The sequence below is a fragment of the Prosopis cineraria genome, unplaced genomic scaffold (assembly GCF_029017545.1).
Source record: "Prosopis cineraria cultivar Desert tree isolate PC_DT_omini unplaced genomic scaffold, ASM2901754v1 PC8, whole genome shotgun sequence".
In the NCBI taxonomy this organism is placed as follows: domain Eukaryota; kingdom Viridiplantae; phylum Streptophyta; class Magnoliopsida; order Fabales; family Fabaceae; genus Prosopis; species Prosopis cineraria.
Genome location: NW_026555339.1, coordinates 14,565,919 through 14,710,097, shown reverse-complemented (window position 1 = coordinate 14,710,097; position 144,179 = coordinate 14,565,919). Strand labels below are relative to the sequence as shown.

The window sequence follows — 144,179 nt, the reverse complement described above, 5'->3', positions numbered from 1 at the left end:
ATTGCCGTGTAGACACTCACTACTCGCCAGGTGAGTAGATTTTTGAGACACTCATAGAATCCACATATGTTGTTTTTTTTTTTTTCCATCATATTCTTCTTCCTCTTATTGCACGTATAATTTTAACAAAACAACCCAAGTTCTTTGAGCAAGTTGTTCATTCAATGGAGGACGGCATAGACGGTGGCAGGTTCACATAGGAGCAAAGGACGGTGGTCAACAAGCAATGGAGGCAATTTGCGGGTGTTTTTTGGATTTCCTGTGCAAGTGAAAAAGAGCAGAGAAGGAAGACTATCTGGCAGAATTATGAAAATGAAGCTCGTAACAAGTTTTAAAAAAGAATAAATGACAAGCATTTGAATACTTATCATTGTGATGCTTTCAAATGATTGGTGTTTGTAATTTTTTTTATTTTTTAAAAACTAGAACTAAAATGTTATGTAACGAGTATTTGAAATACCTATCATATATGATTCTGCCTTTATATGACAGGTGTTAGAAAAACCTGGCACATCAGGTTTAAATTGTTTTCAATTTTTTAAAAACTCAAGAACTGAAACATTATATGATGGGCTTTTAAACACCCATCATATATTATATTAAAATAAATGTTTGTGTTTTTAAATACCTATTATTTATTATTTAACTATCACCTGTCTTACCACTATATAACTTTTTTTAAACTGTCATTTATTTATTTATTTATTTATTTATTTTTTGCATCTTATATCCAGAATTTTGTACTAGCTAGTCCATGTATAGTTTTAACAAAAGAACCTAAGTTCTTTGAGCACATTTTTCATTTCAATGAAAATAATATTATTATAATTTTAGGAATTTTGTTTGTGTAATTAATTGTTTTTATGTTTGCTACAATTGTTAGTGTAATTGGTCACAAAACAAACGGGAAAACTCAATCGGCTAGATTTGGACCAAGTGGCCTGACCCAAAAAGAGCCCCAAAAACGTGCAGTACTAATTGGTGTTTTGACCTGGACGGTATTATATTATTTCTTCATACAAAATAACGATTTTTTACGAACTGATCTCGAACTCCTTTATATAAACTTCACTACTCAATCACTCGCTCACTCGCCTCTTCTCGAGTTCCTCTACTTTTCTCTTATTTTATCCATTTTCGTTTCGATGGAGACCCCATCATCATCATCATCATCATCATCATCATCATACAGAAGAAGACAAAATGAGCGAAAAATATCTCAGGAGACCAAGCTGCTAATCCGAGTGATGATTCGATTAACATGCCAGTTCCTGTTCCTGATGAAAAAGAAGCTGAAAGAACGAAAGAACTTAACGATGATGAGTCTGTGGGGAGAAGAAGAAGAACAAGAAGAAGAAGCAGCAGAAAGAACCAGAGGTCTTACTGATGAACCTCTGGTAGGAGGAGGAGGAGAAGAAGAAAGAATCAGAGCGCCCTGGAGGATGACAAAGGAGGATTTCCTTCACCTTCTTCAGCTACTGTGTTGGAGTATTGTTCTTTATAGTATATTATTAGGACTTTATTCTGGAGGCTTATTAATAACCAGTTAGGGTTATCCATCCCTTTTCTTTTCATCTCTTTTCTTCCCTTTCCTGAGCAAACCAGTGATGACAATGAGACAGTGGAAGAAGCAGAATGCACAAACGGGCTTACTGAAGAGCCTGTGAAAGAACAAGAGGGATTATTACCACTGATGAGCCTGTAAAACAAGAAGCAGCAGCAGAAAGAACAAGAGTGATTATTGGTGCTGATGGGGAAGATCACAAGAAGAAGAAGAATGAAGAGCCTGTGAAAGAAGATCAAGAAGAAGCAGAAAGAACAAGAGTGATTATGGGTGCTTCTTTTGCGCTTTTGTTATGATGTTGTTGATCGTATTCCTGAGATTTTCTGGAGGCTATTTGATTGGATATAAGATTTATCTCATGTAACTACTTTACTTCTTATTTTCTTTTCTCTTATTTCTTTCCAACTTGACGTAGAAATTAAGCCTCCCAAATCTTGATATGATAAAGAATGCTTCAGTACGTAATTCATTTCTAATATTTGATCTCCATTCCATTAATTGTGCTTTTATATTTATCTGTCTTCATTTATCCAAGGAAATCAGTGGTTGAATAATGACATATATTGTACGTGCATGATTACTGGGACAAATGATTTTTCTCTATATCTCTGTGTAGGGAATGAAATTTAATATATTATACTTTCTAAATAATCATTTAACTATATGAGGCACTAATGTCTACGTCAAGTTATTGTGGAGCTGAGTAAAGAAATTAAATAACAAAAGTTACTAGCAATGAATGAATATAAAAATAAGTAAAAGTCAATCATATAGTCCGTTCTGATAAATATATTTTGGACTCTTAAGACTCGGTGAAATTAACATGTCCAAGCTTAGTTCTATGAGTTTTAGTTATTTGATTTAATGTGGTCTCTACACTTACAAAAATTTATTTAAACCTTTAGGAATTGAATTACAGCCAAATTATAAAGGTCATAGATATTAAATGACTAAAACTCGAGAAATTAACTTGCACTTGAGTTTAATTTTAAAAATTGAGTTATAACCAAGTCAAAGTTATATGAAGTAAATGATTAATTAATTTTTTTTAGAAAAATAATTTGTAAGGAGCACTAGATTTTTTTCAAGAAAGAAATTAGAATACTACAATATCATGCACGGTATAGTTATAGTCATGTAGAAGATGATTTTCTTTTGGGGGAAAATTGAGGCTTCTATTCACTACTATAAGAGATTATCAATCTTTGATACTTAGGACTCCTCCAAACCATAATATAAGTCACTTTCTAAAGCATTCCTTGCTCAAAAATATAATGCATTGGTTAAATTTCATATTTTTACCATTTACATCCTTGCTATTTTTGTGTTCTTTGTCTTCAATTGCTCTATATTAAAGACCATACATGTGTTACTAGAAAAACTAAAAGGTATAAATGCAAAGATGTGGATATTTTCAGGACAATAGGTATAATTACCTTGAATTTTAAATTAAATGATTTTCCACCCAATTGATATTTTACTAACTTGTTCAAGTTTTATGATCAATGGGGAGCAGTGGCCTAGTAGAAATTATGTTGGTCTCTACCTAGAAGTTTAGGGTTCAAATCTTACCTATACCAAAGGCAATTTTATTTTTGTTGGTGACAAATGAAATTACCAAATACCCTTGTTTCTTGTGTTATTAAAGAAAATATCTTTTGGGTTTCTTGTAATTTCCCCAGTAAGCTTTAATATTTTAAAAACTCCCTCTTTCGATCAAAAAAATAGAGCACATCATGAGAACGTCAAGTTTCTTCTCCATAAGTTTCCTCCAATCACCGACTTGCTTATCTGATCCTCGCTAGCAACTCGCACCTTATACCATCGCAATTTCTCCACTATAAATGATGAAGCTGCCTTATCTCTTTCCTCCCTTGTTTGGCTGTCACATGAGTTATGTTGGTGTGTTGGTGGTGTGTGATATTGCCTTCCTCTCCTCTATCTCATCACCAATGATGTGGGCTACCAAAAATCCTTGCCTTTTTGCTATCCTTTGCACCTCCTCTGTCTACATCTATTGTGGTTATTGCTATTGGACCTTTCTCGAGTAGCAATGTCGCTGGCACTAGTCAATTTTTTCACTGCTGTTATGGTGATCGTGGAGTACATCAGTCTCTTCTCCTTCTCTTTACTCATGCAATCTTTTCCTTCTTTCTCATACTTCTGCTATCATGGCCAGAGGGGATTTGGAGAAATAAAACTCAATTGAGGTAGTAAGGGAGGATTGAAGCTTTAAAGGGTGAATTTCATACTTGAAAATACTGTAAGTAAGTGGATATCGTGCTAATTGATTTATGAATAAAATTCTTTTTCCAAAAATATTTTTTACATAGATTATTTAATAACAATTATATTATGTATTTAATACTTTGTTAATTAAATTATTTTTATCTTGGAAAATTGTAAAAAGATGTTAAAGGATATTTGAATTATGACGTGTATGTGTTTTCCAGACAAAGGACACTTTCAAGATTGAAGAAATTATTTTTATCAGCTTTGGTAATTTTAGTTTTTTAATACATGCAAGTATCAACATTAGTTATTGAATTTTATTCTAGCAAGTTTTTAATGCTCAAAATTCTTCATGCGAGTTTGATTTTGAAATGAAAACTGTATTTTAATAGCGATGATTTTCTCACATGTTTGAAAATGAATTTGGAGGAATTTTATACAAAATGCTAGTTGCCAACAATGGTTCTGTTAGCCCTTGGTGCACCAAGTACTAGCAAGTTTGATTTCCGTGAGCTCTATTCTCATGTTTGTTATTCATGGGCCTGTATCTGCGTTTGTTTTTGTGATTTCAAGTTATGTTTGGTTAGCATTGCCCTTGTGGACTATGTGTCTACATTTGTTTCATAACTCAAGCTACATTTAGTTACTTACCCTCATAGACTATGTGTCCCCATTTGTCTTTGTGGCATAAACCGCGTTTTATTATTTACCCTCGTTCACTGTGTGTCTATATTTGTGAATTGTTCTAGTAAATCTCCAAAAATATGAATTTTTGATTAATTGATGATTTCACACTCTAATGATTTTAATTAGCAAATTTTATTATTTTATTTATGTATTATTTTATTATTTTGACTTATCAAGGTCAAATGTAAAGCTGCTTTATCATTATAAATTTAAAATTTCTTAATATTGAAGTTATATAGAACTTTTATTCTAAACTTACAAATTCGTGTACATTGAATTACTTTCTCCTTAATTTATATAACTATTATATTTTATTCACTTAATGTTGCAAAATGTTATGGTTGGGATATTATTCACTGAAAAATATTTTAGGTCTCAAATAGCCTGTACCTCTGTCAGATTATTCAAGGAATTTTGCTATTGAATTGAAGTTGAGACATCATTCTAGTTAATCTCTATTTTTATGTAAAATTTTAATTTATATATTGTACTTTTATAAATAATTTTATAGCTAATCCACATAGACTATGATTTGGGTCTTTATTTTATAATATTTCATCTGCTCTTTGGAAAGAGTGAGCTCCTAGATGATATAATATTTCTTTTAAAATTTGTATTGTAAAAATTTGGGAAAATCCTATTCTCAGGGGAGATCTTGTCAGAATTTTCACAAAATATTAAGGCTTTATTTAAATGAAAAGTATTTTTAAATGAAATATTTTTGAATTAAGCTTAAGGGATGTGTGTTTAGGTGCATATCCCATGTCGGTCACTCCCATATGTGCAAGGTGTGACAATAGGTTTCAACTATCATTTTTCATAAAATATGAATTAGTTACCAATAGCATATATTATGATACGGGGGAGTACTTAATTATTTTATTTGCATTTTTTTTTATTACTGTCTATAAGCCACAGCGTCAAGTCTTATTAAGCTCACCAAGGATAGTGCTATAGAAAACCAAATTTCTCCTTTTAGGATAATAATGTCAAGGTAATCTCTTATTCCTACTCCTATTGTGTATTCTTATTTTCTCATCTTGTCTCAAGATATCATTTTTTGTGCATTATTCATCTATCTATGATAATAAAAGATATGGTAGTTAAAAAGAAATATTACAAGTCTGTGATTTTTTTTTTTTTTTGTGGAGCTTGCGGATGCCTAGTGGTATACCTTCTTCTCAACTAATAATACCAACGTCCCAGGAGAGATCATTACTAACTAAAGAAAAATGAGTAATGAAAGATTTGTTCTTGAGCTTAATTGACCATGTAAATGCTCTGAAGTTGTTCGTGAATAATTTTGGTGAATTGTTCTTCAAATTTTTAAATTAAATTTATAACATAAAATAAAGGAAGATAGAGAGTAAGCCAAACATGATTATATAAAATTAAATTTTATTATATATATATATATATAAATATAATATTAAAAAATTCAAAAATAAATACAAAATCCATTAATAAATAAATTCGAAATTATACTTTAATTTAACAATTTAAGATGATGGTTACGGTGAAAATTTTTTGTTACATCAAATATCTATCTTTTCTATATAGATAATTTTGATGACAGAAAGAATACTTGAAACATGACATAAAAATCTTAGAAATTCTAAGAAGTTATATACTTGACAAATCTAGACTAATCCTAATTCAAAGGACCTATGAGTTACATATAAAAAACAAATTATAATCATTCAAAATTTCATAAGTATATTTAAAAATAATAATAATATAATCAGGAATATTATTCACACCCTGATTTAAAGAAAAAGCTATATTCTTGATCAAATATAATAAAAAAATAATAACAATAATTGAGATTAATGACTATCAAAAGAAGTTTCAATCTATATTATTGTCACATGAGTACAATGCAAGTATGTTAATGCATGATGCAATGAACACATTAAAGTAGAGTTGCAGCTTTTGCATTTTCTATTCAGCCAAGTAGAATGGAAAGAATAGTGCTAAGGAAAAACAAATTAAATGTATTAAAGAATGGATGATTTCAAAGAAAATATTATTGATTTCTTAATGAAACATAGTAAATAAAGATGGAAAAATAAGTACATAACAATTATTTTTACATCAATGCAAAATAGGAGCTCACAAACAAAAAGACTTGTGAGGTCAACATATTATCAGATTCGGAGATGTAACTCGTTTCTAGATGTCCAAGGGATGCCAAAGAAGTATCTTAAGATAGATTTAAGCTCCTTAGTTACATCGAAGTCATCTATATTTAGTATGAATTCTAACAAAAATTAGTTAGAAATAATATGATTCACACTTCACATGTAATTCCACATCCTTTTTGGTAGGTATCAATGACATTATTTAAATTTGGACATTGCGTGCTAAGAACTGCAACAACAAAAGTTTGCTTTAAATCTGTTTCGAATACTGAAATTAGATCGAGGAGCCTCGTTGCCTAAAATGCCAAAGCTAACATGGTTGTTGGCTATGTGTTGGAAATAGTTGCGGGGACACGTAGGATCATATATCTTAGGCATACATGTAAACGATATCTCGTATGACCTGTCTCTCAACAAATATAAGTCTATACTTAGTTCCCGGCCAAGGTTATATAAACTTGCGAGCACATGTCGAAAGAAGTAGAACTGTTGGTGTTGAACAAATTCACAAAAATGTCACCGTACAAAGCTTGTGCTCTTTTGCTCGTGCTATTAGCCATTTCTTCTCAATGCAATGCCCTCAACGCGACGCTACATGTAGATGTTCGATCCGGAAGGCCTATTCCTGAACATTTTTTTGGTGCATTTTTTGAGGTGAATATGCAGCGCGATACTAAAGTTTGTATGTTTTTGTGTGCGCCTGTGCATCACTCTGGTTGTTAACGACTTGTTTTATAGGAGATTAATCATGCTGGGTCTGGAGGGCTATGGGCAGAACTTGTGAACAATAGAGGTGATTATGAAACTTATGTTCCTCTCCGAGACTACTCTTCCTTAAATATCATATTCAGATAATTAAACATGAATTTATGACAATGTGTCAAGGTTTTGAAGCCGGGGGTGCAATGGTTCCTTCAAGTATTTCTCCATGGACAATAATTGGAGATGAATCAAATATACGCGTGACTACTGAGCTTGCTTCGCGCTTTCCTCGCAATAAGGTTGCTGTGAAACTGCATGTCCTTTGCCATTCTCCCAATAAGTGCCCTCAAGGAGTCGGTCTCTCTAACCCTGGTTTTTGGGGCATGGTATGGCTATAAATTTTCAACCTTTGGTTATATGTTGTTATGTGATTGCAGCATTTTACTCCAAAGTGATTAATCTTATTCCTTCATAGAACATTGAGCAAGGGAAGAGGTACAAAGTGGTCTTCTTTGTCCGTTCGTCAGGGTCAATTGATCTGAAAGTTTCATTCACAGGAGCAAATGGTCAAGAATTAGCATCATCTAACATCAGGTTATATATTGATCTGAGACACTTTCCCCTAGATTAATTGCCACGCTTTTCATATTTAACATGCATAAAGTAGCGTGCATACAAAGTATAAGGGATGATTACTGTATGTAGGGCTTCTGCAAAGCATGTTGCAAAGTGGAGAAGGATGGAGACGGTTCTTGAAGCCACAAGATCAGACTATAATTCAAGCCTCCAAATTACTACAACTCAAAAAGGAGACATTTGGCTCGACCAAGTCTCAGCCATGCCCGTAGACACATACAATGTATGTCATATTTGGAATGATATCTTTGACCATATAAAAGGGCGAATTTTACTCTAAAGATATCTTCTAGGATAAAGGCATGCCCCACCCCTGCAGAACACACATCGAGAGGAGTGGGGCTACCTTTCTTTCTTTCGTCCTCTTAATCTAAAGCACATGCTTGAAGAGATTTTGCTTCTATTTTGTGTTTTCTATGACCTAGTTTGACTAGGCCTATGTTTCTTCCCCCCCCCCCCCCGGGATCAGGGACATGGATTTCGGAAGGACCTTTATCAAATGGTTGCGGACTTAAAACCAAAATTTCTTCGATTTCCGGGTAGGCATATGAAGTATGGTGTATATTAAGAGGCTTCTTTAAAATGATTGCTCAATGTGACCTCCTTAAAATTCACCGGTCCATTCAATTGTGTTAGGTGGCACTTATGTTGAAGGAGATCATTTGAGAAATGCATATAGGTGGAAGGATACCGTCGGACCATGGGAGAAGAGACCAGGTCACTTTAATGATATATGGAGCTATTGGACTGATGATGGCTTTGGCTTTTTAGAGTTTCTTCAAGTACGTGCTTTTCAATAATTCGTCTCTTCATTGGGTTAGCATTGCTCATGCACGCACGTGTCAGTCTATATATTGTTACAAATTTTTTTTTTTTCTATTTGAGCAGCTCGCAGAAGACCTTGGTGCCTTACCACTATGGGTATTTAACGCTGGCATTAGTCGTCATGAAGAAATCAATACGACTGACATATGGCCTTTTGTACAAGTATAATTTAGCCTTTGCAACTTCATATGGTGTTCTTAAATCAATCCGTATTCCTTTTCTTGTTGGGTTGATCTTGTTTTGCATTGGTGTTTCCAGGAAGCTCTAGATGGGATTGAGTTTGCAAGAGGTCCTCTCACATCAAGATGGGGCAAGATAAGGGCTTCTTTAGGACACCCTGAACCCTTCGATCTGCGATACGTTGCTATTGGAAATGAGGACTGTGGAATGTATAACTACCTAGGAAACTACCTTAAGTTCTATAATGCCATAAAGCATCGCTATCCAGATATTCAAATAATCTCGAACTGTGATGCTACCACCACTCCATTAGATCATCCAGCAGATTTGTTTGACTTCCATGTTTACACAAGCTCTAGGAGTATCTTCTCAATGTATAACAAATTTGATTCTTTGAACCGTGCTGGCCCCAAAGCATTCGTAAGTGAGTATGCCGTTTGGCAACAAGATGCTGGATTTGGAACCCTCTTGTCTGCCTTGGGTGAAGCCGCGTTCCTTATGGGGTTGGAAAAGAACAGGTTCATTGATCTCTTGATTGTCAAATTTTCTTAATGATATCATTTAGTCGGTTTACAACTTGCATAATGCTCACGCGCTGACAAATATCCTCTCTTGCTCCGATGCAGTGATGTTGTTGGAATGGTCTGCTATGCACCACTTTTTGTAAATATAAATGACAAGAAGTAATATGCTCAATTATTTTCTTTTTGAGCTTCTTCTACGTTCACGCATTTGTGTAATACAAGATTGAGATTGTGCGATTTTGTGTGGATATATAGGTGGATACCAGACGCTATTGTATTTGACTCATACCGAAGTTATGGAACTCCAAGCTATTGGTTACAACAACTCTTCTCACAATCAAGCCGAGCTACATATATTAACTCAACGCTTGAAGCCCCAGCTTCGATTGTCGGGTCGGCAATTGTTTGGGAAAATCAGGAGAACAAAAAGAGCTATCTGAGAATCAAGGTAATGCATGGACGATCCATCATATATGCTCGAGTTAATCGAATGCTAAAGAGGTTGTGCTCATTTGAGATCCCATATATCTCTTTAGGTTGTGAACTTTGATGACGAGATGGCGACCCTTGGCATTACAATTGATGGCTTGGACTCGAATGCGAATCTTTCAGGATCAACTTTTACATTGCTCACATCTACCAATGTCAAGGACGAGAATTCCTTTGATAATCCCAAGAAGGTATAACTTTATGTTATTTTAAATATTGTTTCATCTTTTGCCTAGCTATAAGTAAATCATGAACATCTTAAACAATGTAAAATAATTAGGAGATGCATTCATCAACGAGCCACGCTATCCACAGTTCTTGAACACCGTGGCTCTTTTCTTAAATTTTATGCAACGCAGAGGCCCCGGCTGTAAGATATTAAATCTATAACCGCTAGTAATATTTATAGAACATGCATTTGAATCATGTTTTAGGTTCCCCGCAATAAAGAAGTATCACCTAGCTAGTAGGTGTGAAATGCCCATTCAAAAGTCAACCTCTTATGCAAGTTTTTGTGCCTCGAATGTGCAGGTTGTACCGCAAGTGGGTCTACTTGAGAATGCTCGCCCCACTATGACCGTCGTGCTTCCCCCAAATTCAGTGGCTTCATTTGAATTTCCAAAGTGATCAACCAACTCGAATATACATATAAATGTGTGCGTGTAAAATTGTTCACATATTGGATAGAACTAGAATATGTTAATGCAAGAATGTAAGAGAGCAACCCTCGAGTTGTTAATATCCAACGTAAAGCATCAATCAAGCAGTAAAGCGTATGAATTTTTAACATTTTTTTTTCTTTCGCATGAGTTATTTTATTATTTTTCTTTACAATTCTTCCTTCTCAAGCCTATACTCAAAAATCATTGTATTTTCAGACAAAATGGAATCATTAAATAAAATAAGGTTAAGCGATTAATTATTTCAAAAAATAAAATAAGACATTGGCTTTCCAAAAAAGATAAAACATGTATGTGAATTTCAAAATTTTATAAACTTTCCCAGCAAATGGTTTGTTAGACATAAATGCAATTGAAACCGGATTGTGTCTGATTTTCGCCTTAAGAGCGCTCTTCATATCATATGAAAGGGCATCGAAAAATATGAGCTACTCAAAGCATCTTCTTAAAAACAACATAAAGTGAAGTTTTGTGCAAGAACTCTATTAATTTTACAAGATAAAATGATCATCCTTAAATTTTTTTCATCATAAGACATGGAGAAAGGAGTTGAGCAACAGATTACGAAAAAATCTAGAACAGATGCAGACACGAAAATGCTCTTGAGGAAGTTCATGAAAATCAAAGTGTCAATATTAAATGTGAACATTAGAGGTGGAAGGGGTGGACGGATATTCTTTCTTGTTCTTCTTTTAGAAAGTCTATATATCTCATTTATGTAGTATTCTTATGAATTGTTCTTCAAATTTTTAAACTAAACTTGCAACATAAAATAAAGAAAGACGTCTATCAAAAAAATAAATCAATAAATAAATGAAGACAGAGGGGAAGCCAAGCTAAATGGCATAAAAATTAAGGTTAATGAGTAAATAAGACTTTAAACTCTTGCTCGAAAATCGTCTTAGATCCTGAACTCTTAAAATATTCAAAATAAACTTTAAATTTTTAAATTTATAATAAAATAAACCTTAACCGTTAACTTTTTAATATTATTACTGTTCACGCAGGTACTGTTCAAGGTTTATTTTCTTATAAATTTAACCCTAACTGTTATGATACCCACAATAGTAACAGTGTTAAAATGTTAGCAGTCAGATTTTATTTTGCTATAAATTTAAGATTGTAAGGTTTATTTTGCATATTTTAAGAGTTTAGGGCCAAGGATGATTTTCAAGCAATAGTTCAAGATCCTATTTGCTCCTTAACCCTAAAAATTAAAAAGGATATAAATTATAGTATTTAAAAAAATTCAAAAATAAATATAAAATCCATTGATAAATACTTTTAAAATTATACTTTAATTCAAGAGTTTAGGGCGATGGTTGCGGTGAAATTTTTTGTTGCATCTACATCAATCTTTTTTAAATATATAGATAGATAATTTCGATGATAGAAAAGTATGCTTGAAACTTGATAAAAGAATTTTAGAAATTCTAAAAAGTTATATATGTGCTTGACAAATCTAAATCCTTATTAAAATTACCGATGAGTTGCATATCCGAGAAAGATTAGATTCATTCTAAATTTCACAGGTATATTTTCTTTATTACATGGGTACCATGTATGTTAATTAAATATTAAAGTGGAGTTGTGAGTTTGGCATTTTCCGTCCTCAGGTTCGGGTTTGGGTTTGCCAAAGTACAATGGGAATAATTGTGCTCAGGAAAAAAAAAAATATATATATATATATATATTAAAAATTGAAGCCACTATCAATCAATTTGAAACGTTAGTTTACAATTTCGTGTTCATACTTTTGTTGCATCATATAATGTAAACTGTTCACGTATTGGATAGCACAAGAACACGTAAATGCAAAAATGTGAGAGAGTAAATTTAGTATTTTATGCCAATCAAGCAATAAAGCCTATAGGTTATTTTCACTTTTTTCTCACGTATCTGTTATTTCAATCTTTCTTTACAATTCTTCTTTTTCAAGCTTATACTCAAAAATCATTGTGTTTTCAAACAAAACGGAATCATCCAACATAATTTGTCTTTTTATTTTATTCCACATGATGTGGAAAAAGACAAGGTTAAGTGATTAATTATTTCAATAAATAAAATAAAATATTGGCTTTCCAAAAAAAAATATTTATGTGAGATTTCAAAAGTTTATTAATTTTCTTGGAAAATGGTTTGTTAAACATAAGATTAAGATACAAATCTATCCTTAATATTTCCACCTAAGCACAGCCCATATTCTAAAATATTTTTCGACGCAATTTTACTCCTCGAATGTTTTTTAAAATGGTACAATATCACCCTAACTTAACTATTTGACTACTTTGACCATTAAGCTAAAAAATTTGACTGTTGACCGCCTTGTTGGCTTGCCACATTAGCATCACGTGTGATTCCCTTCTCTCTGCCCTTTCACTTCTCTCCAAACCCAAATCTATTCGCCTTCCTCCTTTGCCCTCTTCTTCGTCCTCCTCCTCCAAATCCAGTTCCCATTCACAAACCATCATCCTCTTCTTCTTCAACCTATTCTTCCTACCCCAACATCGATGGTCGACCCCCTTTTACTTCTCTCCTCCAAGCTTGATAGGATCTCTTTCTTGAAGATGGTGAGGAAGGAATCGAGAACCTCGCGCGAAGAATGGCGATGTAAGGTAGAGCAATCGCGCCCCGTGAAGACGATGACTAAAGCTTGTGTGTGGCTCGACAACTTTGATTGTGGGTTGCGATGGAGAAATGTCTGTGACCTTTCTTGTTCCTTTGATTATGCGTGGCTTGACACCTTCATTTCTGGGCTTATGGATTTCTAGGATTCTAGGTTTTCGAATATCCTTCGATGTGCGAGAGGGTTCATTTCAAATGGGTTCATTCAAGCACCTTCCTTGTTCCTTCGATTATGCATGGCTTTATGAATCTAATTTATCTAGTTTGATCAAGATTTGAACCAAGATTTGGGTTCATAGATGGTGGCGAAGAAAGATGTGGGGACGCCGGGGGAGATATTGGAGGAGGTGGCAACAACGGGTTCTGGGTTTTGGATTCTTGCTCCTTGCTTTCTAATCTGGGAATTTGATTGATGGGTTTCATTTGTTCAATTTTGATTTGCCTTCGTGATTTGGATATTGATTTCTTGCTTATATGATTGATTTGTTGGTTCTGCAAGCGTGTAATCTCTTGTTGGTATTACTGGTTCTCTGATTCTCAGTGTTTTAAATGTTCAAGAATTGATTTCAGATCTGGATTTTTTTTTTTTCTCTTATTCTTTGTTTGGAATCGTTCATCCTTGTTCTTTTTCATTAATGGTCTGAGGTTCTAACTGATTAGCTTGGTTTTTTATTGGAGAGGATGAGAAGGGGACCGAAGTGAAGGAAAAGGTTGCATGAGGAAGAAGAGATTTTTCTTTTTCTTTTTTTTTTAAACCTAGGGAAGAAGAAGAAGAAATGACGTGTTTTTTTTATTATTTTTAAATTTTTTTTAATTTTGAAAATATGCCACGTGGCTGCAAATAATGCATATAACAATCAACAGTCAATGCAATCAAACTCTATCAGGTGACATTGTACATAAATAAAAAACGATTAGGCGACATTGTGAAAAAAAAAAAAAAACTTTAAAACATGGAGTGCACCTAAATGAAAATATCGAGGATTGATTTGTACCTTAACCCTCAAACATAAATGTGATTGAAACCAGTATTTATTTTATATTTGACTATATTCTAAAGAGCACTCTTCATATCAAATGGAAAGTGCCTGTTGAGAGTATCTTCTTAAAATAAACTATAAAGAAAGTTTTTTTTTTTTTTAACAAACCCTCTTAATTTTAAAAGATAAAACAATCATCCTCGAATTTAAAAAGGAAAGAAAGAGAGAGAGAGATAAGTAACTTCTTCGCACGTGATCTATTGGCAGTTACACAAATTTGGATCTTTCCAAATAAATAAATAACTAGTAAAATATTAAAAAATATTTTCAAGTAAATGAATTTTAAAACCAAGTAAAAAAAAAATATTGCATAAATTTTTTTGTTGTGCTGTGTAACTCCTTTTCAGACTTCATTATTGTTTCAATTGTAAAGAGAGTAGCATTTAATGACATTAAGTATCTTTTATATTTATAATAAGACTAGGGGCTAACGTGTTGTTCCAATGACAAAATCTTGCATGCATGTTTTACACTTGGCAAAAGCGCAATTCTCACAAAGTAACTGAAACTAAATGTGGTGAATAAATTGGATGAAGGAGACGAATCTGCAACAATTCATCCTCTTCATCCATGGATGAAATTGGAGAGAGAACCTGTGAGTTGTTTCATGGCCAAGCCCAATTGTACAAGCTCATGTATCTTTGGATGTCCTCTTCATGTCTCAAATGTGCCACTGATCTTGAAATACCAGGCGTAATCCACAAGCATGGCCAACCCATCCCTCTATCTCAGCTGGTGTCAGCTCTCAATGTTCCACCCTCTAAAGCTACCTTTGTGAAAGGGCTTATGCGCTTGCTGGCTCACAATGGCCTCTTTGCTATCAGCAAAAGTAATACAACTGAAGAAGAAAGTGAAGAGGCATATGATCTCACTCCTGCATCAAAGCTTCTTGTGAATGGCACAGACCTTTGTCTATGTTCAATGGTTCATTTGGCTGTAAGCCCTGCTTTGTTTAATCTTTATCATAACTTGGGGAAATGGGTTTGTGGGCAGGAAAACACACTGAGAGGGACGTCATCTGGCCTAGGCACTTATGACTTCCTTACTCAAAACCCAGCAGATTTGGCGGCCTTTCAAGAAGCAATGGCTAGTGATTCTAGATTCATGAAAGTGGCACTCAGAGATTTGGAATCTGTTTTTGATGGATTGAGTTACATCGTTGATGTTGGTGGTGGAAATGGGACAACTGCTAAGATTATCAGCGAAGCTTTCCCAAAGCTGAAATGCACAGTACTGGATCTTCCTGAGGTTGTAGCAGATTTATCTGAAAACACCAACGTGACTTTTGTTGGTGGGGACATGCTCAAATCCATCCCTAATGCTGACGCAGTTCTCATAAAGGTAAATACATTCTACTGAAATTATATACAGGAAAAAACACCTTACATAACAAAGGGAAAATCAATCACTAGTCATTTACTTAACTTGGTATGTTAAATTACTATCCATTTTTCATACCATTTTCGTTTTTTACAGTGGGTTTTGCATGACTGGGGTGATGATGATTGCATAAAGATACTCAAAAATGCCAAGGAAGCTATTTCAGGCAATGGAAGAAGAGGAAAAGTGATCATCATAGATACAGTTTTGAATGAAAAGGAAGACCAGAAAGAACTGCTAGAAACAAAGCTATTATTCAACATAGTCCTGGCAGCTGAGTTCAAGTCAAAAGAGAGAACTGAGGAAGAATGGAAGGAACTTTTCCTGAAAGCAGGCTTCACAGATTATCAGATATTTCCGATATTTGGCTTTAGGTCTCTCATTGTGCTCAACCCTTAGATTTGCTTGGAATCTAATTACTAGTATTACAAATATAAAACTGAATAAATTCGCAGCAGAACAAGAGTTATGATACTTTTGCAATTTTAATGACCTATAACATAGAGCTATAAAGAAATTGGTCCCCATCTCATTATAACAGCAGCTGAATCATCTAGCAATTAATAAGCATTCATGTCTACATGAAGTCATTAACGAGTTGAGTGAAAAAAAATAATTAAGTTATTGCTGATTAAAAAAAAAAAAAAAAACTAGTTAGTGTACCTCTGTTAAAATACGCTACAAGACCAGAAAGAAATTACAATAGCACAATATCATGCATGGTTATAACTATTTAAGGGAAGACATGGAAGTAACCGACCTTAATTGTCATCTTTCTTCCTTGCTCAGTTATGAATCAATTACAACCTTTAATCATGGCAAAGAGAAGTTTCTTTGGCGTATCACCTTTCTCAATTTTTTTTGAAAACATAAGCATGTGAGCTCCAGGCAGTAAACAAATTAAGATCCTTTCAAATAAATAAATAATAAAATATCAGAAAAATATTTCGAAGTAAACAACTTTTCAAAAAAATAAGAAAAAAATATGTTACATGCATTTTTTATTGTTTCGCCGTCTCTTTCAGTCTTCATTGTTGTTTAAATTGGAAAGAATCAAATTTAATGACATAACCAAGACAAAGGCGCTAATGTGTCATTCAAAGAACAAAAGTTACATGCATGTTTTACACTTGGCAAAAGCACAATTACCAATGGGGCACTGAAACCTAATATAGCTACCATATTGTCTGAAGGAAAAGTACCTTCAACAATTCATTTGGCAATTCCACCTCACTACGTCAATGGATGGAATTGGAGGCAAAACCAGGGAGCTTTTTCATGGCCAAGCCCAGCTGTACAAACACATGTACTTTTGGATGTCTTCTGCATGTCTCAAGTGTGCCATTGAGCTTGAAATACCAGACATAATCCACAAGAATGGCCAACCCATCTCTATATCTCAGTTGGTGTCAGCTCTCAAAGTCCCACCCTCAAAAGCTAACTTCGTGAAAGGGCTCATGCGCTTGCTGGCGCACAATGGCCTCTTCTCTATCATCGAAAGCAACAACATTGAAGAAGAAAGTGAAGTAGCATATGATCTCACTTCTGCATCTCAGCTTCTTGTGAGTGGCACAAACCATTGTTTATCTTCAATGGTTCAGTGGGCCCTTAGGCCCACTAGGCTTGAGATGTATCATCAGTTAGGAAAATGGGTTCGTGGGAAGGAAAAAACATTGAGAGAGACAGCATTTGGGGTAGGCTTTTATGACTTCCTTAATCAAAACCCTGCAGACTTGGCAGCCTTCCAAGAAGCAATGTCTAGTGATTCTCTATTCATGAAAGTGGCACTGAGTGACTTGGAATCTGTTTTTGAGGGCTTGAATTCCATTGTTGATGTTGGTGGTGGAACTGGGACCACTGCCAAGATTATCTGTGAAGCATTTCCCATGTTGAAATGCATCGTGCTGGATCTTCCTGAGATTGTTGCAGGCTTATCTGGAGACACCAATTTGAGTTTTGTAAGTGGGGACATGCTCAAAACCATCCCTCATGCTGATGCAGTTCTGATCAAGGTAAATTATCAGAATAAGCCAGAAGTTTCCCCCAAAGTTTCTTTTATGTCAATTCATGTATTTCAGATGTTAATTTTAAATGACATACAACGTTTCCAGTTTTAATGATAGTTCAAATAAGTTGCATTTTCATTACATTTTAAAATTCATGTCATGTAATTATAATTAAACTATATTGTAAAGCGAAGTGTAATTTCTTCCAAATCTTTAACCCCTCAGGGACCAAAGCCCTTTGAATAAACAATTACATTCAAGCTTTTAGAGTTTTAAAATTATAAATTCCAGAATAGCATCTTTTTTGTTATGATAGAATATTATCAAAAAATTATTAAGAAATTAAAGGAATAATTAGCATGAAAATGTTAATATTCAAACATGGAATACTTGGCATATTAAGTTATTGTTTGCTTTTCGCATTTACAGTGGGTTTTGCACGATTGGGGGGATGATGATTGCATAAAAATACTCAAAAATGCCAAAGAAGCTATCTCCGGCAATGGCCAAGGAGGAAAAGTGATCATCATAGACACAGTGTTAAACGAAAAGCAAGACAATCATGAACTGATGGAAACAAAACTCCTATACAACATAATTTTAATGGCTGAGTTTGATGCAAAAGAGAGGTCTGAGGAAGAATGGAAGCAACTATTCCAGAAAGCAGGCTTCACAGATTACCAGCTGTTTCCCATATTGGGCTTTCGGTCTCTCATTGTGCTTCATCCTTAGATTTGGTTGGAACCCAATAACTAGTTTTACATGTTTTAAACTGAATAAATTTGCAGTGGAACAAGAAGTGTTATAATATTTCTGCACTTTAAATAGCTCCAACAATAGAAAAGTTGGTCCCTCTCTTATAAGAATAGTTGATTGAATCATCTAGCAATTAAAAAGCATTCATGTTTCAATACAAGGTTATCACTGAGTCAAGTGAAGCGAAAAACAATGACAGAACAAGCTAATAATGATATCTCTAAGCAAGGCAATGTGGAATTTCTCATCCACTAGCTATTCCAAAGGCCAATATTTCCTTGCAGTCAACAATTCATGGTGGCATTCTAGTTATGCCCATCTCCATTCAATTAGACTTGTCTTTTTCCTGTCATCCGATAACTCCATTTTTTTTTTTCAATTTCCTTGCAGGATGATTCTCCCTTGAAACCCCGATTGGTTTTACTGGTTAGAATGTTCTGATATTTTGTGGAACATAGCCTTACTTGATTATACTATACATTCATTTCATTTCAAGTATGAACAATGAAGTCTATAGTGAGGTGGTGACATTCCAATTCATTAAGGCCAATCCCTTTTACATATTTCATCTCAATTCCTTTAAAATTATTTCCCATGCACCAAATAAGCTTAGTGTCAGGGATGTGCGGAAGGCAAAATAACAACTTCATATTTTGCATTTCAAGCCCCAAAAAACTTCAAATTCTGCATCATAACACCCAGGCCATTCAGCATAACCGAAATCCAGAAACACAAGACCTATTACCTAGTATAGACAACCTTATAAATAATCAGAAAATAGTATTCAGGGAACAGCATTTAAAGAATGTTACAAGACACTAAATAGTTATTTTGATGGGTTTCGACGAAGAAACCAAACCAGCACAATGTCATGCATAGTATAGTTATCATAGTAAGGCAACAGAAGACAAGAATATCAGCTTAGGAAATGGCAGAAACTGACCTGACATGCCATTCCCTTGCTTGGTTCTGAATCAATTACAATACGGATGGTTATATAACCTCCCTTGGTAGAGCTTCCAGCACTTATGTGCATCATATTATATATGGACACAAACAGGCAGCTATGAGTGACAATCTGGACCGAAGAATACACTTCACAAGGTCTGTTCCAACTCTCAAAAGTGCATCATATTATATTATACGTGAACTGGAAGCATTGGAAATCAATATCAATCTGTTTCATGGAATAAAAAGCTTGATTAAGTCGAAGTTTCAGATGGCAAAATTTATGCCAGCTGGAGAACAATTATTAACTATAAAACAAGGAGACACTAAAAATGCTGTACCATGATTAACATAAACCAAACACTTGTATTAGATATAACAAATCATTTTACGTTGCACTTGGACACTACAAGATTTGTTACCTTGCAGTGTTATGTCTTAAACTGAAACCAAGCCTGTGACCAGTGTAATGACAAGCTACCTTCATTTTCTTGCTTTCTGTAACCTTGAGTAACGAAGAATTTACTTGTGTTGACAAATCTGTTCAAAATTCATCTCATTCATCATATCCCAAGATCCCATAATTTTGGCCTGTAAAATGCCTTATAACCTTCATGTTTCATCTCCATAGTTAACCTGTCAAGAATACTATATATCTGATCACTTTCAGGATGGCTCTCATCTTTAGATACGAAGAAGTTCACAGACCCAGCAATCTCAACCCAACTACAACCTGTTTCCTTCTGCAAACCTTTTTCCTTCATCCGAATTCTCACTTTGTCAACGTTTTGCCACTTTCCTTCTTCTGCAAACATATTTGAGAGCAAAACATGGTAACCTGCTATCCCTTTTTGTGCCTCCAAATCAATCAACTTGTTAGCAATTACTTTTCCCAATTCAAAGCATCCATGATTTCTGCAAGCACCAAGAAGTGATCCCCAAATTTCTAGTGCATTACCATCTTCACCCAATCCCTTGACAAACTCATACGCTTCAAGCACCCTGCCTACCCTCCCTAACATGTCAGTAACACAGCCATAGTGTTCAACGGAGGGCTTAATTTTATGTACTTTCTCCATAGACTCAAATATTTTCAGACCTTCATCAACCATTCCAGCATAACCACAAGCAGACAAGATGGCAACGAAAGTAACAGCATCAGGTTTATGGCCAGATTCCTGCATAGAATGAAACAAAGTAAGAGCTCTCTTAACCATCCCATGCTGGCCATAACCCAACATCATTGTGGTAAAAGTGATTGAATTCCTCTCAGGTATACAAGTAAACACATTTTCCGCATAACTGATTGCACCTGATTTGGAATATGTGTCAATTAAAGCAGTTCCCACGTAAACATTTTGGTCTAAGCTGTGACGAATGGAGAATCCATGAAGTTCCTTGGCAAAGGCTATGATTCCCGTTGAACTACAAGCTGGAAGAATTGATGCTAAAGTAACAGCATTTGGTGTTACCCTCTGCTCAAGCATCTCTCCAAGAATCAGAAAGGCTTTTTCATGCAGCCCATTCTGGGTGTAACCAGCAATCATTGCATTCCATGTAGCATGATCTTTATCACCTGGACAGTTTTGCTCAAATATCCATTCTGAAGGTTTAACCAAACCACATTTTGCATACATATCTATTAGATAGCTTTCCATGCCCTCAAATTGTATCCCATGACGAATTGCATATGCATGAGTCTGCTTTCCAATACCTTTGCTCCTAAGATTAGAAGCTGTAGAAAGAAGAGAAGTCACGGTCACAGAATCAATCATAAACCCTTGGTTCTGCATCTCATAGACAAGCAATAGTGCTTCCTCATCCAAACCATTTTGCACAAAAGCAGAAATCATGGTATTCCACGAAACTACATCCCTTTCAAGCATCTTATGGAAAACTTTGAACGATGTATCAATTGAATCGCACCTTGAGTACATAACAATAATGGCATTCAGAATAATAACTGGTAAGATTGCCATACTTTTCAAAATAAATGCATGTAGCTGCTCAGCCATTTTTATCTTCTGCAACAGTGAAATAGCAGTTAGGGCTGATAGAAAAGTCAGATCATCGCATACAGCCTCTTTTGATTCTAAGGCTTGAATGAAAATGCTGATTGCTTCAATTGGACAGTTATTTTGAACATATCCACCAATCATAGTGTTCCATATCTCAGTATTCCTCTCTTTACATTGATCAAAAACCAACCTAGCATAACTAAGGTAGCCAAGCTCAGCATACATATTTATAGCTGAGCTCACAACAAACACATCCTCCACATATTCACACCCAAATTTATGAAGCAACCCATAAAATACATCTGCAATCTTATAATCTCCCAAGCTCGATACAGCAGGGTATACATTCACAAAACTGACAGAACTCGGCGTTATTCTCATTTTCATCATCGTGCTGAACAGTTTAACTGCTTCAGCGTGCGCCTCCTTCTTCACATACCATGAAATCAAGGTATTCCAAGCAATAACATTTCGTTTACGCATAAAGTTGAACACTTTAAGCACATAGTCATTCTTCGAACCACAATATTCCACACCACTCAAGCACGTAGAGTACATATTCAAGAGCGAATTATACACAATCCTACTGGGGTTTGGGTTCGATTGGCACCGAAGGAAATGGCAATGCACCGCTTTACCAGCTCTAAGGTTTCGAGTTTCAGCACAGGCCTTGAGAGTGGAAGAGTAAGTATAAGAATCGAATCGAGTACCTGGGGTAGACTTCATTTGACTGTAGAACAACAAGGCTTCTAAGGGCATGTTGTTGCAGATGAATCCAATGATGATGGTGTTCCATAGAACAGTGGAAGGGCGAGGAAGACTGTCGAACAATTGGCGAGCAAGGTGAGGTTGGCCTTCTTGACATAGTTTGCTAAGGCGAGAGCGAATTGTAGGGGTTTTGAGTGTAGGGTTCGGAATTGACAAGAGCGAGAAGGAATCGGTAATGTCAGTGGAGAGAGAATGTGAATTGGGAGCGGATAGAGGAAGAGGAAGAAGTGGGGAAGCAGAAGAAGCCATGGAGAAGTTGGGAGCCTTGGCTCTTGAGAATAAGCTCAGGATAATCACGAAGTTATAAATATGCAGAATAAAATTAATGGCAGCCAAGAAAAATAAGAAATTAATCTTAAACTTAATCTAACCTTGTCTTTGTGATGTCAAAAAAATTTAATCACACATTTGTTCATTGTCCAAAAAAATTGTGTCTTTCTGATAACAAAAAGCAATTGTATGTTTGTGCAAGAAATTTGAATTTTTAGAGTTGTATAAAATTTTAAAAACAAATAATAATTTAAATTTAAAAATAAGAACAATAAAACTTATATTTTTTCAAATTTTTTTAAGTTGTTCAAATAGAATCAATCCTAAAGTTTAATATCAACATATATATTTTACTGAAGTTTAATATCTATATATAATTAATTTTTTGGAGTTATGGTTTTATTTTCTTTTACAATGGTCCCGGTTATTTTTTTGCCATGGTGATCAAACTTTAAGAATTTAATTCATCAAAATTAAATTTTAGGAATAAAATAAAAAATAAGAAAATTTTAAAAATTAAAAGTTTTATTATTCTTAAAAGATACATAGAGATGTGAGAATTTATGCTAGATCTTAGGGAAAATATAATGTATATCTATTATTTATTGGCAGTGCCTTTTTGCAAAATTATTTATCACTTTTCACATTAAGTAATTTACTTTGTTTAATATAAGGACTCACAAAGGAGACAAACAAATCAAGTCATCTCAAAAATCATAAAGTTTCTACACTTTAGAAGAGGATAATTGAAAATCATAACATCAAAATTCTCTTTAAATGCTTGGCAAGCAAGTAAATTGATACATTTATTTGTTTATCTAAATACATAATCAAAGGTAATTATTCAATCTCTCATAACAAAATCTTGATTTCCTTAATAGTTTCATACAAGGGATGGCTCAAAGAGAAATTGTGCTTGGCGAGCAACAAAACTTCTAAAGAATCAAAGTATATATTAATTTTGGTGAAAGCAGCACTCGAACAAAGGTTGACACATTAAAAAATATTCAAAAGTTTTGTATCTGTGCTAGGAATATATCCAAAATATTTGAAAAATCTCATATTTAAATTACCTTGATCATCATAAATGAGGTCTTCATAGACAAGATTGTCCATTAATATTGATTGAATCGTCATGGTTGAGTTTGACCCTACTTACTTCATGAGAACCAATTAGCTACATATATTTCACTCTGCTTAGTTAAGAGTTTAATTCTTGATTGGAGTTTTAGGTTATTCATAATTTGCTGAGTGCAAGAGAAGACAATTTCTTTGTCCTAACTATATTTTTTCTAACAAACTTTATTGCATCTAGTTTTTCATATCTTCTACAAGACATGAGTGAAAAACATCCACTATGGTTCTTGTGCCCAAGCTACTAGTGTCATTTTTTGCATTCAAAAATATTCAATCATGCATAAAAAGAGAGAAGAAAGTATTAAGCTAAGAAGGATTAATTAGTTTCATTCAAACTCCCTAAGTTTCCTTACAATCACACAAGATATGGATTAAGTGGTTAGAAAAGTTACAATCAAAAGGGTAGGTTCATCAATAGGGACATACTACTTTCGTTGATGTTGATGATTTTGTTTTGTTCCCAATCTTAAGCATCTTTCCATAAAGACAATTTGATTTTCTCATAAGTAGGTCATTTCTAAATACTAAACCAGATTTTCAAAATTGGTGTGATCTCCTTAATTTTCCTACCATCTAACTTGGAGTTTCTATTATACAAGTACGTGCTTATTTAGTGGAAGATGTTCTTCTTCAAGCCAAACTTGCAGCCTTTTGAAGACGCATATTAGTATTGCCCTCTTTTTCAATACCTATGAAAAAACCAATGTCCTTAGTGACACATCCTCTCATTGATTAGGATTGTACGTGACTACTGAGAATACTCATCAGGTAAGCTTGCATTCTGGTTTTACTGGTAACTTCTACAAAATGTTGTTGGTTGAATATTGGCGTTTGTTTATATCTTTTTATCTCAAAACTTAATTACTTTCAGTAAAATTATTACTCTTAAAATTTCTAATGCAAAACAAAACACATTATTAAAGTATTGAACCGATAATTATTCTAGTACCTAAATATTAGTGCTGTACTTTGCAATTCAAATTTGTATACTAGTCACCCCTTCTTTGCTGCTCTTGTCAACTAAAAATATAATATGTGTGTGTACACGATAAACCTTTTTATGAGAAAAATAAATAGTTAGAGCCCAAAAACAATAACATTCGGCCCAATTTTAAAAACCTAATAAAAAGACAAAAAAAAAATCAAATCCAACTAAAAACAAAGGTCCACTTTTCATAAGCAGGCCATCCATTTTACCTCGGCAAAATAGAAAGGCATCATCTAAGAAGTTAAAACATGTTTTTAGTTTCTTGTTTGCTCAGTTTATGAATGATATTCAATTTCTTACTCAAAAAAAAAACAAGAGTTTGGCTCGGAAAAACCTAGAGCTTGATATTAAAACATGTTTATGGATAACTATGAATGACCAAAAAAATGAATTTTTAATTTAGAAAAATTATTTTTTTTACAATTATCATTAATAGGATCATATCGAGTGCAAAGCCCTCCCAACAAGTGAAAAAATTAATAATTTGGCTCCATGATTTATGCAAGCTTCCTATTTAGGTCAAATCTAAGAAAATATAAAACTTAAAGAGTCCATATCAAAGTTGCGTGGAATTATAAAACTTCTAGAGTTCTTCAAAACAAAAGGATAAAAAGATAATATAAAATTATAAGATCAAACGTTATCTTAGTTTTAATTTTCTTCCCTTCTTTCTTTGTTCTATCACTTCACGTTGACCATATGTAGATAAGTTGACTCTCATAGCAACTTCTGTAAAACTACCAACAACTGCCACCACAAAAACTAAGAAAAATGAATGCCATTAATGGATAGGCTTATCAAGTGGATTGACTTTTTTTTGTATTTACTTCCATTTTCAAAAAAAATAAGTTAGAGGTTGGTTTCTTTACACATCATAATATGTATATAAACTCATGTTTGTACGTCTCTTTGTATAGAGAAAGAAAGAGAAAATATCAATAAAGAACCCCTACAAGTAATATCTGACGAGGATTTTAATAAGTAAATATTAACAAATTAATAAGAGAAGTTATTATTTTAACAAGTATCCAAGATATTCAAATCCTTGTCAAATATTAAATATTTTTAGGATCCTTGTTGATGTTCTCCAAAAAAAATAGTGCATGAAATTGTAGTTATAAATCTATTATATTTATTTTCTAGGCAAAATATATTTTTAAATTCTTAACAAAAAAAAATAAAACTTTTTAATTTGATGAATAGATTACTTGTGTGCGTATTTTGATTGTTTACAAATCTCCTCGTATTAGAAACAATTACATCTCGAAACACGATGAGATATTAAATATAGGTATCTCTTTTAATTAGGATTTGAACCTTCATTCAACACGTTATGAGAAATTAATCCCTTACATTGTGTAAATTGACCCAACCCTTATTGGTATTATTGTATATATGTGATATGAAGAGAAGCCAAAAATATTAAAAAATGAAATTTGATTCAAAGGTGCACTCAAGTGAGACACCCCTCAAAAGTAAAAGATGCGTTTCAGGTCCAATGGACTTGATGCCACATCCAATCTTTACATGTCAACAACAAGAACATGTCTTACTTTTTATGTCTCAAAACCAATGTTAGTCTGCAATCCATTTAAAATATATGAGATAAATGTGCATTTTTATTTTTAAAATATTCTTCAAAAAGTATTCAGTATTCTAAACTTTTTAATATAGAATTTTCAAAACTAAAATAATTAGAATGTAGTATTCTCCACTTTGACATTAAATACTTGTATGTATCAATTAGATAGGGCTTTTTTACAATATATTGTAAAACAGTAAAAAAATTATTGAAATGCTTCGCCATGAAAAATATTTACCTGAATACTGCACTGAAAATCATTTAGACCAAAAATGAGTATGTTGTTGTGAATAAATTGTTCAAGCCAATAACGATTTTATAGTCAGAAATTATTTTTTTATCAATGAAAAGTGAGGTGAACAGTTTCAACTTTTTTATTGACATAACATTTTGTTCAGGCTCAATTATGAGAATATCTATTTTTTCTTCTTGCTTTGCTTTTCCTGTGTAACTCATTCAAGTATTAGATAGATGGTCACTTACTATTATTAATGCTCCTCCGATGGTCAAAGAATTTGATAAAACATCTAAGTACATGTAATAGTATTAAAAGACATGTCCAATAACAAATCCAACATATTAGTAGTAATACTAAGTATGCAGTAGGTTTTTCACATTTTTCTACTAGTAATATAATTAAGAAAAATATAATGGGTAAATTAACAGAGCAAAATTATCATATGTTAAAAAAACACGATGTAATTAAGACTTGTGAAAACTTGTAACATAATTTAAAAAAAGTTGGCAAGTTAATAATTGAGTTCAAATTAAACCGTACCATGTTTATGATAATTAATAATACCTTGACCAAGTTAGGGTTTGGTGATACCTAAATGATTCAATCAAGAAGAAAATGGGAAGGAGGGAGAGGAAGGGACAAGGAGAATATACAATAATCAGTGGAAGAAAATTTGTAGGGACAAGTCATAATTAATTAAAGGAAGAAAGTTTGTGAGTGTGCATGGTAGGTTTCATGATATTCTATAAATGTCAAGGAAAAAGGGTTTATGAGAATGCGAATATATACTTTAATTATATTTATAAATCACTTATAATATGCATATTTCATTAAAAGTAAGAAAAATTTTAAAATTATTAATTCTATTTAAAAATTTGATAAGTTTTCAACGTTTTCCTTTTCTATGAAGGAATAAGTGATGAGCTTAAGAAAATTTTCAATAATGTACGTCAATATTTAATACAGGAAGGAAAAACTTGTGATAAAAAATTAATAACATGTCTAATTAATTATAATTAAGACTAAAATAATCCATCTCTCTCAATCTTATAAATAAAATTGAAGGGTTGTATTTTGAATGTTGAAACATACTTCCTTTATTAAAAAATATAAGGCTTTTTTAACTGAATCTCAACCCCCAATAAGGTATTTACTTATCTTTAAACTAATAAGATATTTTTATATTTATTCCTATTTAATAGGGTATTTTACTCTAAAATAAATATAAAGTGATTTATTCATTAGGAGCACTTGTTTTTTAAAAAAATAATAATTACATTTCAAAATACTAAAAATGCTTTACATTTTTTTAACATTCAACTCTTTAAAAAAATCTTATAATGAAGGGAATAAGATCCATGATCCATTTCTTTTTCTTTTTCTTTTTTTCAATCACCAACTTGTGTTCCGTTTGCATTGCATGACACAGACATATTTTGAGGTCCATTAACTTACTACTCCTTCTTAATCATAATATATGACATCTTTTAAAAATTTTATTTTAGTTCTAAATATAAAACATTAGGTATTTTTTATAATTATTTTTTCAACTATATACACCTACTTCATTTATATATTATTCTTTTTGAAAAAATAATGTATTAAAATTTCAATTGTCATTATTGAGGTGCATGTGTGCACATATATAAAATATTTAATGAATGTAGAATTAATTAGAAATATGTAAAAAATTTTAAGAGATCTAGGCTTCACTAACTTTTTTCTTTTTTCTTTTTTAAATAACCGTGTTACTAAAACACTATATTGCAGTCTAGAGGGATAACCTAATTTCAAGTTTTTATTCAATCCAAATTTAACCAAAACAAGGAAAATATCTCTCCCAAAGTCTTTTTTTTTTTGACAATTTTTTCATAGAAATGGAGTCGAATCCAAGTTATTTTTTTTAAAGTAGAATCGAGTCCCTTTCACTCATACATATTATTATTGGTTCCCTATTGTGTATATATATGTTAAAATGGATATTGCTTGCAATGTTTTTCTTCAATTCACGTACTCTTTTCATTATGATTTATCATATATTCTTTGAATAAGGAATTTTGCACCAACTTTATTCATTAACTTTCTTTCCTTCTTTCACCTCAAACCATCTTTTTATCATAACAAACGCAAACTTATAGAGTTTTTTAATTGATAGAATCTCAACTTCTTTATTTGACATGACATGTCTAATTAATTGGTATATTTATGAACGGATCGAATTAACTAGTTCAAAAAAAATCGTCTTAATTGTTTGTTAATATTGTTCACTTTTTCATAAAAAATTTTCTGTTTGGCGCATTTTCATATTTTTATTTGTTTCACCTATTTTTTAGAAATTCATAATGAAATAATAATTATATGAATAAATTCACAGAAAAATTTATTGTCAAATTTAGTTAATTATATATATGTGTGTGTGTGTGTGTGTGTGTGTGTGTGTGTGTGTGTGTGTGTGTGTGTGTGTGTGTTATAACACAAAGTTTTAACAATGTTATGCAATTTATGGTAAAAAATATAAAGCAATTTAAATTTAATTTCTCAATAAAATTTGTGACAACAAAAATTAATATCCGGCAGTTGAAGTTATAGGATTTTACTTGTTTAATCCCATGGTTACCACCCTCTACAACAAAAATTTACTCCTAATACTATTTATAATTAAGGTAGAGAGAAAATAATTTTAATCAGATTTATAAATCATGTTATTAAATTTTTATAATAAATTCCTTTTAACCCAATTAAATGTTAGTTAGAGAAAGTACATAAATATATTTAACAAGATTAAAGTTAAAAACTTATCAAAATTTTTAACAAAGTTAATGAATTTTAGTATTTAATTTTTTAGTTTGGGTGAAAGATATAAATATATGTGACCGAAAAGACTGTATTATTATTGGTTGAATGTTTTACCAAAAGCTATTTTGAGTGACTAAATTATTGAGAAAATAGTTATGGCTATAATTAAAAATTAATATCTTATGCAATGACGATAAATTATTTATACAAAAATCCAAATTAACAAATCATGGGTATTCAATAATATTGGAAAGCTATTTATTATACATTAATATTAATATTATATATATGAGTTGATTTTGACATTGAGAGACCAAAAGAGGAGACATGGTTCAATAATAAACCATAATTAGTCAACAACTCATTTGATGGTCATTAAGATCTTAATTGAAGATTGAACTTTCAATGAGACATGTAATCATATCTTTGAATACGTAAGAACCAACCATTTCAATCCAAATATAACTCACACACACATATATAGGAAGAGAGAGGGACCCTTTGAACCTCTTAAATGGTGTGTTTTTAGTGCATAATCAAACTTGATATATCTTATCTTACCATTTTTTTATATATCTTTCAAATTAAATAAGCTACTTTTCAATATAATCTCTTACAGACTTCAATATTTTAATTTCTTTCCTTGTATACAAATAATATATAATATAATCTAAAAAATTATATTCCCTTTATTAAAAAATATAAGATATTTTTAACCAAATCTTATTCCTTAACAAAGTAATTAATTATTTTTAAACCAACATTATTTTTTTATATTTACCTCTATTTAATAGGGTATTTTATTTTAAAGTAGATATAAATTGATTTATTTATGGAAAAATAACAATAAAATACTTTTGAATTATATAAATGATATTTTGATCTCTCGAAATGTCATAACTCTCTTAAAGTCTATTAAGACTTTATTGTCATTAAGGAATAAATATAAATAATTAAATTGCCCTTAACTCAAATATTAATTACCATTCACAAGTTTTATTCTAAAATTCACAGCCTTTTCTCTTAAAATTGCAAGAATTTAACAGCAGTTCACAAGTTGACATTTGATGTAATATTTGCAACACTTAAGAAACATTAAGATTTTAAATGTAAACTTACAAATTGCTGTTGAATTCTTGCGATTTTAAGAAAAAAAGTTGTGAATCTTAGAATAAAATTTATGAATGATAATTAATATTTGAATTAAGGGTAATTTAGTAATTTATATTAATTTTTTAATGACAAAAAAGTCCTTAAAGATTTTAGGAGAATTATAACATTTTGAGGGGCCAAAATGTTATTTACATAATTCAAAAAGATTTTATTGTCATTTTTCCTTTATTTATTAAAAACACTTTTAGAAAAAAAAGTAATGATTATACTTTAAAATATTAAAAAATGCTTTTTTAATGAAGGGAGTAACAAATTGCAAATAATACTATTTATAAGTGAAAAACATGCATGCATGGAGCGAAGGACACAGCTTCATTATCTAATTAAAATGATGTAATATGACTTCTATTATTAATAAAAGTTAATTTTGACTGTTAATTGATTAAAAAATGATAGAAAACACTTCAAAATTACATGGGTCAGACTAATGTAATTTTTAGGGTCTTTTTCTATCATTTTGTAGTCAGACTAATTATCAAAGTTAACTTTTATTAATAACATGAGTCAGGTTGTGTCATTTTTAAAACTTGAAAAGGAATATTGTACAAAAGATGAATTTAAAATCTTAGATGCTTCTAGACTTATATAATTTAAGGATCAATTTACATTTAATAAAACATAATGATGAATATTTTCTTGAAGTGATACATAATAAATATGACACATAAGATATAGTGCGTGCTCCCATTTAATGGAAACACCAAATTAAATGTACCCCAACAAAATGCATGTGGAAGAGGATAGGAAGATTAAAACGACCATACTTTATGGAAGCAAAAAAATCTTCTTAATCAATGCATTCAAAATCAAAAGTGGGTGGAAATAAGTAAATGCTCATAAAAATATGTTTGAAACTGAGTTTACATTATGAGGAGAACACGGAATTTCTTCTTTCACTCAACTGATTCGATTTTATTTGTTTCTCAAACTGAAAGTGATTGCCTTCAAAACTTACCTACCCATTTTGACCATTTTTATTCAATTAACTTCCCCACTCATGGAAATAATTTCCATAATATTAATTTATTTATTACTCCCTCTATTTAATTATATTGATTTTTTAAGGTTATTGCACACACATCAGAAAATATAATGCTTTTTCTAGTCTCTATTATAGGAAGCCTTTTAAAAATATTGTTTAGTTCATAATATAAGGCAATTAATTATATTTTTTTAACATTACTCCTATTTAAACTTATTAAGTATGAGAGGGATTGTAATGCAAATTTTAAAAAAAATTATTTAAATCAGGATAAAAGTAAAAGTTTATTCTATTTTTAGACAAATTAATAATTTAACTATTTTTTCTTGATGAAATAGTAAGATATATTTTATAATAAGAATGGGAGGGAGTGAGTATGTAAAAATTATGATATAATAAGTGCTTTATCAAATACACATGCCCATCATTTAATGCCTCAAACTATTATTATATAAAAAATAGTAAATTACTACTTCAAGGGAAAATAGAAAAAATATTGTTAAACATTGCACTGAAATTTTCAAAAGACGTTTAATATGAATTTTTTTATCTCAAAATACAAATATAATGAAATAGAAGGAGTATTTTTATTAAAAGTAAAATACTTTAGCATCTTTTTTATTTTACCTTAATTACATATGCCTTGAATTTTTATTAAGAGTAAAAATACCTTGACCTTCTTTTTATTTTACCTTAATTACATATATCTCTTTTTTATTTTTTAACCTATATGAATCTCTCATAGTATAAATAGTTGCAAAACACAAACAATCCCTCTATTTTTAAAATTTTATTTGTATCCATTCAACTATTAGTTTATCATTAAATCACATATATTTAATCAAAATATAAATTTTTTAAATATAAATATTATATAAAAATTATTCAAATTACCAAAAAAAATTAATTCATATTTTATCACTCTTTTATTTATAATGTAAACGTTTTAGTTATATAAACGTATTTATTCAAAAACATTTTCTAAAATTTAGATGCAAAGGTTGGCTAAAATAATATTTCAAATGCAAATTAAAAAAATAATGAAATAATAATATAATATAATAATTAAACTACTCAACATAATTTATATTTATTTTTAAAAAATTTTATTAATTTCAACACAAAATTTTAAAATTTTTAATTAGATACCAACATATTTAATCATTTGAAGTTTTTTAAATTGGGAGCAAGTGTAGACGATTAAATTGGGAGTAATTTTAAAATTTTCAACGTAATTATAAATAAAAAATTAAATATTTTAAAATATTTGATGGAATACTTGTAACAATGTAAAAAGTTGGATTAAAGTACAGATTTTGAAAAAAAAATTGAGATCTTTGTAATTTTACAAAACAGAAAAAAATGTCATCATAGTTTACCCTTTTATTAAAACAAACTAATTTTTTACATTCATTTAGCTTTGCCGTCATATAACTGCTCTCTGTGTTGAACATGGGCAATTAAAGTGTTAACAACTACTTTTGTCATTCAAGTTAGAAAATGTTTTTGTTTTTGTTTTTCTGTTTTTTGCTCTGTACATTATTACTTTTTACTGTTAGTGCCAGACTTCTAATTGCAAATATATATATATATATATAGATTACAAAAAAAATTCTCTCTGAAAAAACAATATAACAAAAGTACTATTCATAAACTGCCACTTTATTTTTTATTTTTTTCTAAAATGCTTATTGGAATAAACTCTACTTTTCTAAAATTTTGAAGAGTACAGATATAGTAAATCATATATTTTTTTCCAGACACATGCAGTGTAAATTAATTATCATTTGGCAAAAATAGAAATGTGAACGTTATGAAAAGACATAAACAGTGGGCATGGTGAAAAGTTTCTAAGCGTAATAAATAAGTTTGTGCCTTTTTGTTTGGTGGGTGTTAGAGAATTAAAATTAATTAACTTTCCGTCAAAATCATCCTTATTTTCCAAATCAAATCACTTTTCTCTGTTGAATACATTCAAAGTTCCAATTGTCTCACTCGATTTTTCGTTTAGAATGATCTTGACCATTGACTTTTTTCTTCACACTTGAGTTAACGTGCACCAACCAAACTTCAATAATTATTTTAATTACTTTTCTTTATGATTAAAAAAAAAAATATTCAATGAACGGCACACATTTTGTTGTCTTTTCATACTGATATTTATATCCATGTGTAAATTAAATATAGTATACTTTATATGTATAACAAAGATTTACAAAACCCATGTATTATTTTTTACTTTAACTATCTTCACATGCACGTTTTATTCAACTGTAAGCTCATTGAATTGTAAAAAATATTAAAAAAAATTAAATGAGTAGAATTATTCATAGCATAAGTGTGTGGAATAAATGTCAATACAATTCAATCAAAAAGTATTTAAAAACCAAATTTTAAATAATTCATTGAGAAAGCCAAATCTACCTTAAGTATGGAGATCTTCTAACCACAAGCCATTTTAGTTTGATTACATTAATGAAAAAAATTAATCATTTGATCTCTATATATTTCTTAATCAGTTAAAACTTACTTTTTGTATTTTAACTTGATGCAACTCAATTCTCATAGTTTTGATTCAATTAAAACTCACTTCCTAAGTTTTAATTTTTAAAACTAGGTCTCTATGGTTTTATTTATTTAAGTGTTGGTCCGTATATTTTAAAAAATAAAATTAAAAAGAATACATTTATTATTAAAATTTAGGAACTAATGTTTTAAATTGCTAAACCTATAGAAACTAGGTTATATTAAATTAAAGTTTGGGGACTAACTTTTAATTAAATCAAACTATAGGATTGAGTTGCACTTAGTTGAAGTTTAAAGATTGAATTGCAATTGAATTAAAAGTAAATAGGCCAAATGATTAATTTCTCCATTCATGTGAATATTAGCAAGAAAACTATGATTTATATATATATATATATATATATTTGGGGATTTATTATCATGAGAAGAAATTAAAATGGAATTTTAGGGGGGGGGGAAAGTTGTTCCTTTTGGACTTTTCCACTACAGCAGGAAGATATATAGATGATCAAACCCACTAATGTATTTTAAGACAAAGTTGTGAGACTGTTGTGAGTTGTGACCCCATTATTATATTGTGATAGATTTTGGTGTCCTTCATTCATGGCTTTATTATATGGTATATACTGATTAATTATGTTATGTGTATGCGATACATAACATAATCATTTAAGACAAGAATATCAACACTACAAAAAGAATGACCCACTATCCTTTTTCTTACCTTCTTTCACACACACAAGTATATATATCAATATAATGTGTTTATACATTATCTAATAATAGAATAATATTAAGTTCCGAATTTGGTCTCACATTTAGTTTTTCACTATTCCACTATTCACTCTCATAATTTTTTGGGATCATTTTAAATTCATGGATAGTTTAAATTTAAGTTTTTTAATCATTTAATTTAATTTTAAGTTTGCAATTGAAACACTACGGTTTCACCATATATTTTGTTTCTTTTAAAAAATACATTAAAACTAAAAAAACCACAAAATTTAAGCATTTAAAACATTAATCTAGATCCCTCAATTGAACGACTGATTAAATTAATGTAGGAAAAGTAGACAAATATTGTGCATGTCTGATAAATAACGTAACTTAGCTTATTAAAGTAATTTATTATATATATGTATAAATATATGGACTATTTATTGCAGATCACATATATTATTATGCATGAGGCCTTTAAAAAGTACAGGGTTATACTATTTTTAAGTCAAATGGCCTCCTACCACTTTTAATTTTGAATAAAAAGAAAGAAAAGGAAAAACCATCATCTGAATGAAAGTACTGCATGTTACCTATTACATATGATTTGGTTTAATTTGTTTTCTTATATTGCTATTTGAATGTGTTACATTCCAATATTAATAGGTCCAACTGATAGTAACTCTCTACAAATTTCTATGTTCACAAAGACTCAAATTTGATACATCAAGTTTAAGCAACCACAATCCTTCCACTGGGATCAACATCTATTGATAATTTTATTTGTTTTAAGTAACATGGTAAAGTTTTTAATTTTGGTCGATATCTACATTTTATTTCACTATCAACGCATTAAAGGTAAGCAAAATAAATAGTATGCCTCTTTTTTTTTTTGGTTACATTAGAAAAGTTTGAATTTTAGTATTTTATTTACATCCTACTTATCCTTAATTAACACTAGCAAATTTATTATAATTAATTAATGATTATTTTAAATATACCATGATTATTTTAAATAGTAAAAGACCCCTAGTATTATTATATGTGATCGTCATATTAATTTATATGTCTAATTAGATAGAAAACATCGGACTATTAATTATAACCACATGCCTCTCAATTTTTTAATATGCTACAATGCTGGACTAACTACTATATGCCCAAACTTCCCTTCACATGCTTTAGTTTTGTATGTAGATTACTTAAACATTATTAGAAATTTTAGAATTATATTAGATAGTAATAAATATTTATTTTGAAATATGCATACACCTAAAAAACAGCGTTTATATGATTTCCAAAAATTATATAAAAATATTTATTATCTAGTTTGCAACTAGGGTAAGCCCATGCTTTTGCAAGAACTTTAAGTGTAAGTTTCCTCAACTTCAATAAATATATTGACCTAATAATAATATAATAAGCTCATGCTCTTAAAGAGAACATGTTTGTATAAGAGTGATCATCAGTATCAAAATATAACACACACACTTCTTCAAATCATATATATAAATTATTGTTAATCATGCCACTCTTTTTATGACTTATATTATGATATATTTCTACCTTCCATCCCAATTTATATTAGGCAAAATCATGCATGCCAATATAGTTTGTTAAATACACTTTATAATCTTATTTTTTAAAAGGAAAAATATAAATTTTTAAAAATATCATTCATTTAATACCCTATATATTTGTGAAAGAATATTAAAAATAGCAAGAGAAAAATATAATAGGAAGCTAATATATATTAGGAAAGCACCATTGACAACTTTTATTGCTGTCAAAATATCTTATATTTTAAAATATTAAATTTTTTTAAAAAAATTTTATAAATTAGGACAGAAGAAGCATGATATTAGAGATAAAATACTTTGTGGAGGATTTGAGAAGAAAGTATTTTGAGGATATTTTGGTCATTGTGACAAGAAGTCAAAAAGGCAAGGCAAAGCCATACAAACAAACACTCTTGCCTTAGAAGCTTTCAAATTCAAAGACACTGTGACCCTCCCAGTGTATTATTATATTATTATTATTATTATTATTAGTCTTCATCACTTTCCTTTATCCTCAATCTCTTTCATTCAATTCCATCACGCCACACAACCGTCCTTATCCCCTGCTATACCCCATTCTACGCGTATTCTACTCCAACCCTATCGCCGACCGTCCTGTTTCAATCTCGTGGTTGGGACGCAATAATATCCCCGTAGAATAAATCTTATACCCAACACAAGAATGTCAATAGAAATTATTAGTAATGTTTAATAATAATAAATAATAATAATAATAATATGTAGACGATTCAAAAAAGGTTTGAATTTGATGGACATTTTTTCTTTAAAAACTGTTTAATTTTTTTATGCTATTATCCATTTTAAGTTCGAGTGTTACTATGTTCAAATGGAGATAGTTGTCCCAACATAATTTTTTAATCCATGGTTCTTAAACATGATATTTTATTTAAGGAAAATCAAATCTTTTTTTTTTCCTCTATCTAATTACCATTGCTTGCATTTGATGCACATTTTTAGAAATGTATACTTAGGTCTTGTTTCGTTTCTGTCATCATTTTTTTTACAAATTGTTTTGTAATATAATTTTTAAAATTATTTTTCAAAATAAAACAAAATAAAACTTTTTTAGGTATTTTAATTTAAAAATAATTTTAGAATTAAAAGATAAGTTGATAGTAATAATTGCAGGGGTTAATGATAGTGGTTTATCCTAGAATTTGGTCAAGCTAACTATATTTTTTAATAATTAAATGTAGTATATTTGAAAATAAAAATTAAAACAAAAGAAACTTTAAAATGTTTCTATTTTTTGTTTTTAAAAATAAATTTTTTAAAACAATTAAATGCAAAATACTTATCAAATGAGTTTTTATTTAAAAAAAAACAGAAACCAGTTTTTGAAAACAGAATCCAAATATGTTCTTAGTGTTTATGATATATCTCATTCAAATTAACTCCAAGTTTGATTTCTATAGATTTTTATTTAAATTATTTTGAAATATAGACTATCTAGAATAGATATCCATCATTTAGAAAAATCACACATATGAATATACAACTCAAATTAAAATCATTAATTTTACAGACATAAATTTTTGGGATGAGCTGGGTTTCTAAAGATATTAAAGCTAATAAATGTATATCATAACAACAATAACAACAACAACAACAAGCCTTTATCCTACTAGATGGGGTCGGCTACATGGATTGCAAGACGCCATTGTACTCTATCATTTATCAAACTTTTAGGAATATTATTAATTAACAGATCGCGTTCAATAAGTTCCAAAAGTCTCTTAGGCCTTCCTCTATCTCTCTTAATCGGACTTAAAGTTATATGTTTCACTCTTCTCACTGGTGCCTCCCTTGGTCTTCTTTGTACATGCCCAAACCATCTCAACTAATTTTTTACCATTTTTTCTTCAATAGGTGCCACCCTCACTTTTTCGCGTACGTGCTCATTTTGAATTTTATCTTTATGTGTATGTTCGCACATCTATCGTAACATTCTCATCTCTACTACTCCAACTTTATGCTCTTGCTGTCCTGTTAGAGCCTAGCATTTACTACTATATAACATTGCTGGTCTGATAGCAGTGCGATAAAACTTTCCTTTAAGTTTATTAGGTACCTTATGGTCGCAAATAACTCCTTTAGCTTTTCTCCAATTAAACCACCTAGCTTGAATTCTATGTGAAATATCTCCACTGATTTTGTCATCATTTTGAATAATGGCTCCCAAATATCTAAACTTTTCCACTTGAGGTATAATTTGATCTCCCAATTTCACTTCCAAATTATTGTCGAATAGTCCTTTACCAAATTTACAATATAAATATTCCGTTTTACTCCTACTCAGACGAAAACCTTTTGACTCCAATGTCCTCCTCCATAACTCTAGTTTGCAATTAACCTCTTCTCTTATCTCTGCTATAAGAACTATATCATCCGCGAAGAGCATACATTTCAGAATTTTCCCTTGAATATGTTCCGTTAAAATATTTAAGATCAAGTTGAACAAATAAGGACTCAGAAATGATCCCTGATGTAATCCAATCTTTATAGAAAAATCCTTTGTTTGACCACTAGGCGTTTTTATACTAGTTTTTAAAATGTATATCATAACACTTTAACATATTTGTAGATTATTGATCAACAAGTTAATTAACTTGTATAATAAAATTCAAACACACCACTTGTAAAATATGAATACTATGTTCATAGTTGAACCATGCTTTATGCCTTGTTTGGATGAGAAGAGGAACTGAGATGAAGATAGGTGAAAGTAGAAAATCATTTTCTTGTCAAAAGAAAATGATTAATTTTATAAAAAAAATATATAGCATCCATATTGAGGACCCTGCACAACTAAAGATTCATTTATGCACAGTGAATCGATAAACTTTTAGTTATGTAAAATTGAATCTTCATCTGTATTAAACCCTCACTGTTTTTTTTTCCCTTTCTTCTTGGGACTTCATTACCAATCTCCCTAAAAAAATTAATATGTGTCTCATGTCTCTCTCTTTTACCCATTTGGAGTAATTTTGAAAAATAAGTTTTATTTCTAAATTTTTTCCATTTTTAAATTAAAAAAACCTTGAAAATCTATTTCTTTTTTCTTTGCTTTTCTTCCAATCATTTCCATCGTCAGCTAAGAAACTTGTTTTTTTTTAACATACTTCACCTAGTATCTTAAGTTTTCTTGACTCAAGATAAAGAGACTTAACAAGATTTAGACTAACCTAAGTCAAAAATTCGTGGAACTAGTTTGGATAGCAAGCTCTTCAATTAAATAATTAAAATAGCTTCTATGAAAATCATTTTTTTACTACATACAAATATATTTTTATCAAAAGTAACCATGTTCGATGCATTATTATTAGGTATTAAATGTAGAGAAACTCATATTTAAAATAATTAAATAATACAAACACTATTTTTTCTCTACATAATTTAGAGAGAGAGAGAGAGAGAGAGGTGTTTCATAAATATCACCACATATAACAGTGCATACAAACGAGCCTAACCTACACCATCTATCACCACAAAATATTTATATATATAAAAGGGAACAAGGCTTGCCTGCATCAAGTTTGCATTATTACCATCATTTTGTCTCTCTCTCTCTCTCGCTCTCATGCTTAATTCTCAGCTCCTACCAACAAAACAACACATCACCATGAAGATCTCCAGCAAGCCCTTTCATTTCTTCTTCCTCTTCCTCTTCATCATCATCTTTTTCTTCACTCTCCTCTCTCCTTCCCCAGCAGCTTCCGCCATTAAAACCCGCCACAAGCTTTCTCTCTCCTCAGGCCCTTCTTCTTCTTCAACCTCTGTCCGCTTTCATCCATGGACTCATAGCAGAGCCGGAGAATTCAACTCTCAGAAGCGAAGAGTTCCCACAGGATCCAACCCTTTACACAACAAAAGATAGTTCTAGCTTCTTCTTCTTCAGATATAGTATATGGTCTCTCTCTCTCTCTCTTCTCTCTCTGCTATATACACATTGAATAGATTCTCATCTTGCTATAGCCAGAAGAATTGAGCTAAGGTTGATGATGTTCCATTAATTATGTATGTAAGATTGGAATCTGCATAGAGAGTTAGTGTTTGGCTAGCTAGAATTAATATATGTAGAGTTTGTTGTACAGAAGGTAAAAAGGATTTGTGATTTCGATTCTCATTCTGATTTTGATGGAAGCTAAGTCTGAGTGTTTTATATATATTTATCTGGGTTTTATTCTCGTTCATTTTCTTTTTGCCTTTTTTAGTTGTTCTCCTGTTTTATTGTATAAATCACAATATAGAAACTTTAATCGAATGTTTATGCCATGAATTTCAGTGCTTTGATATTACTCAGAAAAGGCTTTGTCGGTTGTCAAATCTCTGTGCGGTTTTCCTGGGTAGGTCTCTTTACGTTGGGGTTGTTTGGTTGCTGAGAAAGTTGGGGGAACTTTGAAAGTTAAAAAGGAAAACTTTTTGATTAATTACGGTTTGAATCTGCATTTTTATTTAATTTGTTTGTGGTCACTAGCTTTAGAATCTGAATTTTGACTTCTTGGGAAAAATTTTCTTGCTCCTTAGTTTTTTCCTCTCTGCAGAATTGTCTTCTGCTGAAAATTACTGTTCAGAGAAGAACAATCATCAAACGCCTCGGAGGTTGTGAGATAGGGAGGAAAAGAAAAGATTTTCTTTTACAAAAAATTGAAAAAAAGTCCGGGAATTGAACCAAAAATTACAGAAATTCCATGTGAGTCAAACGAAATAGTAAAATACTCTCTCCGGTTTTCTGAAAATCTTGTTTAGTCTACAATACAGATTTGTGTGTGTGTGTATATAAATATATATATTTCAATTACATTTAAGAGTATGATTAAAAGGATGTGAAAATTTTTAATCTTAACCAATTTTTTGGAAAAATGTAAATTGATTAACATTGATTTGATATGGAGGAGAAAGTAAGCTAAACAATAATGGATACAAGATTGTCCTGTTACATACATAATGTATATAGGTATAGTACCCATTTGAATTTTAATTGAATATAATAGATTATAAAAATAATTGATTAAGTAATAAATTTTAATCATAATTGATTATATTATAACACAATCTGTTTAGATACCTTTTTTTAAAAAATTAATTTTAACAGAATTGAAAATGTTTGAATAATTTAATCAGAATCAATTTTAGCTATATAAATTACTATATAATTTAATTCTTAAATATCAAATATTAATTTTTTGAAGATATAAAATTTAAATTTTATTGACGAAAAGAAAAAAGAGGAGAGAAGAGAGTTTAATTTTATTTTTATTAAATTATATACTTTATTTATAATTTTTTTGTGGGTTTTCTTTCATAATTTTTTTCAATATTTTTGATAAACTTTTGGCAAGAGCTGATTCATAAGCTTACGAAAAACGCGCTTAATTTGTCAGAATCAATTTATGTGCTTTTTGAACCGTTTGGGTAATTTGATGAAATGATTGATTTTGAAGGGGCAAAATGGATTTTTTTCCTCATCCAAGCACACTGATAATATAATGGGCTGGTGTGAAATCAATAGTATATGTCGAGAAACTCCATTATTAGATAATACAGTACTCTAATAGTACTCATCATCGTAATGAAATATCACTTATTGTACACTTTCGTATTATTTAAAATTAAACTTTTACGCCTATTTATAATTTATAATTAATTTGGAGCACTGAATCAACATAAAAATTTCAACAATTATATCAAATTAACTTGTTTTTTTTGTAACTTTTTTTTTTATACATTCATGCATTTTTTAATTACTTTTTCAGTGAAATAAATTGATCTCCTTTCTATTTCGCTAAAATTACAAAAATATTTAATCTATTTTTAAAACCTATATTTTGTCTAATTTTTAAGACCATCAAGAATATTCCATTAAGTATTTTAAAATAGTTAATTTTTAATTTGTAATTTTGTTGAAAGTTTAAAATTATTAATTTATCCTTCTAATCTAATTGTTTGCATTCTCTCTCCCAGAAACTTTAAATAATTAAATATTGCAATATTTTAATAATTTTTTAAATATTGTATAAGATTATAAAATTTATAGAAAAATAAAAATATATATTTATTGATTTGTCTCTTATTATATTAAATTTCTATTTCATTAAGCTTTTTTACACACATATTTGAATGAAACATTATTTTAACCAACTTATTCATTTAATATTTTTAAAAAATTCTAAATAATAACCGAAAAAAATAAAATATGAATGAAAAGGTATAAAAAAAGTACATCCGTTAAATTCTGTTTAGTAATTCAAATAATATTTAGTTAATATTTATGTTTAAAGAGAGATATTTTAATCCAATATATATGACTTAATGATCAATTAATATTGTATGGATAAAAATAAAAATTTTAAAAATATGAGAGAGATTTTTGTTTATCAACTATTAATTTTAAAGGATGTTCATATAGGTTTTAAAATTAAAATGGATGAGAAGTATTTGTAATTAAGATAAAATAGAGGGAAGGTTAATGCATTTTATTGTTAATTTTTTTTCATTGGACTAATGTTATTAATAATTAACTGATACGTAGCCATAAAAAAAAAAAGCTTAACTCCATTTTTTTAAGTTTAAAATGATAGGAAATGAAATGGAATAACTATGCATAGTGAGTAATAATAATGAGTGATGAAACAGTTGAGTGGCCCATAGATCATAGTGGAGGAGGAGGAGAGGGGTCCCAAATCATGAATGTTGCTGAGAGTTAAATGAGCAATAACTTCACTCACCCACCAATATGCAATTAATAAGCAAAACTGTATTGTGGGAAGTACTGCCTAATTCCATATAGGGTAACTTCTCTCTCCTAAGTGGACATATCACCGTAATAATATATGAATCTGGGTCCTCTCAGTATCCATTTTTCTCAGCATCTCTCAACATCCAATTTAACCTCTTGAGTCTATATTTAATGTTCTATATTTTACTACATCATTTTATATTAAAATAATTTAATTTTAAAAAATATTTTTTTAAATTTTTTTTATTTTCTATTTTCAAAACTTATTTCAAAAAATTACTCTATAAATTTTTGCATAAGGATCTATAGTCTAATTTATTAAAATTCTAGCTCAACATATTTAATAAAAATTTATTTAAAAAAATTACAAAGTAAGTCTACAATCTGACTTGTTCAAATTTTGCCCTAACTTATTTAAGCAGAGACTTATAATTTAACTTTTTCAAACTTTGACTTGACCTATCTAATAAAAATATGCTTAAAAAATCTAAAGAAAATTTTTTTTAGAACAAGGTCAAACCAAAATTTGAATGCTCACTCTATAAGTTTTTTTAAAACAAATTTTCATAAAATGTTAAACTGAAAGTTTATTTACAAAAATATGTAAAATAAATTTTTAGAATAAATTTTGAAAATGGAAAAAAAATCTAAAGAAAGAATTATTTTTTAAAAATTAAATTATTTTAATATAGGATGATGTGGCAAAGTATGGAATGTTGGATACAGATCCAAGGGGCTAAATTGAGAGCTGAGGACCACTGAGAAAAATGAATACTAAGAGAATCCAAATCCAACAATATACCCTCTATGTCTCTATATATAAGAGAAAAAATTATATTATATAGTTTAAGAAAGTCGGTTAATTATAAGAATTATGTTTGAGAATAAAAAAAATTAGACTAAAATTTCTTGTGTGAACTAACATAAGTATGTATTGATTATTTCTCATCAATGTAAATTATGAGGGATAATTTAAAAAAATGTGCAATAAATACTTATTAAAATGAGTGATTTTTCTTATAAAAAAAATATACAAATGAAAAAGTGATAGTTTTTCTAATAATAGAAAATAGAGAGAGTACTCCCTTTGATTATATTTATAATTATAATTTATTTTCAGTATGCTTTACCAAAATTAAGGAAAACCTTAAATTTTAATAACTCTATTTTAAAATTTAATAAATTTTTTACCTCTACCCTAAGATAGACAAAAGGAACTATTTTAAATAATTTTTTCTAATATTTAAAGGGGCATAAAAGTAAAGATAAACGTAAAAAATAGTAAAGTGCTTTATAAATATAACTAAAATTAATTTTATTTTTTATTTATAAATAGAACCAGAGGAGCATTATACTCACTCCAATAAAAAATATAAAATATTTTTTAAGGTAAGGTGTTAAAAAATATAAGGTAAGTTGCATCTTTCAAGGTTAATTTTGAAAAATCTCATTAATTTTTATTATTTAATTATTTTACCTTATATTTTTAACATAATTACAAATAAAAAATCATATTAACTAAACTCCCTAATTAAAGGATAATTTTGAAAAAAATCTCATTAATTACCCTTCATTAGGGAGTTTAGTTAATAAGATTTTTTAATTGAGATACTATATTAAATAAAAGTAAATATGAAAAGAATATATAATTTTAAAGATAATTAACTAACTTATTAGAGAGTATAATTTTGGTTAAAAATACCTTATATATTAAATAGACTGAGTATAATTTTAGTAATCAAGTGCTTGAATCAACTAGTTAGAAATTGATCCTTCTAAGAGGTCTCAAGTTTTAACTTTGAGCATGTAGCACCAACCAAATCTCAATAAAAATGCTGACTAGATTAGTTTGACTCAAAGATCTATGATTTCAAAGCCAACACAAAAAAATTGGCAATTTAGATTTAATAGTTTTTAACAGTATACATAACTTGTATTATTAAAAGGAAAAATAGATATGCACGTCTTTATAATTTTTTCAATTTTGAATTAGGTTTTTATAGTTTATTTATTTAAGTGCCCTTATAATTTAATCAATTAGATTTATTAATTCCTGAAGGTAAAATTTTTGAATTTTTTAAAAAAGAATTAATAATTTTTATATTTTATAAAAAAATATTATATACTTTTAAATTTATTACATATTTTAAAAAAAATTATATAATTAGTTTTTTTTAATATAAATATAAAAATTATATAATTATTTTTACACATATAGTATTTCATAAAAAATAATAAAAATTTAAACATTAAAAGTGTTTTTTTTTGAAAAAATTAATCATTCATTAATAAATTTAACCTTCAACAACTAACAAATTTACAATATCAAATTATAAGAATTTGATTAAAAAAAATAAATTATAAAAACTAGAAATTATTTTTTTAATTAAAATTTAATCTAAATAGATGAAAAGAGGGGGAGTGAAAAAAACAAGACAAAGATAGGAAACTTTGCTGTTTCTCCCAAGAGAGAGAAAAAGAGATGAGGGGGAGGAGAGAGACGGAATATTTGTTGGCAGCTAAGATGATAGAGTTCACATGCAATTTACCCCACCTATTCACACTAGACTCTTTCTCTCTCTCTCTTTATTTTCAATTTCATTCTCATCATGTACTTCTCTCTATTCTCTCTCCTCTCTTTTCATTGTCTCCAATTTAGTATAGCCTTGTTGCTATCTATCTTCTTCACTTTACACTCTCTTGTGTTCACAATCTCTCTTCCTTTATTCATTCCTCTTTTGTCTACTTCTCTATCTCTCATATCTTTTCCATCAAATCTCTGCCCAATATTTTCACCAATTTTTTGTTGTCTCTCTTTTTAAAAAATAGCATGCATCTCCACATTTAGTATATCTCACTTGATTTTTAAATTAATTTGGTTGGTATAGATATGGCTCATGGTTAATAAAAGTGATGATTGAAATCTTGTTATTGATGTGAAGGTATTATTCATAACTAGATGTGAGTTCATTATTTACTATTGAACTTAGATCTTTTGAATTTCTTAAATTTGGATAGTTCAAATTAAAATTAGGTTATCCATATATTATTGTTTTTGTTTTTAAATTATGTCACGATTAGTACATTATATTGATGTTTTTTTTGGGCAAATATTTTATTGATTTTTTTAATTCAATTTCTAGGTGCGTTTTAAAAAAGAGCAACTTTTTCATTGAACTAAATAATTTATATGGATAGCATTTTAATAAAATTTTATTAAGAATAAAAAATTTATTGCAAATGATTCATTGTCTTCAAATATTAAGAAAATATATAAAAGATGCTTACCATTGTTAATGGCCACTTGATTCAATAGATTAAAAAAGTTAAATTAGTTTATCTTAAAATCTTGAGTTTGAGTATTAATATGCAGTCAGGTTAAACAAATATGTCAATAGCAACCACGGGGTACCTGAGAGGCTATCATTAGCAATAACAATCCTACAATAGTTGGGTGAGAGGTGATAATACTCTCAAGTTTCCTAGTATATCATGTGATAGAATAAAAAAAAAAAAGAGATGCTTACCATTGAGATGTCAGGTAAAGACACAATTGTCTGCTTCCTTTGGTCATTAACATAAGGCAAAACTTTGAGTAGTTAATTTTATTTTCAATTTTACCCCTTATTTATTTATTATAGTTTGAATTCTAGCCAACAATTTTTATTAAATACTAATTGCAAGAAGAGTAAAATTGAAAGTTGTATTTTTTTTATAATTTTTAATATATAACTAATATTTCTTAATAAGCACAAAATTAGTTAATTTTACCTTATATTAAGAACTGAAAGTGTATATAAGACCTGAACTTATGAATATAGAAAATATTTCATAAAAAGTTACTTTCAATTAGACCTGACAATGCTCAAATCTAACACTCTTAAACAATCATTAAAAACAAAAAAAAAATGAAAAGAGTAGGTGCATTGGCTACAGGAAGATTTCATCTCCTAATCTTTGTTGATGTTAATAAGAGCTTGAGAGGTCCCCAGGTAGACAAGGGAAAGGGAATGTTTGGTATGTGGTTTATGAAAAAAGTGGGGTTGGTGGTCCTCTGGTTTGGGGGGGGGGGGGGGTGATCCTAAAAGTGGACAAAGTAATGTAATACCTAAACTTATTAAAGTGAAGTGGTCCTATACTAAATTAATGAATCAGAATAAACATTAAAATATCTTCAATTGCGGTTAAGTAGTAAATCACTCAATAATGTCTCTTGAGATATTATATAAGGTCTTTCGGTTTGGGTTTTGTAACAAAAGGAAAAAAATTAGCTAATTGAATGAACTTTCTCTAGATTAAGCCTAATTGGACTCAAATATGAATTCATTTGTATTGCTAGATTGCAGTGAATGATTTGTTCAACAAGAATAGAGGTTTAGGTGAATTGGATTTTAAAGAGTTACATATTTGGTTTTATGGGAGACAACGTCTAGAAATGGGGAGAGAACAAATGGGCATCATGAGTAATAGGAGGGCATTATGTTAAGAGTCGACTTGAGTCTATTCACACTAAGACAATCTAGCTAACAATCTCCTCATCATCGAGCAAGGGCCTACAAGCTTCCCATATCTAAAATGCCACAAGCACCAATTTTGTAATTAGGAGCAACTTAATTTCAGGCTTCAAATGACATGACACACATGAGTTCCTGCTACAACCAATAGGGCTGGTTTCATATTTGTGCTTTAAATATGTGCGCAATACAAAATTCCAAATCCTGGACAAACCTAGTCATATATATATATATATAATATATATGAAATTCAATACTATTAGTTAACAATAGATATTTGAGTATTGTCAAAATCAATTAAAAATAATTTTCTTAAAGACGTGATTATATTCACACATAGTTAAACTTTAGACTTCATGTTAAAATTAGAACAATCCTTTCTACTTGGACCATCATCTATTGGTAGGGTTTAAATGATCCTTATACTAATATATACTTATAGACGACACCTATCAAAAGGTCTTTCTTTACACGTACAATAAGATTTAAAACTCATCACGTGTCTAATTTGTAGAATATGAACTGTCTATTTTCTATGCGAAACAAATTCATTCAGTGTTTTTTTTTTTTGGGTCCTAACTTTATAGCATGGGTGGCTACACGACACCCACCAAAAGGAAAGACACAAAAGGCTTTTACGTGTGGGTGGAAGCTTTTGTCTTTTGGATTTTGGAGTCTAATGGTTCAGCAACAAAATCATTGTCTGCTTAGAAAATATTGCAAAAAAGAGCAAAACCCTTTAGCCTTTACGGTCTTGGATTTATTCATTCATACACCTATGTATGCTCCTTAGCCTTTTTACGGTCCCCACGCTTTCTACTTTATGTTTTGTTGAATCTTCATGTTTAAACTTTAGAGTAAAGTAATACGAGTTTGGCTTATTAGAATAATCATTTAAGTTTTTTATTGGGTTTTGGGCTTTTGAAAATGGGGTGTTTTAGCATAAATATATTCTGAGTCCAACCCTTCAAAACCTTAATAAAATGGGCACGAATTTGGGTAGCTCATTTAAATTTATATTTTTTTAACCTTAAAAAATTGATGCTATATCTTTGTATTAAATTGAAATTTAAATTAAAAAAATAATTAAAAAAAAGCTTTCTCCTAAACCCTATGCCTAATTAAAAGAGTTGGGTTTGAAAAAATGATCATTTTAAATAGAAAAGTTTCCTGAACTCGGACTCATATAAGTTGCGCACCCATTTTTCAGCCTTAAAGCATAATAAAAGTAATATGTCACCGAAATGCAACGATATAAAGTATGAGAAATAAGGACCTGAATGTTTACATCCACTAACAATACTTCCTGCCCACAACCCATTGATTTAAGGGTAGAAAATTATAAATCATTTATAATTTATCTTATTAATTTAATTAAAGAATAAAGTATATCTAGTCTTTACTGGCATGAAATATTATAAATATTTTCATAAATATTTACAACAATTGATTAGATTAATTTGAAGTTTTTTTTTTCAAAACTATTCATCCTAAATCAACAGCCTAGATTTGTTAAATGTAGAGGGGAGTATTATTAGAAGATGAAGCCATTCAAGTAAGTGAAAAATAAAATCATCCGATTTTATATTTTGGGCCCAATGGTGTTTTTGGTGAACTTTTTGGCCCAAAACTTTAGTGCCATTTATAAAGGGAAGAAATTTTATATGGTGATATGGATTTGACAATGCTTGCTTAAATCTATTACAAGAAAATATTATATACTAAATATTGTTAATAAAAAGAAATTTGTGATATTAATCATCTTAATAAATTAAGTGTTGCTCAGATGGATGCACATCACGTTTAGTTACTTTATTTTAATTTTTTTTATGGTGCCTAATGATCCATACGATTTTTAATCATTTTAAAATTTATGTATTAATTTTATAATCAAACATTAGGTTATATCTATACATAACATAGACATTCTCAACTTTGGTTTACAATATTCTAAATGAAAAAGAAAACAAAAGTGAGCTAACCCTACTTATAATTTATACTCCAAAATTTTTTACAATGAATTTAGGGGAATATATAATCCCAAAAATCATTACAAAAAGTATCAAAAATAATATCCCCTTCAAAACATATGTAAAATATTTAATTAAAAAAATGTTTTGATGAAGAAATTTGATCAAGTGAAAGTGAAACAAATTCAAAATAAAATAAGAGAAAAGGAATTCCACTTTTGGAAAAAGATGACAATTTATTAATTGATAACTCCTCCAAGCTAAGATATTGAAAATGTTTTTCTCTACCTTCTTGGCTCCCAAGTAAATAGATCAATCTCTCTCTCTCTCTCTCCTCTCTCTCTCTCTCTCTCTATGTGTATATATATGAAGTCAAGGTTTTGGGACTTAAAATATAGCCGTAATGTCTTACTAATTCGCTGATTCAATGATATATATGTGTGCGTGTGTTTTTTCCGAATGTCTTTAGTCTCATATGGTTATCTAGTTGGCACACCCAACTTCTGTTTGTAGCATGCCAAGGATAAATTATAAAAAAATATAACTTTAGATTCTTATATTTTATTCAAATTTTATTATAAATTCTTATATTTTTTTAATATTTTATATCTTTACATTTTTTTTATATTTTAATTTTTTATAATACTGCTCATAAAGGATCTGAAATATTGGAAAAAAATTATAGGGACATGGAATATAAAAAAAATATAAAAATTTATAGTAAAATTTAAACAAAATATAAGGATCGAAAGTTATGTTTGTTTAAAAATTATCTTATAACTTATATTATTATAATATCATATCATTTGTAATTTGTATACGATCAAGAATATCAAGAATACGTGATAGACTTATTGCATGGCATATTAAAAAAGTACTTTTTTTTACAGGGAAATGTATTTAAAATAAATAAATAGAATATTTCATTTTTTTTAAATTAAGAACATTTGTTCATATACCAAAACATTTGCACTTGCTTAAGCCGATAAAAAGTGAGTCGAGTTTATAAAATGGCATTCTAAATAACAAAATCAGCCAACTCAACCCTAGTTGTCTAAATCCATTTTAAAAATAGGCCATCAAATATTTTTTTCAAGACAATATTATAGAAAGGGAAAATGTCACAAAACTCTCTCAAAATGAGAAAATGACAAAAAATAATGAATTGGGCGTAATTATTGGGTGGGTTTTTCTCTTTTGCTTTTTTTGTTTCCCCAACTAGCTTCACTGTAAATTTGAGTTGTTCAAATTAAATTTATATTTTTAAAAATTATTAAATTTAAATTTTTAAATTTAATTTAATGATCCAGATTTGCACTGATCTCTCCTCTACTTTCCTTTGTTGAGGAGAAAATCCAACTCCGTAATTATTAGGGAGAATGAGAAAGATTTCTTAAAAAGATTAATTAATTCAACTTTAGTTCCAGTGTTAAAATACAGGAATTTATAAGTTTAGTTTTCAATTTTATAATTATTAGGATAAACTTGCAATTTATAATAATTTCCTAAAAATTATGCCAAAAAAGGATGTAGAAATTTCAGTATAATTATTTAATTCGCTTCTCTTCATGTCATTTACCCTTGTTAGGGGAGCATCATATTATTATTAGCGTGCTTATCTATTTATATACTGCCTCCATATCATTAATATAAGGAAAATTTTTATAGTTTTTTTTGTCTTTAATATAAGATAAAATTAAAGTAATTAATTAATTTTACTTTTTGTTTATTTATTATGGTTTTCATTCTTAGATAACAATTTAATATGCTTATTATTGCAAAGAAGGACAAAATTAAAAAAGTACATAATTTTCAATAATTTTAAGGATATAATTATTATTTTTTATAAAAGTGAAGTTAATTAAATGTATCTTATATTAAGAACCGGATTTAGTGTTTTTTGTTTTCTCTACTATTCTTTTTTTTTTCTCCAGAATTTTCTATACTATTCTACACTAATTAATGACTGTTTGTTTAGTACTTTTAACTGAATCGTGCGGATTGAGAAAGTTGGTTAAAATTAATTAAGGGTCTTGATTTCCTTAAAAAAATTATAGAAATCCCAAATTATCCTTAATTAAAATTATTAATTTTATCTTTATATCTTAAATCAAACATGTCACCTAAATGAATCAATTGAATATGTCTTATGTTAGAAACCAGAGTAAATATTATTTAAAAAAATGATAATTAAGGATAATAAATTATTCAAATCCTAATAATGCACTTTGATCATTACTTGAAATTAAAAACATATATAAATTATAAAATTGCTCTCAACTTAAAAAACAAAAAATGACATAGCTAAAATTACAATTATAGGATGATAATATTGTTAATCTCGATTGAGAAATTAATAAATAATAGTTTTTCATTACTCCTTTTCTTAAAAAATATAAGGCATTTTTAATCAAATTTTATCTCCAATAAAATAATTACTTACTTTTTAACTAATCATATCTTTTCATAATTTTTTCTATTAAACACCCTACAATAAATGTAAACTCATTATCAATAGAGGCACTTTTGAGAAAAGATAATGATTATACTTTAAAAGATTAAAAATATTTTACATTTTTTAATATCCAATCTCACAAAAAATGCCTTACATTTTTTAACAGAGAAAGTATAAAATTAAAATTCATTTTTAAAACTTTCTAAAAATATTTGTGAATATATAATAATCACTTAAAAATTTACTAAAATAATATTTTAAAGGTATTTTAGACTATTGACATTTTTTAAATTCCAAGTAAACACCATGATGTTTTATTAAAATTTTAATTTTAATAATTTAAAATAATTAATTATAATTAATGACCTTAGAGAGTCCGAATTGTCATTTTCCCTATTATTTACTTTTATAAATGCCCCATTATCCCATACTTGAGAAGAGCGTTGAATTCCGAATTTTTTTTTAAAAAAAGCGTTGAATTATTTATGGGCCGTATATGCAGATATGTTTCTTACATGGTTGCGTGGGGCCAAGCGTGCACATAAATCCGACAAATTACATTGGCTTTACCTCCAAGTATTCTTAAAAGTATATCTTTTTATATTTGTGATTGTGACAAAAAAGCACATAGTATTGGCAGCATCTTCCATTACTTGACATCCAAGGAATTATTCTGTCTGTTTTTTTTTTTTTTTTGAAGTTTGAAAAAGAGACTATTCATTGAATTGAAATCGGGATGATAATTTAAATTGTTAGACTATTGTTGGGTTAATTAAAACTACAAAAAGACGATAATCTTAAAGTGTAATGTCATAATTTTGTAGTCGTGATTAGTTATTTACAATATTAAAAGGCCTTTATTTGTAATTCCTTCATATTTCATTTCTTAAAGATGCTAACCAACTTGCAATATTATTGCAATTTTTAATGCTAGAAAGATTTTTAAAGACTTGAAAATTTTTTTCGCATTTTATAAAATTTTATTGTCATTTACATATTTTAAGAAAATTTTTATCTCATTTTTTTTTTATAAATTAAAATTTAAAATTTTTGTTTATTTAACTTTGGATTTTATCCTACAACTTAAACAAAAAAAATTTCTATTTTATGATTTTTATTTTTCTCATAAAAATTTTATATTTTATTATACAATTTATTATCTTATATGTATATAAAATGCAAGGAATAAATGATAGGCTCATGCCTACCATTTTTATCATGAGTCTGTGTTTACCATACTTTCTTTTACTATAAGTCTCATTTATTTATTTTTTGTTTGCGGCATGGTCTCACGATATATCATGCACCAATTATGTTAAAGTGTATCTAGAGAGAAAATGTATAAGGTAATTTTTCAATTCCCTTTATAGAAAGCATTTTTTTTATTTATCAAACTGTGCATGAGCCAACTATGTCTCAAACAATATTATTTTTAATAGAAGAATATCTTGTACTCAATTAAAAAAAATTAATTAATATAAATTATTTCATAAATTAAAAAACTAAAATTTATGGCCAAGTTTTGACACCTAAAAAGTTATCTATGTATAATTTAAAATTTAAAAATTTTCATAAATATACACAAACATACACTAATCTTATAATATATGTGTGTATGTGTATGGATAAATTTTTTTGACATGATATATTTGTGTGTGTCGTGCAATCCATATAACTCACTTCATTTAATGGGATAAGATTTATTGTTGTTGTGTGTGTATGTATATATAAACACACACACTCCCTCCAATTTCATTAATGCAAGAAAAAATGATTCCTCATGTTTCTTATGCACAAAATAATAATTTTCAAGAATTATTTATAATTGGCTGAAAAGGAGTTACTTATGAGATTTTTAAAATTTTTTTTATAAAATTATAAATTATTTTTATTAGACAAGCATTTTTTCATGCTAAAGATTAATCACAAAGTATTGGAATTAACTTATTTTGAATTCTCAAATTCGAATTTTGAAATATATAATCACATTAAATAAAAATATCAAATGCATATCTCTAAAACACTCATAGGGCCATTGTTGATAATAAATGTCACATGCATTGAAGGTTTGAGTTAGTCTAAGAAAGAGATAATAATATCTTATTCTCTTCATTTAAAAATATAAGGTATTTTTAATTGAATCTCATTCTCAATAAAGTAGTTACCTACTTTTCAACTAACTCTATCTTTTTTATATTTATTCCTATTAAACACCCTATAATAAATATAAAGTCATTATTAATGGGAGCATTTTAAAAAAAAGACAATAATTATACCTCAAAAAATTAAAAATGCCTTATATTTTTTAACATCTAATTTTTCAAAAAATGTCTTACATTTTTAAACATAAAAAGTATGTTTTTTAGGATACCGGATGATAAAATATAAAAATAACTACAATGTCATTTTACTTCAAAAATTTTAATTTCTGACATATCTATTAGTATTACCTTACTTTTCAATTTCGTAGCTAGTTAAAATTTGTTTTTACTTTTTATACTCAGCCAAAACCCTGGTTTTGTTTATACGCGAGAACACAGAGTCACACACAGACATATATGAATATAGACACGTCGCTAGGAACGAACCGTCCAAAAAACTCGGGCGATCGTACAGTATCGTATTGATGCGAAACGGAAACTAGGAATTGCGGACTGGACTCTGAAAAAGGATGAGTTTTCTCGCGGGAAGACTAGCAGGGAAAGAGGCAGCGTATTTCTTTCAGGAATCCAAACAAGCGGTGGGAAAATTAGTGCAGAAAAATCCCAACGCCAACAAAAGCCTCGAGGCGGTTACTTCCTCTTCTGCGGAGCACGAAGGGCAGCATCACGCCGACGTGCTTCCTGAGGTCCTACGACACTCCTTGCCCTCTAAGGTTTTCAGGGACGACACCGTTTCCTCCTCCTTCAATCCCTCCAAATGGGTCCTTCCTTCCCAATCCAAAGCTGCCTCTTCTGTGTCTCCTGATGTTCTCAACCCTCTCAGAGCTTATCTTTCCCTCCCTCAAGTCACTTTTGGTCCCAAAAGGTTCTCTCTCTCTCTCTCTCTCTCTCTCTCTCTCTCTAGGTGCTGTGGTGGGATGGGAATTGGTAACGCTTTTGAAGTTCATAATTAGAAATAAATTCAATTGCTTTAATATCCAGCACTTGGGTTTAGATTCTGGGTTTGTTTAGTGCTAAAAGCGTAATGCTGGTCAGTGATCCGATTTTTTTTCTTTTTCTGTTGGATTTGATGCCTTTTGAAGTTCTTCTAAATTTCACTATTTGAAGTGTGAATTTCCGAGAGAAATATACACATCATGTGTGGACCCTGGAGTCATTTAAATTGTGAATTCTACATTTAGTGTGTTGATTGGCACGCATTGTATCTTGATAGACGCTGTCAATTTCTCAAGAAATTGAGAGGGTACATGTCGTTTTTTTTTAAAAGATAAATTAATGCTCATTTACCTGCATATCATTTCATTGCTGGGGATTTGTTTTGCCCTGTTGGAGAAGGACCTCTGATAGTTGTTCCTAGTTTTCAACATTTATCGTCGTTTCTTCTCTACACGGGTAAACTAAAGCTTGAAGTCTCTAACATTATGTTTTCATAGATCGCTGGCGTATTGAATTTGTTACCTCTAGTGCTTAACTCATTTTCTAGGCTCTCTTTTCGTTTTCTGTTCTTCAAGCGGTGAATACTCCGTTTTGTTGTTGGTTTAAAATGAGAGTTTCTTAGAATGTTTTGTAACTCAATGGTTGTAGATGGGAATTGCCTGAAATGTCACACTCGGTTTCAGCCTCTACTGCTAATGAATTGCATCGAGATAGGCACACTACACCTATTAATCCGGAGAAGATAAAAGCGGCAGCTGAAGGGCTTGCAAATGGTGCATTTTGTTGTTCTTTATGTCTTGTTATTTGGCAAAAGCTGTCAGTTGGTTTTGCATTCCTGTAGATGCTTTATCCTTCTTGGCATTTAGATTAAAAGTAAAATTGTGGTGGCAATTCTTGACAATTGAGGCAGAAAATGATAGATCCTTGGACTTCTATTTTTGAAGCAACATGAAGAAAATATTTAGTTTTGTCAAAAATAGGCTGCTCGATTTATTACATCAAATAATCAGTGACATTTTAAACGTTGTTGGTGCTGTTAGAGGGGTCTTGTATTTTAAGATTGAGCTTAAGCTTAAGGTTTTCTATTTGTCTAGAGAAATTATGAATTAATGTATTACTTATATGTATGTATGAATATTGAATATAGATGAAACAAGTTATAAGAATCTTTGGGTTTCTTTGGGGAATATGCATTTGGTTTGAAGGTTTAGAATTTAGATTCTGGAACGTAAACAGGATTAACAATAAAATGAAAACAAATAAGCTTTTTTGGTTTTAATATTTTCATAAGAAATAGGATGAGATGATTTCTGAGTCTGACATTAAAAGCTATCAAAGATTCATACTTGAAAGAATTGAATTTGCTAAAACTTCTCAATAGAATGCTTTATACTCCTGAATTGTGGCTTTGTGGTTTTTTGCTTTGCACTGAACTGGCAGGGCACGGGTTTGAAAGTTGGTGCCAAAGGAAACTCTATATTCCTGCTTGGAATCTTACTTCTATAGACTTCAATCCCAATAAAACAAAAGAAATCCTGATTGTAAACACTTTCCAGAAAAGCTAATTTCTGAAGAAAATCAAGCAAAAAGGAAAAGAAAGCTAGAAAAACCTGAAGGGAAAGGAAAGTACTATGAACAAATAAAGTATTATAACTGAAACTGTTTTCTGAAAATGACCAAATTGGTCATATATTCTAAGCATTCATATGTGAAGACTCACATATCTTGAGATTTTATCTTTCGAGAGAATGCATTGAAAATTACCTTATTTTCGTTTGCAATGCCTTTTGCATTATTCTTCTTTTTATTGGCCATATGCTGACACTTATTTCGATTATGCTGGACTTATTGCACCATGCCAGTGGTATTGAGCTTTCTTTTGGGGATATCCCTTAGGGACCAATTTTTCTATTGCTGCTTATGTTTCATTCTTGTTTTTGTAGTTGGAAAGGCATTTGCTGTTGCCACTGCATTAGTATTTGGTGGAGCTACATTGGTATTTGGAATGGTAGCCTCCAAATTAGATCTGAAAAACGTAAGTATAATTAAATTATTTATGTTTTCAGAACTGGATTATTGCCAATCCAGTGATAAAAGATGATTTGTTGGTCTAACATTTTAGCTAATTCATAATATGTAACCAGTAATTATTGCCCTTTTTTTTTGGCCAACTAGTAATTATTACTATAAATTTGAAAACCATTCAACCAATTTATTTATTTGATTAACATTTTTTTGCAGTTTATTGTTAAGAATATAAATATGTTGTTATCTTTTAGAGATATAAAAATTTCACTGATTTTCTTCCTTTCCTTTCTACTTCCAACTCCCAGATGTATATAACCTTAGGATTGTGGGTCTGAGCCATTGCATCTTTTCATTTTGTTGATCTTTCTCTTCTCCTTTGGGTATATGAATTGATAATATTAAATGCTTATTTACACGAAGCCTTAATTGTTTTGACAGCTTGATGACATCAAAACTAGAGGAAAAGACGCAGTTGAGCCAAAATTCGAGAATATCAGAGTGCTATTAGGCCCCTTGAAAATTTGGGTATGTTCTGAATCATATTCATCTCAACTTATGAATATTCTTTAATCTTTAATGGCATGAGCATGATGAGCCTGGGCATTATTTGGTATGCAGGCTGAGAATTTGAATAAGAAATGGCATTTGGAAAGAGAAACAGATCTCAAGCAGAAGCCAATTATAAAGGAACTGTCTAAAATGTTTGGTGCCAAAACTTCTGATTGACACCGTTTTTCTTTATTTTTCTTCATCCTTTTTCTGTTGAAGATGCTGAAATAGGAGATAGTACATACATAGGCGGGCATCTTGGAGTGTGCCAGGGGCTATTTTGTGTTGCAGTAGAATTTGAAGAATAAGAGTGAATATACAAACTAGAATATGCTGTAAAATTATGTCATTACATGTGTGATAGTGTTGTTTGAATGATCAAATAATTCCTTTATATCAAGATTTTTTACCCTCTTAAAATAAGATGACACTTTGAGAGGTATTTGATACGTATGAAATTTGATATGAAAGTGAAATTTCTCACTCTGGTGTATCAGTGTCTCTTCTTGTGAAGTAGTCTATGTATAACAGCACATAGGTCCCTATTGCAAACTTAGAAACAGCTCGTTTTATTTAAGCACACTCTTTTGCGTCAAAGTAAATTACACTTTATTATATAAGAGATGTTTAAATGCTTTTTTTTTTTTTAAATCCTTTTATCAATGTCAACTAGATATAGTATCCCTGGTGATGCACAGAAAAATTGGTAGATTTAAGTCCTTAATAATCATATAATATTACATAATCATTCCTTTTCGTTAAAACATTTTATGTTAAATTTTGAAAAGTCAGTTGCAAATTATTATATAGTTAATCAGGTTAGAGCACTAAAAAGGGAAATGCATGGTTCATCTTATTCTAGCGTTTCTTGCTTGTGTTAAAAATATTTTTTTTATAATTAAAAATTTAAGATTATATTTATTTGATGTCATAAGTTTATATTTATGATTATATAGTTATTAATAGATGTTAGTTAATGTGTATTAAATTTTGTTCTCTAACAAAAAAAAAGTCGTGTGATGAAATTATTGCTTTTATTGTTCGTTGAACAGCATTTCACACTTGAAATTTACGGAAAAAAAAAAAAAGATGTCGATAATATATATAGATATATATAATATGTTTATAATAGTCAACATTGTTCAAAAATTATGAATAGTATACGAAAAAAAAGGTAAAGGTTTATTCTTGTCTTTGAAGTTTTTTTTTTTTTTTAAGCAGCACCCAATATTCGAACGTATTTCGCACAGTATTTTCACCCTTCAAATGATTAAAATGTAGCATTCATTACCCTACACGTCCGTTACAGTCAATTTGGTGGGCCCCATGTTTTGTGCATTTTCTCTACAATAAACACCTGGAAAATCATATTTGTCCTAAAAAATTAATTTTGCTGATTAAAACACCCACAATGATTTTTCAAATTTCCACGACCAGTCGAGCTTCTTCAACCTTCTTCCATTCTCAACTATGGAGTGACTGCGGCGACTTGGGCGAACTGTGTGGAGGACGTTCAGAGTGACGATGGTGAGGAAGACAACAGTAGATGTTCGAAGGTCACAGCAACACAGTATCATTATTTGAATGCCCCCCAAGATTATGCCTCACGATTAAGCCGTTCTCATAGTCATAGTCATAGTCATCTCTACCGCATCGTCATGTTTATATTTCAAACCAAAGAAACAGAGAAAAGCTCAGCTTCGCAACAGGGGATGAAAGCGAGCATGAATGAGAAGGAAAGACGAGAAGGTGATATGTGTTATGCAGTGGGTTTGAATAGGGGAAGTAGAAGAAAATGGCAGGTAGGGAAGTGAAGAAGAGAATATTTTGATGTATCTTAAAGGAGGGGATGTGCCAGTGCCACCGATGCCTCAGAGAAGAGAAGCTTTTGCGGAGACAAATCGGAGATGACGACATGGGAGTGCCGGTCACGGTCGGATCGGCAAGCACAGGGAGCAACAAGTTCTATTGCACCACCACCATAGAATCCTCTTCGGCAAGTATCACCTTGGTTACTTCGGGAAAGGGGTATGCACTGCTTTTATAAGCTTTGCAACAAGTTCTACTGCCCCATTGTCAGCATCGACAAGCTCTGGTCATTGGTTCTTAATGAGGTGAAAGGTAAAGCCTCCAAGGACAATCTTCATCAATGTCACGTCGTTATGGGTACTTAAAGGTTTTGGGTAAAGGAGTTTTGCCGGAGAACCAGCTTGGTGTGGTGAAGGCCAAGCTTGTTTCCAAGAATGCAGAGAAGAAGATTAAGGAGGTCGGGGAGGCTGTGGTTGGGGAGTACTGATTGGCCCGGCACTGTCCCCGTGGGTCTCATTTCAATTCAAAACCAATCAAGAAGAGACTTTACGGAAAAAGATGAAAAAGAGATTTGATACAGGACGGGAATTGCTCTCGTTTCATCCGGTTTCGAATATTATATTTATATATATTATTTTTATTTTTATTTTTTAAATATAAATTAAATATATTAATTATATTAATATAATTTATATTTATTTTAATTATATTAATTATAATTTTAATATATACAATTTTTATTTAAAATTAAAAATTTTTTATATTGATAATTTTAATGATATAGACTTATAAAGTAAGCAGTAAATGATAATATTTTTTCATAATATATTAATTATATTAATACAATTTATTTTTGTGTCTATCTATTTAATAACTTTTGTTTATATTTTATTTATTTCTTTATTTTTATATCTCAATTAAAGAAAAAGAACAATGACTTGATATTGTGCCTGACTTATCTATTGTTGTTGCTCTTATAGTTTGAAGATCACTTGTAATTGCTATCATATTGTTATACACTTATAATTGTAATTGATGTACTTTAATAATTGACTTTAAATTGTTATAATTTATGTAGTCATGTTGTTTTGAGTTTAACCTTAATAAATTATGTGATTTAAAATTTTAATAAATGTTATTATTTAGGCTTTTTTCCATATTGTCTAATTTATCAGGACAGTGAGATGTCCCGATCTCATCCCGATCTCTAAAGGTTGGAATATGGGTTAATCCGGCCTATAAGTTTAAGAGAAATGTGGATTGAGTTAGGTTTAATCTATTTTTATATGAGTTGGAAAAAACTCAACTCAACCCAACCCTTGAGGTTTGGTGGATTAAATCGACTAACCCGCCAACACACTTATTTATTTTTTATAAATTTTTTAAAAAATACATTTAAATAGTAAGTTTTAATTTGATATTTTCTCATGATTCATTCTAAATATATAAAAATATTAATTTATAATATTTGTATAAAATATAAAAATTAATTCAGTTAAGTAAGTCATGCCTAATATGATTTATATCCACAAAATTTTCTCTTTGTTCTTTTTCTATTTTTTTTTAAAAATAATATGAGTTAAACAAGCTAACCCTAACTCATCAAAGTTAACCCATATGATTCACGGGTTAAATTGTTTTCCAACCCAACCTGACCTTTATAACTAATTATTCGAGCTAACTCACATAACCCGACTCATATTTTCATCTCTACCAATCTTGTCTCTGTCCTGTCCCAATTTTTAATGGAATGGGACAGCTTTTGAGATAGGACAAAATACGAAATTAAAATTTAGTTTTGATCTTTTTTTAGAACAAGATACGAGATAGGAGTGTTTCGGTCTCTTCTTGCCCCATGAATACCTCTAACTGTGGTTTTTAATGCTTAGGTTTTGGATACTTTTATGTTTATTAGAATTTTGTTTCTTACTGCTTATGTTTACTCGAACTTTAAGTAAAGGCAATGCTTTTGGTTTTTTTTTTTTTTTTTTTAAAAGAAGGGGATAGCATATAGTGTGGTTGCTTTTGGAGGGTATAATAAATAATAATAAAAAAATAGTGGGTCAAGATTGTTATTTCCTTTCTCCTCAGTCAAACGCGTCCACGACTTGGCCAAAAAAAGAATCCACGTCAGCATTCTCTAACGGCTGTTTGTTGCTATTTAACGTCAATGTGCAGGATTCTATGTTTTAAATACTTTAAGTTATTGGTGCTTCTAAAAAAAGTTTCAGGGATAAAAATATACCTTTATCCCAAAAAATATGTCTTGTTACAATTATACATCATAAATTCTCCTTAAAATTTGACTAAAATGCTGTCAAGAATAACATTGATATATTTTATTAATATAAGATTTATTAAAAAAATATCGAAACTTGTCTTTCCAATATTACATACTTATATGTTTTTCTATAAAATACTTTTTGATAAGTTTTTTCCAAACTAAAATTAGTTAAATTTATTCCAATTGTAGAATTAACTATTTTTATCTTGGTTAAATATGTATTCAATACTTGTCATATTGTGTAAATAATAGGTAGATGCTAGGGTATTTCATTACAAGCATAACCATACCTCATCTTTTTACTGTAAAGGAGGCCAGTGTATTGCACCTTTTTCATTTAAGAAAACGACAATGCACATTTTCAAAATAATGAAATTAGTATAATTTGGTTATATCTTAAGGACCAGAGGCAAGTTAAATTTACTCCTAAAATTAAGATTAAGAATAAAATGTAAAACTAGAAATAAAAAAAATTATCACACCAAAACAAATCGTCGCATATTTCCCTGGAAGATTGAGAAACGTTTCTGAGAGAAATATTTCAATGATTTTCAATTCTGTCACTTCCAATGAATGGAAATAAAAAAAGAGATAAACAAGGAAAGAATCTATTCAGAAACTGAAAGCGCCAAACTTTCTGATAAAAAATATTTTTGAAAAAAGTGCCAAACTTCCTCATCCCTATCTTCTGTTTAAATCTGTATCATCACTTAAAAGAGGTTATCTAGAGCTTGTAGTCAAGTCCAGCTCCATATTTCCAAGTCTCAAGGTGCCTCTTCCACTTGAATCTCATCTTGGAAGGTAGTGCATTTAAGAATGGCCTTGCAATACATAGAACACATGAGAGTACTGGAGAATATGGGTGATTTATTTAATTATCATACATTTTATATGGTTGTTGAATATTAAAAAAATATAGTAAAATACAGTTTTCATAACTGTTGGCTGATATATTATATACCAGTAAGTGGAAAGAGTAATTTGTTGAATGCCTACAACACCCTTTTTAACCTACTGGCTTTGAGAAGGACTCTTACCCATTCAAAAATACATGTTTAATTTCAAGCAACTTGTTTTAAAGGCTATGTTTGGTACAAAGAATTGTTAGATATATAAAGAGAAAGAGAATTAAAAAAAAATTAATGAAATGAATAAGAAAAAGACTTTTTCTTTTTTTTGGGTACTCTACAACAACAATGGCATCATCAAGCCTTATTTTTGTGTTAGGCCTTTGACAGCTAATGTTAAAACTTTGTTGAATGACATGGATTCTTGTTGTTCCAAGTTAAAAAAATAACTAAAAGGAGCAGATAAAAAATTGATTACAAAAGCGTAGACATTGCCTTTGATATCAGTTCTCCTCTGCCGTGAAGCTAATGAATACTAAACATGGCCTCAAATAATGTTAATCAAGGGTGCTTTAGTCGTTTAAATTTTTGATAGATTTTTAATGTCTGACGTTTTTGAAAAGAACTGAACATATATATGCTTTTAAATCAAGAACAAATGTCTATGCAAGTTTATTCAAAATAGAAACATTCAATATAGTTATTGTTAAGTCCTGTGAAAGACAAAACATTGCACTCAAAAAAATCAATAAAAGATGACTTAGAGAAGATAATTACCTCACAATAGGGCTTGCATAGGTAGAGAGAAAGGTGTAGTATCCAAGCATAAAATAATGTGTGGACCAGTCAAGAAGTACAGGAATACCAACCTGAAACAAGACATCCATTTAACTTGCATGCATATGAAACAATTACTTCCCTGTTAATTGTTAATAATATCTAAAAGGATTAACTTAGGTTTAATTTTCAGTTGCCTGACATTAGGTTTTCTAATAAAAAGACATAATGGAGGCTTTTCAGCAGTGTATGATTGAGTGTTCTGAAAAAGTTCCCCTACATGAAATGATGTTAGTAAAGAACTTGACAATAAACATGTATAAGAGAACTTTACTTGGGTCTCATCCTATTTGCAAATTCTTTTGAGAATTTACGTCAATAGACATGTTGTAAAAGGGATTAATATTGGTTGGGTTGAGTGAAAGCGATTCAATTTTTATTAAATAAGGTTGAGAGTTTGAATCTTATGAATAATAATAATAATAATCGAAAAATCATGTCGGGAGAGTTACTTTTAAATGGACATAAGAATGCTTGAATTTGACTCAATGATACTGGATACTATATAGTCGTACCCCAAAAAAAAAAAAAAAAAAAATTTGTGAGGGATTTTTTTGGCCCGGGAAGTGCCTCCTCGTAGTTGTTCCTTCTTCCAAAAATGATTCTTGTATGGTCCTTTAAAAAGGCATGAATTTTCAAACAGATAGGAAGATTGAATTTAGAAGCAAAAGCTATTAAAGGGTTACATAAAATTCATTCTCAGTTCCATTCTCAAAGAATAATTACTTCCCAAAACTAAAAGAAAATGCATGAGCATCAATAAGGGTAGATTTTCAATTTTGAGGATTCTTTTTCCAACATGATGCACTGCAAGTTTCATGGGGCTAACCAATCATTTTTTCCCCAGAATTCCATCATTTTTTTTCACGATTTTTTCTCACTTAAAACAAAGAAAAATCAGTAAATTATATATTCAATGCACCATAATGTTGATGTTTAAATGTTTAGATGACAATTTTGAAAACAAAGGCGAATGTGAAAGGGATCTTGATAATTAGTTTCTGCTGTGTCAAGAAATCACAAATCAGCAGAAACAGAGTAAAAGTAAAAGGACATAATTTTTTTTTTTTTTTGAGACGAGGGAAATAAACAAACAGAATAAAAGGACATAATGTATTACAGTTGATCAGATATGTACTCCATATTTGTTTGATATCTGGATATGAATAAAAGGAAGGGAAAATAATTGACTAGTAAATTCATGAACTACCTGTTTGAATATGGATGGGAGTATTTGAGGCCTAGATAACATAACCAGGCCTAAGGTCTTGGAAAGAGGACCAAACTGTACAACATCCTGTAATAATGTCAATGAATTGAATCATTCAGCAAGAACATATCATCAAGAAATCATTTGATAAAACATTTCAGAAAAGAGGACAAATAAATCATCAACCTGTAGAAACGGTCGTAGCACTGGATCTCCAAGTCTCTGAAAAAGTTTTTTAAAAGACAAGCTTTAAGCATGAGGCGGGGAGAATAGAAGTCAGGGTAAATTATAGTTTATCCTCCCATGGTTTGGCTTTGCTTCCCTTTGGAAGAGTGATATTCAAAGCCCCAGTGGCTTATTCAAGTAACCTTCTTGTGGTATAGTTCATATGAAAAATTTCATTGCTGAATCTCCATTTCACTTATATTTTGAATATTTTGTGTGTTCGGGGATATTACTTAGATTATGTAGACAGTCACAATTCAAAATGTTAACTTCATTTTAGTAGTAGCCTTCAAAAACTATGAAACTATTCCGGATATATATATCACATATGACATAGGAAGTAAACTTCGTCTGTTACAGGGATGACAAAAAAATATCATGCTACAGTTAAAGAGAAATGGAACAAACCATGGGAGAATTATATGAGACACTTCAAACAATAGGAAGTAAACCATAATTTACATTATAATTTATTTCTTTTGGTATTTAGAGAGGCAGGCCTACCTGCATAGAGTTGAAATTGGCGTAAAGTAGTTCATTAATAAAATCTGGGGAAACATTGGACTGCGGCTTCGCTGACATTGCTCTTTGAAACAGCCATGAAGCACTCAAGTTTGGCTGAATTACCCAAAAACTAGTCAAGTTTCATGTATAGTTCCTGAATCATTAAGGCCATTTATAAAGCAGAAAAGTACCATGTATGGGTTCAACAGAGACAAGTTGTGTGAGTCAAGATAGTCACCACTGATCGCTTCATAAATTCCTTCATTATAGCAAAGTAAAAGGGCAATTAGAGAATCTATACAGTTAAGATTCAACCAACTATTTGGTCCTTATATTTTTAGACCTTTTCATCTTTTGTCACTAAAAATTAGTGGCTGCCACGTGTTAGTTTCTGAAAATAACAACCACGTTTGATTGTCTTTTTGAGATTTCTGGGTCACTTGACTGAAGAATTAATATGCAATGAATTTGTTAATTTTTGAAACTAATCCACACACAAATTTTGGAGGACTAAAAGTGGACAAGTCTAACAATCTGATAACCAGAATTTCTAGTTTAGCCCTATGTTGATGCTGTTCTATCTACTTTTCATCTCTTCATTGTTAAAATGAACTTGAAGATTAATTTCACGCAAACTATTTTAGTAAATAAAAAATAATGTTTTAATGTCGGTGTCTACAGGCACTTGTTCAAATAATATACAGAAACAAGAGGTGCCAAGCATAAGAGAACTAACTGATGAATGGTTTCACTTTCAATATACATCAAAAAAAGAAAACCCCTTCATACCTTCTGACAATCTACCAAGGTGCCTGGTCAAGCTACCAAAGCCACCAAATGATACAGGTGACTGAATGCCACTTGCGTCACCAAACTGCATAAATGAAGGTTCATTGCCTATATTAATTTGAAGTGATGGCTCTAACTGTTAAAAGAAAAATGTTATTCACCTGTAGAACTCTATTAAAAGCAGCTGGTAGCGGGCTGTCAAGTTGCTCCACACCAACAAACAGGGTTAGGTTTTTCTTATTGTTTTGAAAAAGAGGTATCAAAATAGAAAGTGGTATCATGCATATTAATGAAAAAAGATGTCCGAGTGAAAGTGAATTACTTCATAAGTAAATAACAAACAAAAAAGAAAAAAAAATACTGCAAACAACATTAATGCTGGCAAAAAAAAAAAAAAGAGAGAAGAAAAAACCAAAAACATCAATACAAACCCATGGGTAAATTAGAACATGCAAAGATATATGGCAGAGAAAATGAGACATGACAGTTTGGGGTTTGCAAAGTCATATATACGCTTAATGATTGGTTACAGTTTCCATAAGGGCATTTGGCGGTGACTGGACTGTCAAAGAAAGACTTTAAAAATTCTGTCGTCTGAGACAAATATTCAAAAATTAATTTTCAACTTGATTTAGAAACTTCTAATGACTACTACATATCTTAATTTGTATATTGAAACAATTAAAAAGCTTCAACAAATACTGATCACGCAGATAAATGGTTTTAACTTGCAATAATTGAAAGAAAATAAGGAGGATGCGACTTGGGGATTGTGATTGCAGCCTTATACAGTTTCAGACAACAATTCAAAAACCCCCTGAGAAATATGATAGGTTGTAACATTAGGCTGCATTGTTTTAACATTTGTTTAAAAATAGCACAAATACTCTAAGCAGACTGTAAAAAAGTAACAGCTATAATAAATTACAACATGTAAATTATAGATAACTTATACAATATTAGATCTGGTACAATTTACTACCTGTTGCGATATGTTGGAAAGATGCCATAAATGACTCTGAGTATCTCCAAATTGTCAAGTGAAACACCCTATCATGCCAAAATTGCATATTGCAATCATTGCTTTTATAAATATTTGTGGTGTATGAGACTGTCGAAAGGAAATCTTGAAGGATGTAAAGTAAAGAACAGCAAGCGCAGTCTGATTAGCATAATCGCTATAGAAATGGTAGAATTAAAACCGTTGAAGCAGATAAATACAAGGATCAAAAGCCATGCGTAATGTGTTGGAATATTTTTAAAATGAAGAGGTGTTTTATGAAAAGTCATGTCTTTATAAATTAAGGAAGTTTTATGAAGGGAGTTATGGTCATTAATGTTATATCTCTCTAATTTCTAAAGGCACCTTTGGAATGCCACGCAGTGAAAAGAAATGATATTTTGAAAAAACTTTACATATTAAAAGGATGTTACTTTTAATAACAAGTTAACCCTTGCATAACATTAATTATTAAACAATGTTGGTTCATGAACCAATATAGGTTATGACTTTTAAGTAAAGAGTATTTTTACTTAAAAAGCATTACTTTATTATCTATTACCCCTCACCATTAGTCATACCCAACATTCAACTATTGAAATTCATTTCTTGTCTTTAGAGTGCATAAAAAATAAAGTCAAATTATCACTTTGTAAAGACCATTGTTATCCTTGCTTGAGTCTTGGAAATGCAATCCATACTTAAGGGTTTCTATTGTATCCAAAATGAAATTTGCCACCAACCTAATATGCATCCAAAGATTGGAATAGGTGGTGGTGAATTAATCTTAAAAGGAAGTGCTGCTCATATTTTAAAGACATCGTGCACAGCTTTCTTCTTCATCTCTACTTTTATTCTTTAGAAAGCCATTCTTGTTAACAATCTTTACGCTTAATCTTCGTGCACTATAAGTGGCTTCTTTGAAAGAGTTGATAACAAACTTTATGAAGTTGGAAAAATTTAAAGGAGGAATCTTTTTGAGATAACAAAGGAAGATGAAATTTCTTTTCACAACTTTGAAAGTCGCTTATGTCCTCATCACTCCTAAGTGAAACCCAGCCAGAATTAGAGAAAGGAAAAAGTGGGAGAATGATGACTATATTTGTACTAGACACATTCTCATTGGGCTTGATAATTCTCTCTTTGATGTTCATAAATACTCAACCTCTGTAAAGGAATTTCGGGACAAATTAGAGGCAAGTTACATGCAAGTGGATGCTAAAAGTAAAAAATTTCTTGTTACTCATTTCAATAATTATAGAATGGTCGATGGAAGATCTATTATGGAATAAATACATGAAATACACCATATCTTGAATAATTTCAACACAAAATGCAAATGAATGAATCTATCATTGTCTCCACAATCATAGACAAACTTCATCTTTCATGGAAAGATTTCAAAAAAGTCTTAAGCATAAAAAAGAAAACATCTCTCTTGAGAAATTGGGAAATCATTTTTGTTTAGAAGAGGAATATAGAAAGCAAGATGATGCAAAAGACATCAATGCTCATGAGAGGGTACATGTGGTGGAAGAAGGGTAGTCTCGCAAAACCTCAAAGAAAAGAGGAAAAGATAAAGATAAATCCCTAGCCACAAGAATAAGAAAAGGAAAGGAAATTGTTTCTTTTGTGAAAAGGTTGGTCATTACAAGAAAAATTGTTGTTTCTTCCTAAAAAAAAAAGATTGTTGTTTCTTCCAAAAAAAAAGAAAGAAAGAAAGAAAGAAAGACAAAGAGAACAATTCATCCTCAAAAGAAGACAATATTGTGGCAAGATCCACTTGGTTGACAATGATGAATCGTGATGGATGGACTTGGGTGCAAGTTATCATGTGTGTAAAAACAAGAATCTCTTCAAGACATTAAAAGAAGAAGATGGGAATGTTCTCTACATGGGAAATGCTTCAAGTGTCTAAGTCAAGGGCAAAAGGACTATGGAAATTGAATTCACTTTGGGATAAAACCTTATTTTAAGAGATGTATATTATGTACTAGATGTGAGGAAGAATTCAATTCTTGTACCCATACTTAATAAATTTGGGTTTAAGTTTGCATTTAAAGGGGGCAAGTTTATTCTCACTAAGAGTGAAATATTTGTAGGCCAAGGTTATTTTTGTGAGAACATTTAAAATGGGATGTTGCGACAAATATAGACTTAAACCTAAACTTATTAAGTATGGATAAAGAAATTAAATTGTTCCTCACATCTGGTGCATAAGATACATCTCTAAAAATAAGAGCTTTTCCTGAAGTGAATTCAATTTCCATAGTCCTTTAGCCTTTGATTTGGATACTTGAAGCATTTCTCATGTAGAGAACATTCCTATGCCTTGAAGAGATTCTTGTTCTTACACACATGATGAGTTGTACCCAAGTCCACCCACCATGATTCATCATTGTCAACAAAGTGATCTCAGATATAATAGCCACAAGATTGTCTTCTTTTAAGGATGAACTATTCTCTTTGTCTTTTTTCTTTTTGAAGAAACAACAATCTTTCTTGTAATGATCAGCCTTTCCACAAAAGAAACAATTTCCTTTCCTTGTGATGCTAGGGGATTGCCCTTCCTCAATCACATATACCCTCTCATGAGTATTGATATCATCTGCATCGCTTTGCTTCCTATATTTCTCTTTTAAATGAAGATGATTTCCCAATTGTTCAAGAGAGATATCTTCCTTTTTATGCTTAAGACTCTTTTTGAAGTCTTTCCATGGAGGAGGAAGTTTATCTATGATTGAGGAGGCATTAATAGATTCATCCATGTGTATTTGTGTTGTTTGAGATTATTAAAGATATGCTGAATTTCATGCATTTGTTCCATAACAGATCTTCCATCAACCATTTTATAATTATTAAAAGGAGCAACAAGAAATTTCTTACTTGTTGCATCCTCTTGCATGTACTTTACTTTAGAACTAAAGCTCCTTTGTAAAAGTTGAATATTGATAAATATCAAAGAAAGAATTATCGAGCCCATTGAGGATGTGTTCAATGCAAATAGTCATCATTATCCCACTTTTGCTTTTTTCTAATTTTGGCTGGGGTTTCTTCTTCTCCTTCATGGGGCTTGGGAGTGGTGAGAACATAAGCCACTTTCAAAGTTGTGAGAAAAAATTTCATCTTCCTTTGCCATGTTAGAAAGTCACCTCCTTCAAATCTTTCTAATTTCACAAAGTTTGCTGCCAACTCCTTTAAAGAAGCCATGTGAAGTACACGGATTTAAGCTTAAAGATTGTTAGTGGGAATGGCTCTCTAAAGAATAAAAGAAGTAGAGATAAACAGGAAAGTTATGTATGATGTCTTCAAAGTGTGGGAAGCATTTTTCTTTAGGCTTAATTCTCCCTCACCTTTTCCAACCTCTATTTGCAAATTTAGTTGATGGCAAATTTAATTCCTTTCATGATACAATGGAGATTCTTGAGTATGGATTGCACTCCCAAGAACCAAGCCATGACAACAATGATTTCTACAAAGTAATAATTTGACTTTATCTCCGATGCATTCAGAGACAAATACAATGAGTTTCAATAGTTAGATATAAGAAATGAGTGATAGTGAGGAATATTTATAAATAATAAAGTGATTCCTTGTAGTGATGCCTTTTAAGCAATAAAAATCTTTACTTAAAAAGCCATAACCCTATGTTAGTTCTTGAACTAAACTAGTTTAATAATTAATATTAACCAGGTGTTATTTATAATAACTTTTATGAAAAGTAATATCCTTTTAATATGAAGAGTTTTCTTAAAATAACATTTCCTTTCTCCAGGTGACACCTTTTAGTTTTATAACCTTCCAATGGTGCCATTAGATATTAAAAAGACATAACCTCAGTGGCTTTTAACATTATAACTTCCTACATGACCCTTCATAATAATTCATTAATTTATAAGGATATGACTTTTCAAAAAGATATCTCTTCATTTTGAAAATATTCCAACATAGTTGTCAACTACTTAAAACGTACCATTGGAGATGATAGGCAAATTCAAAAAGCAATGATGAAATATTGGAAAACAAACCTGATATTCTGGCATCAAATCCCAGTATTCTTCCAGCAATTCTTCTAGTTTGGGGGCTTTAGGCTGGGGTTCCACATAAGTGAACATATAAGTAGTACGATCCGTGGAACCTGAACCAGCTGGAAATGCCTGTGAACTTTTCAGAGGAAGATCATTCTAAATAATCACATAATGATGCAACAATCTTAACATTATAAAAAATTACCTCCCAGAAAAATTGTGCTTTGGAATTTCCAACTGATTTTACTGATGAACTGCTGTAGATGACATCACTGGTTGAATTATTATTGAAGCCACGAGCACAGGTTCCAACAACAAGGCAAACACCATCAGGCTTCTTCCCACCTCTTATCTGTAAAATTATTGTACAGGACACTGGAGAGGATATTCAGGCCAAATTAACATAACATGTAGTAGTAATTTCACTTTTCCTTTAATCATGCTTGTGCAAACAGTAAACTCATAGGTTTAAACTAATTCAATCTTTTTTCATCGTATCAACTATGATCCTTACCTGTTTCACTACAGGTGAGAAGTTCCCCATTGCATCAATTATAAGACGAGATGACAATATTTTGTCCCCGGAAAGTTTTAGGACCTGAAAGGAAAATTATACAAGTATTCAATTCACATTTTGATATATTCACTGCTTCACATTAATATAAACTAGACTTCCTTTCATCATTCATGTTCAATCATTACATAAATGCTAGTGTTCTCAGCTCAATGGTCCAAGATCAATCTCATAAGTTCATATTTTCTCCACGAAAACCTTAGCCACTTTTTTATAAAATCTGTTAAAACCTAAAAAATTCTGCATGGGCTGCATAGCTTATCTCATCAATTTTCTTATTAGGGATATTCATCATTTAAAGGGATAAGCTTGTCCTTCATATAGCTATTTCTCCTGTATGTAATGAGCAAAGCTGGCTCAGAAACTTTGCCTTATTAATGTATCAATTTTCCAGCAGTGAGTTACCTTTGGAACACTTGCTCCAAATTTGATGTAAAGGATTTTGTAAAAAGAAGGGAAAACAAACATTGTGGCAATCTGCAGTTCTCAGAATTCTTTGGTTTGTATGGTTTAAAAGAAATGCTCATATGTTTAAAAACATTTATTTGCTATTGATAGGATTGTGTTTATGGTTACTCTATGGTGCTCTGAACATGGTCTTTGTAAGGGAATCACTATTTCTGACATGCAAATAGATTGTGCTGCTCTTCAACATCTTTAATCTTCTTAATACTACTTTTTATTGTAAAAGAAAATCATTGGAAAGATTTATATATCATCAAAGTTTATATTGCATTAGAAAAAGTAGATATATAAGTCAAAGTAAACTCACTGCAGCATCTTCATATACATTAATGCTAGATACACCACAGCCCTCATAGATGACTCCACCAAGTGAGACAAAACGTTCCTTTACAATTTTTATAAGTTTTACTGGTCTGCAATGGGATTGAAGAAAACCACTAAGATAACATAGCAAAGGGAGAAAAAAGATCTTCATCATGGCAAAATGAATTTTTATTTTTGGTCATGTGCGAGCTTTAAGTGAAAAGTAAAATGCTTATGCATGAGAGAAGCCTAGATTGAATTTTGAAGTCTTCCTTCATGTCCTACCATGACATATGGTAATTGTGATGGCATAGCAAGGATTTTGATTCCAACAACAATCAACTTCTTGTCTTACCCAATAAATCATTTCAAGGTCTTTTTTTATTTTTCTTTTTCTTTTTATTGCATCTTCATAGTGCTACATTGAGATACCTGACTAGTAATCGCATGGCCAACTACCTAACATTTACTTTCTGGCTCATCACATGTGATGTGTTCAACTCGAACAGTAAAGCAAAAAAACTCAATATACTAATTTAACATGACATCATTAAGAAAGGGGCATATACTATTATCATGGAAGACATACTCCCTCCAATCCTTATTATAAGGCACCTTCTAGAAAAGATGGCTGGTCATTATTATAAGTCACTTGATAGGGTATTAATCAAGTTTTTTCAATATTACCTCTATTTAAAGTCATTAATCATGAGAGAGAATGTAATGTAAATAAAAATTTTACATTTAAAGATGGGTAAAATTAAAAATTTATTCTATTTTCAGACAAAGTTAATAACTTAATCACCTCTCATCAATCTTAGTGAGGTGGTTAGAGGTGCCTCATAATAGGGAATATAGGGAGCATGGCGCAACATTTACATCATATTAATTTACTGATTTTCCATTTTTCTGTCCTTTCCTCCTTGAAGAGATTTTCCAAACACACCAAAGGGGAAACTGCTACTGCATAAACTATGGACCTGATAAGATCAGGCTTCAAATGATTTATTCATAAATGAAATCAAGGATGGCAGTTCCTTTCTTAGTTTATTGGTATATAAAATTGTAGCTTATGTATGGGATAAGACTCACGAGACACCAAGATTAAGAATGTCCTCAACCCAGATATCACCTTTCCCTTGAAATCCACATCTATTCTGCAGAATCGATGATATTCCATGCAATAAGTAGAAAAGAAATCAGAAAGACAAACTCTTCAGAGTAAGTAGACAAAGAAGACAGTACAAAGCCAAAATTTAGCATAGTTTTGTTATGCCTCTTGTGAATGATCTTTTGGTAAAAATTGTTGGTGGCTTCATGCTCTTCAAGACAAATAACAGTGAAGCAAGACTTTCAGAAAAACTATGAAAAAGCACCTTTTTTTTGGCCAGGAAACAACATGTGCAGCTTTCAGGGGACCCAACTTTCAACATTAAATTGAGCTGATTCTAATATCAGACATATAAGAAGCAAGTTTTAAACAGAATAATATTCTCTGTCCTAAGTATCCAAAGCATTGAGCTTATGCTTATGCTCCAAAATCTTTTGGTACATTCATGAACAATGAAATGCTGTAAGAAAATAATTTGGGTCGATATAGTGTCTCCCTAATGAAGCCATGGTAGAAATCTCTTCCGTGAAAGTGACTACAACAATAAAACCTGTATTAAGCTATGCCTGAGTAATTGATTCCATAAGTAATAACAGATGAAAAGTCACAGAGTGTATAACAATCATAGAAATATAATAAGCATGGCTAGCTCATTCTTCTTTACTCTTTAAGAACAGAAACAGGTCAAGTTGAAACTGTAAGAGTTCTTGATATCAGGCATGTCTTAGCTGTCACAGAATTTCAATCTGTTATATATGTCTTTGGAGATATAAATTTAAGTGATTTCAAGACTTACCCAAGTTGATTCTTCCTATATTTATAAATATAAAGTCCAAAAAAGACAAAAGGTGTAGGAATTTACAGGGTTGAATTTAACAGCTGTGGCTCTTTCAATATCATCTTCTTCCAGGACTCCAACTTCTACAAGTTCTGAAAGCTCCTTTCTTGATATGTTCCATTCTTGTTCTCTCTAATAATCAGAACAACGCAGACAACTACAAATTAATTGATCAAGCAGAGAATTTCTCAGCAGTAGGAGTAACTTTTAACATACCCCTTTTAGTATATTTCTTTCTACAATGGCAACTCGAAGACCTCTGGCACTCAAGGCTGTGGCAATGAAGATTCCTAGAGTACCTCCACACACTAACACATCGTATGAGTCGTCTTCCTTGCCAGTGAGATCAGATGAGCTAAATGTGCTTGGAATTGTGGAGACAACTTTCTGTGGTTCTTGCACAACTATAATAAAGATTTGAAGATCACAAAACACCCAGAGAATCCTTTAATCATAGGAATAATTGAAATATAAGTGAAACTCTAAAAGAGTAAAGACCAATGAACAAAATAGTTTAACCATAAATACATGATGAGGAAGAACCTGCTTTAGCTGAGCATATGCCAGACCACAGTTGGTCCAATCTTTTCAAGGCTTCATAAGAGTATGCTCCTCCAGCCCCACCAACTTCCCCACTCACTGCAACACTCTCCATTATCCTCTAAAGGAAAAAACAAAACCTTTTGATTCAAAAATGCATATCATTGTCTCAGTTTGACCTTATTCAAGCACCATAAAATGCAATTTGAAATTCTAAAGCACAAACTCCTAACAAAGTCAAATAAAACAGTAAATAAGACTTTCACTTAAGTGTATGTATCTTCATAACTTGCTGTGGCAACGTTTTGAGCATGCAATCCTGGCCATTCGCACAATAAAACTTGTTCAACCACATAGCACAAAATTAAAACATGCCCTTTTGACATTGATAGTATGATGCATTTGGACTCTTACTATCTCATTTTGATTTGATTGTTCTCAGGTGAGAACTTTAGGCAATCGAGGCAGCTGGATAGAGCTGCCAAATAAATAATGTATTGAGTCTTTTTTTTTTTGGTATACTTAATGTATCGAGTCTTTATTTATGTTTATTATAGCTTGTCTTCTGAAAGCAGATAATGGATACTTGTGTTTAACTTTTATCCCAATGTTTCTTTTAGCAATTTTCTATACATATATGTACATATTAGATTAATTTATTTCTTTGATTGAATTTAAACAATTTTTATAGTATGAAACTATTTTTTGATTTCACCTAAAGCACAAAAATTTAAAAATTTAGATGAGGAAGAATTAAAAAATTGCATTAAACCTAAAAAAATTGAAGTTTTAGTGACCATTCAGGTAATAATTATTTTGATTTATTTTCAAACTAAAAAGTATTAAAAGAAGTATAAAAAATTACTTCAATTGAAATATTAAACCACATTAAAAGACAACTTTTTTTCAAATGAAAATATTACATATAAAATATTATTAATATCGAAATGAGTTTTTCATAATTTGCTTGAAGTTTACATGAGTTCAACTGTATTGCAAAGTAGATAAAATTAATGAACCATGTTATGTATTGTATTGCAAAGTAGATAAAATCAATGAATCATATTATTTATTGAAGGTGCAATCTTATAATTTTGATAGTTAATTTTGCAACTTAGAAAGTCTTAAGAAAAATAATATACGGGTTAACAAGTTATATAGATAAGCCCTTTCGAATATTTTTGTCTTATATCAGGACGGGTTGAAACTGGAAAGACATCAAGGTACTGAAATGGATTACTTATTGAACTAGTCAATATGATTAAAACCATTGTCATTTGTGCGAGACTAATCATAAACAAAACATTTTACTAAACCAATTGAAATACTGATTTAATAGCTTACCAATTCAACTAGCTAAATTACCTCAATTTTCAATATTATACTGAAAACTAGAAGCAATGCCTTTTATAGCAAAGTGCAAGCACCAAGTGTTTAATGGAAATTAAGAATTTTCTCTCAAACAACGCAAATTAAGAAATTTTAAAAAAAATTGGAACCTGGGTTCTGGAGGGAACTGCTTGTGTTCTCCAGCGTTGACATCTTCCTGTTCTTCTGCCATTTTTCTGTACCAAAGAACTCGAGACAGCGAACTTGGACACAACATCGATAAGTTGGAAATGAAGCAATACCATATCCCAAATCTCTCTCTCTCTCTCCGTTTTTTTTTTTTTTTAAATAATGAGAGTGATCTAAATCGAAGTAAAGCGATTTGCTCTCACTTTCTTGCTCTTCGTTGTTTTTTATCTGCCAGATATATATGGATATATATCAATTTCTTTTTTTTTTTTTTTGAGCAAAAGGATATATATCAATTTCAGGCAAGAAAAATGCGCACCTGAAGCGGACACGTTTAACGGCTAAAAACTGTCTAAAATTTCTCCTTTTGAGATAAAAAGAAGGTGACCGATAATTCCGGTTCCCGGTGGACAATATATATATATAGGTGACAACTTTTTCCTTTCTAGCGGATGGATAAACCTTGCATACACTCTGGAGGGTTTAGCATTGGCATTGCTCGTCATTCCCAAGTCATTCTTCTTCCTCTAAGCTTTTCAAACAGGTAAAGACGCAAACTTTGTCTCACTTTTCCGTGGTATGTTTCTCTTTCGTACTCCTACGATTTTGTTTTTCCTTGTTCTTCCCTTCTTTTGTTTTGGATGTAAATTTTCTTAGATGTACATAGTGAATAATCCATCAATGGAAGATCTATAATATTCTGCTCTTTAATTTCTGGGCTGCCAATAACCATGTGAGAATGTGTTTTTAGAAGTTTTCTTGTCGTTTCTTCTTCATGCTCTTACGCAACTTCGTTGCTTTGCTAGGTCCTAGACCAGGTCCACGCAAGTTATTAGACTATAAATTTATCTTCCACAGATTGTTTTCCTTTGGCCGAAAATTTTAGATGCAGTGAGGTGTAGGACCTTCTTCACTGTCTTCTTCTATCTTTGATTATTTTCCGGAACAATCTTTGCTTTCATATTAAGCTTTAATTTCACGGCTCAAAAGCAGTAAACAAGCGGTTAATTTATGTTGTATGGTCAAGAATGCATGTTTAAATTAGAGTCTTTCTATGGGCTATCCTTGTAGTATGAAGAAAACAAGGTAGGACTAATAATGGATTTTATAAGAGACCCAGCATCAAAATTTCCCCCCAGAAATCAACTAAAGGCTATGGTATAGTTATTTATGTATTCTTCTTCATAATTAAAATTAACAGGGTTCGCTCATGTCATGTGATTTGATGAAACAGCTATGATTGATTGAAGTGATATCAGTCTCCATCAAAAAGTATAAGACTAAGTAGTTGAGAATTTGTTATTTGTCGCTTCACATTAACATAACTAAGTATTAACACTAGGTGTACTGAGCTTTGTTTTGTTCCAAATGCTTTCTCTTAGAGGGGCATGCATGCTTGCTCTCTCTCAATTCATAGACAACTGCATTTGGTTATGGTACATTACAGAATTACTGGTAACTTACTGTACTTTTCCTTACCAGTTGCTTAAACAATGGTATTGTAAATTAGATAAAACTGCTGTATTATAGACCTGAGAGAATAATGATGATAAACTCGGATTATTGAACTTTAGAATTTATGGATCATCCTATTTCACATGTAAAGCCTTTTGTAGATGTCCCTTGTGGTGGTTGTGAATGAGGAGTTTCACTTTTCAAACTCCTGTCAAGGTCAATTGCTCTTTTTGTAATTGGAATAAACTTTCAACGATCTGGTGACAAATAGCTCTATCTTATATTTGAACTTCCTTTTAACCTGCCAATTAACTACTCTTTCCATCCCAAATTATAAGACAACTTTGGAGGTATTTCGTTATCCCAAAATATAAAACAATTTGGCAAAAATAAGATTTTATTAATTATGCATTTCCAATATTATCCTTAAGCAGGGAGAGAATTGAAATGATTGTAGTGTGATGATTAATTACATATATTAAAAAATTTTATTAAATGGAGGATTTATATTTTTGTTTTGAAAAAGTAAGTTTGTAAAGTGTCATTATTGAGCTTATTGGTATGTGTAATGTTGTCTCAAATTGTCTTATAATGTGGAATGGAGGGAGTATTATATTTGTATCTAAACAAACTGATTCTGGTCATTTGTGCTGTGTTTTCCTCTTGGCCTCAGAACATACCATGTTCTAGCCTGTTTTATGTTATTGTTGAATCTGTTTATATCCATTTTAGTTTTGTTGAAGCTTCAAGAGCTCTCTCTTTGGACAACATTCCTAACCATATTGATAATAATACACAAAAAGAAGCATGTTATACACCCATACTTTAAATTGTTCATCTCATGTGTATTATATCACCGGAGTAGCAGTTCATTTTACGTGCTGGTAGCAAATCAAATTCGATTTAAATGTCTGATATTTGCACTTCCTTTCAACCTGCCAATCAGCTATAACATATGCATCAAAACAAACACTTGAGGATAGTGGGTACTTTGTGCCTTGTGTTTTCCCCTTCAGCCCTAGTGAGTTTTAGATTCTCTTCATTTAATATCGAAGATGTCTCATTTCAAGGAAATCTTCGTCTTTTGTGATTAACGTAGACGATCAAGATTTCTTTTTTGTTAAATTCTTAATAGACATAGGTTGTCTAGATGCTAACTGTCATTTTGCCGTCCAAAATTGAGAGGATGCTTAGGCAGTCTCTTGGAACATATTAGCTTCAGTTTCCTTTTTTGTGTTCTTGTTCAATCTTTTTATATTGGCTAGCTCCAACAGCCACTTCTTGGAATAATACCTGTTTCCTCTCTCACCAGACATACCGAAGCATATAGAAAAAAAAGCTTAATAATTCACATACTCAATAGAGTGTTCTGTCTTGTGTGTATTATCTCACATTGAATAGTATAGAATGCTCAATGAGATATTCAAGTGGGTTGGTTCTTCCATCTCAATAGCTAGTTTTTGGAATAGGGTTGCCCATCCCACTTAGGTATCCATCAATTGGTATCAAAACCAGGTTGTTGTTGGTTTTAGGAAGGGTTAAACATAGAGGGTCTTGGATGGTAGGAAGCCAAGTTAAGTGTCGTGTAGCTGCATAGGATTCCCCATCGCACTTAGATGCCTATAAGCACTACAAATTCATTCCATTATATTCTTAGTCGAAGCTTCAGTTCTTGTTGTCATTGATGATACAAAGTCCAAACTGTACTTTCCTTCATTACATTTCATGAAAAGCCTTCACTAGAAGCTTTTAAATGAAAATGGCCTGTGGTATTAAAAGTTTGGCACTTCTGTATAGCTAAACTCATTTTCTATTGATCTTATTCCAGATTTGAGCCACATAGCAAGTGAAGAACAGATCTCCATACTCTGAAACTGACATGGCAAGTGTGTTCACAAATCCAACCTACACTTATTTTCCTGTGAACAGAAGTACCAACAAAAAATTAGGAAATTCTGGTATGAAAAGATCTCACATAAAGGCCACCCTGAGAGTAGAGAAGCCATTGGAGGAACTGTACAAAGTGAGAGTTGAAAGGAATGTCTCTGCAGAGAGACTTGCAGAGCTGGGGGTGTCGAAATGGTCGGTGTGGAAGACGGGGAAGTGCCGGTTGCCATGGGACTGGCAGGTCGACCAATTGGTGTACATAGAAGAAGGAGAAGTTAGGGTCGTGCCTGAAGGGAGCAAGAAGTTTATGCAGTTTATGGCTGGAGACCTTGTTAGGTACCCGAAATGGTTTGAAGCTGACCTCTGGTTCAATGGTCCTTACCAAGAACGTTATAGTTTTAGAGCTTATGGTGATGATTTTTGATTTTTTGTATGAAGGCTTACCTGGCAAGGAAATGACTATCGAATTTGTGTGGTCTACTCTATTATAACATTCAGTTGAGTGTGCAATATAAAATATTTTATTTATAAACTTCGTTACATTTTTCAGCTAAAATCAAATCTGTCCATTACTTAGGTTGACATATTTTTTTAATGAAGTATGTGGGGAATGTATCGAATCAAAGCATGTTGTAGTGTAAATTGGTGTTAGTTTGTAAGTTGTGATTATATAATAAATAAGAGGTGCATTGTCCTTAATAAACAATTATTTTAATATTACTTCCTCCGTCTTTGTTTACTTGCCCTCGCGGGGAAAAAAAGACAAATCAAGGAGAAAGCGAAATCTATGTACAATGTAAGAATTATTTTTTCTTTTTTCAATTTTGTCCTCTAATGTTACGCTATTTTAAATCTTAATGCCTCCCTTTAATGTCTTCCATCTAACAGGGGTATTATTAAAAATAAGTAGTAATTATACTTTGAAATTCGGAATAGAGCATTTATTTAGGGATAAAACGAAAATGCAAATTAGGACAAGTAAATATTTCATTTGGTCCTTATTATTAGGCATTTTTGGAATAGATAAATGGTCTTTATTATAAGTTATTTGATGAAAATAACAATTAATTTTGTTTCAATATTACCTCCATTTAAAATAGCTACCTAAGTGAGAGAATACAATGCAAATATGAGGATTTTTCAATTTGAGTAAAATTAAAAATTTATTTTATTCTTAAATAAAATTAATATCTTAATTATATTTTCTTGATTTTAATGAGATGGTTAAAAGTGTTTTATAATAGGAATATAATGGCAGGATGAAAGATGTATATTTTAAACTCCTATATTTTTTTTGCATATTTTGCAAAGTATAAGAGCCAAACTGCTACCTTTTTTTTTTTAGCCGTTGTATTTGTTAGTCACTACCCTTACTAATTATTACATCTCATAACTCTTTTATCAAAGTGCAATATGCAAGACATTGTTTCAGGTCTCCTCAACCTTTCAAGTACTTTCCTTGCACCTGATATGGTAGAAAATGAATGAAGCTCTTCATAAGGGAATCATTCCTCATCCCCAAAAGGTAATCAAGGAATTTACAAGCATTGTTCATTATATCACTTATGTTTGCATTTGACCTTCTTGTTTAGTACAACGACCAAATCAATTATCAAATCATGTGCTGCAAAAATCCAATTCTCCTCAGTTTGTGATTAATTGTGATGGCTGGAATGTGTGGTTGAAGAAATTCACTGGGCAACACTTTTTGCTAAGCTTCTATTTGGATGAACAATCAGGAATTTCAAAATATTCTTTGGCAAAAAATAGCTTAATTAGATTTAAGAATATTCAGCCTGACATGCCTTCAGTTGTTACTTTACTAGATTGCTAACAGTAACTTTTCAACCTCTCCTAGCTCTGTCCTCTTGATATCATCTGTGATGATCAAAAGCTTTTGAATAGCCTTCAATAAAGATCTCTCATGATGGAGGCTCTTAACTATGATATTATTTTCTTATATTTTAATAATTCTAGTATTGTACGTAGATCTAGTCTATTGTAGAACTCATTTTATCTTTTTTAAATATATATTGATCTTTTTATTTTAAAAAAAGTAATTTCCCTGCTACTTTTTTCCAAAAAAATCTCGTCATTACTCAGAAACTTGGACGACTTTGACTATACCATTTGTGCTCTAAACCCTTAATCCTAATGAATCATTTAGTATTTACTACTCCCTCCATGTCGAAATACAAGTTTCAAAAGTTGTCACACAGTTTAAGAAATATAATTAATGCATTAAAATATTCATCACTTTACTAAATTTTTCTTAAATTTAATAAAATATATCATATTTTTATGTATTCATTGCATTTTTTAATCCATGTGAAAAAAACTTAAAAGACTAATATAATGAAACTAAGGGAGTATTCTCTCAATTTCTGTATATAAGAGAAACAAGCACTGCTAAACAGCATATTTGCTGTTTTTGTCTCAATGTCATTTTTGTCATTTCAAGATCCTTAAAAACAGCATTTATGGTACATATTAAAAACTAAAATCTCTCAATCTCTCAAGATCCTTACTTGTTTTTGGCGTTGTTTATATTTGCTCTTCTCCTTTTTAATGAATTCTCTCAATGTCATTTCAATTAACGATCAATGTTAAAGATTTTTAATGATGGGACAAAAATACTGTTTTTAAAACTTTCAGGACAAAAATGATCCAAAAACAGCTTAAAATGTTAGACACCTTAAAAAAGAAATTCCAAGACATATTTGCTCTTTAACCATTGATTTTGATAACAATGTTCATGCAATAGTTGAATGTATCACTAATCTTTGATTGAGCAGAGATTCTAATCTCTTGCATAAGTTTCTAGGGAGCATGCTCCACAAAGTTAGATTTATGTAACTCTATCAAAGCTGTTGCTCGCCCTTTTCTTCACCCCAAAAAGGTGAAAAAATCAATAGACTCAACAAATATTCCATTAAGTATAATTAATTAAATAAATAGAACAACTCCATTATACTCTATCAACAAACTCCTTAGATACATCATCCATAATCCATGTCATAAAAGATTGAATAGAGTTTTACATTGATTGTGGATAGTCTAACAAAATTCCCCTTTCTTTATCTTGAGACCCGTTGTGAAACATAGACAGTGTTACCCTAAGGAGAAGAATCCATCATTCCGGCCAGCTGAACCAACCTAGGACAAGACAGCCCATTGATATGGACACCAAGACAACAAAACTTCAAGCATCAAGAAGTAATTTACAATGCCCACATCAAGCACGATTTCGGCTTCCTTGTTAAAGTTCCATGCAAGTGAGTACACGAGAGAATGAGATCTTCAGCTGCAAAAGCCTCATAGCAATGGAATCACCTTCAAAAGTACAGAAACGATAGAATGTGGAAATGATTGCTTTTTTGTATCACTGCACAACGCCAAAAACTAGAAATCTAAACAAGCACTGCCAATTATAAACAAGATCCTTTATGGTACATATTATACAACCCATGGCTGAAGAGCATAAAGGAAGCAGCCGAAAACCCTAGGTAAAAACTTAAAAGGAGAACCCTCCTTCACAAAAGACTCATTCCCAGGTTTCTCTTTCAGCAAAATTATACATGCTAGATACTAACTGAACGATGCATTTACTTTAGTTCTTCATCATGGGATCCGGACTAGCGATTTGCCTCTCTAGTGCCTCGTCACTGCCAATAGTTACTCATTGCTTTGCACTTGAAGTGATGGCAACAGAAGATGCAAACCTTGAAACCAGGACGGCCTCGTTACTGACAACCTTGGCTGCGGCTACGTCTTCCAATTTCTTCCATATGGATTCTCTCTTCTCCTGTTTTTCCCTCTCCTTGATTTCATCTTGTTGGAATTTTATCAAGCACTCATCAAAAAGCGCCTGATCATTGTCTGAAAACATTTTTCTCACATTAAGGGTCAAACTCTGAACTGCTTGGTTCCAATGGCCCCGCGTATTTTTCTCCAAAGCAGGGAAGATTATAGGCAGTATTACTTGGCTGTTTTGTATGATCAAATTGCTAATATGATCATTGTTCCATAGAAACAAAGCCCGTTCTGCTACCTGCCAGCAGAACCAAGTCAACTTCAAATCAGATTTCATCGTGTAAGTCTCAAGTGAATTTAAATTCCATCTCAGCATTTTCCAGCTTTAAGTGAAAAAGAAAATGCATAAAGTGGTGAACATTGCAGTTTGCATATTAAATGAGCCAGTAACACAGAACCCAAAAACCTGAAATCCTTTGTTGTCCCCTAGCAAATTTCACTTCCAAACAAGAATGATGGAAACAGAGCAGAAAAACACTGCAACCACAACTTTCAAGCAGGGTAGAATTATCATTTACTTCAAAGCATTTGAAATTGAATTATTAATAGATAGAAAAATAGAACAATAAAATAAAATCTTCTCCACAGTATGATGGGAAACAGACAATACTTCAAAAATGAAATCAAAAAGACAAATACTGGAACTGATGTTAAAAAAAATACAGAGGCAAATCACTGCAGTGGCAGGGGCGCCCATACACAAAAAGGAAAACATGCAGAAAGATAATACAGTTATATGTATTTGAGATGCTAGCTATCTCCCAAATCCACTGCATAAGTTTTCCCAAAACCACTGCCCACATCCTCCAGTCCTTACAAGCCTTCTTTATAACATGATTATCCAAATTCATTCCCTCTAATAAGGACACATCTACCCTCTTATAGCTGTCATGGCCACACATCATTCTCACACCAGCCACTTTCACTTGCTCCCACACCAATCAAGGGTCCATTGTTACCCAGCCTTTGAAGCTTCCCCTTGCTATCAGGGTGAAAAGTGGATGTTTGGACCGGACCAATGGCTTATTTTCAATAGGACCTTGTACTTGCTTCCCCAGGTACCCCAACCAAGCATTTCTTAAATCCATATCTGATTCCCCAAATCCCAAAAGAAAAAGAAAAAGGAAAAGAAAAGAAAAAAGAAAGAAAGAAACATAGCACAATATGAATTCCCTGTTGTTTTAAGTGTCTTCACGCCATTCAGCTTACTGTTTCCTTGAGTTTGAATGAGCTCATTTAACAACTGCATCATTTAATCCACTTTCTGGCAAAATTTTCCTGAAAAAAATTGAAATTGGAATACGCCCCACATAAGATCGACCAGAAACTCAAGAGTTAGGTCCGTTTCCAAATTCCAGGCTCATCAGGAAGCAACCAAGGTAGATAGTATGCCTTAAGATTTCCCCATTTACCTGCAGAATATTTCTCAACAATCAAAACTAATTTTGAAAATACCTTCTGTTGTTCAATCCATAACCCACCTGTAGCTAAACAGATCAAAATACTCCCTGCAAATGCAGACACTAGGATTATAATCTGAAGAGAACAATATTTGGGCATTAGGATAAAAAAATACTTATGGTGAATTCCTTGAAATACAGAAATTCCTTGCCAACAGCTTCCTCCGTTGTTGCCATTATAAGATTCTTATGATGGCAAAATACTATCCATCCTCAAGAGAATATTCCTTGATGATCCCTACTTTTATTTGGTGAACTGCCCACTCGAACCATAAAGGGCTGCCACAATCAGACCGTGGCAAATTGATTGAATTAGTAACTTTGCGTTAATGATTTTCCAGGAAAACCAATAATTCTTATTTTCTTAATCGCAACCCTAATCCTTTCAAATTTCCAAATCATTAGCTTTAGAAAGTTTACTGCCAGTCTACAGCTGCTCCACCTGCTCGTAACCAAAATAGCTGGAAACACGAGCACCCTCTTTTTATATTATTATTATTATTATTATTATTATTATTTAATGTTTTTGGAAACCATCTCTACCCTATTGTAAACTCCTTTTCATGGCCCCCAACAATAGTAGCTTGTCACAACACCAAATTTGCAAATTCAATTAACACTGCCCAAGATATAGTTCACAGGAATTTCATTGTGTATCACTCTATTTTCCCCTGTTTGAATCACCTTCTCAAGTGAATTTCCCGTGTCATCTTCATCGTGTCCTTCTTCCATGAACAATAGTCTAAGTTGCCAATTCTTGCTAAAATTAGATTTCCCTCCTCCTCTCTACAGACTATGCCCATTTAACTGCATATGATTGAAGGTTTAGATACATAGGATTGATTTGCTAATTGGGCTAAGCTACTGTTGTTGGGTACTCCCTGATAAGGCCACAAAATAAGCGTTCCAAAAATGGACTTCTTCCCCAGTTAACTCACCTAATCTGGTGCAAGAACCATCTACTCCCCTTCCTCCTGCCATCAGAGACTGATGGATGGTCTGATGCTGAAAATGTGATGCTTTTTGCTTCAACTTTTCTCTTACTTGTTCTTCAAAAGGAAACAAATCAACCAAAGCTTCTTGAAAGCCTATCAAAATTTTGAATTTACCTTCTCCGAATTTCATTTTGTTCATCATATGACTAAAACACAATAGTCCCACATACAGTGTGTCCTAGAAACCAAACAAAATGTAAAGAACAACAATATCTACAAGTCCTAAATGTGTACCAAAAATATAAACATTACTCATCCAAAGGATATGCCACTTGATATTTGATAAGGATCAAATAAAGATTTAAAGTTTAGGTAAATAAAAATATATGAAAACAGAAACAGCAACAGTACCAAATATGTGAAGGGCTACAAGTGATATATATATAAGGAGAAATATATTTTGAATAACATTATGATGAAATATAAAATGCAGCAGCAACCTTTTAATAAAATTTAAAAATTTATAAAAAAATTAAAAAACAAAACATTGAGAATAATTCCTCACACAAACAAATTGTCTACTAGAAACCAAATAAAATGCACAAATAATCAATACTGTCTATATGCAAGTCTTAAATGTACACCCAAAATATAAACATTAATGATACAAAGGATATGCCAATTGATAGTTGATAAGGATCAAATAAAGCTTTAAAATTTACAAGCAACAGTACGAAATAAAAAAGGGCTAAAAATCATATAAAAAATATATTTTCGATAAATGAGATATAAAATGAAAAGCAACCTTTTAAAAAAATATAGAAATCTCTAAAAATTTGAAAAACATAACAAAGTGAATAATTCCTCCACCAAGGAATAGAATATATGAGGAAAAAAAATAAGATAATGTATGAGAGAGAAAAAATATATGGAAACAGACACATTCAAAATAGTGAACATGGAATTATTGCTAATTATTAAATAATTATCTTAGAACAAGGAAACTATGGATATAAGTTATAACTTTCATGCAAAATAAATCAAATGGTAATAATAATAATTAGGCTGAGTTAATTATGAGTTTAAACAAAACATGACACGCTAAGTACCATATCACTTGCTAGCAAGCTCATCAGTAATTGCTAATCCACAGAGGAAGTCCAATCTATGCACAAAATTGAGTTTGACATGCAAATGTTTGCACAACTGCCAAGAGAAAAAATGGAATGAAAGATAGAATCATGGAAGAACAAGACAGGCACTAATCCCCACAAGAAGTTCTCAACACAATTTCATTTATTGGAAAACACTAAAAATCAGCCTATTATCATGCTCCAGAAAACATGCAAGAACTAGAAGTAGTCCCATGAGTTAGCTGTGAAGCCAAATATATGTATGAAGTCAATTTTGGGTTTGACACATGGTTGGGCGAGAGCCAGCGAAAAGGAATAAAATACTCGACAAGGCAGATGCTAGGCCCCACAGGAAATTTGTAAAAACAATCGCATCCCCTGAAGATGCTGACATGACAACCACAAAATTGTCGTGCTTGACAAATTAGCCAAGGAATAAAAGTAGTTGCAAAAGTTAGCTTTGATGTCTAATATAGGTAAAAAATTGATCTCATGTCAACAAGGTGATGGGAGAAGGGGAGAAAATAAAATAATCAATAACAATAACGCTAGGCCTGAAGGAGCTGCCAAAACTATATCAATCCCAAGAAAATGCTGGCAACTAGCACATTGTCATGCTCCAGAAAACAGCCAAGAAACACAAGTAGTCCCACGAGTTAGCAGTGAGGTCAGATGGTTTTGGGTTTGATTACTTGAAATGAAGTTGGGAGGAGAAGGAAAGAATAATAAACTCAACATGTAACTCCCAAGTAGCCAAGAGGTTGTCCCACAAATTAGCTGTGCAAAGCGTGTAATCACAAAGAAAAAGGTAGGGAAAGTAATGGAACTTGAGAGAGAGAGATGACATGTAACAGAAATGCTAATTGCAAAGTGGGAAAGTAAAAAGTACCTGAAAATGTAAGCTGTTGAGGCATCTACCAATCTGACGAAATAATGGAACTACACAACGCTGAAATTCTGCTGGCTGGGTGGCCTCTAAGACTTCCTCCAATTCACCAAGGAACATAACCTCCTTCGAGCTATTAGTCACCGGCCAACATTTCAAAAGGCCCCTAATCACAGTATCAGCTAACTTGACATCTTTCTCAACAAACTGAGTAATGCAATAAGAAAGCTGTTGATGATACATTGATACACACTTGGGCTTGTGAAGGGGAATCAGGGCACGGACAAGGAACAATTTATGCTCTTCCTTCAAAGGCAGAGCAAATCCATTAATTATACTGCCCAATATCTCCAGCAACTCTGCAATTCCATTGTGTTTCTCTGTCTCAAATATGAACCGATAAAAGATATTGTTTATAGCTTTTCTAATGAATGGCCGATGTACCATGAACTTTCCATAAATACGGTGGAGGACAGTCTTCAGGTAGTCCCTCTCTCTTTGGTCCTCGGAGTCAAATAAGTCAAGCAATCTCAACACAAATGAATGATCAATATATCTTTTAGCAAGTTTTGCATCAGTCTCTGATGAAGACACAAACCTAAAAAGAAATTCATACACAATTTGCAGATGTGGCCAAGCTGGTTCCAAAGTAGGTTCCTCCTCCTCAACATCATACGTATCTGCTACTTTACTGTCATGATTGGGAGATGGTAAAGTTCGAAATAAATTGGCTGCCACCATCCTTGTGATCTCCTGCATTGCTACTTCATTAAACTTTGAAGATACAGAGGAAACATACTCAACAAGCTCAAGCAAAGTTTGCCGCTTGATGTCCTTCTCTTTAAGATTTTTACCTGGATCACTAAAATCAAATACAACACAACAAATGTTCAACTTTTTAAGGAACAAATTCTGTTTTTCTGAGCTGGGAACATCACGAAAGTTTGGCAATGCCTCATAAACTCCGGGAGCCGTTACATAACCCACTTGTGTTGTAGGGGCTGCAGCTGATTTCTTTTGTTGATTTGTTTTATTTGAACTCGTTGCAAGAGTCCCATTGACAGGCCACAACCCACCGGCACCAGAATTTGAATATTTCGAAGAAGCTGAATTGGATTTCAAGGCACTAATGGAATTGGACCCATTCGAAGAGTTCACAGACAATGCACCATTGACCCCTCCATCACCGTTCGAATCACTGTGGGATGACTTCGAGGCCTTGCGTTTACCGAATATCTGTTTTATCATATCTAGAATACCCAACGCCAGAAATCCCCAATCCTGATCTTCTACAACAGAACGAAAGCTTCTTCTGCCTTGAAAAGGCTTACAATCATTAACATTATCACAATAACCGACTACGTCATATCAAGCGTACGATGCAAACATAACAACCACTCTAATCAGAGACCCATAACTCCAAAAACAAGTCATACTCATGAAATTTCGACAATTCGACGGTATTAGCAGGATAGAAGAACTTACAGTAACGGCACAATTGATAAGACGCAGGAGGGGCAGGAAAAGGAGAGAAAATCAAAGAGAAGAGACCGGAAATCACAGCGCAGGCGCAGGGAAAAAAAAAACCCTAAGGAGAGCAGGAAGCTCTGTATGCGCCTAAATTTGATTAGCTCTCAACAGCAAGTAGTAACAAACGAATAGAATAAATATATAGTGAGTAGAAAAAGAAAAAGCCGAGCTTTTTTGAATTGAAATTGCAAGCCCACGCTCGCCGGGTGAAAAGGGGCGAGAGAAAGACGTAAGCTTTTTTCTTGTTTACGTGAAAAACCATGGATGGGTTGAGTGGAGGTCGAGCATTATCGTAAATGGGACCCAACAGAATCATCACGAATAGTTCTCATTATCTAAAGCATGTGGATTTTAAGGGGCTGACTGTGTCTAATTGAGAGAGTCAATTTTGATCTTCCTGTGACCCGATCAACGATCAACAATACATAAGCGCATTTTGTCATTACAAAATGTTCATCATTCAAATTATTAAAATATTGCTTCTATTTTTAAAATGATAAAAGAAGAAATTGACTTTTAAAACACTAACCTCATATTTTTTTATATAATATTTTCTTTTAATTTTCAAAAATAATATAATATTATCTTTGTTAAAAGTTAACTTTCAACGTAATTTGATTAAAAAATAATTTAAAGATTATAAAAAATGACCAATAAATGACCAATAAACTTTTCTAAGTTATTTTTTGTAATTTATTAATCATTATTTATAATTTGAGATTCTTTATTATAATTTTTTTATCATTTTTTATAATTTTTAAAATATTTTTTAATTATTTTCTGGTCAATTAACGATTAGCTTTAATTTTTATTAACAACAAATGTTAAATTGCAGCCATCTTCCATGCTAACCAAAAAAAGATTGAGTTTGCTCAAAAAAATAAATAATTGAGTGGCAGTTGGGGTAGTGACAAGTAGGGGTGTTCAGCCTAGACCCGTCCCGATTGGCCCGATATCGTCCCGATCATATCAGGATGGGTCTTGTCCCGGCCCAAAAATAATTGGGACAGGACTTTACCGGACGGGACAGAAAAGGGGTTCGGGACGGGACGGGACACGGGATTACCATCGGGACGTCCCGTCCCGTCCCGAATATTATATATATTATTTTTTATTTTAAATATATTAATTATATTAATATAATTTATACTTATATTAATTATATCAATTATAATTTTAATACTTGCAATTCTTATTTAAAACTAAAGTTTTTTTATATTGATAATTTTAATGGCATAAAGTAAACATGACGATATCTTTCTTTATAATATATTAATTATATTAATATAATTTATTCTTATATCTATCTATTTAATAACTTTTATTCATAACATATTTTTTGCTTATTTTTAGAAGAGTAATTAGCTTAATACATCTTCACTAAAGTAGAAGAACAATGATTTGATGTTGTGTTTGACTTGCCTGTTGATGCTAATCTTATAGCATAAAAATCACTTATATTTGTTATTATAATATGTAGTTATGATTAATATAATTCAATAATTAATTTTAAATTATTGTTATTTACGTGCTTGTGTTGTTTTGATTTTAAACTTAATAAATTATATAATTTAAAATTTTAATGAATGTTATTATCCAGATCTTTTTTTGATATTATTTCATTTATCGGGACGGTGGGACGTCCCGATCTTGTCCCGGTCCCGTCCTGACTCTTAACGGATGAGACGACTTTTGGGACGGGACGGGACACGAGACCAAAATTCAGTCCCGATCTTTTTTTCAGGACGGGACACAAGACGGGGGTGTCCCGGTCCCGTGAACACCCCTAGTGACAAGAAGTTCAAATCCTGCCTCATTTAAAAAAAATTAAAAGTAATTTGATATTTCATAATAATAACATAAGATATTTTCAAAAAGTATGATTCATTAAAAAAGTTTATTTCAAAATTATATTTCTTTATTTTTTGGCTAAATTATCTTTCATTATTTCCCTTCTTAAATTTTTTTCTTAGGTGCAAAAAAAAATCTATCATTCTCTCTCCATTATTAAATGAAGTATATTTAAAATTCTTTTCAAGAAAATTAAGATGTCAAATTATATTTAATTGGGCTTTTTTTACCAAAATGCTACATGCAGTAAAAAAATTCCTAAAATGCTATAGCGTGGAAAGTATTTTTCAAAATACTACATCAAAAATCATTCATGGAAAGAATGATTTTAAGGTTCTGAAGAAGTCATTATCACTGGAATGATTTTAGAGTGAAAAATTATTTTTTTATTGCATTAAAAGTGAAATCATTCACTGCCTGAATGATTTCAGTTTATTATTGCTAATTTAACATTTTATTCTTAATTCTTGCATTTTTTTAACACGTTATCATTTTGTGAAAATCTTCAACATAATGCATGTTCACGCGAGAATAAAAAATTCATGCACAATGGCTATAAAAAGGTCTGAAAACATGAAGATGCAATGGCAAAGTTGAAGTCAGATAGTGCAAAACTAGTTTTTCACTGACATACTATACAATATAAAAAAAATACTAAAATATTACACAAAATACTACATTTAAAATCATGTAAGGGGGGAACAATTTTTAAAATTCATCACCGTAAGAACAATTTTTTCAATGTATCAATTTAGTTTCAGGAAAGATTCATGAACTTCAACTACACCTTACAATTGCAATAATAATTTAGTAATCATTTGAACAAAAATGATAAATAATAATTGGTTCTAATATGATTAAGGAATTATTATGAGGTATATTAAATTAAAAATTATTAATAATAAATAAATAATTATTAGGTTTTATGAAAATTCATAAGGAATGGTTAAGTTATATAAATGAAAAGTGAAAATTAATTTACCTCACAAATAGTGACTTTCGGTGCCATATCTTGTTCTTCTTCTCATATGTTGTAGTCGTTGTTCTTGTTGTATGTTTCCCTCTTCTTGAGATTCAAGTGTTTCATTTATCTGTATAGTCAGCATATTTAAGTCAAACCAAGGTAATTCAACTAAAGAAATTGATTGTCGAGGGGTGACATGTGCTTCATTTGATGGTCCACCATGTTCAAAAGTAAAAGTGTTGTATTCAATAAAAAATAATGCAAAATCATCTAGTAAAGACATGAATGATCTAAATTGAGTAAGAGTGGGTGAGTTGAAAAGGAATGATGATGAGGGTGGCATGTAATGAGACTCAAATTGAGTGGGATTGAGAGAGGTGAAAGGAGGTTATGATAATAATAAGGTTGGCATGTAATGAAATTGACTAAAATTTTGAAGCTCTTGTTCCCTTACATTTTCATTTTCAATTGGTGGTTAGGTAGACAAGTAGCCATCATGTCGCTTGCTGGGCCTATCTCGAGAAATTTGTAAATGAGGCAATTCAACTCTTAGTGGAGCAGGTTAGGGGTCCTTATTAAATCGTTGTTTTTTCATTGCAAGCAAGATGTTGTGCTGGTCTTAAGCAACCCTATTTCAATAATCAATACAATAAGAGCCTTCTAAACAAGAATTAATTGTTAGCTTCTATAACTCCTCTGCTATATCAACCTGAAATAAACAATAAGACATAATATTATAACTTTTTTTTTAAAGAAAAAAGGATAGTACAAGTGAAAAATGGTGAAAAACTTACTACATACCCAATATCACTACTAATACGTTGGATCCATCGTCAAGTATGTCTCCAATACCATTGCATGTACTTAGATATTCTATCAAATTCATCAAGTGTTAGAGGAGAATTAATAATAGTAAGCGGCTATGTATCTCATACTTGAATGAATATGGAGTTTTTTGAGTTTAATTTGTAGTCATTATGCCCTATAATTGAATTGTATAGTACTTTCCCAAATGAATAGGTATGGAAGGAATTGGTTACTGACAACCAAATTGTCGTAATACACGATCAGGGTGATGCCATTCTATAATATGAAAACAAATTAGGGGAACTGAGGCAAGCTAGATGTCAGGCATTGCCAAACAATAATTTGGAATTAATTGGCGTACTTCATGAGATTCATATGATTTTCAAATTATCTCGTCATAATTCCTTATATTTATGAGCCAAAATTACTAATCCCTAACTAAATTTTCCAACTTCTTCAAGATTACCAAGAAGTGAAAGGTACATTAACTACATTCGATTACCTGATCTATCTAGCATAAGATATCCACCAATCAACTTGAAGATATATGCATGAGTGAATTGTTAAACTTATACATCATCTGTACTATTGGATAGGTGATTAAAGTTCTCTTCCAACCAATTTATATTTAGACATTGGCCATACATTCTATCTTCATGTAGTCTAATACCAAGATACTATTCACAAACGTTTAGCCAAATATAATTGGTTTGCCCAATGACAAGTGTTCCAACGTATGGAAGGCCCAATTGTATAGCTACATCCTCTAATGTTATAATGCACTCTCCATGTGTAGTATGAAAGGCATGAGTCTCAGGACACCACCTCTCAACAAATGCTAAGGCTAAACTTCAATCATAATCAAATTGTCCTATTCAAGCAACACCATAAAATCCAACTAGTATAAAATATTCAATTATTTGACTGGGAGGCTCAATCATTCGATTAGTATGCATAACTCGTCTAGTGTGTAGGATCCTACTAACCTACAAAGGAAAATAAAAGATGTCAATATTGAAGCATAGCATTTATAATCTATCAAAGGAAAATAAAAGATGTCAATATTAAAGCATAGCATTTATAATCTATCATAAACAAATTTTCTTACATTATTATTCTATACTTGCTGTGAAATATGTTGGGGTTATAAGTACAAAAGGGAGTTATCCTCCAGACTAAGGTTAATGACCTCTTTTGGAAATTGTGCCATTTTTAGATGTGTCAGCATAATTTAAAGAGAAATGTCCAGATAATAAAAAATTCTAACCAAATATAGTTTCATCTTATTAAAAAACCATAATATTAATTTAAAAAAAATCAAATACATGTATTTATTGTCTAGATGCCACACTTTGTGGACAAGTAGAGTGATTGTGACCAATTTGTCGACATAATCCACACTTGTTAGGTAGATTGGGTGTGGTCCAATCTATCTCATTATGTATGAGACTAGAATGAGGATGACTTTTCACCCTCATCGTTGATGGATCAGGTATTAGAGTAGGACAATAAATTTGCACCCAGTGAGTCTTATCTCCTATTGGTTGGAATTGATTACTATAAGCTATTTGTATAGTTTCCAACCTAAAAACTGAATCCACATATTGGAAATGGTCAATGCCTACTCGTGCACAAGCAGTAATGGCATGCATACATGGATACTTTTTTACTTGAAACTCTCCACAATCACATTTTTTGTCAATTAAGTTAACCTTGCAACACCGATGAAATTGATAACATTAAACATTGTATGGCTCAACAACCTCAAGTGAGGTTGATAGTCTGTCAAACTCTTGAACAACACACGCAAATATAGCTTGTGTTACTATATCCATCTTCTTTATTAACATCTCATAAAACACTTGACGAACCACAATTTGTACATGAACTTGTTTGGCACGTTTCACAAAATAGTTATTTACTCCATACATAGTTGCCTTGACTAAGCCAGTAATTGGTAAACTTCAAACACCTTTGAATATACTATTCATGCACTCTGCATGGTTGGATGTCATGTGTCCGAAGTGTCAACCTTCAAGGTCATATACAGGTGACCATTTTTCTTTAGGGATGGCTTTAATCTATCTAGCTACAAGTAGATGATGTAATGATATCTTTGCTAATTATTGCTCAACAACATGATGTTCATAGGCATACCCTACAAATAATTACTAGATTGTTAAAGTTATATTATTATAATAACACGAAAATAACATGAAAATAACATGGAATCTAACCAATATTTATAAACTTCTCTTTCAACTAGTTGGTTCCATGTGCTTTGTGAAGGTTTGAAGCCACATGCCGCAGACAAAAGACATGATATCCATCTGGTGGCTGCTACCAGTATGGGGTTTAGCATAGCAGCTAAAATTGATCAATGTCTATATGAAATTAAGTAAATTCTTGTTCTATCTTTTACAATACAATGGCATACAAGATATAAGAACCACTCCCAAGCAGATTTTGTCTCCCCTTCAACCATAGCAAATGTAAGTGGTACAACATTACAATCACCATCTTGTGATATGGCCATAAGCAGTGTACCCTTATATTTTCCATATAAGAATGTTCCATCAACTTGTATAATGGGCTTTAGGTATGAAAATGCATTTATGCATGGCTTGAATGCCCAAAAAACACAATGAAACATTTTTGCTAGTTGACCATCTATACTAATGTAAGAGCATTATTTATTTGAAAATTGTATGCACGAACAGGCATGAAGTGTTAAACTACAGGTCTGCAGCTAACCACCTTGGGAGTAAGGAGTATGAGGTCTCCCAATTCCCAAAAGAAATGGCAATTGCTAATTGCTTTTCCTTCCATGCTTTTTTATATGACACAGTATATCCAAACATGGATTGCATCTTCTTAATAATCTGAGATACTTTTACGTTTGGCCTGTCAGATACCATTGCCACAATACAAGACAATATAACATCAACATCCAACTTTGGATGGTCTTGAGTTAACAATGTGGCAAAGCATGTATGGGCCCTCCATATTTTGTAATCTGCCAAAATTTTATATTCTCTTTCTTGTAAGCCTTGAGTCTCTAATTGCAGTTTTCTCCATAATTAATGCATCGATATTCTTCATACTTGTTACATGAATAATGGACATTAAATGTGTGATGAACTCGAACAAAATATAACTTGACTGCATGTCTTAGGACACGAATATTGCTAAATATCTTTCCAATATATATCTCTTCATTGTCATGAAAAGGTAGAATTTCTTCTACTTCATTAAATTCAGGAGCCATAGCTGCCTCAACAATAACATGTGACAAGAAAGCAGTTTCAATCTCATTATGCTCGTTGTTGTCATTAAAGTCATGGGCACCATTATCATTCCCATCACCAACATTTAAATAAGAATCATACTCATCCTCACCCTCAAGTTCATCCATAATGTCTTCCAATGGAAAAAGAGAACACGATGGCTCATTATTACCAATGTCTAGGGGATGCTCCAATGGGTGAGAATTTTCCATGTAATCATTAAACATGGATACTTGTTCAATAATGTTCCCTTAATTGCTACTTGATGGGAGAGTATTTCCAAAATAATTATTCATTGGTCGTGATTCAACATGGCCATCAACTTCTAACTCACAGATGTTTGCATACAACTCTGCATCTGTTAGTTGAGTTGAGAATCAATGGCTCACTTGCCACATTTGTTCTATATCTGAATCATCCTCCAAATTGCATGCTTGGTACTGTGGTGGATTTATGCATGAAGGATATCTATATACTAGATTTGTTACCAATTTAGTAGGAGGAAATTGTAGCTTTTGTCTAATAAGTTGCTTTAGTCTATCCAAGGTAATATTTGGGTCAACTCTCATTACTTTTATAATATCTGACTCAAATGTTACACCAGCTAGGCCATGAAAAATTTGTCCATTTGCAAAAAAATACATACAAACTCTTTTCTATAATCTATTCTACTTCCTAAACATTACATTATACAATTAACATCCCAGTAAAATTAAATTATAAAAATAAATTAACTTAACTAATTTCCTAAATATTTATAAATTAATTATCTAACTTTTACATTTAAAATCAATGGAGTATTACTTATATGCAATAATATTTTTTATTTGTATTAAATCTTTTTATATGTAATAAATATTTTTTATTAATAAATTAACTATAAACACACACATATATTATATAAACTATATAATATATTTGTGTGTTTGTTTGTTGTCTGACCCCTCTCCCTAGATTAAAAATGTATAAGGATCTACCATGTTTATAATGTGTACATTTTTGCACATATCAATTATTATAAAAACGTATAATTATTTTATATTATTTATTTGATAAGTTTTTCCTATGCTACTTATATTTGTTATGATTAATATTATAAATATAAAATTTCACTTTTAAAATTTTTGTATATTATTTATTTGATAAGGCTTTCCTATATTGTTTATATTTGTTATGATTAATATTATAGATATATAATTTTATATATAATTTTATAGATATATCTGTTATGATTAATATTATATGTAATTTATTTCTTTATATTTTTAATGTAATAAACTTAAACAATTTTCATGCTTGGTTTTGACGAAAAGAGGTCTCAGCTGGTTCAAATACAGAATCACATGAAGCAACATAAAGAAAAAGCTGCCTTGCATTAGGACTAGGTACAACTCTTATCTATGTTACATTATTTTATATATATTTACATAATAATCAATTAATTTCAAATAATAACACGATGGAAACGCACACTGACAACATGGAGACACTTAATTAAATAACTCTATGAAAAACGTTAGTCAACATATGCAAATTTCTTTTAACTATAATCCCTTATTTTGTAATTAAAACTTTGTTGGACATACTATAAAAATATTAACTACATGACTACATCTGCAATTAAAAAAAAAACTTAACATGCAAAACATTAATAATTCAATATTAAGATTTTACTCAAAAAAATAATAACTTTAATATAAAAGTTGAAAAAATTATTAAAAAAATGTATCTTAATCAGATGGAGAGTCAGGCTTTAAGCAAATAAAAAAGAAAAAAATGCACTTCAAACTTTGATTACAATACTAACACCAACAATGGAAGTAAAGAAATGGAATAGACATAAAGAACTTTAAAGTGAAATAAGAAAAGAAATAATAGAGTACAAGAAATCAAGTAGACAAGAAATAAAGCAAGAATAAAAAGTGTAGAAATAAAATGTTAGAACACTAGATAAATAAGAGCAAATAATATTATATTTAACTTCACTAATGCATGAATGAAATGAGAAGAGCAAAAATTACCTGCAGTCGCACTATCTAGCTTCGCTTTGTCTCGCTTCAAATTATCTGATGCCTCTTCACGTTTTCAACCATTATATATAGCTAATTTTTTATTCTCGCATGCAAAGAATAAGTTAAGCTTGTGAGGAGGGAGGTTCTGCTGATTTTGACAAAGCATTCACTAGTTATAAGAATGGAAAAACTAAGAATAAGACATCCAATCAATAATAATAAATTGAAATCATTCAGGCAGAATGATTTCACTTTTAATGGCATAAAATAATAATTTATGACTCTAAAATTGTTTTAGGTGAGAATAATTTCTTTAGAATCTCAAACTCATTCTCCCCATAAACAATTTTTAGTGTAGTATTTCAAAAAATACTTCCCACATTGCAACATTTTGAGAATTTTTTTTTACTGTATGTAGCATTTTAGTTAAAAAAACCTATTTAATTGACTTCATTGGTATTTGAAATTTTACCCCAAAAAAAAAAACATCTTATAAAATGGGGCAAAAGGGAGTAACAAACATTTATGTGCAAAATAATGTTGTAGTGTAGTTTAATTTTAAATTTTTAAAGTATATTGCTTTCATATTTTTATTTTAATTATTAGATTTCATGGAGAATAATTTAGTAAAAAATTAAACTATGTATCTTACATGGTCAACTTTATCTCCAGAGTTACTAGAAGTAATTCCTACGAATGTTGGAGATCCACATTTGAATATTTGAAAAATATATTGATTTATCCAATAGATTTATACAAAGCTATTCACAAGCCATAAAACATTATAACGTTCTACATGTTTAAATATATTGAATTTTCTATTTGTCACACAATTTGTTAGTTGAATGTTGGTGCTTCGATGTTTGGCTTTTAGTTGTTGAAGATTTCATATCTCATCCCTGTTGTTATCTTTTTCATGTGAGGATACAAACAAGAGCAAGCAACTAGAGATTTAATCATTTTAGTGTATATACATACATATACATATACATATATATATATATATATATATAAAAGAAATAGACAGGGTTGCATGATATCACCAGGCATTAATGCCATGCTTGGTAAGAAAAAAAAGCAGAGGGAAGGAAAAAGTGGGAAAAAATGCCATTTTCTCTTGCGGCCTAAAAGAGAAAAATGAGAGAGAAAAAATTGAGAAGAAAATAACATGTGGGACTCATGTTTTCAATTCTAATTTTTTTTTTCAAATATGAGAAAATTTTGGAGAGAGAAGTCAATTTTCAAATTTATTCATAAATTTTTTTGTTTTCTACCTGTTGCCTCCTTCCATTTTCAGTATAATTTTTTCTCAACTATTTAAAGTATCGTATATTTAATAATTTAGGAAATTAAAATTAAAATTGGACAATATAATTTCTTTGCTAGCGTTAGATAAAATAATTTACCATTATATTTCATTTAACCAATAATATATAATAAAAATTATATAAATAATATGTTAAAATATTAAATTTTATTATATATAAATATTTGTTGCAAATAATAAGATTATTATTATCCATATAAAATTAAAAATTTTCCTGTCTCTCAGTTTCTTCACTAAGCCAAGAAGAAGAAAAAATTACACCCTCTACTTTTCTTTTGTAACTCATTCATGCAACTTTCTTTTTTTCTTTTTTTTTTTTGATTTGGTGAACCATATATGCAATTTTCCAACATTGTTTGATATTTCAATTCCCACCCACTAAAACCCAATTTTTTTTTTAAAGAATATAAAACCTAAGATGTTTAGAAGAGAGAGATAGTGAGTTAACTTGCAATACAAGTTGCTTCTCTAGTCTTAGTTATAAAATAGAGGGAAGATTAATTTTAATCTTATTTACAAGACATTTTAATTTTAATCTTATTTACAAGGCATTTTAATTTTATTTTTTTATGTTCATCTTTACCTTTCTATCTTTATTAAATGCTAAAAAAAAAATTTTGTTTTTATTAGGAGATTCAAATAAAAACTTATTAAATTTTAAAACATAGCTAATAAAATTTAAAATTTTTCTTGATTCTTAAGACTTATAATTAGGACCAAAAGAAGTACAAAAGTACATAACTTCAATTGAAGCTGTGGACATCAAATGTTGATATAACTTCTAATAATAATTTAAATATTAAGATTGCATATGTTCCATTATTAAAGTGCAAAAACTTTTTGAGCTCTGAATAATATGACCTGACTTGATACTTTCTAGCACGGATTTTTTGTGATATTGTATTAAAAACAGGCCGATTTAACAGTAAAAGATTAAAATTCAGACAGATTGGAGGGATTGAGAGGATCCAAGTTATATTATGATGGGAATTTAACATAAGATCAAAATTTGACTTACTTTTGAGGCTTCAATTTGACACAATAAAGAGGACAATTGATGAAGGAGCCAAGCAGGGCAGTACATTGGTCCATAGACAAAGAGATTAGGAAAAAGTGGTTATGAGATCTTACAAATTTCAGAACAGATTGGTCTCAATAACAACAGAAAATTCACAGCTCATAGCCTTTTGGAGTAACCTGAACCTCCACATTTCTTGCATAGTATCAATCCTGTGGTGTGAAAATCAAGCACTGAGATATATGAACAGATATATAACTGTGAAAGTTTTTTCAATATGAGATTGCTAAATTTAAAAAAATAAATAAAAAATAATGACAGGAAAAAGGAAAATTATTTTAAAGTGACCAGACTTTATATCCAAAAATTTGGTTGCTGATAGAATTAATAATATTATACAATCTATGCAGCCAACTCCACCTAGTGGGATAAGACTTATTGTTATTGTATTAGTAATATTTTAAGGTGACCAGATTAAAGCAAACAAATCTCATATAGTTAAAAATATGCAATAATTGCATGATCAAAATATATTATATGAGTAGAATACACATTACTTCAAAGACATTTGGTAAAATTACATGAACACCTCTTCTATTTTTAAAATCAATACAAACATCCCATGAATTTTATTAAAATTTACATAGACATCCCTTGAAACAAAAATTAGATTACAAAGACATCTCTTAAATCTTGTTGAAACTACACGAATCTTAACTCAATTATCAAAACACAAACTTCTCCTATATCAGTATAACTCTAGGAAGGTTCAGGAAAAATCTGTGTAATTCATTCTTTATTTAAAAAAAAAAAAAGTTTGTGCAGAATAGAAAATAGTTGAAGATTTGTGTGATTTTGAAGAACTCTTGAGAGGTCTGTGTAATACATTTTACTTTTAGGATAAGTCTGTACAAGTTTTAAAATAAAATAAAATTTTTGTATAATCTTGGTAAAATTCAAAGAATGTCTGAGGAGTTTACTCTTTAAAATATACTAATCTTAGCATTTTATCAATTGAGAAGAATTATTCGCAATTGTATTCTAAAGTGCCAGATTGACAACACACTGATAATTCAGAAACAGCCATATTATGGTCAGGAAAGCAAATTCAAGCACTCATCAAGGCGTTCATAAAACCAAAACCTACTGCTGGTGCTCATCAAGGTGACCAAACCAAAGTGAACATACAAGCCAAAATAATTCATTAATTGAGGAACGAAAATAAATAAGCCATTTGAATGTTGGAAAGAATGGGAATGTAATGGGTTGAAGAAATAAAAAACAAAATTGAACTAAATCACCCTCCCCCTCATGATAAAGCATGATAAAACCCAATTCCACATACCACAAATAGGGAATCACTACACCCTCCAAAAATTTCATAAATCAAGACTCACTACCTCACAAACTACCACCCACAAGAACATGGTTGGCTTATCTCTCCTCCATATTTTGAACATTTTATTTTTGTTTTTATTTCTTTAATTCATTCCATTTCCATCTTTTCCAGCAACCACATGGAACCAAAGATAATTTCAGCAAGCATCTAAACCATTTCGGTTTCAAAAAATGCAGTCAATTAACCAGAAAGATATACCTGCGCCCTTACATACTCTGCAGTCAGTTAACCCCTTATCTTGCATCATCTTACCGTTGTTGCAAAAAATGCATTTTGTTCCACCTGTTTGTCAAGAGTAGCATGACAACAATTCAGCATTTTCATCGGTATTCAAAACAAAACAAAGTTCAACTTGATGAAGGATTGCAGAATAAATTCAAATAATCAAGTGGCACTTGGTGTCAATGGAATAACAAAAGCCATCAGAGAACATTGAATAAAAATGAAATAAGATTTATTATTTGATAAATAAGGCGACTGTCATCTGTCACAGTAACTTATCACAATTCTATGCATATCCATATGCTGGATGACAATTGTATTGAAAGGAGATATCAGCAATGGCAGAGAAAAAGAAAAGAAAACAAAAAATAATAGCTAGAGATGACAACGATAGCAAGAATAATAATAATAACAAGCCTTATCCTACTAAATGAGATCGATTACATGAATTTCACGGTTTCATTATACTCTATCAATAACTAACTCTTTGGATATGTCATTTGAGAACCTGTAAAATAATAGCTAGAGAAATATTAAGAAGAAAAAAGGGCTCTGCAGTTCATCACTATCCACATATAACATCGATTTAAGACATTACAATGGAGAGAAATTTTACAAAGAATTTGGTCCGACTTCAAAAGTATGAATTGGAGAATAATTCAAATATCATCAGTAAAGAGTTACTGTACAAAGCTTAATTTTCTACTTCATAACCATACATTTGCAGAGAAATCCAACACCACGTGTTAAAATTTGAAAATTGCTTGTCATCCAGATTCCAGTCAGACCAAAGAATCATGGAGAAAACCGAAGAAATCATATCAACGTTCAGAGCAACAAAATTTCCATGCATCAAGCACCTACATAGTCCACATTGTTCTTGGTGGTAGTGAGCTTATAACAACATAAGCGAATTCTTTGATTATAATAAGCAAAAATATTTATAAGAAATTTATAAAGCACTAATTGAAGTCTTAAAAAATACATAACATTTGAAAACAGAAAATGCCCATTGTGAGTAAAGCACAACAATTTGAAATCCAAACACAGAAAGATCATTACCGTTGCCGCCACAACGCTCACAAGGCACAGGATCCCCCTGTAAAAACCTCATCACATATTAGCAAAACAAGAATAAACTTTGACCCACAATGTTACCAAAAGCAGGGTACTCTTGGAAGCAAAGATGAATGCATCTATGAGTGCAATGCATGTGAGTTCTGTACATTTTCTGAAAGAGATTAAAAAAAATGAATCATCATCACATGTTCCATCAAAAGAAGTTGGGGGGGGGCAAGCGGTATCGAAAAAAAAGAGAGAATAATCCAATTCTGCAACTCCAAAGAAGAGATTGAGCTCAATGTAATTGGCACCCTAAGAGTACAATTCCGTATTACTTCATTACCCAACTCCGATTCAGCTTCAATTTCATCAATAAACCGAAACTTCAAAAGATTGAAAGAAACAAAAATCGAACATTCAAGTGATAAAGCGATGCCCGCAGAGTCTATAACAAACAAACGGAAACCCAAAATACAAGAAACAGAAAGAAAATCCAAATTGCTACCTTAAGACCAAGAACCAAGGAGAGAGCAATTGCGACGAGAACACTAACAGTGACGAGAAGGGTCTGAGTATCGAAATTGATACTGGAACTGCTCACACCATTAAACAGCAAAATGGGATTGACGATCATCAAGAGCCTTTCATGATCCGTTGCTTTTTTCTTGGGCCTACTCTTACAGAGGAAGCGAGGCAGTGACGACCATTGGGATTTGGAAAGAAGAAACTGAGCGGATGTGGAAGAACAAGAACAGAGGAAGGAAGAGGAGGCGAAGAGGAAGAAGGTGTGGTGAGAGAAGAGAGTGGAAGAGTAGAGTGAGAGAGAGAAGCCATGGATAAAAAAAATTATAATATTAATAAAAAATGAGAGAGAGAGAGAAGGCTATGGACTGTAAAGCAAAGATTGTGTTGTGTGTTGTCTTTCATTGTGCGTCTACATGGTTGAGTTGAGGGGTATATATGTCATTTCATGTTTTTATTTGTTCTGCTTCGCACCATCTGGCCATGGCCACTCACAACCTCGAGTTTTGTTTTCTGGGTTCGATTTTGGAGTATCATAACCTATTGGGATAGTTTTTATGAAACAACTGGAGTAATTGATATCAATATCACTAGCTTTTATTTAATTACATACAATGTCCTTTTATTTTTTTAAACAGCTTAAGTCGATGCTCTTAATATTTGATGTGGGTGTTGTGTGATAAATTCATGAGCTAATTATAAGCGAACATAAATTCTGCAATATATGTCGTGATCTTATCTCCATAGGTTATAGGAAAGATGTTGCCAAAAGAGGCTACATAAGCTCCAATATACCTTTAGCCAATATCTCTTATAATATCTTAGGTCTGTTTGGTTTTCATTTTTTTAAAAAAATTATTTTATAATACAATTATTAAAATTGTTTTTAAAATAAAATAAAGTTAAAATTCATTTAGTTACGTCAGTTAAAAAAATTTTAAAATTTAAAAATAACTGATAACGATGATTATAAGTAGTTAATTGTGGTGATTAATAATGGAAATTGATTAAGGTAACCATAATTTTTAATAATTAAATGTGTATTTTAAAAATAAAAAATAAACAAAAAAATTTATTTTTCATTTTTAAAAATAAAAAATGAAACAATTTTAAAAACAATTAAAGAAAAACATTTATCCAAACAAATTTTTAATTTTTTTTGTGATCAAACTAAAAAACAGTTTTAAAAATAAAAAACAAACAAGCCCTCACTTCTTAACTTTGTTTGTTATTTTTTATTTTTTGATTATTGATTTCTACATTAATAAAAGATATTTTAATATTTTAAATTCGATGGAATTTTATATGTTTTACAATTTTTTAAAAATAAAATGATATAGCTGTTATATTTTTTTTAAAAATTATAAAAAATATAAAACTTGATCGTTTCAGCATTTTAAGATATCAAAATGTTTTTTATTTTACATAAAAACCACTGATCAAAGAAAAATGAGGAGCAAAGGTAAAAAGTTTGGACATATAAGGGCATTTAAGAAAGAAAGGCATATTAGAAGGGCTAAAAAAAAATCGAGCAATAAAGAGAAGGATAGAGAGCAAGAGGAGGAAGCTCGTGACAACGGAGGAGAAGCTATGAACTCTCGATAATAAAGATGACGTTGAGGCCATTTATGAGAGGGTAGAAATGAGAATTTTAAATTTTATCTCACATCAACAATAATAAATGAGCAAATGGTTACGATCGATTATCAAATGGAGAAAACAATAACTTGTGTGACAGAATGAAGTTCTAAGGAATAAATGGAGTTTGAAAAAATTTGGAATGTTTGAATAACTATTTTCAAAACCTTGGTTTAGGACTTCATAATTTATTATTTGTGGGTATAAAAGCACATTCCCATTACATGCTAAGATTTATTTTAAATTTTATCTTAAATCAACAATAATAAATGAGTGAATGGTTATAATCAATTATCAAATGGAGAGAGAGAAAAAAAACTTGCGTCAGAACGAAGTTTCAAGAAATAAAATAACTGGACTGAAAAAATTTGTGGTGTTCGAATAACTATTTTCAAAACATTGGTTTAGGGCTTCATATTTGATTATTTGTGGATATAAAAGCACGCTCCCATACATGCTAAGATTAATTATAAAACCAAAATTAGGCTTATTTTATTAGCATTACTTATTTTTCAATTCAAATTTTCCATTATACTTTTCTAAAAATTTATTTAAAAATCATATAAACTCTATTTTATAAATTATGATTTTGAATTTGTAATTGATTTTGATATATATAAAAATGTTCGGATATTTTTGCGAAAACCATATTTTCTGGGTCTATAATCGATTTTTAATATATCTAAAACAAGAACTCTGGTCTAATTGAAATGACTTCCCTAAAAATATAGTCACATTTGATGTGCTAATCTCACATGAGTTCCCTTATCTCATTTAAGGTGTTGATGAAGAAATGACTTATGGAGCTTCACTTTCAATTAGGATTCGAGCTTTAACCAAGTCACTACACTAGTTAATCTTTTATCATCTTGAGAACTGCTAGAGCTTGGCTGATGTTCTACTTAAATATCCAAGTTTCTTATGATGTGTTTGGATTTCAATGGGCAAAAATTTACTACAAAAAAATTAATTGACAAAACGTGATAATATTTTGATAATATTTTTTGAAATTGATTTTGATAATTGAAAATGTTTGGATAATGTTTCAGAATCAATTATAAAGATGGGGAAAATGGAAAATGCTCAAATGCTAAAAATTGATTTCTCAAATAGAGAAAAAAAAATAGCTTATACCAAATGAAATTTGGAAAAATTAGAGGCATTTGAATAAGAATTTGTAAAACCAACTTTGAATCTAGAATTGATTCTTCAAATGGGCTCTTAGTACAACCTAGGTATTACCATTTGCATATAGGCTATCACATATTGTTTTGCCTTTCTAGCTAACTAAACCATCTACATATCTAGCTTCATTCATCCCTCTTGCCACACAATTAATCCAATTTAAACGTATTTCCCTTTGCAGTTTGCACAGCTCTAGGCGATCTTTCATGGATTCTAACTGAAGATCTTTAAGGACTTTAAATACTAATGAAAGCAATGTCTCCACTTGAAGTTTTTTTAAAAAAAAATTTTAAAATTAGAGTAAGCCCCCTACATTTTATATGAAGCCCATGATAGATACCACTTCTCACATGTTGTAGACAAAAGTTGGAAGAACAATATGTGGTGGAATTAAAAATGATTGGAGATCAGATTTTTTTATTAAAAAAAAATTAGGTGAGTCAAGTCCTTAAAACTTACTAAGGCTAGGGCTACCTCTAAATTGAATAAAATTTTTACATCAATAATAAAATTTGAACTCGCGATCTTGTGAGTTATGAGTCAAATTATTGTCAATTGGATAAACTCTTAGTTTGGGGATGAGATTTTATCCTAATGATTGTTTTGGATAATATTATCAGCATTAGAAGTACAGATGCATCTCAAGTAGGGAAGCCAGCTCCCCTTGAGGCAAAATTTTACTGCCTATTTGGTTTTTCATTGATTAAAAATTAATTTGTTAAAAGTTTATTTTGCAAAAAAATAAATTTAATAAAAATTAATTGTTGTAATAAAATTTGTATTTTGATATTTTTTTAAAAAATCATTTGGTAAATTAAAAGTTTGAATTATATGTAATAAAAAGTTCTTTTGAATGTGCAATTACTAAAAAGGACATAATTTATATTTTTTATAAAAATGTTTCATATTAGAAATGTTTAAAAAAATATATGTTATAAAAATTTTAAATGACATAAAATTTGACATGTTTTATTTTATATTTTATTTAAGTTAAAAGTTACTTTATAATTATAAAAAATTGAATTTCTTTATTTTATTTAAACACAATTAAATAAAATTGGTCTATTAGACATGATTTAAGGATGAATGGTTCTTAGCTAATGATTAACACTAATAGATACTTTTAGTTCAAACTCCAACACTTATGTATACATTAATTTAGTTGAAAGATGTCTACACGTTGCTTTCAATATCTCAAGAGAGATATTCTTTACTATCGACAAAGTGTGCTCCTTATACCTATAAAATAAATAAATAACTTTAATTAGTATAAATTTTGGGCTTTACATTAAAATACAAAATAAATATTAATTCATGTATGGATGAATGGATGGGATCAAAACTTTTTCTTGTCGTTATAGTGTTACATGAAAGGTGTAGGCTCCAAGTCTCATTCATCGTGATATTCTTTGAGGATATAAGAGGTGCCATGCCTATGTTAGTTAGATGTAGATCTACATTTAACTAACTTAAAATATCGAGCACATTTATTTTTTTTTACTTTCCACTTTCAAAAAATAAAAAATGATTTGGGTATTTAATTTGACTCCAAATCAACTTTTCAAGTGCTTGAAGCTATTGTATGTGGATTTGGTAACAATAACATGGTAGAACTTTTCAAATTGAAAGTAAACAAACCAAACCAACCCTTGGAAAGATTTGGAGGGGTTAATTGATTTGAGGTGATATGCAAGGACTTGTGGTTTTAATTTTGGGAACTCAATGAGGAGGGGTAATTTATTCTTGATCTTTTGATGAAATACACTTTTGAAATTGTCAGCACTTGTTTTATGAAATAGTAGGAGTCTCTACTTTCATTATAGATAAGAGTGAGACTTTTTTTTATGGTAAGGAGAAAATGTTTCCAAACTTTACATTTAGGAAAGCTATCAAACAACGAGAAAGGAAACTAAGAAAGTAATAAGCAAGGATTAATCTAAAGCTTTTGAGGAGTTTAACTAAAATTGCTTTAGACCAAATAAAATGCAATAAGATGATGAAAGGGTAAAAAAAAAATCTCACAATCAAGTGTTGAAAAGAAGTGTTTTTTGGAAACTTGGAAAAAGACAGGTGTGCATGTGGCATATATTTATATTGTAAAGGATGCATGGGAGGGAAAATAATTAGTGAGAACTCCTAGAAGTGAGATAAAGAACTTTCACAAGAGGATTGGTTTTTATTAGAGATCATCAAAGTTCTCACTTGTTTTACATAGTATTGGGCGATTTAGTTGAACTCGTAAGAAAAAATGTCGCATGCGCATTCTTTATAGATGATATAATTTCCTTATGTGTTTAATAAACAACTTTTGACATGAAACGTACTTTTGAGCTTTTTAGATATCAAAAATTGTTTGGGATATTTTTAGTTGAATAAAATGACTTTTAAAATGTGAATTAAAATGGGATTTAGAAGTGAATTTTTAAACCCTATTTTGAGTTGGATTTCAAATGCTATATGAGTTGGGCATTTGATGAGGAGAATAAATTGGAACATACTTTTTTAATTGACTAAGTTACACTTGAATTTTTTTTTTTATTTCTTCACACGAGTTCACTTCACAATCTTCAAATTTTCTTTTATCTCTGCTCCTCTCAACACCTTCACTATTCCTCTGACTGAACTTCTCCCGTCTCCCTCTCCTTGCCATCGATGCTCCCTTGTCATGTAATGAATGTTGAATTATTGATTACATAATTTTTTTCCAACATATCAAACTTCATATTTTTTATTTTTATTATTTAAGATATTAAATTTTATGTTATTTTAAATTTTTTCACATTTTTTAAAAATTTTTAATATATAATAAATTATCATAAATCAATGTCTTTTTTTGTTATTGTATATTCACATTTTTTAAACATTTCTAATATATGTATATTTGTATAATAAAAACTACAAATCATCATAAATTAATATCCTTTTTTTGTTATTGTATATTCAAAAGCATATTTTAAAAGCACAAATTATCATTAATCTAAACAATTTTCAATTTACGAAACTTATTTTTAAAAAAATATATCCAAACAAAAATTTCGTATAACAACTAACTTTTATTAAATTAACTTTTATCAAATAAATTTTTAAAAAATGAACTTTTGACAAACTAAAAATCAAACACATATTAATCAAGTAGTTAAGAAAAGATGTCAGATGTCAGTTTTAAGCTTGTGCGATTAATAAAAGGCAAGATAGATTTGATTTGTAAGTAAAAATTGGAGAATAGATCATTCCACCAATGTCAAAGTTCTTGTAACTATGATTAAATATGACATGATTATGGTGAAATTAATAGAGATGTTATGCATAAGTTCAATTTGTTAAAATGAAGGCATAAAAAATCCAGTGTGGCCCCAAAGAACCTATCCAGGGAAGTTCTACACGGCAATGCTACATGGCGATGATGAGGATGTTGAGATGTCTTATAAAATTTTAAAAAAAAAGAAATAGACAAAATCCAAATGATTGCATACAAGGAAAAATCAGCTGAGACATCTATTTAATAAACAATGGTAGAAAATTAATTAAAGTGATTGAATATATGAAAAAGAAGGCCACTGAAAGTGCACTGAAGAAAGTTGAACATGAGATCTTTCACATTTTGAAGAGATGATGAAATAAACCAAGAACACTTTCATGGAATTATCCAATTGCTTAAATTACATATCCAAACCTAGTTTTTTTTATTTCATCTTTCTACCATTCATTGTCTATAAATATAACATGTATCAGGCCATGCGTAGAGATCACATGTTAATGCCTATCAAATCTAAGCCATCTTTATACCTCTTAGATTTCTTCTTCCTCTTAACCAAACAAGAAGTCTTGGGCTTCTGCATTAGCAAGCTATAGATCCTTAGCATTTAATGTTAATATTCAAAAACATTAGCCGCTCTGTTCAAGAAAAGTAATAACATTAACAATAATGTTTCCAATTTGACTTCCATTGCTGGTCCCCAAAAAAAAAAAAAAAAAACTTCACTTCGATTGTAAGATGCAGAACGAGAACCCAGAAAAATGAATGCTATTGCAGACCATTCACTTTTTTTTTTTTGGGTGTTTTATGGGCTAGGAATAGACCCGGAATTTAAAGAGTTACAAGTAGAGTAAGTCTCCTTTCAATACTTGGCAAATGCTAAAAAATGACCTGGGCATTATTTCTTGATCTCTAATTATTCAAAATAGATGTGACCGTAAAAATATTTTTACAGCTCAATATTACACTACGGACTCGTTTATAAAAATAGAAAAGAACAGGGAAAAATTCTCTGCTTACCATGTGAAGAAAACAAATTAAACTAATATTTTTCCTGTTTTTCAATTGTCAGATTCAAAATTGAAGAAATGATACTGGTCAGAAGAAAACTAGTAAAACTTTGTATGCTAACAAGAGTTCTGAAGAGACTGTCAAGTCTCCCTTTCTAGATTACAGAAACCTGTCTCTCCTACACCATTTGAAGCCACTCACCTGGGCTTTTAGCAACTCCAGCTGAACAAAATCAGGAAGCAACCAAGAAAAATGATAAGAGAGTCAACCAACTATACCCTGTATACACTCACTAATCCAAAAAACTTTATGTACTGTTACAAAGCACTAATGGTGGTGGTGGTGGTGGTGATCAATGTCCTAAACTCGAAGAACCTTCATATAAAAACCGAAGCAACTAACAGCTCATGGTGCTGCGATCGGAAGATACAAAGTGTTGAAGAGCAATGCCACTCCATTGACAGAAAGAATTAAATACCACAATTAACATAAAATCCAGCAGTAACCAACTCAAATGCCGATTGATTTCACTTGGTTGCCTATACAGAGTAGCCTTTTGATATCTTCCTTGCTTTTCACAAGCACATGTGATGTGGGGTGTAGAAGAATGTGCCAAGTTTCATCCCAAGCAAGATGACAATGGATTTCCTAGTTATAAATCTTTACTGGCTTCTCATAGGTGTGGCGACTCTGAAAAAAAAAATCGCATCAAATGAAGCAAACCAAAACCGTTAGTAAGTACAATGATGACAGGCACTGCACAATCAAATACCATAATTTCCATACGAAATCTGCCCTTGCCAATAACGTAACTTACCTGGTTAACTGCGTATCTTTTAGGAGCACTGTCAGTATGCTCCAAGCCAAGATACTGCTCCCAAGCTCCATAAACATCTCTTCTCTATCACATGTCACAATTAAAAAAACAAAAAGGATAAATTTATGAAAACCAATAAGCATGTTACATTGATTCATGCAAATAGAACACAGGAGTCGAGAAAATAATGCACCTGAAAACGACTGGATACAATGTCAGAGTCCTGAAGGTACTCAGGACGCCCTAGAGAAAGGAAAGCAAACTTCCACTGGCCAAATGAAAAATATAAGCAGTTATGTAAACTAATAACATAGCATTTACTAATCCATGTCTAGCCCACAAAACATCTATCACTCAAACCAAGAAAAAGGGATCCCCAAAAGTTTAGAAATACCTTGGCAAACTCCTCATCTGAAACTTGTAGTTTTTTCTGTATTCGCACTTTAATTTCGGCCAAAGTCTCACCTTCATGTATGACCAAGAAAAATGGATCCCCAAAGTTCTGAATTTGCTGTAAATTTCAGAAGAAATACGAAGATAAAATGTTGGAGTACTTCAATCCATGCCACCATCATGTATCAAAGAGAAGAAATTGAAATATTTAGAAATGAACTCAGAATAATCAATCAGCAAAAACTATTTACCATTTGGTTCTGAGCTGTATCCTTATTGAAATGATACACATGAATTACACGATCATGGGGACCAAGAGTTTTCTCTTCTTCTGGAATCTGTAACACTCATGTAATGAACAAAGAAATATTTTGCTAGACAAGAATTAAAAGTACTATAAAATAGGTTTTGTCAATTATATAAAGAAAATAACAATCTGGTGGTGTCATGTTTGCACAAGTAACAGAAGGAATGTTTCACAGTTTTCAGTTCCCACCCCCCTCCCTCCTCTTAACAGTTACACAGGGAGCAAACCTCACCTCCTCTGCTCTTAATGTCCAGTATTGGTCGTTGATGTTCTCAATCTTTTCACCGGGAGGAAAGACCTGCATGAACACATGTGCGATGAGATGAACACGGCTGAACAATATGCACTTTTGTTTATTAGTTAACAGCATCAGCAACAAAAGCCACAGGAGAACCAGAAAGTATTTAATTCAGTAATGTTATTCCTAATCTCCCATTAATTTTTTTAATTACTATTGTCAATATTTCTTGCAAACATACAGATCCCAGCAGCAGTCAGACCACACACCTTGTATATCTTGTGGTAGAAAACTTCCAGCAACCTAAGTTCTGCATTAGGATGAGACAACTCCACCTGTAAATAAAAGCTACAAGCAGTTAATTGAGGGTAAATAGAAAATTATATGAAAAATGGCACTAATTGGCACACAGCTCCATCCTAGTTCATGTTACCCTGCTTAATTTTTTGCCATGTTAAATTTGGATGGAGCCACATGTGTTGATAGTGTGTAATTGTGAATGGAAAGCTGTGTAGGTAGGTGGTGAAAGTGGCTTTACCCTTTTGATTTGCATGTACACGTAGGTAATTAAATGAACCAAAGAAATACTAAGCCAAGTCACCTTTGTTTTAAGATCATCAAGGACATCACCCACAGTGCTCTGCTTTGGGAGTCTGATGGTATGAATAACAACCTGATTGAACAATGCAGAGATGTAACAAATTGTCATGAAAAAGAAATGACGAGAACCAGGAGAAAATCATGATACCATACTCACTTCATCCTTAGTAGCATGATGAAATGCAACTTTCAGAGTTTTCAAACCTTGTAATTCTGGCAGAGGGATGTCAAGCACTTCATAGTATAATATATCCGAAGTCTGACAAAAAAAAAATGCCATAAGAAAGGTTATTGCCTTGTCTTGTTATAGCAGATATCGATAGATTGAACAATAACTACCTGGTTGTAGTGGATCAGCATGTCAGACAAATGTTCCACCCCTCGGTACTTAATAGGCTGGGGTTTTGGTTGTTGAGAGTAACAGTTGTGTGGGGTTAGCCTAATTTTCGATGGATCATCCAATCCCAGTTGTTGAGCCACTCTCTCCACAACATCATCATATGTATAGAGCCTTGACCTAGAATTCAATATAGAAAGAATGCAAGCTAAGGATGCTATACATAAAATCTGATGCCTCAATAAATTCCAAACCAATGTTCTTACATCTCTAGGCAGAAGTCGTCTTCCTTAGGTTTATCCAAAGATCGAAAGTGAACAACCTATACATATCAAATAGAGATCAACAATTTCAGCTGTAGGCTTAACATCTTTAAACTTATAGAAGATAAAGTTGAAAGGTCCTAAAGAAGAAGGATTGCAATCTTCTACTTGATACACAAATTAAGAATCTAAGGGTTTAATAGTAAAAACCACGATCAACTACTAGAACACACATGGAGAGGAAAGTAGTAAAAACAAAGAACATGAATACACAATTGGTAGAACAGAATCTGGTAAAGATTCATGCCCACATCACATGCAATTAAAAACACAACTGCACATATAACCCAAAGAGAAAATACCTGACGGTTGTGCACATATTCTAAATATGAAGACACATCTGGATAGCGGACATGATCACTCTCCATCAGGGAACCTTTCTGAAAGCATATGATATCTCCATCTTCAAGCTGCAAATTAAGAGAACCAGTAAATGTACCAGGACGACATGCAAAACTCACAAAAGGTCAATTATGAACAGAGTATACCTGGCTTGCTCGAAATGTTAGTTTCTTGTCAATAGGTTCACACATTACATTTGGTTCAAATTTAATTTCCTGCACATTATAATTCATCAATGTCACATGAATAAAATCACAGAACCACACAAAAAACAAAGAAACACAATCACTCTCCGCTCATATAACAGAGCTCCGGAAGTAGTCATCACAAGTTAGCTTCTACACCTTCTAACTGGACTCACATCAGGAACCGATCAATTTCCACAAAGCACAAAGCAATTATTTGTAACAAATCACCACCCAGTTCAGCTGTAATAAGTAAATTTCTCATTCCTTGGTTCAGGGGTAAAGAAGCGTATTAATTTTTAGCTCAGCTATCTATCAATATTTATAATGGCAACAAAGGCTACTGACAGATGGAGTAAGAAATGTGCTTACACTCAAAATCCTAGTACACAGGTAAGTGAGCATTAATGATAGAACACAACTCACCATATATTAGAAGGGGAAAGAATGCAAGATCATAAAAAATGTTGTAGTGGGTGAAAGAGCCAATAGGGAAGTGGAAGCGGTGGAACACATGCTGGAGCTAGATACACCACAACCACTTCCAATACCAGCCAAGATTATTCAACACCTATCATTTTGGTCTCAGGACTTTCTTGATCCAAGATAGTGTCCACACACTCTACCAGTACTCTTAATGAACCTTCACCTTCACCTGAGATCTCATCATGCAATTCCTCTATTGATTTTATCTTGCAACAATAACCTCTAGCCCTACCTTTCTTGATGCTCTAGCAGCTGATACTGCAGCATTAAAAGCCCCAGCCAGATCAACAATAGAATTTCAAGTGCAAAAAACTCATGCTCACAAACTGGCCCAACGCTTCTCAAGCTGGGCATCAAGTGAGTTAACTCTTGTGGCAAGCACTCAACCACCTTCCCAACCCCAACAGGTTGCACCATCATCGCAGGCCAGAAAACAAGTTCCAAGCCTCGGGACAGCATTCCAGAATCAAAGAGAAACAAGGCTAGATTCCTATCGCAAAGAGACATCACCCCCATGCATTGCTGCTGTCACCCACGACCAATCCTCTTGGGGATCACAAATGATGACAAAAAAGCATCAAGCAAATAATCCAACATGGAAATCAGCACAACATCATCCAACTAGGCCAAGATCTCCCTTCAGGCAACATTGCACAAAAATTCTAGTACAATGATAAGGATAAGGGAAATGAGTCATGATTCTAGTTGACAGTGGATCAACACACAATTTCATCACTGAATCAATGGTTCAAGAGTTGGGCTGGCCCATGCAACAAATTCCCTCATTTGGAGTCCAAACAAGACACAATGATGTCATAGGACGCAACCTCCTCAGCAGTGAAGTCTCCATCCAGCTCTCACGTCTTATCATTTTGGCTTTATCCAACTCAAGTGGGGGCACTTGGGAATTCATCCAAGCATTTTCCAATGCTTTTGAATTTATATTGACAAAACCTATAACACTGACCCCTTTTCAAGTCCACTTTCACATCATTTACCTCTTACGCCAACCTAAAGCTTGATATAAAACCTTATCATCACTCACCAAGTGCTTCTTCTCTATGCACTCAGAAGCGTAATTTCCTATGTTTTGCCTTGAGGACGGGGCAACTTCCCAATGGGGAGATCCTGAAGGAATATTATTCACACACGGTAGAAAGGGTAGACATGCAAGATCATCAAGAGATGTTGAATAGTGGGTGAACTAGTCAATGGGAAGTGGGTCTAGACAACACATGCTAGAGCAGTAGTAACCCCATAACTGTGGCACCTAACAGCCCACAATGATAGAGGACTGGAATTTATGTTCTTTATTTCTACATTATTTCTGCTATATTCCTTCCTCATTGAGCCAGTTCTTCATTAATATATATATATATATAAGGGGGAGCTGTTATAGGTAGAATCAGATTATTAATGGTTTAATGGTTTACGTACTTGGAGATTCTCCTTTTTGGATTATATGAGTATCATGTAATTAAGTTCCCTGTGCTCTAATAAATTTCTTGATTCCAGGATTATTCAGCACCTATCAATTAATCAGAGAAAAGAAAAACCTGATAGAGTCGAATCTAGCTCATAGTATAAGAACAGCAACTTGCCTTTATCTCACGCCGCATGAATTTTGTCTCCCTGACCCTACTCTTTAGCTTGAAACTTATAAATTGTTCATGAATTATTGTGCTCAAATATTGGGTCATTCTAAATCGACAAATTAGCTTTTAACGTTTTCTTGCACAAAGATAATATTACTTTATGGTCAGTGTAAGATGGAATTCCAAATTCTGATACACAACCTGGAAAAGGAGTACAGCAAATCAATTTCTGAACATGGTTCCCTATTCAATGATTAAATTAAACTATGGTTGAGAAGGAATCTACCAATCCACAAGAAGCCACAACTGACAGAATACGAAGAAAGACAATATAAACCAACCTCATAAAGCGCTATCTCTTCCTCAGAATCAAAACCAGCCATTTCATTCAACTTTCTTAAGATTTCTGATGGCTTACCAGTACCCTTTACAAAAAGCCTTCCAACATAACTGCCATCACGGGGAAAGAAATATGTAGTCAACCCAGTCTTACACCTCAACAAATGTTAGAATAAAGAAGTTATGCATTACCGTAGCTCCTCTTTTTCAGGATCATATAGCTTGAAGAAAAGTAATATGTCATCCTTTGTCTTCTCCGGAGGTACAATGGGACGTAAGTCCTAAATAACAATAAAATTGTCAACAGGACTCTACATATTACTATTTGATGCTATCAAAAAAGTATACAATTCTCAAATATTACCAGCCCCATCTCCACTTCTAAAAACAGTTTTAGTTCAGCATTGTGAACTTTGTTAGATACCTCCCTCAATTGTCCAACCTGCAATAAAGTAAGACGGACTGAGGTAAAGTAATAACATCATTTAGACCCTACAAATGTTGATGTGCGGCAGGATGGAGAACCAACAGCAGATAGACAAGACATACAAGCATTTGAATGAACCAACAGTACAACCAGAATAATCACAAAATCTGAAATAACTCGAGGGGGAATAACATATCAATTAGTGCACCTTCATTTTTAGCAATAAAAAACAGCCAGCCACAGTCGGAGAAGTAGAAGGGATAAATAATAATAATAATACAACACAGATGGGATAAGATGTCCGGCAAAAAAAATTTGAACCTAATGAAATTAACATGTCTTGACATAAGTTGAAATAAATTAATAGTACAGAGCATACAGGTGGGATCTAACATTTTAGTTGCCAAAAATAACCATCTCAAGCCATAATAACAAAAAAATTAAAATCTATAAAAGGGATGCATACAAAACATTTTATAATTGATAAAACCCAAACTCAAAATACAGGTTTTGTAAAGGTAATGATAGAGTGCAAGCATAAGGAAAGGCTTAAAAGCAAGAAAAGTTTACAGATTGAGTCTCCTCCATCGGTGTCAAAGGCCGATTAGGTCTATATGTATGGTTTTGCCGCTTCGCCCACAGCCAAAAGCGCTGAAATTGCACTGGTATGCCAAACTCTTTGGCAATTTCATCCTGAATTTTACATATTAATGTAAACAAACCTAAGGATAAAACTTATGCAAAAGAATAATCCAAAAATGCTCTATAAGGAATAGGAAACAATCATAGCACTTATTATATATTTACTATTAAAAAAAAACAGAGCAGAGGCTCTTGTAATTTATATTTTGTCTTCTTCCAATCAAGACATCATAAACTCTGCATCCAGTCCTCTGTTCTATTTGCCATATGAAAACTCTCCTTGTCGAAACAACTTCAGTGCTCGTTTGTTCAGTTCCCTAGAGTCCCTTGACCTCATCAAGTCTTTGTACAAAAAAGCAATATGTAAATTAATATAGAAGATGTCCAAAAGCCTATACTAACCTCCATTTATCAGCATGAAAAACAAGAAAGTCAAGACTCAAGAAATAAAAATCAAGAAACACCAGATACAGAACCCGATCCAAATCTGAACTTTCAATGATGCTTTTATAATATTTGTACCAATAAGAAATCTATAACATCATTAATAGCATTCATATTTTCAGATTATTTTCGTCTTGGAAAGTCAATGAGACTTCTCCCTATGCAGGAATAATTTTCTAACATTATTTTCCTCTAACTATGGCTTGAAGAACATTATGCCAGAAAAGCAATATGTTCGGTCCTCCACTTTATACTATAAAACAGAAACATTTCTGAAGGAAATATTACTAACAAGACTCAAGACTGGTCAAAGCAGCTGAATAAGCAAAGTCCTAAATAAACCAAAATTAGTTAGTACATCATGCCACTTCAGAATACTCCTTGCAGAAGAGCCAAGAGCATGGTTAACGATGATACCCTGAACAGGTTAAAAGGCATTTGCTTTTGGAAACGGAAACTTCTAACTTTGTCATGGTCTACAAGGTCAAAATATATATCCCTTCCAATCTGCTCTGCAAGATCTTCATCTCGTGCCACCTAAGAAGCATCAAGTGTTATTAGTAATTGTTTTTTTCCCTCAAAATAAGAAACGTTTAAATTTTAATCGTAATTTAACTTGGCAATCCATAGCATCAGAGGTAAATATAAGGCATGCAAAAAACTTTTTATTGATCAAGAGAGAGGTTGGAAAACTAAGAACCTTTATAATAGTATAAAGGTGAGCCTCTGCCTTCTCTTTCTTTTTGTGCTCTTTTTCTTCTTGTTCTTTCTTCAACCTCTCCTACAACAATCCATTTTACAAAATAGATCAGTTTTCCAAGAAAAAGCAACAGAGATAGCACAAAAACAAGTCATGGACTAAGAAAATGGACCCTACCTTGGGTCAGAGGTTCATAATTCACACCAACCAAAAAACAAAAATTAAAATTCATTCATCTAATTACAGCTCAAGAAGAAGAAATAAGATAAAACGATGATTGAAAGGTTAAAGACATCAGTCAGCAAACTGATTGCATTAGCTGCTACTCTAAGGCAAGCTCTTATTTATCAAAAAATATGTTTGATTGCCTGAATATAATAGAACTAACATTTGCAAGTAAATAACAAGAATTTTGCTATATAACTTGAATTAGGTCATTTCACATAAATTGTAAATCAAAATAGCATCTTACCCTCAAGTGTTCAGCAATGTCTTTCTCATCAACATTGCAAATGATTTTGTCCCTGTCACTTTCACGTATATACACCAACATATACGCATTTGAATATTTGGTGAATTTAAAAGGAGTGTTGTTAAATCCAGGATTGGCCTGTGGTAACTGTCAAAACAAAAATTATTGAACTGTAAACAAAGAAACATTCAAAGGTTTAAGGAGACCAGACTGTTGCCAACTGCAACAAAATAAATTACCTCCTCCTCACCACCATATTGTTCCTCTAATGCCCGTTTTATGTCTTCTTTTGTCACCCTCTCATCATCAAATTTGTACCTAAAAGAGACAATCAGATTTTCAAGCACAGAATGCAGAAAATGCCAAGGACAGTCATAAAAAAATCAATATAACAAAATGAAGGAATAGGTTCCGCCACTTGCTGCATGCCCATGCTCATTTAAAATGCCCTTGAAATAAAAGCTCACCAAATCTAACAAGTAATGAGGGAACACATTCAGCCTACCAAATTCTTTTGGCTACAACAATCCTCCCCGTAAATGACTGATGCTTGTTCACAAAATTAAAACTAGAATAACAATCTGAAAATAATTAAGCATATTCTTCAAAAATGATCTCACACTCTTCTCTGCAACTACCTGGCCCCAGAAGAACACATCAGGGGAACAGTGAAATCAGCATATAAGCAGTAAACATGGTCCCATGCCCCATCACATACACAAGAAAGTCAATCTAGATTAACAAGAAATGGCCAGTACCGATCTGTAAACACTTTTACATACCACTGATCAGACAGAGTTGGCCTGATAAAAGCATAATAGTGCCCACCATGCACGCCACCACTATGAACCAAAACACTGAGGGAAAAATTCAACTACATCAAGCAATGAATATCACAAAGAAATGAATATAACTAATAGCACAATTATGAACATCAACAAAATGAAAAATTAAGTCAATTATTACATTTCCACATACTTTGTTGATTGAAACTTAGGTTCGACAAAAGTTATTATTCTTTTTTTATGAAAAAAAATGAAATCACAAGAGGAAGAGGAGAAGTATAAAGTCATGAGTATAAGAAGTCCTCAAAATCAGGAGAAGAAAAAAATAGACATGCGTACAAAAGAAAAAACAAGAAACAGAACAAAGTGGCAAAAAGCCTAAGAAAATAACTAGTGTTAATTAATATTTAATTACCCAATACCAATGGTGACTGGGTGTTGAAGGGCAAGGGACTCAACACCCCTTAAATAAGGTCTCAAATTTGAGCCTTTTGGATGGAAAAACCCACGTTGAGTGCTTCCTTGATTCCTTCCAATTGGGGCCCACCCAACTCAAATCTGGATTAGCCATTAGTAATGGATACAAAACGGTTTATCACCAAAAATATATTAATTACCCAATCACTTGTGTTTCTTCATGTATAAATTCAACTAGACTCGAAAATGCATACTTAAAGATGATTCTAAGTAAATATTTAGCAAAGATCAATCAATCCTGGCATCCAAAGTACCGGCCACAAACTTATTTCCTAAAGAATAAACACAATAAAATAGAGAATATAAACAAGTCAAATAAAAATTAGGAACTAGCATATTCCGTAAATGCATCAACTGATTTGTTTGCAAGCATCCTGTCCATACTTGTTACTATCACATCCTTGCCATGGCTTTCTAATTTATTTATTTTTTTATGATGCATATTTAGTGAAAGGCCCCAAGGAGCCAGCTTAGCATGGAAGAAGTATACACAGGATCCAAAAAGAAATACTGAACAAGTCAAAGGGGTAAGTAGACATGAAAAAGCTGATAAAGCAATGAAATATAAACAAAAACTTCTAAAACTAATAATGACATCACTGACTTATACCTGTGAAGCGTGTATAGATTGCGGACACTCCTATCAGCCTCAGGTGATAAATACTTTCCATTCTCTCGATCAAGATCAAGTTGCAAGGGAAATTCATACCTATCATTAATCTACGTGGAGAGCATAGAAAGAAAATCAACCTTCCATGTATACCAAACAAAATGAATACTATTGTACATTGTCACACATAATTAGTTTAATGAGCTGCGGCATAATCAATTGTACATGGCTATGCCCATTAAGAAAACTAAGAGAATAACAGCAAGAACACTAGCAGCACAATTCAGATGAATTAAGAAATTGAGGCACTAATATCTTCGCATGCTAGCCAACAAATTCCCAGAAAAAGAAATAAGAGTGATTAGTCTGATTGATTACCAACCTTTACCATTGTATCTCGCATAAAGTCATATTCAAATCTTTTCAGCTGAAGCTGAAGGACAGGGGGGAAATCAATAAATAGAACACCCTTCTTAGCATCCTGAAATAATAGATGCAGTATCATCAAAATTACAGCAGTTCCGGTATCAAGTTCATAAAATAAAACTGAACAGAGGATTGCACTCTAATAGTAAACGCAAGCAACTCAGTTAAATGTCATGAAAATTTTCCAAGCAAAATTCCTATTTTTTAATGCGGCAGATCAAAAACCCAGAATGCTTGTACCTATTAACACTAGAGCTGTCCGAAATAGTGTCTAAGGCAAACTTCCCATATATGTAAAATGCTCAGTGTTTTGTGATGCGAACTAATTCAAGATAACAATTGCAACTAACCTGTAAACCATATTGTTCAGCATGATATTTGTTGTCACCCTCAAGGCGTTCAACTTCTACATACTTGTCAAAGGAAGCATAAACATCACGACAGCCCTTGACATCTAACTGGAGGTCTAAAATGCACATCAAATTTAATTAGCAACATGTGATACACATGGAGATATTAAAAAAAAAAAAGGATCTTGCATATGAAAGTACCATAAAATGACTCCTTTCTGGTTGATTTATAGTCCACATTGATGCATTCAATGTAGTTCATATGGTGCCCTTCAAATAACTTTTGTATTGTTCCCTCAACAACGGTTCCCTAATTAAAAATAACAAGTCATATATAGTATAATCATATCATCCAGAAAAACTCACATGCAAACATCCCAAAGGACTTCCAATACCTTCATTTTGTCTTCAAGCTTTTCACTGAGGACCCTATTTAGTTCTTGAACATCATGCTGCATGAAAGAGTCGTATGTATCCCATCCAAAAGACTTTGTCAGCTCCTTTGTAGCAACACTAGTGTCACTATACTGCAGCTTGTAAAATAAACTTTGTAACGCCAAAGGAATGCTTCCAGAGGGCATGTCATTCTCTGTTGTGGGCATATGATAAACGGCCTGAAATGTTACATCCAGGAACCATTATTATACAACCAAACAAGTGGACTCCAGCAAGAAGCAAATAAAACATCAGGTAGTTTCAACCTTTCTAAAATAAGGAATATGGTACAAAGTTTGGAGAAGAGAATTCATATAGCAGGTAGCCCCTTGGTTCTTAAGTCCAACATAGCCAGTCTCCTTCTTTGAGTCATAAGTCCAGTAATCAACAATCCTACGGACCAGAACCTCAGCTTCAACTACAAGAACATCATTCACAAGATAACCTCTACTAGGGTCATACAACTCCCCAAGAAGCATGAAGGATGTGAAACCCCAATCACTTTCTCTCGCATTGAATTGGTGCTGCGTGTCTGCATTTTGTAAGTAGAATAAGCTGATATCAGAAGAAGATCCGCTCTACCTAAAACTTCAGTGCAAGCTTCTATTCATTTTATTTCTCTCTTTTTTTTTGGGGGGGGGGGGGAGGGTGGTGGAAGGCAGGTAGTACTAGCAAGCTGAATAAGATGTCTAAGGTGGGTTAAATATGGGGGAAAATCAATAACACTAAGCCATCTACAAATATTATTCAGAAAAATGTCAGACAAAAAGCAGAAAGAAAACTCAGAAAACCCAGAGCTAATATTAATCCTCACAGATTCATTGTAGTTAACCAATAGTAAATTTTGAAAAGGGGCTAAATAAAATACTTCATGGAAGACATTCGGCTTTAGAATTTCTCTTAAGTATACTCAAACAAGGACCTCTGTAACCACCTAGGCAAGTAAAGTTCATTAGTCCATCTCCACAGAGAATTGCCCAGGATGAAATAACAAAGCCATCAAAATAAGCAAGGAAATATCGTGGGAATTGACATTGAAAAAAATCCACTACACTCTTTCAGACTCATTAAAATCTTATCAAAGGATTGAAGAAAGTTTTCCAGGCATCAAATGTCACTCATTGGATTGCAACAGAAGTGCTGTCAAAGCATTTACTTTTGGTTACTCTTGTGACGAGCAAAAATATCACATTGAACAGCCTACCTTTTCTCACAGAATACTTATTATGCATCTGATTAACTACTGCCAAGCTAAACTGTGCATATCTACTCCACCCATAGGGCAAACTAGACGAATCTGCAACATCCAAATACATGGACAAATAGTCCACATTGTTCCCTTTTGGAAAAATAAGTACACGCCTGCTCGAGAAAAAATAAGATTTAGAAAAGATAACTGAAGATAAGTACACGTACGATAGTATAGTTTAAAAATTGAAGATCATCAACCTAGGAAATAGACAAGCATAATACCATTTATAACCTCCAACAATGAATATATCTGAATAGAGCTTCTTCGTATTCAGCCGAGAAAAGTTTTCAATTCTCCATGTGAATCTTGTAGACGGAGAATCTTCGACAGGCTGACTCTCCACAGTGTTGGCAATTTCAGGTTGAGCTACAACTAACGATTTTCAGAAAAATAAAAAGAATTAAGTATCATGTTCGTCATCAGCTGAAAACTAAAGAATAGAATGAGCAAAACCGAACTGGACATCTAGAACCTCAAGATTCTTGGCTTGCTAGAAAAGAAGTAACACCGAGAGAGAGAAATCTAATTAAACCGCGCATTGAAATTCTCTAACTTTCAAACACAAACTAATAAGGAATGACTTTTTCTCAGAAAAACGATGACGTAGAATCTAAAATGCTTTGATCAATTTACACTCTCTCTCTCTCTCTCTCTCTATATATATATATATCTATCTATCCTCTCTCTACCTATCTCTGTCTCTCTCCCTGACAATTAAGCAATGCACACACAGGTTCTTGGACTCTGAGCAGTTTTATTAGATCATCAAAGTGATGACACAAATAGTAACAAAGACGGGATTTTATACGAATCGCGAGCATTAATTACCTTCCATAGGCTGGTGATTATTCTCAGTCAAATCCGAGTGTGGGACAAGCATCTCCTCATCCTCTTGCTGCTGTAAAGCAAAGGCAGACAAAACATCAAATTAGTTCGGATCCAACAAACACCGAACTCGTTTTAATTTCCCGCCAAGCCCTAAAATCCAAGCATCAAATGCAGCCAAGAGGCAAAATTGCAGTGAATTCCAGTCACACAGATCACAACTACAATTTTGATATGACACCCCACCGCCCCGAATGAATAATTAAATTGACCCAAATAACATTCAGCACAAATTTACGCAATTAAATAAAAAGGCGAAGAGCAAATTGCAGCCCAGCAGTGATTGAACCGGAAAAACGAAAGGAAAACTCGAGTGCCTCGTGTGCTGATAGAGTGTGGCAGGGCGATGAAGAGTGAAAGAGAGAACGTACATCGATGGGAGCAGGAGTCATCACCGTCATGTTAAATACGGCAAATTGACCTCGTCTTGCTAACTTGTCGAGAAACAATGGAAAATATCAGAGAAAAACAGAGAAAGAGTAGGGAGAAGAAAGAAAAAGAGAAAGAGACAGAGAGAGTGGAGGAGAAGGAAAAGGAGGTTGTGTGAGAGAGTACTGTGAGAAACGAGATCACCAGAAGCTGGTCGAGTCGGGGAGGGAGGGAGGTCTTTGGTCTTTATTCGGGAGGTTGGGTTACTTTCGGTATTTCCCGACGGAGGTGAAGGACGATGACGAAGAAACGTGAACGTAATCGGGTAAAGTGAAATTTCATAAAAACTTGGGGCAAACATGAAAAATAATTTAGTTCAAGGACCTCACCTGAGAATTTTGAATATTTAAGTGCCTTGTTATAATTGCCCTTTACGATGTTGTGAGATTTTATAATGCATTCGCCGTCGTTTGGGCATTTCCTTGGTCGCTGCGGATGCCTTCAACATGTGATGTGTCACTTGGTCTCTGAAAAAACAAAATTTTAATTTAGATTTGATAATTGGATTAAAGAGCAAAATAATCCTTAAAATATTATATAAAAAGCTTTTGAATTCTAAACTTTTAAAATATTCAAAATGAACTCTTAATTTTTAAATTTATAGTAAATTAAACATTGCCATTAACTTTTTATTAAAGTTGTTATTGCTCATTATAGACCCCAGTCAAATGTTAATGTGACAGCCCATTACTGATATGTCATTTATTAAGTAACACCACAAACCTTAAATTGTTACACGAGTAGTGTCCGAGACCCCGAACTTTAAAATTTCGAGCAAATTACTTCTATCATTTATATATAAAACATTGACTATTATGAAAATCAAATTAGCATCAGCGTGGTTCATCGCAGTAAATGTATCGTTGACCATGACGAATGACTCATAATTTTGTGAAATGACCTTTTTGCCCTTTTTGTACAATGTTTTCCAAACGATTGATATCTCATGTTTTCATACTATAACTCTAATTTAGTTTTATTTTAAATTATATTTTTTTTATTTAATGATGAAAGCTTGAGATCCTATTGAAAAAGAAGTTTAAATACCAAAGAATTTTAATTAATCGATTAATTTGGGTTTTAAATTCATTAATGAAATCGTCAACTTTCTCATCCATCATCTGTAAAATCCTTTAATACTTAAACTTCTTTTCAAATAGGATCCCAAATTTTTACTATTAAATAAATAAACATTATTCAAAATAAGACTAAATTAGAGTTATAAAATATACGAAAATATGATATACCAATCGTTTGGAAAACATTATAAAAAGGGGATAAAAATGTCATTTTACAAAATTATAGGTTGTTAGTAGGGCAAACAATGTATTTACTGTGGGAGATCATACTGAGGCTAATTTAGTTTATATAATAGTCAATGTTCTATACATAAATGAGGGGGTAATTTGTTTGAAATTTTAAAATTTAGAATTCAAAACGTTACTCGTGTAATAGTTTAGGGTTTGTAGCACTAATTTACAAATGACACGTTAACAAGGGACTGTCTCGTCAATATGTAATTGAGGCCGACGGTAAACAGTAACGGCGTTAACAAAAAAATAATAGTAAAATTTAATTTTTTATAAATTTAAAAGTTTAAGGTTTATTTTAAACATTTTAAGAATTCAAGATTCAGGGTGCCTTTCACGCAATATCTCAAAGTTTACTTTACTCATTAACCCTTGATAATTATAAAAATAATAATGTAATGTCAGAATAATTGATGATTTAATGAATGAATATCTAGTATATTTTTTTATAAATGTTAACTGTAATTTCATATTTTTTTTGCTGTTATATTTTTCAATAATACTTAATGAATATATAAAGTCATTTTTTATGGTTTGTCTCTATTTTTTATTTTTTGAACTAAGTAAAAGAAACAGGTGGATAAAATTATTTAAAGCAAATTTGTACGATGCAAATTGAATATTTAAAACATAATTTTAAATTTAAAAAATTAAATTTAAGTTATCTGATTTTAGTTTAGAAAGTTTAAAAACTGAGCAAAAATAAATAATTGAGGGATAGATCTTATAAATTAAACAAGTATTTAGTTTAATTGATAAATAATAGCATATAATAATATCATCAGGAATTTATATATATATATATGTATGTATGTATGTATGTATGTATTATATCACACCAGATTTCTTTTCTTTTTTTCTTTTTTTGACCTAAGTTATCGCTCTGGTTTCATAGCTTGGAAATGTCATGATAAAACAAAATAAGGATTCGTTTGGTTTTTAATTAGAATCTCCAAAATACTTTTGAAGTGAATTTTAGATTAAAATGTTATTTGGTTTTCAATATTTTTCAAAAAATTTATTTAAAAAATCCTTTTTAGATGTGGTTGAATGTGTTTTAACCAATTTAATTTTTTTTTTTTTTGACTTTTGAAACTTACATTCTAAAGAGAACACTTATTTATCCAAACTGACTTTTAAAAAAATATATCTAAATATAAATTTTATTACAATGATTAATTTTTATTAAATTGACTTTTATTCAATGAAAAACCAAACACACACTAAGTCTATAAAAGTTATAAGAATTATGTACTTAAATTACTTAAATGTCTAAACCTGGTGATATTTTCAAATAAGAACTTGTCTCTGAATCAAATCAACCAATATTTATGTATCCAATAATAACAATTAATAAAATAAAATATATCAGTTAATATTGATAGATTAGATAATCATTAAGATCAATATTATAAGTGTTAAAATATCTTCAGATTATGTGATTAATTATGTCACTAGTAAAATTTAAATTAAATACTCATACTCATTGTCTAAACTCTAAAGTTGACGTGACAAAATAAAATTAAAAATTAACACACTGTTGGAAAATAAAATAAATATGAGATGTTAATTAATCAAAATCTCTTTTCGAGATCCCGTTCAAATCTGAATATATCTAATATCAAAAATTTAAAATCTTCTAGAAAATTAAACAATCTACCATTTTATGGTTACCTAATAAAATAAAGTACACTAATTAACATATTTTTATTCATCACCTGGTATGCTGGGAAACTTGGAATTTCATCATCCCTCATGCTAATCTAAACTCCTGCTGTTCAACTAGAAGCAGTACCCCTTTCGTAATATGGTAATTAATATTAAATGATTCTTAAAATAATTATATCAAGAGAAAGTGATATACAGCCTGTTTGGATTCAAAGAAAAATCAATTTTTGAGCCAAAATAATCAATTTTTAAAAAATTACTCAAACAGTCAAAAAAGTTGATAATTGATTATTGAGCTAAAGTCATGTTTTGAAATAAACTCTAAAATGTTGCTTATAGATTCAATTTTATTGTTAAATAATATATTTTACTTCTTAAATAAAGTTTAACAAATTTAATAATGTTAAATACAACTTTATCAATAATTTAATTTTAAAAAATAATGTACTTTATAGTAATTTATAAAATTAAAATTAATTTCAAAAATCAGTATCTAAACAGATTGTGTTATAACATAATTAATTATAATTAAAATTAATTATATTAATCAATTATTTTCATAATTTATTATACTCATTTAAAATCTAAATAGGCTCATAATATGATTATATTACATGATTAATTAGTAAACTTTTTAATTACTTTTTGATTCTATTTATAAGTTATTTTCAGTATATTTCATTAGAATTAAGAAAAATCTTAAAACTTTATGAACTCTGTTTTAAAATTTAATAGGTGTTCACATTTATCATTTCATAAAGATAAAAAGAACTATTTTTAATAATTTTTTATAATATTTAATAAAGGTAAAAATAAATATAAAAAATAATGAAGTGTTCTATAAAAAGAATCATAATTAATTTTTTTTTTGTGCCCTGTAAATAAACTTAGAGGAGCATTGTTTGTTGAAGTCAAGTAAAACGGGAAAAAGAGAAAACATTGGAAAATAAATTGAGTATGGGAAAGAAATCTAAAAAATAGGGTCTTGAGTTTATTATATCTTTGTTTAAAACTGTTATAATAAATTAAAATACCTAATTAAAATAAAACAAAGTTAATATGTGTTAGTTGTCGAAAAATTTTGACATTAATTTACTACTCATGAGTCATGAATTATGTATATATAACCCATTTTAAATATTTATTATTTACAAAATACCCTCTTTTAGTTCAAAATAAAAACATTTTTCTTAGTTAATCTAAACTTAAAATATAAGCAACTTAGCATTTATCAAAAAATTTATTTTATCTCTTGCACTTATTAAACTAGATTCTTGCATTTGTAAAGTGACATTTTTTTCACTTATCATATATCAGAAATAAGGATAAAAAAGAAAACAGCATACTCCCTTGGTCTTTGAATGCAGGAGAATTTCAACCAACTCACACCATTTAAAAAAATCAGTTAATAGTTAATCCTAATAAAAATGCTTGAAATTGAAATGGATTAAAATGCCCTTTTACTTTTTCCTCTAATTTAATGATTAATAATATTATTTATCTATGAGGAACAATTTAATAAAAATGTAATCGATACTTCTTGAAATTTATAGTTTTGCTTATAATAAAAAACAAAAAAATATAAGGTAGTTTCTCTTATATTTGAAAATGAAGAGAGTAAATTTTTATGAGAATAATAATTTTATTAGTATGCAAATTATTATTAAAAGCTGCATGTATTTTAGATCAAAAGAAACGTATGGGTGTGTTTCTTGGAAAAATATGCAATATATGTTCATCTATAAAATAAGATTAAAGAACAATTATATCTTCATCTAATTTATAAAAGTAAATTAACAGATATAGAGAGGCAATAATTTCTGGGTTTGCCCCGTTTTTCAAAACACACACACACACACATATAAAGGCAAGGGAAAACAAGACACATACACATACTTAGTTGTGAACAAAATTTAATTTAGAAAATGATTGTGTTATTTTTAGCGTTGATCAGGAATTTGGGCTTTATGCAGTTATATAATGTTGGATTATATATTATTAAAATTAATTTTTAAATGTATAATTATCAAAAAGATATTGATTTATGATGATTTATAAAGTAATTTTTATCATACAAATATAATATATTGAATTAAGGGCAAATAAATTTGTTGAATATAGGACTGCATTGATTAATTTTTTTTAATCTTATCTAATGTAACCAGATCAACATAAAAAAAATTTTAAAAAAAGGCTATATGAATACTTATTAATATAATTTTTTAAAGATAATTATTACATGTAGAAAGATAAACTAAAAACTCATTTGAAAGTAGCGAGTTTGGTTGGGGATAAGAATCTCTATTCCTGAGTTTTCCATACCAAAGCACTTCAGCCTCTATTTTTATAACTAGATTTTTAACTCAACCCAATTCAAGATATATAGAAGGGAGGGAGAAAAATTTTAATGAATTTATTTTTCTAAAAAAAGCAGTTAATTTGTAACTCAGTGTACGTTAAAAATATAAATAATAATTTTTATTTCAAAATTTGTAAACCCTACCTAAATTAAAAATAGAAGTTGTCAAGATAAAAATTGATCGTTAATTTTAAAACAACATAAATATAAAATATGTTAATATAATATTATAAATTTTAAAAATGTAGGTAAACCTATTTAGTAGGATAAAATTATTTATTATTGTTGTAATGCCATAAATTTTAAAAATACAGTTTAAATTTAAAATAGAGTTTTAAATATAATTTAAATTGAAAAATAATTGATATGGATGGCAACAATTGCAAAGGATGGGGATTCTTGAAAAGGTTGAATAGAGGCAGGAAAAAAAAAAAAATGAGATGGAAGGAAACGATGATGTGCATATATTGATATGCGCATCATACACGATACATACCCGATACATCAGTATTTTTATTTTAACAAATATAGGATATGATACGTGCATATAAATTTATAAAAATCATAAAAAAACATCAAAAATTTAATTTTAATTCAGAAAATATCCAAATTAGCACACACACATATATATATATATATAGTTCTTTATAATAATACTAAGCAAACCATATTTATTAACTGTACTTTTATCCCATCCCTACTTAATTGCCTACCACTTAATATCTACTAATAGTTCATTACTCAGGGTTTATATGCCAAAATATTACTCTTTCATGTCTTATTTATAAGATACCTTCTATGAGTAATTTTTAATTCAAAATATAGGACACTTTATAATAATTAAATCACTTTTTTCAATTTGACCTCTTCTTGATTAGCCTAAATGTATTTAATATAGTTATATTATTATTTAAAACTAAAGGTAAAAATAAAAATACATCTTACCTTTTTATGATATTACAAAAAAGTAATTTTTTTAAAAATGAGTGAAATGATTGAAAATATGCTATAATAAGGACCAACAGAAATACACTCCTTCATTTTTATTTATCTTTTTTATAAAACATTATTTTTATCTTCTTATTATATTTAGAAATTATTTTTAAAAAAATCCAATATTTGATTTTAAAAGCAAATTAATAACAAAAATATATTATGAACAAATAAGATTAATATCAGAATATTTAACAAAATTTAATTTTTTTAAAAATAGCCTTGGAGTACTGGTTTTAAAGTATCAATTCACAATCTAAAAATATTAGAGACATATAAAAAATTAAATTTTTTAAAATTCTAAAACTCCACAGATACGAATCGAAAAAATATTGGAGAGTGCTAATATTGAACACTATACCTATATGAATACATGGAATAATTTGAAATATTGGTGTTTTATAGTCTTGAAATGAGAAGAGGGTAGCATGGTAAAATAAAAAAAAATCAATACACATTTTGCTCCATTATTTATTAACACCCAATACCCAAAAGGACTTTCCAAAAGCTATATGTTGTATTGTTAAAATTCACATTCACCCATATTTAGAATGAACTTTAGAATTGTATGTCCATGTTCAAGTTTTTACTTGAACAACACTTAGCTTTTAAGCAGTTTCTAAAAACCAAATGTAGTATATCGAAATAGGTATGTAAAGTTTATTCAAATTTTGCAGGTTAGATACATGTAATAAAACCTATATAATATTAAAAAAATAAAAGAAATTGTTATGATATGCCCACCAACCCTCTCTATCTGTAGTGGCTCTATGAATAATTTGATAAAAGCATGTTTTTTATATAATCATCCGAACAAGTCAGATTTAAACATTGTTAGATTCAATTAATGTAACTCTTTTGAAAACATTTTCTATATTTATATAAACTCAAACTTGAAACCTTATATTTAAACTATCATAATTACTTACACTAGAATCAATATGAGTTGGTTGACAAAGGCACATTTAAGTAAACACATATTGTACCTTCTTTACTAATTGTATTGCCTTCTTAGGCATTGAAAATTGACCCCTTGTGTTGGGTTTAGCTTGCAGGCACGTGCTACAACAATTTCTAGTTTTTCTTCTTGAAGTATTTTGGTTTTTTATTTATTATTTTACTAGTTGCCAAGGGCATAGTATGAAGGTACGACTATACGTAACACATTACTTTTTCATAAGAATTTAAATTTGAATTTAAATAGAACTAGGCATTGTTTTTTTTTCTCTTTTTCTTGCATTACACTAAATTGAATGTGAGTTAAACTTTTATGAGCTATGATTTGTGAATAGTATAATTTTACCTAGTTTTGATTGATTCTGATTTTGAAACCTTTAGGGTCAATTAGGTTTGATATACAAAATCAAACAAAAAAATGAAATGAAAAAATTGTTAATATGAAAAATATCCGTTTTTGTTTTAGGTGAAAACTTATAAAAAAAATCATTGGCCAAAAATAACAATAATGAAAGCATATTGTTTTTTGTCTACAAAACAAAGAATATCATGTAGACTGCATACATTTGATCCTCATGCAAGAGAGGAATCTCTTTTCTTTGAAAACAGCAAAGAGAAAGAGAATAAAGAAAGTATACAAATATGAATGAATAAAATGGGGAACGTACTTGCAGCGAAAAAAGTGGGGGGGGGGGGGAGCTCATGGTGTGTTAATAAAATTATAATATAAACTTTTGTTATGTAAATTTTTAGTATTAAAAGACCATAATATCCATGAAAAAATTTTGGGAGAAAATATCTGGTTAAATTTCAGTGCCTTTAAAGTAAAACTAGTATTATAAGTCAACTCATGACCCATGGTCTGTCCACATTGGATTGCAGGCTTGACAAAGCTAGTTGACGTAACCCACATCTTGTGTGGATTGTATTTCTGCCAACTAACAATGGATTAACCTACCAATAAAAATTATTTTCTATATAAATTTTTTTCTAATTTTGAAAATTACAAATTTACTTTTTTTCATTGTTTTTTTTTTTGCAGTAAAAATCATATTTTCTCCCTAAAAACCAATTATTCAAATAATGATAGAACTCCTTCTCAATTATTAATAAAAATACAAATTGAAAATACATTAATACAATCCAAAATAAATATATATCAATCACAAACAAATATAGTAAAAAGTTTAATTATAATCCAAAGGTTGAAAATTTTTTCTAATCAATCATAATGTTAGCAATTTTAGTAGAAATTGCAATAGCATTAATTTGAGTAGGTTTTTTCAATGCTTCATTTGCCACAAACAAAAAAATAAAACATAATTGAATATGAAAAATAATTAACATATAAAAGTTTAAAAAATAAATGAGAAAATATAGCTACTGTGGTACAAATTTTTTGATGTCTTTCCTTTTATTTTTATTAACGTGACTAAATTGCTTTTTTCTTATATATTGTATGGAATAAAAAGTGCAGCTAGTATATTTTGTCTATATTATACATTGATATTGATTTCAGCAATGAAAATTTATTCTTCACTTCTTTGTTGTCTAGGTGAAGGCTTCCCATCCTCCAGTGAAGGTTAATTAATTTAGTAATTAAGCATATGTCATAATACTTCGAATCCAGTTTAGGTTTTGGATAGTTTGGCTCAACAAATTTTAATTTATTTTTATTATATAATTATTAAAATAAAAATTATAAAAAAAGTAATAAATCTATTTTATTATCAATATGGATAATATAAATTTAATCTGATAGCCCAATTCAATATTAAAAGTTTTTAGAATATTTATAAATTAACTATCCAGAATTGCATTGGACAATTCAATTTTAAAATTTTGGCGAATCAAAGAATTGAGAGCAATTTTGATATTTTTATCTTTTTTTAATTAGAAAAAGTGGGCTAACCTACCAACTCACAAATTTAAGCTATGTGAGATGGACAAAAACCATGCCGTATAGAAGTGAACCCTTTTTTTTTTAACCCAACCCACATTTTTTAAGGGCAGATCAATCCATATTACCAACTATACTTCAAATACTCTCTAGATTGAATCCACCACATCACGCAATAATATTCTCTACTATGGCAAGCAGCAACCATTAAAAAGATTAATTTAAAATAAAACTTACAGTTAAATAGTGTATTTTTTGCCTTTGAAAGATTTCCATCAAGTGTAACTAGAATTCTTAAATTTTGATTGGTGTAATGCTACTCGAAAGTTTCAAAAATGGGTACAATATTGCTTGATAACAGTATTTGATCAATGTTGACTATTGTTTTGAGCATTGAAGGGCAATTTTTTCTAAAGGAATAATTAATATTCTACAAGATACTGGAAATCAAATTAGTTATTGAATCAATCAAGGTAATAGTTTAAGGGTTAATGATCAAAATTGTAGTTAACTATAATCAACCTGGTCACAAACAAAACATTTTATTTAATGATTAATGGTCAAAACTATAACATTTATCTAACATTACCATAACGCATTAATACTATTAAATCCTAATTTTTAAAACTTTCTCTATGCAATTGGGAGTGATATGGTTTAGGCGAAATGGAAATTGAAAACCATAAATTAAAATTCACAGATTACTTGTTGGGTTGCTACTCATTTGGTAAGTTTAGAATTTTTTTATTATACTTTGAAAATTCATAACTAAATATAGAAAATTCATATAATGATTATCTAGAATTATTTTGAAATCTCTTGAAGTACTTTATATGAGGAAAATGCATTTTTTACCATTTTGCATTCAAACTGTACAATTTAATTATCTTCCAAAACTGTTTTATTTTTGGGACAAAATCCAGACATAAATTTAAAAATTCATAACTCAAGTTTTCACATCCAAATAACCTAGTTTAGGATTTTTTAGAAAGCTTTATATGTCTAGTTTGCTTATAAAAATTTTCACGAGCATTGCACATGGGTTACTCTTAAGTTATACAATGAAATAGTAACCTTCTCTTGAAAAGTGTATAAACTGGACAATCCCAATCATGTATGTTAAAATCATGATTTCAAGGCTAGTTTAGAACTCTAAATTAGCCATCAAACATCAACAAGCATCAATTATCTATGTCAAAGTCTCATTATAAATTTACATAGCTTATCAAGTTATTTATACATTTTTCATCTCTATAAAACAATGTCGTAGGAAAAATCATCTCGTAATTCAATTACCTTTGCTTCTTATTTTAACTCTTCCTTTAGAAGCTTATAACCTAGCATGATTACTCATTAGGGGTGGATTCAAAAAAACCTTGATAGTAAACAATACCATTCAAACATACAAGACAAAGGTTTAATATATAACACATGCTTGCATTACAAGACTTCATTACTAACTTATTGACTTGTTAGATGCTATCATCCATGGACCATGGAACACTTAAAAATAAAGCTCCAAACATTCATTCATGATTCATGTAATCAAGAAAATAAATCATACATATCATCATGCAAGCATAAATACCAAGCATGAAGTGAAGGGTAAATTTACTACCTTTTGACTTTACCCTAGATTATGGTTGCTTCCAAGCTATTTTCATGCTTCATGTATGCATGTCTCAAGACTAGGTTTTAAATCATATTTCATAAACTTAAATGCTTAATTAATAACTGCTTAATTCTTTGAAAAACTAGGCAATATTTTCTTTGAAAACTGGCTATGCAAAAATTACATTAGCTTGAAATCAAGTTACCATTCATTAATAATCAATAAGTAACATATTTATTATCATTTCTAAGCCCTTTCCTATTATTTAATCATCAAAAAATTAAGCATTATTATCTCTAGAAAAATAGGACAGCATCTCATCATCATGAAAACTCAAGCAAACATTATAAAAAATGGCTTTAAAAAAAGCTCTTCCATACTTTTTCTCATGCACTAAATTATTCTTACTTTCTTCACTAGTTCCTTCATCTATGCCACTTCAACCTTGTCTTTTTGAAAAACTAAAACCATAGAAATGTTCCTCCTTATGAGAGGAACAACTTTGTGAGGATAATTTGAGGTAGAACTGGGGTTTGGATAAAAATTTTTCTTGATCTCTCTCTCTCTCTCTCTCTTTCTGACTCTTCATCTTCTTCTTTCCCTCGTGCACGCACACACTCTCTCTCTCTTCTACACACTCTCTCTCTTCTACTCGTTCATCAAAATGAGCAAAGGAAAGAAGATGAAGTGTTGAATGGTGGAAGTATCAATCAAGTTTAATGATATTTAGAGTCCAAAATACTCAGTTTCTCATGTTAATTTTAACTAGCCATTTTTCCCATTTATTTGGGCCAAGTAAAATTAAAAATCCCTCTTTCTTCTCTGCCCATTATCCACGCCATTTCTGCCTCCAAAGGTTGGGCTTGGATTTGCCTCATCTTACTTCCTATTCATGATTAGAGATATTGGTATTTTCCTTATCTTCATATAATTTAAATCCCATAATTACTTATTTGCCAAATTCTTAACCAATAAAATTGGTATTATTCTTCCAAATATTTCTTCATTTCATATATTAATTTATTTTAATTCTTCATGAATTTTGGGTAATTTTTTATAATTACACTTTAAAACCCAAAACTCTCAAAAATTACACTTTAACTCCAATTGAGCTTGATATTTCTGGGTTAACGTTCACTCTTATTTATTTTTAACTTTAGGTACTTTTTCATACTCTCATTATGTTTAATTATATATAATTAACTTTGAACATTAATAGCTACTATTTGGCTCCAAATAGGCTATTACTCTTACTCATTTTTCTTCCCTTTCTTTTCTCAGCCTTAATAATAGTTGAGATATATAAGAAAAATTTCATGATACTTTCTCCATAATGGTTGTCCAAATTTAAGAAGTCTTAATATTTTAAACTCATCTTAAACCATTGTCTTCTTAGAGAACTGTTATATACACCGTGGCTCAATAACTTTCTGTTAGGTTTATTGCAACAATGAGATCTAATGGGATCTCACTGAACCCTTTTAAATCTATTATAATCCTTAAAATCTAACTGTAATCCTTCTCTATAAGATTTAAGACATAAGGATAAGGTTGTCAAATAACTCTACCTCTTTTTAATCCGATAACTTTATTGATTATTTTCTAATATTGATCTTAGATACCTTTGTTATCCTCTTCAACCTTATTTATTCCCTTTTTAGCCTATCTTGGATACTTTTAGAATTTAACTTGCTCATTTTTCAGTTCTAAACAGTTCCTTGAAATTTATGAAAATATTACATTTTGTCAAAGAAATACTTTAAAATTATGATTTGGTCCCTAAGGACCATTCTTTATTTTTAGGTCACCTTAAGAACTTTTAATTACTTAGGATTAGTAGCTTACTAAATTTTGATATGTTTTTGACTAAGCCAAAAATTTAGGATGTTACAATTCTTCCTCTCTCATTAAAATTTTGTCATCAAAATTTGAGGATTAAATCTCTACTCAGACCATTTTAATACTGTAAATTTCATTACCAAGTGGTTTACTAAGGAGATTATATTTGATGTCACTCTTCTAACTTCACTCTTAGCCCTTCTGTTTCCTTTAGTATAGGGCATTTTTTGTCTTATTGTTTGTCGTTTCATGCTTTGTCGGGCAAACTTTATTTCTTGTATTATTACTTCTCCTTTACTTACTGACTTTTGCCCTCTTTTACTTATATGATATTATTCTTTGCTTAAATTTTTGTTTCTCTATCTAAGTTGCTGATTTCATGCCAAAATATTTCTTAGCTTTCTCACTTCACCTTGGCTTTGACTTGAAATTTTTTGCTTTCCCAATTCCATTTGTGCTCTTTATTTTCATACTTTTTTTTAATATTTTCTAGGTCTTTCCTATTTATAGAGGCTCTTTTAATTTTTTCTAAGAGTTTCAACTCTTTATACTCCATCTATTCACTTATATTTGTAACTCATCTTCATTCTTATCTTATACTTAGCTTGTTTAAATACATCTAATTTAAAACTCATAGCTTTAAACTCTATCAATTCCTACTTTTATCGGGTTGCTCAACATATTTATTTCATTTTCCACGGGATCTTGAGCCATTAATTCATCTTAATCACGTGATATTTTTTATTTCATAACTTTTTGATGAATAATTGTCACTTCTTTAACTTATTTGATTTTCTTATTCTCATTAACTTAGACATCCTATCTACTTCATTAGCTTGCTAGCTTATTCAAGCCTTCTTATTTATTCCTTTACTGTGCATTTATAATTCTTTACCACTTATTTATCTTTGTGGTCATTTGACTTACATTATACTTATGTCATGCTTGCTTGGCCTAAATGATACTTCAACTCTTGCAAGTCTTACCATTTCCACTAAGTCTAGACATTGTAGAGAGAGTACTCATTCTATTGCTTCAACTCCTTTGAGGTTGCCTCAACTCTCTTGAAGCTTAGGTTGCCACTATACTTTTGTGCTAAAGCACAAATTCATACCCTTTTTTGGCTTACTAAGCTATAGATCATACTAATCTTTAGTCCTTACCCTTTAGTGGGGAGTCTCTTAATTCTGAATTAGTAGCTACATATACTTTTTCATCAGAATTGTCATTTTTGTCTCTCTGCTTGATTCATCTTTTGTTGTGGTAATGCTATCTGTCTAGCTACTAAATATGGCAATGACTTGATAGTTATTTATAACATAAGAGAATTTCCCTTTAAACCTTCTTTAGTAGCCTATTAGACTTAAGGGATATTTATGTAACATCCGAAAAATTTTAACTCTGAATTATTAACTTAATTAGAGTAATTAGTGAGTTAATGAGGTGTGTGGCCAGAGGGAGCTTAACTTGGCATAATCAATGTGATTTCAACCTTAGAAGTGGGTCCGAATCGAAGGCGGGCCACCTAGGTAAGGAAAGAGGATGAAAAAGTGAAGGGTTATGTTATGTGCCATATGCCGCGGTGCGTGGTTGGTCCGCTACAGTGCATGGACACAATTTAAATGTAATGGGCTCTTCTGTGCCATGTGCCGCGGCAGAGGGCAGCTTGTGCTATGGCGCACGGCCAAAAATAAGATAAATCAGCTTGTGAGTTGCGTGAAAATAGAAGAGAGAAAGAGGAGGAAAACGAAGAGTTTGGTTTTGGCTCTACTAGGGCATAATATTTGGCTCCATTATGGATAGATTGAAGCTTCCAAACACCTAAGGTAAGATTATGGTGCTTTCTTCTTACCTTCCCTCTCTCATTTATGATTATTTATGGTAGGGTTTGAGTTGGGAGATGGATTTTCAGTCCATAGGAGTATAAGTCCGATTCTATTGGTTAAAATGAGATTAATAGTAGTGATTTAATGTATTGAAACGCCACATTGATGATTTTGGAAGTGATTGATCTATATGAGCACTTAATATCCAAAAAATGGTATTTATGAGATAGTTGGGAGAGGTTAATGTGCATTAATAATGGGTTAAGGTGTTATTAATGATAATGTGCGTTAGTGGAATCTAATGAGCCCATTGAGTATGAATGGGTAGTGATTATGAGTTGCTAAATAGAGTATGAGGAGTTTTTATATTGATAGAGCTTAAAGAGCTAGATCATGATGATATCCTTATGATTTGGTTGTAGAAAGGTTCGTCTTGGCACCTTTCGAGCTTGTTGAAGCTTGGAAAAGTTGATATAGTGAGGGGTAAACCTTTGACCTCTCAAAGGTTTGAGGTAACTAGGGAAAACTAAATTTTTATAGTTAAATGTTAATTGTGTTGTAAAATGTGATTTGTGAGTTAATTTGATAATGTATATTGGCAAATGCTTGAGTATGAAATGGTTTTGAGAAAGAAAATTTTAATTTTACTACCCTTGATGTTTTATGAAATTAATTGTGATTTATTACTATGGGTGAAGAATTACGATGAATAATGTATTAAAATGTGGACTATACGTGTTATGTGGGTTCATGTGTTGAGTAATGAATGTTGAAATGCATATTATATGTGAAATGTATATAGTGTGATCATTGGCGGGAGTTCGCTTAAGGAGAGGAGTAGATTGATTGAAATCCATGTGGTATTGGTAGTGATAGTTGGAATCGGGAACTAGCCTTGGCACTGACCGTTGGAATCGGGAGGTAACGCTTATCCTATGGTTGATTCTGGATTATCTCACTTGTTCTACGAGGGACTTGAACCTAACTAGTCTCCACTAGTTCATGAGGAGGCTAGATTATTGGTATGACACCCCATGATTATTAGTATTGAGAGAAACCGGATTACATAAGTGAGTGAGTTAACCCTGGCTTAGTCCTTGAAGGACGTAGTCACGTGATAGCCACCGGTTTTGTATCGGAGGTAATAGGAGGATATAAGGTTGACACATGATCATGCAAATAAGTTTGGCCACATGATTGTTAGTTTTGTGGTTTGGCACTTGTTAAGGGCGCATAGTTGTTATTTTTGCAACCTTAAGTTATGTTTTTAAAAACAACATGATATAGTCTTTTTGTGGCAAGCCTGGTTACATGGTTATTAGTTTTGTAAATTGTGGCCTAATACTATGTGATATATGTATTATGTGCCTATTTGTATCTATTTACAATTAATATGTAACTGTAAGGGTTAAGTGAAAACTGATTACTAAGTGGTTGTACTTACCCCTCAAATTCTCAATATTTTCAGGGACTAGCTCATTAGATCCAAGTCGGGAAAAACACACAGAGACTTAAGATTTATGGAGTAAATCCTCTTTATGTCTCTCTCTAATTGTTTACATGTGTAATTGTTAATATATTTGCTAATTAGGAATAATTGTCATGTTTGATGTACTACTTGCATAATTTTTATATTTAACTGGTGTATTTTGTACCCTGATCAATGAGTTGTGAACCCGAGGATAGGGCCAAAAAACTTATATAAGTAGGAACATGTGTATTTTTGAGAAATATGAATGAAATGGTTAATTTTGTACAACTTTTCCTCCCCCTCTGTATTTTATGAAAATTGGGGTTGAAAGGTGATTTTGTGAAACAGGCATTTTTAGTTGTGTGTGTTGTGTTGCACGAGTTTGCAAGAGGCTATTGAGTGTGGTCGGAGGGTTGGTGTAGGCTATTGACACGTGTGATTGAATTGGGACACTTCATTTGGGAAATTTGTGAAAATGTGTCAAAATAGGTTATGGTGTCCAACTTTTGATAGAAAATGAATTTAAGTGTGAAATCAGTGTCATTAATTAGAGCTAGGAGAAAGCTCCGTGTAAACACCAAAACCACCTCAATCGGACATTGGATGGAGATTTAGGACGCGTCGAAAGTTTGCTTCCTATGCTGTCAAATGACAGCACTGATCTGTCAAATTTCATGCAATGTGCCACGGCACATGGCACAAAGGAGACACACCGCAGTGCATGAATCGTAAGCCATGGCACATGTATCAAATTTTGTGTAAAAATCTGTTTTGAGTTTTAAAACTCATTATTTGGGTCTCAATTGATTTCCAAGCTTCTGCTTTATTTTCAAAACTCTAATTTAGAGTTCTTAAATTATATTTGAGATTTGAAATGAAAAATTGGGATTCCTTGAAATAGATTTTGAAAAATTCTTTTATAAACCCTATAGTTTGATAATTCTTGTGAGTTGAGCCCTAAATTACCATAATTTGGAGTTAATTATGATTTAACCTTAGGGAGGTTACAATTTGATCCCTACATTATTCTTGGCCTCCCTTTATACTTTCATTGGAGTAAGGTCAACTCTACTTTGCCTTGCCTCGATTGCACTTTCTCTTTGCTTCGGAGGCGCAGTTCCCACTCTCTTAGAAAAACTCTGCGGCCAAGACTTCCTCTTACTAAGTCTAACGGTCAACTACATTTAGGTTTTTCGGAAAACTCTTACTACTTGCAATAGCTCTTTTATTAAACTGATCAAAACATTGATTTGATAATTTATCAGTTCAATTGAAAGGGTTGACAAGGATTTTCATATTATGATATCCTATACTTTTGATTGGTATAATATTTTTGGACTATCAATTTTTAAATAATAAAAAGGACCCAAGTATCATTGCAACATAATATTCTAGGTTAAATTATATTAAATGCCTTTAAGTTACAGTTCGGGCTAGTCCATGTTGCCCAGTGCAAGTATAAACAAGTCTATATTTACTTATAATTAAGCTCGTGTAAGTTAATGCATGGACACATGCCTGACTTGTCCACAGCTAAAATAAGGGAAATTTTGAACTTTGCTCGAGGTAAAGTTAGTTTTGCACCCAAGCAACTTTAGGTAAGGCATATAGTCTAAATATAGAAGTGCAAACTATTTCTCATCATTCATAGTGTGTTGATAGGTTTTTCTTCTAACTTGAAAATTGATAACCTAAACATATTGTGGTAATGAAAAATTATGATACTAATTGTTCATTCAAAAAGATTTTTAAGGTCAAATTGCACTTTAATCCTTCAATTAACAATTAAAGTGGGTCAAAATGTTATTATAGGGAAAAAATGCACTATTCTTAAAACTTTCAGGATAATATGGTGTTAATTAAGAGTTAAAGATATTAACTGCACTTGAGAAAAAATTTTCAGGATAAATTTGTCTTTTTACCCTAAGATTTAATCAACATGATCAAGATCCTAAACAAAATTTAGTCACTTTTTTTTGTTGTGTGCAACATTCGCCAACCTTCCTAATTCAACTTTGCAACCCTTCATCCTCGACCTTTGATGCCCCCAGGCAATCAAATATCAAGCATGATGGAGGTGATTATACCGGCAATGTAAAATGGTTAATTAGTTTAACTTTCATGAATGTAAAATCGTTTGATGTGGACAAATCTTGAGCATGCAAAAGGATTTGAAGAGTCTTGCACTTATCTAAAATGAGTTTTCTAATAATTATAATTTTTATACTACTATTAAGAAGGTCAAGGATCTCATCCTATTAAGATTAGATAATCACTTTCGATCATATTTAAAATAAATGTGTTGACTATCTTGTTCCATAAACTTCTCTTAAGAATCTTGATATTATGATTTTTAACGATCCACACCATTGTTGCAAAGATTTTTTAAGCGCTAATATATTCTAACTTAGTCACTTTCCTTGTTAGTGGTGATGTTAGCTATGGTCTGTACTTGAAAAAGGAATTGGAGAGGAACGTATAACAAAATCATGTTTGGTACAATTAAACCAAATTCCACGGGAAGATTCAATCAGAACGTCTAGCCACATAACTTTGCTGATTCCATAAAAAGCAACTATTATGGACATTTCTACCCCCACCCTATATAACATTATGCCAATTTTATCCCTACAAGCTTAAGAGCCCTAATGAAACCCCCTCATCTTACAACTACTCAACTCACTACCAGCGAGCTGCTTGTGCCAAACCATAAGACGTGAACGAGGCATGTTGTGAAATGTAAAATCAAAATAACAATTCATCTACTTTAGGATAAATGATTCAAATTCATCGTAATATAATGAAATTGAGAACAGTAACTTTTTGTATTTATCAAATTCAACTAAACTTTCTAAATCCTTG

The 144,179-nt window shown here is 30.9% G+C and overlaps 9 protein-coding genes and 1 pseudogene across 19 annotated transcripts; 5 read left to right on the top strand and 5 right to left on the bottom strand.

Annotated features, from left to right (window-relative positions):
- The first annotated feature begins 7,092 nt into the window (after positions 1–7,092).
- On the top strand, positions 7,093–10,646 carry LOC129317357 (alpha-L-arabinofuranosidase 1-like; annotated as a pseudogene).
- Positions 10,647–14,707: 4,061 nt separating this feature from the next.
- LOC129318019 (pentatricopeptide repeat-containing protein At3g22150, chloroplastic) lies at positions 14,708–22,460 on the bottom strand. Of its 4 annotated transcripts, XM_054962513.1 has the most exons (4): positions 19,838–22,460; positions 19,411–19,644; positions 16,908–17,640; positions 14,708–15,589 (listed from the first exon to the last, which is right to left on the bottom strand). In XM_054962513.1, the coding sequence occupies exon 1, from the start codon at positions 22,448–22,450 to the stop codon at positions 19,979–19,981; it is 2,472 nt and encodes an 823-aa protein (XP_054818488.1). In that variant the 5' UTR covers positions 22,451–22,460; the 3' UTR covers positions 14,708–15,589; positions 16,908–17,640; positions 19,411–19,644; positions 19,838–19,978. The 4 variants fall into 4 exon arrangements, with proteins under 4 accessions (XP_054818488.1, XP_054818487.1, XP_054818486.1 ...); XM_054962512.1 differs by lacking the exon at positions 14,708–15,589 and having other exon boundaries at positions 16,764–17,708; XM_054962511.1 differs by lacking the exon at positions 14,708–15,589 and having other exon boundaries at positions 16,764–17,640.
- On the top strand, positions 14,896–16,198 carry LOC129318020 (isoflavone-7-O-methyltransferase 9-like). Of its 2 annotated transcripts, XM_054962517.1 has the most exons (3): positions 14,896–15,216; positions 15,319–15,666; positions 15,802–16,198. In XM_054962517.1, exons 1-3 carry the CDS (start codon positions 14,896–14,898, stop codon positions 16,102–16,104), a joined length of 972 nt encoding a protein of 323 aa, XP_054818492.1. In that variant the 3' UTR covers positions 16,105–16,198. The 2 variants fall into 2 exon arrangements, with proteins under 2 accessions (XP_054818492.1, XP_054818491.1); XM_054962516.1 differs by having other exon boundaries at positions 14,896–15,666.
- On the top strand, positions 16,983–18,601 carry LOC129318021 (isoflavone 7-O-methyltransferase-like). Its single transcript, XM_054962518.1, has 2 exons — positions 16,983–17,717; positions 18,141–18,601. The coding sequence occupies exons 1-2, from the start codon at positions 17,010–17,012 to the stop codon at positions 18,441–18,443; spliced, it is 1,011 nt and encodes a 336-aa protein (XP_054818493.1). The 5' UTR covers positions 16,983–17,009; the 3' UTR covers positions 18,444–18,601.
- Positions 22,461–54,428: 31,968 nt separating the features above from the next.
- On the top strand, positions 54,429–58,026 carry LOC129318568 (uncharacterized). Its single transcript, XM_054963411.1, has 5 exons — positions 54,429–54,895; positions 55,615–55,739; positions 56,910–57,001; positions 57,433–57,519; positions 57,613–58,026. The coding sequence occupies exons 1-5, from the start codon at positions 54,540–54,542 to the stop codon at positions 57,718–57,720; spliced, it is 768 nt and encodes a 255-aa protein (XP_054819386.1). The 5' UTR covers positions 54,429–54,539; the 3' UTR covers positions 57,721–58,026.
- Positions 58,027–62,109: 4,083 nt separating this feature from the next.
- LOC129318422 (uncharacterized) lies at positions 62,110–76,658 on the bottom strand. The gene is made up of 18 exons (XM_054963174.1): positions 76,408–76,658; positions 74,912–75,029; positions 74,585–74,772; positions 74,393–74,500; positions 73,512–73,576; positions 72,424–72,529; positions 71,592–71,675; positions 71,283–71,429; positions 71,078–71,206; positions 67,032–67,099; positions 66,211–66,244; positions 66,050–66,134; positions 65,452–65,519; positions 65,261–65,374; positions 64,718–64,753; positions 64,532–64,618; positions 63,262–63,353; positions 62,110–62,457 (listed from the first exon to the last, which is right to left on the bottom strand). The coding sequence occupies exons 1-18, from the start codon at positions 76,540–76,542 to the stop codon at positions 62,361–62,363; spliced, it is 1,761 nt and encodes a 586-aa protein (XP_054819149.1). The 5' UTR covers positions 76,543–76,658; the 3' UTR covers positions 62,110–62,360.
- A 180-nt stretch (positions 76,659–76,838) lies between these two features.
- Positions 76,839–80,303, top strand: LOC129318635 (uncharacterized). 2 transcript variants are annotated; one of them, XM_054963511.1, is made up of 2 exons: positions 76,839–76,970; positions 79,710–80,303. In XM_054963511.1, the coding sequence occupies exon 2, from the start codon at positions 79,761–79,763 to the stop codon at positions 80,190–80,192; it is 432 nt and encodes a 143-aa protein (XP_054819486.1). In that variant the 5' UTR covers positions 76,839–76,970; positions 79,710–79,760; the 3' UTR covers positions 80,193–80,303. The 2 variants fall into 2 exon arrangements, with proteins under 2 accessions (XP_054819486.1, XP_054819488.1); XM_054963513.1 differs by having other exon boundaries at positions 76,874–77,003.
- Positions 80,304–83,110: 2,807 nt separating this feature from the next.
- On the bottom strand, positions 83,111–89,831 carry LOC129317605 (serine/threonine protein phosphatase 2A 59 kDa regulatory subunit B' gamma isoform-like). 5 transcript variants are annotated; one of them, XM_054961936.1, is made up of 3 exons: positions 89,481–89,831; positions 87,999–89,311; positions 83,111–83,819 (listed from the first exon to the last, which is right to left on the bottom strand). In XM_054961936.1, the coding sequence occupies exons 2-3, from the start codon at positions 89,241–89,243 to the stop codon at positions 83,448–83,450; spliced, it is 1,617 nt and encodes a 538-aa protein (XP_054817911.1). In that variant the 5' UTR covers positions 89,244–89,311; positions 89,481–89,831; the 3' UTR covers positions 83,111–83,447. The 5 variants fall into 5 exon arrangements, 4 of the variants coding, with proteins under 4 accessions (XP_054817911.1, XP_054817910.1, XP_054817909.1 ...); XM_054961935.1 differs by having other exon boundaries at positions 87,999–89,307; XR_008594991.1 differs by adding an exon at positions 83,988–86,214 and having other exon boundaries at positions 83,634–83,819; positions 87,999–89,831.
- A 10,900-nt stretch (positions 89,832–100,731) lies between these two features.
- LOC129317937 (protein BUNDLE SHEATH DEFECTIVE 2, chloroplastic) lies at positions 100,732–104,372 on the bottom strand. The gene is given in 5 exon segments (XM_054962367.1): positions 100,732–101,003; positions 102,389–102,472; positions 103,475–103,511; positions 103,980–104,246; positions 104,249–104,372. Coding segments are annotated over 5 exon segments (501 nt in total). The 5' UTR covers positions 104,309–104,372; the 3' UTR covers positions 100,732–100,950.
- A 6,798-nt stretch (positions 104,373–111,170) lies between these two features.
- Positions 111,171–125,544, bottom strand: LOC129317129 (ubiquitin C-terminal hydrolase 12-like). 2 transcript variants are annotated; one of them, XM_054961485.1, is made up of 32 exons: positions 125,325–125,544; positions 124,897–124,966; positions 124,290–124,440; positions 124,021–124,178; positions 123,083–123,348; positions 122,777–122,995; positions 122,583–122,691; positions 122,382–122,497; positions 121,988–122,086; positions 121,606–121,715; positions 120,516–120,590; positions 119,973–120,051; positions 119,734–119,880; positions 119,262–119,342; positions 118,979–119,098; positions 118,046–118,168; positions 117,413–117,490; positions 117,241–117,329; positions 117,051–117,159; positions 114,590–114,658; positions 114,404–114,511; positions 114,045–114,100; positions 113,781–113,958; positions 113,599–113,700; positions 113,443–113,514; positions 113,111–113,176; positions 112,836–112,901; positions 112,548–112,634; positions 112,298–112,414; positions 112,097–112,171; positions 111,904–111,987; positions 111,171–111,776 (listed from the first exon to the last, which is right to left on the bottom strand). In XM_054961485.1, the coding sequence occupies exons 1-32, from the start codon at positions 125,352–125,354 to the stop codon at positions 111,735–111,737; spliced, it is 3,351 nt and encodes a 1,116-aa protein (XP_054817460.1). In that variant the 5' UTR covers positions 125,355–125,544; the 3' UTR covers positions 111,171–111,734. The 2 variants fall into 2 exon arrangements, with proteins under 2 accessions (XP_054817460.1, XP_054817461.1); XM_054961486.1 differs by having other exon boundaries at positions 124,897–124,963.
- Positions 125,545–144,179: the final 18,635 nt, after the last annotated feature.

Bases quoted from the DNA above. Each gene is read 5' to 3' on its own strand.
- LOC129318020 (XM_054962516.1), top strand. From the start codon at position 14,896: ATGGATGAAATTGGAGAGAGAACCTGTGAGTTGTTTCATGGCCAAGCC. The intron at 15,667-15,801 runs GTAAATACATTC...CGTTTTTTACAG, and splicing joins CTGACGCAGTTCTCATAAAG to TGGGTTTTGCATGACTGGGG.
- LOC129318021 (XM_054962518.1), top strand. From the start codon at position 17,010: ATGTACTTTTGGATGTCTTCTGCATGTCTCAAGTGTGCCATTGAGCTT. The intron at 17,718-18,140 runs GTAAATTATCAG...TCGCATTTACAG, and splicing joins CTGATGCAGTTCTGATCAAG to TGGGTTTTGCACGATTGGGG.
- LOC129318019 (XM_054962513.1), bottom strand. From the start codon at position 22,450: ATGGCTTCTTCTGCTTCCCCACTTCTTCCTCTTCCTCTATCCGCTCCC.
- LOC129318568 (XM_054963411.1), top strand. From the start codon at position 54,540: ATGAGTTTTCTCGCGGGAAGACTAGCAGGGAAAGAGGCAGCGTATTTC. The intron at 57,002-57,432 runs GTAAGTATAATT...TTGTTTTGACAG, and splicing joins CCAAATTAGATCTGAAAAAC to CTTGATGACATCAAAACTAG. The intron at 57,520-57,612 runs GTATGTTCTGAA...TTTGGTATGCAG, and splicing joins TAGGCCCCTTGAAAATTTGG to GCTGAGAATTTGAATAAGAA.
- LOC129318422 (XM_054963174.1), bottom strand. From the start codon at position 76,542: ATGGTATTGCTTCATTTCCAACTTATCGATGTTGTGTCCAAGTTCGCT. The intron at 64,754-65,260 runs GTAGGCCTGCCT...AAACTTTTTCAG, and splicing joins CCAATTTCAACTCTATGCAG to AGACTTGGAGATCCAGTGCT. The intron at 64,619-64,717 runs GTTGATGATTTA...ACATTATTACAG, and splicing joins TGCTACGACCGTTTCTACAG to GATGTTGTACAGTTTGGTCC.
- LOC129318635 (XM_054963511.1), top strand. From the start codon at position 79,761: ATGGCAAGTGTGTTCACAAATCCAACCTACACTTATTTTCCTGTGAAC.
- LOC129317605 (XM_054961934.1), bottom strand. From the start codon at position 89,243: ATGATAAAACAGATATTCGGTAAACGCAAGGCCTCGAAGTCATCCCAC. The intron at 83,820-87,998 runs GTACTTTTTACT...TTCTGCTGGCAG, and splicing joins TCAACAGCTTACATTTTCAG to GTAGCAGAACGGGCTTTGTT.
- LOC129317129 (XM_054961485.1), bottom strand. From the start codon at position 125,354: ATGACGGTGATGACTCCTGCTCCCATCGAT. The intron at 122,498-122,582 runs GTACTTTCATAT...TGTGCATTTTAG, and splicing joins CAGAAAGGAGTCATTTTATG to ACCTCCAGTTAGATGTCAAG. The intron at 119,099-119,261 runs GTTCTTAGTTTT...GATGCTTCTTAG, and splicing joins ACCTTTATACTATTATAAAG to GTGGCACGAGATGAAGATCT.